This window comes from Notamacropus eugenii, chromosome 3 (genome assembly GCF_028372415.1).
Source record: "Notamacropus eugenii isolate mMacEug1 chromosome 3, mMacEug1.pri_v2, whole genome shotgun sequence".
Taxonomy (NCBI): domain Eukaryota; kingdom Metazoa; phylum Chordata; class Mammalia; order Diprotodontia; family Macropodidae; genus Notamacropus; species Notamacropus eugenii.
This window is the reverse complement of record NC_092874.1, coordinates 200162762-200284657: the sequence shown is the minus strand read 5'-3', so window position 1 is coordinate 200284657 and position 121896 is coordinate 200162762. Positions and strand designations below refer to the sequence as shown.

General features: G+C 37.8%; 2 protein-coding genes and 2 long non-coding RNA genes across 9 annotated transcripts in view; 2 read left to right on the top strand and 2 right to left on the bottom strand.

Annotated features, from left to right (window-relative positions):
- Nucleotides 1–6411: 6411 nt before the first annotated feature.
- LOC140533780 (uncharacterized) lies at nt 6412–71021 on the top strand. 2 transcript variants are annotated; one of them, XR_011977055.1, is made up of 4 exons: nt 6412–6499; nt 7772–7939; nt 54259–54351; nt 70567–71021. It is a non-coding gene; the product is annotated as an uncharacterized lncRNA (long non-coding RNA). The 2 variants fall into 2 exon arrangements; XR_011977056.1 differs by lacking the exon at nt 70567–71021 and adding an exon at nt 55908–56166.
- LOC140533779 (early activation antigen CD69-like) lies at nt 50018–87412 on the bottom strand. 2 transcript variants are annotated; one of them, XM_072653963.1, is made up of 6 exons: nt 87358–87412; nt 60276–60769; nt 56703–56825; nt 55915–56138; nt 54200–54303; nt 50018–52569 (listed from the first exon to the last, which is right to left on the bottom strand). In XM_072653963.1, exons 2-6 carry the CDS (start codon nt 60340–60342, stop codon nt 52458–52460), a joined length of 630 nt encoding a protein of 209 aa, XP_072510064.1. In that variant the 5' UTR covers nt 60343–60769; nt 87358–87412; the 3' UTR covers nt 50018–52457. The 2 variants fall into 2 exon arrangements, with proteins under 2 accessions (XP_072510064.1, XP_072510063.1); XM_072653962.1 differs by lacking the exon at nt 87358–87412 and having other exon boundaries at nt 60276–60909.
- Nucleotides 87413–100495: 13083 nt separating this feature from the next.
- On the top strand, nt 100496–107338 carry LOC140533778 (uncharacterized). 3 transcript variants are annotated; one of them, XR_011977054.1, is made up of 4 exons: nt 100496–100609; nt 102456–102529; nt 106992–107128; nt 107226–107338. It is a non-coding gene; the product is annotated as an uncharacterized lncRNA (long non-coding RNA). The 3 variants fall into 3 exon arrangements; XR_011977053.1 differs by having other exon boundaries at nt 100497–100609; nt 106992–107136; XR_011977052.1 differs by having other exon boundaries at nt 100498–100609; nt 106992–107338.
- A 7520-nt stretch (nt 107339–114858) lies between these two features.
- The window catches only part of LOC140533777 (C-type lectin domain family 2 member B-like), a 7448-nt gene continuing 410 nt past the window's right edge, over nt 114859–121896 (bottom strand). Inside the window, exons 1-5 of one of the 2 annotated variants that reach the window (XM_072653959.1) lie at nt 119786–121896; nt 119393–119482; nt 117983–118176; nt 117421–117527; nt 114859–115785 (exon numbers count right to left, since the gene is read on the bottom strand). The exon at nt 119786–121896 is cut by the window's right edge and continues 406 nt beyond it. In XM_072653959.1, coding sequence (XP_072510060.1) covers nt 115674–115785; nt 117421–117527; nt 117983–118176; nt 119393–119482; nt 119786–119954 — 672 coding nt within the window. In that variant the 5' untranslated portion in view covers nt 119955–121896 and the 3' untranslated portion in view covers nt 114859–115673. The remainder of the gene's footprint in view (nt 115786–117420; nt 117528–117982; nt 118177–119392; nt 119483–119785) is intronic. The other variant, XM_072653960.1, reaches the window with a different exon arrangement.

Sequence of the window (121896 nt, the reverse complement as noted above, 5' to 3'; positions counted from 1 at the left end):
AGTTAACTTTCCATTTTTCCCCTCTGTGATTTTGTTTAAGTAGTGCCAACACTTGGAATGCCCTCCTTTCTGACTGTCATGTCTCAGAATATTTAGTTTCCTTCAAGCTCTGTTCTGGGGCCACCTCCTCTGAGAGGTCTCACAGTTGTCAGTTTTATCTTGTACCTATATAGAAATTTAAATGTCTTCAGGGCAGGGACTGCCCCACTTTTGTCTTTGTCCCCCAAGTGACTATCATATATCTTATGCATAAATATTTGATTATTAAAATTCTTCAAGGGTTACTTTTCTTGGACTGACAGCTGACCTTTCTGGGGCTCAGCTTCTCATCTGTAAAATGGAGAAGTTCCAAATCTATAATCCCATGAGCTACTTGCTAACTGGGTGGCACAGTGGGTAAAAGTGTTGGACTTGGAGTCAGGAAGACCTGCGTTTAAATATGGCCTCAGATACTTCCTGTGAGACCTTTGGCAAGTTACATAACCTTTCTCAACCTCAATTTTCTCCTTTGGAAAATGAGGATAATAACAGTATCCACCTTAGAGGGTTGTTGTGGGGATCAGAGGAGATAACATACGTACAGTGGTTTGCAGACCTTAAAAGCACCATAACGTGCTAGCTATATTAATTTGAGATCTGAGTTCAGTGACAGTCAGTGCTACCTTGGTTTTTCCCTTTTGAGTAGAACTATAGTAGTGGCTCATCTTTACATACCACTTTATACTTTTCAAAGCTTACCCATCAATTGTGTCATATTCTTTTTGCACATACTCCTAGAGGTAGGTAGGACACATATAAGCCCTTTCAGCAATGAAGAAAGTGAGGCACAGGGAAGTAGCCTAGCTAAGAATAAAACTTAAAGTTCCCTATCTCCAAGTCCTTACCTTATAAAATGAAAAGCTTTCTGCTTTGTTTTGATGTTTCCTGTTACTAGATCCACCACTATCCACTGCTCTACCTACTTGGTCACAGAAACTTTTCTGGTGAAATGGTCTAATTTTTTTTATATATATCTATAGCCTTCTCCAACATGCAAAATAAGCCAAGAATATTTTGTGGGATTTTTTTTTTAGGGAAAGTATATTGTCCCAAAAATATTTTTATAAAAATAAATATTAAAATAATTTATCCGCAAAAATAAATTGTCACGAAGATACTTTCTGCAGGAAATGGAAATTGATGTGACAAGAGAGATGACCAAAGTCATTACCAAAGTAATCTGTAAAGGGAAATGAAAGGAACAGTGGTCTAGAATAGGGCTTGGTTACACTTAGCATCTTCCCCCATTCCATTAAATGTAATCTTTCTTATGCCAATAATAACAACCTATACCAATGTTTTTGTGAATCATGAAATATCTGGGAAAAGAAATATAATTGCATATTTGTATTCTATAGACTGTGGTAGACAATTGGAATCTGAAAAAAATGCATGTGGCTTCCATGGTTGATGAATAAATGAAAAAAAAGACATTTATTAAACACTTACTGTGTGCCAGACAGGAGACAGAGACACGTGAAATACTTTTTTTTTTTGTCATCTTTCAATTTTTAAAAAACTTATGTTCCTAAATGGAGAAAAGAATGAAGAGAGCTTGGAATGTCATAAAGGTTTAGCTGGGAGTTGAACCTTGGGACAGATACTTAGAAAAGAGAATAACTACTTTTCATCCTCTTCTCTCCTCTTCTTCCATAATGTCTCTCCCCCTCCCCCAATCTGAAACTGGAAAGGAGGACAATATAATAGACTTCTCTAATCAGGAGGGAACATTTCCTAGCTAAAGTGAGTTTTCAGGATTTTGACTCGCAGGAAGGAAATAGTATGTTTGTCATGCAGCTTAGACAAAGATCTGGAGGCAGGTGGTATATGGCTGGAATTTATGTCTTGAAAAACAGTATAAAATGTGGCTTAAATTTTTTATATTCGGGGGCGGAGCCAAGATGGCAGACTAGAAAGACGCACATACACATAGCTCCGAACCCACAACCCATAGAACGGCTACAGGGAAGTAATTCACGGCGAATTCTGCACCCAGAGGCCACGGAACATTGGAGCGAGGGAGATTTCTGTTCCAGAGAGACCTGCAAACCTCTCGTGGGGGGTCCTTTGTGCTGTGGACTGGGCGCCGGGACTGGGAGCTGAGTGCAGCCCTGCCGCGGCCGTGGCACCGAGAGGAAAAGATCCGAGCAGGCTTCAGGGACAGGATCTCCAGTGGCCATGCAGGTCCCTCCACCCACAGAGGGACCTGCAAACCTCTCTCAAAAGGTCCGTCGCGATGCGGACTCGGAGCCCAGCCCAGACCTGCTGTGGCCCCGGCCACAGCACCGAGAGATACAGATCCGAGCAGGCTTTAGGGATGGGATCTCCAGCGGCCGCACAAGTCCCTCCACCCACAGGTGATGGGGGTCGGTGAGAGAATCTCTTTGGCGGGTCGAGAGGGGAGTGGGGTGCCCCCATAATTCAGGCCCCCCAGGGAGGTAGAAGCTGAGAGGTGGCTGCAGACTGGGGCTCCCCAAGCGGGCGGGAGCCTGGATCCATTGTGGAAGGTCTGTGCATAAACCCCCTGAGGGAACTGAGCCTGAGAGGCGGCCCTGCCCCGACCTGACCACCTGAACTTAATCTCACATTGAATAGCAGCCCTGCCCCCCGCCAAAAGCCCTAAGGCTGGAAGCAGCATTTGAATCTCAGACCCCAACCACTGGCTGGGAGGATCAGGAGGCGAGGTGGGTGTGAGGAGAATATTCAGAGGTCAAGTCATTGGCTGGGAAAATGCCCAGAAAAGGGAAAAGAAATAAGACTATAGAAGGCTACTTTCTTGGAGATGAGGAAGAACAATGCTTACCATCAGGCAAAGACACAGAAATCAAGGCTTCTGTGTCCCAGCCCACCCAATGGGCTCAGGCCATGGAAGAGCTCAAAAAGAATTTTGAAAATCAAGTTAGAGAGGTGGAGGAAAAACTGGGAAGAGAAATGAGAGAGATGAAAGAAAAGCATGAAAAGCAGATCAGCTCCCTGCTAAAGGAGACCCAAAAAAATGTTGAAGAAATTAACACCTTGAAAACTAGCCTAACTCAATTGGCAAAAGAGGTTCAAAAAGCCAATGAGGAGAAGAATGCTTTCAAAAGCAGAATTAGCCAAATGGAAAAGGAGTTCAAAAGCTCACTGAAGAAAATAGTTCTTTCAAAATTAGAATGGAACAGATGGAGGCTAATGACTTTTTTCAAAACCAAGAAATCACAGAACAAAGACAGAAGAATGGAAAAATGGAAGATAATGTGAAATATCTCATTGGAAAAACAACAGACCTGGAAAATAGATCCAGGAGAGACAATTTAAAAATTATGGGACTACCTGAAAGCCATGATCAAAAGAAGAGCCTAGACATCATCTTTCATGAAATTATCAAGGAAAACTGCCCTGAGATTCTAGAACCAGAGGGCAAAATAAATATTCAAGGAATCCACAGAACACCGCCTGAAAGAGATCCAAAAAGAGAAACTCCTAGGAACATTGTGGACAAATTCCAGAGTTCCCAGGTCAAGGAGAAAATATTGCAAGCAGCTAGAAAGGAACAATTCAAGTATTGTGGAAATACAATCAGGATAACACAAGATCTAGCAGTTTCTACATTAAGGGATCGAAGGGCATGGAATAGGATATTCCAGAAGTCAAAGGAACTAGGACTAAAACCAAGAATCACCTACCCAGCAAAACTGAGTATAATACTTCAGGAGAAAAAATGGTCTTTCAATGAAATAGAGGACTTTCAAGCATTCTTGATGAAAAGACCAGAGCTGAAAAGAAAATTTGACTTTCAAACACAAGAATGAAGAGAAGCATGAAAAGGTGAACAGCAAAGAGAAGTCATAAGGGACTTTACTAAAGCCGAACTGTTTACATTCCTACATGGAAAGACAATATTTGGAACTCTTGAAACATTTCAGTATCTGGGTACTGGGTGGGAGTACACACACACACACATGCACACACGCACACATACATAGAGACAGAGTGCACAGAGTGAATTGAAGAGGATGGGATCATGTTTTAAAAAAAAATGAAATGAAGCAGTGAGAGAGAAATATATTGGGACGAGAAAGGGAGAAATTGAATGGAGCAAATTATCTCTCATAAAAGAGGCAAGCAAAAGACTCATTAGTGGAGGGATAAAGAGGGGAGGTGAGAGAAAAACATGAAGTCTACTCTCATTACATTCCACTAAAGGAAAGAATAAAATGCACACTCGTTTTGGTAGGAAAACCTATCTCACAATACAGGAAAGTGGGGGATAAGGGGACAAGCAGGGTGGGGGGGATGATAGAAGGGAAGGCATGGGGAGGAGAGGCAATTCGAGGTCAACACTCATGGGGAGGGATAGGATCAAAAGAGAATAGAAGTAATGGGGGACAGGATAGGATGGAGGGAAATATAGTTAGTCCTATACAACACAACTATTATGGAAGTCATTTGCAAAACTACACAGATTTGGCCTATATTGAATTGCTTGCCTTCCAAAGGGAAGGGGTGGAGAGGGAGGGAGGTAAAGAAGTTGGAACTCAAAGTGTTAGGATCAACTGTCGAGTAATGTTCTTGCCACTAGGAAATAAGAAATACAGGTAAAGAGGTATAGAAAGCTATCTGGCCCTACAGGACAAAAGAGAAGACGGAGACAAGGGCAGAGAGGGATGATAAAAGAGAGAACAGATTGGTCATAGGAGCAATTAGAATGCTTGGTGTTTGGGGGGGGAGGGGATAAAAGGGGAGAAAATTTGTAACCCAAAATTTTGTGAAAATGAATGTTAAAAGTTAAATAAATAAATTTAATTTAAAAAAAATTTTTTTTATATTCACTTGACCACTTTTAGGACTCATCATGCCCATGAGCTTCTTTCTTGAACACAGGTGTGGCAGTGTGGGAGGAAGACTAAAGTCTTACCCTGTTGCTGAGTTACTCACTTACAGTGAGCCTACAAGCCCTATGTTTTGAAGCTGGGATTGGCCATAAAACGCAATGTCCTTTGAGTGGTTGAAATGTGGATGGATGAGTACAAATCCATGGTCTACTTCTTTTGGAATCTGCCTCTAGAGGTTTGTTGGGGACTTCAGGAAAGAAGGGGACAAACAGAATGGAAGGGAGATCAATGAGCATAGGGGAAAAAGTAAGAACACAGCCCTGGCAATCTCCTTTTATTGAGACTCACATCAATGAATCCTGTGGAGAAGGCTAGGAATGCTGAGCATTCCAAAGAGCACATGACTGTCTTTGTGACAGAGAGACCATTGTGATTGTGTCACATGGGCAAGAAGGTAATTAGCAACACCACTATGCTTGCCTTGTGCTAGCATGCACGTGGAGCCCTGGGATAGTTTCACTCACCCTTCTTGCCAAGGCACTTTTCATAGAAGAAAGTAAGAACACATGCAGGGCACCAGGGACCTAAACTTCCTGTCAGAAGAGGCGACTCTGGGAAAGATCTAGAAGGAAGACTCTCCAAGTTGAGCTGAGATAGAGGAATTAGGAATCCCAATAAATAACAGGGAACCTTTGGGTGGGTTTTACTGAGGGGTATATCGGAGCCAGCTTTAACAGGCTTGGAAAGCCGATTGTTGAATTTTCAGGATGGGCATTTTTACCTCAGAAACTGGCAATGGCTATAAATCAGGGTTTGATTTATTGTTTCATTGATTTCTAGACTTAAGAAAGTGTTAATAAAGCAATTAAACATAGAAATTTACATAAACACCCCCTCCTCACCCAAGGAGCTCATTGTTAAACACTGACCAGCTTGCCCCTGTATCACTCTAGCATTGCTTGAGCTCTGTTAGAATGCAGTTGGTTGGATGCTGTCTTTTGTTCTCAAAGAGGACCAAAAGGAGGAGATTACACTAAGCTCCTGATCGTAAGAAAAGCCTTTGCTTAGCTAACTAGGGTATCATGAACGGATTAGAATTAGTTCAGGGTTTGAATACAGGATATGGTAAGTCAGCTATTCATTTATACCAGAAGGGTTGGGGCAGAGAATGAGTATGAACAAAAGGTCCCTAAAGAGATGAGAAATTATGTAGAACTCAACAGAAATCTACGAAAGTGAAAAAAAGAAAGAGAAAGAAAGAGAGGACGGAAAGAAGGAAGGAAGGAAGGAAGGAAGGAAGGAAGGAAGGAAGGAAGGAAGGAAGGAAGGAAGGAAGGTTGGAAAGAAGGAAGGAAGGAAGGAAGGAAGGAAGGAAGGAAGGAAGGAAGGAAGGAAGGAAGGAAGGAAGGAAGGAAGGAAGGAAAGAAGGAAGGAAGGAAGGAAGAAAGGAAGGAAGGAAGGAAGGAAAGAGAGAAAGAAACTGTTGCCCAACAGACCAGTTGCAGTTGGGTCCCCACTGGGGCAGCTCCTACTGCTACTCACAGAGGTTGTTGTTTGTCTTTCATTCACAAAGAGAACCATGACAACAGGGTCGTGTGCAAAGTCACCAGCCTCACTTTCTCGTTCAGAGTCATCTGAATCCAGTGGTAAGATATCAGTCTTCTGCTAAAGACAACCATTGGCATTTGCTAACCATTTTTTATTGGTTTTATCTCCTGTCTGACTTGTAAATTGCCTAAAGGAGTTGGTGTTTCCCACTTCTCTTAGAGGATCTGAAGGGCTCACATCAGTTTGGTGCACAAAGTAGACACTCACATACTTGTGCGTTTTATCTTGAGAATCAGGCAGATAGCCCAGATCAGAGAGTACAGTTTGGACAAGACCTTAGTTAAAAATTCTTAGGTCTATTCTCAGATCTATGTTCTATTTCTGTTCTGTTTAGACAAGAGAGACAGATTGTTTAAACTTATGCCTCACTTTCTCCATGCCCTAAAACAAAAATAAACATAACAGACTCTTCATATAAAAGGCAAAAGAAAAACATTTATTCAAACACCAGAAAGCCAAATCCGAACACCAGAAAGCCAAATCCTTCATAGAAACAAAGAAATTCATAATAACCAAGAAGTCTATACACATTATCAGGTCTTCTCATAACTAAGCCTGCATATTCATAGTCTCCTTCTATTGTGAGTGTGAGCAATACACCCACCCAAACTTACAAAGAATTTAATCTAAGACCATTGTGCTCTACACAGATTTGGGTGGGGATAAATTCTTTTATTAGATTGCCCAAAGTTGAGGAATTTAGAAATAAATGACATTGATAACCAATCAGAGGTGATAACCAACCTCAGGAACATCCAGGCATCCAAGGGCATATAAACTGTATCCTATCTCCATGATTATTTTTGTCTTTGGTGAGAGGAGAGAGAGGTGGTGGTGGGGGGGGGGATGGAAGGGGAGACAGAGAGCCAAATAATCATTCCTTTTATTAATAAAATGCTAGCATTATTAATAAAATTATTAATTATACAGACTATGTCTCTCAAACTTTTAAAATGTCACATAAAAGAAAAGACATTCCCTAATAGGATCAACTAGCTGAGTGCCACACTCAGAGCCTCTAGGTTTTCTATTTTAGTATTTTTCCCCTATGGAGCCATGCTGTCTTGTACCATGTTACTACTAGGACTAAAATGGAGTTTAAGCAGAAATCTATCCCCTCCTCATGGGAGCTTTCTTTTCCATGGAAATAAATAGGATCTCAATGGAGTAAGAAGAGGATATCCCTGCTTCCCAAGAACTGGAATGGAAAGAGCCAAGAGCTTCCAGATGCCAATCTCTTGTTTTTTCTCGGTCTAGCATTTTCTATTGATATTTCTTTATTGATCACAGATTCCTCTGGTTCTTTTCAGCTCATATTCTACAGCAGGACAGGAGAATTCTATGTGGGGTGCCTATTTGCTGAGCAACGTTGGCACGATTGGTGCCTCATAGATCAAGGCCAAGGACATTGGTCAATATTAGAGACATGCACTGAGCCAATTAATGGAGAGCTATACATGTACTGGGATTTTAAACAGGTGAGTTCATGGATTTTTCTAATTCTCTTACTTGGAGGCTTAAAGAATTAAGACATGATATAAAAGGAAATGGGGAATCACTTCCCATTTGGGGGCAGGAGAGTGACATGGTAAAAGCTGTATTTTAGAAATATTACTTAGGGGGAATGGTCATAGGATCATGGATATCATTGATGTAGAACTTGACAGGACCTCAAAGCTATCTATTCCTCATTTTACAGACAAAGAAACTGAGGTACAGTAAGGCTGTGATTTGTCTGAGGTTAAATGCGTAGTAAGCATCAGATATGGGATTTGAACAAGAGGTGGAATGTGAATTGACTCCAGGGCTACTATTCTTTTTTTTTTCTTAAATTTTTTTTTCTGAACTTAGCAAACATGAAATAAACAGCCATTTCCATGCATGAAATAGAACAGAAAAAGGGGATTGTATCAGAAAAGTATCTGTTTAGTATTTCTTATTTACTTTAGTCTGCAAAATTGTTATGCCTCAATTTGTTGTCAATTTTTGTAAAAGTGCATATGTAGCTGAGAAATATATAAACTCCTTTCTGTTTCCATTCTTTAATTGCCAAAGATCTGAATTTTGCTGAAGTTCTTTAGGTCCTTAATTTGTTTTGTTTTTCTTTTTATATTTGTTTAAGACCAATGTATTTCTTCACTGTATTCAGTGTTTTCTTCTATTTACTAATATTTCCAACCTTAGTTTCTACATTAGGGTCTTATATTTGGGACAGATATCCTTTTCCTCCTGGATAGTATGAGTTAATCGCTGCTTGATCCTGAATTGAGTGGATAAGACTAGTACTTGCCTTCTGCAGTACTGTCTGTAATCACCTGCAGTTGCTCCACTCAGTATCTATAACTCTCCTTTTCAGACGCTTAGACCCCTGAACCCTTTAGGAACCCAACAGAATCACAAGTGTATTTATTCACCTAGAAGGGAGCTCAGTGGTCATTGTTATTCAACACTGTACTTTCAAAGAATCCCTTATAATATATTTAACAAGGAGTCATTCAGCCTCTGCTTGAAGACCTTCAAGGGCAGGGAACTCACTACTTCTCAAGGCACCCATTCTTCTTTTGGATAGTTCTGATTGTTAGGAAGTTTTTCCTGATGTCATGACTGCATCTGCTTCTTTGCTACTTCAATCAATTGTTTTGGATTCTTCCCTTTGGGGACAAACTGAACAAGTATAATCCATTTCCCACATCCCTTCAGTACTTAAACAGAGCTATCATGACTCTCCCAAGTCTTTTCTTTTTCAGTATAAACAGTTCTTTCAGTGTAGAAGGAGACAGACCCAAAATCCTTTGCCATAATGTCCTTTTCTGAATAGTCCAGTGGAGTATTGGGTAAACACTCTCTTCTGTAGTAGTGGAAATCTACACTCATTCTCTGGGGCAACTAACTGGTACAATGGATAGGCACCAGGCCTGGAATCAGGAAAACAAAACCTAGCTTCAAATCTAACCTCAGATGCTTACTAGGTATGTGACTCTGAACAAGTTATTTAACTCTGTTTGCCTCAGTTTCCTCATCTATAAAATGAACTGGAGAAGGAAATGGAAAACCACTCCAGCATCTTTGCCAAGAATAAGGTCATGAAGAGTCATACAACAATAACACCCATTCTCTATGCCAAGAATGTCTAGTATGAATCTGATGCTCTTGGACCATGTTGGGGATCAGTTTGTCTTTACTAGACAATTTCTGGGTCAATTGATTAAGCTCAGCTGAGCCCTCACCCTCAGCATCCCCTCTTATTTGTTCCAGGTATAAAAAAAATTGATACTTTTAATTCTGGATAGGGAATTATACTTCAGAGCCAGAGTTAGAAACAGAGAAAAGTCTTATTTACTTTGTGATAATGAACTCAAGAAGGACTGATGTCATCATGTAAGCTTAGTAATTTCAGATCCATTCCCCTAGTGTAGCAGTCTTCAAACTTTTCTTGATAGTACACAACCATTAGCAAGATAATTTTTGAGCCTGTACCCCAAATATATATGTTTGTGTGTATATGCTCTCTCTGTATGTGTGTGTATATATATATATATATATGTACATATATATATGTATATGTATATGCATAATGTATGTATGTATGTATGTATATATAAAGACTTTGAGATATAGTGTTATTTTGGGGCTTAGTTTTTGGAAGCATGTTTGTTGGGTCAGATGAGGACTCTGGGAAGACTCTAAAGAGCCCCCCGGCTTTGAGAATTCAGATGTCATGCTTTCCTCTCTGGTAACTGCTCAGACAGCTATACCTGTCTGTTGAATTATGGTCAGATAGAGGAAGCCGTGTCTGTTGATTACTTTGGGGTTCATGGTATTGACTCCCCTGAACTAGGTGAGTGGTATATATATTTATATATATGTGTGTGTGTGTGTGTGTGTGTGTGTGTGTGTGTGTATACACACACATATATATGCAGGTTGTCGACTCCCCTGAACTAGGTGAATGATATATGTTTTTGAATAAAGGAATGATACACATGCTTGATTAAAGTGATTGTTAACCCCTCAAAAGTTGACTTTCCTTTTATGAATGCAGATTAAGAACCTGTGATTGTAGGTCCCCCTGTATATATTGGGGTGCTTACTGTTACATCAATATAACTAGTTTTAGTAATGTTTTAAAGACTTTTTATCTTTAAAAAAAGATACAGAATAAAACAATCAAATAACACGTCAGTGAACATATAACAGCTTTTCGGCAGGAATTATGTTCCAATCTGGGTAGACATTCTTCACACACAATGAAAACAGCATGGAAAGTGAATTGTCTCTGGTTTCAATTTAGCAGCATTTTCAGTTGACGTTCATTTTCTTTATTTGGTGATTCTATTTAATGAATGATATCACAACTTAACTTCCTATTCATATTTGGATATTTTAGTCTTGTTTTCGAATGAATATGAAAACATATTATAGAATATAGGAAGGGAAGTAGGACATAATAAAGCTGGAAAAGTAGTCTGGGTACATGTTGGCAAAGTGCTTTAAATGTCATTAGAGTTTATGTTTGATTCTTGTAGCAGCAAGCACCCTAACACATCCAGGATGGCCTGCTATCATAGGTTCTTAGATCTGGTTTAATAAAAGGAAAACAACTTTTGAAGGGCCAACCATCTTCTTTAATTACATATACCAACAGAGAAAATACAAGCAAAGAAATCAAAAACAGATAGGGCTTCTAATTCTCTGACCATAAGTAATATATACATCAGACAGATCCAGTTGTGTGACCACTACATACATACATAATAACCAGAGAGAGAAGCACCAACATCTGGGTTTAAGAGGTAGGGGTGCTCCTTAACAGCTACCCAGAGTTTCATCTGGCACATGAACCTTCTCCCAAACAGTAAGCCCCCAAAGCAAAACCTCACGTCAGAGCTGGAGGCATCATGACCCTCAATGACTCAATGCCTCATTGATTAGGAAAAAAGCCTCCCCTAATCAAGCTTCCCTTAATGGGCTTCACTTAAGCCCTAGCAAAATATACACTTGCAAAAAAAACTATTTTATGGAGAAATGAGGCAGATGACAACACGGTGGTCAGAAGAAGCGATACAAGGACACTCTCAATGTCTCTCACAAGAACTTTGGATTTGACTGTGTGACATGGGAGACACTGGCACAGGATTGCTCAGCATGGGGTGCCCACATCTGAAAGGCTGCTGTGCTCTATGAGCAAAGCAGAATTGAAACAGCACATAGGAAATATAGGATGCGCAAATTTGGAGTATCTACCCCAAATGTTCACACAGACTATCTGTGCTCTGTGGTAGAGCATTCTGGACCTGTATTGGTCTGATCAGCCATGGTCGGACACACTAACACTTGACTTTATCATGGTGATGTCATTTTGGTCCTCTTTGAGAACGAAGGACAACAACCATTAATGGGCAAGGGAAGATCTTTAACTCACATTACAATTCTAGAGTCAATAAGAACCACTAGATTTTTATTCATTATAAGCACAACATTGTCAGGCTTGCCCTTTAGGAAAATCACCTTAGCAGCTTTAGGAGGATGCACTAGAGTGGGCACAAACTTGAGGTAGGGAGACCATTGAGAAGGTCATTCAAAATAGACCAGGCTGGAGATAATAAGAGCCTGAACTATGGTGGTGGCTGTGTAAGTAAAGAGAAGACAGAAATATTGTGGAGATGAAAACGTTCGAGATTCATCAACTGCCTGGACATGTAAAGAGAATGGAACTAGGGAGTTCAGTGTGATACTGGGTTGTGAACCCAGGAGACTGGTACCTTAGTGTTACTTCTAGAGCTAAAGAAGAAAATCTGGAAGAATTGAAGGGCAAGGCTAATGAAATATGATCTAAAATACAGGTCATACTCCATCAATCCCTGCTTATCCTGTTAGAGCCACTCCGTCCCACCCAAAATGAAAAAAGGTGTGGTGAAGTTCTTATTCACCAGTATAAAGTTCCCGCATTGGGGGGCATCTGCTGTATAGCAATTAGGTGATCTGGGGAATGGGGAGTACCAAATTTTCCCAATGGTACCAGTTGTGATCTGTTGTTAGATTGTAACTACTGCCATAAAAGGGGGATGATTGGGAGCTTGCATAGCTGTGCTAGGGGTGGCGCAATCTAGTTCAATAATCTTAGTCTGATGTTGAGAAATTTGTTTGATAATTTGGACATCTCCTTTAAAGTTGTTGAAGAAGAGGAAGGAGAAGGTATAGAGGTATGGAAAGACTGGGTTAACAAAGCAATTCAGTCCTACTGCATCTTCTCCCTTCCTATCCAGAGGGCAGCTGTCATCAATTGGGCCACCAAGAGATGTCTTGAGATCAAGGAGAACTCCTAAGGTTTACATATCCTTGTCCTTCAGGAATGTATTGGGCAAATATGGATTATTTAACATATTGTCAGAGACTGGGGGTTTCCTGGAGTTGTCAGTAGGTATTGAGCTATTCAAGCAACTTGAACCTAGGAAGCTGGGATCTGGGGACATTTTTTTCAGTGAGAGAAAACCGCAGTTTTTCCCTGCTCAAAGTAAAGGGCACATTGCAATTTATAAGTAGAAATAATTTTCTCATATACAAGTAATGGGATAGACCACAGATTCAGGGTGAGATAGAACATTAGCATCATCCAGTTTAAGCCCCTTGCTTTATAGATGAAGTAGTCAAATCTCAGAGACTTCAAGTGACACATGAATGACAGTACCAGCTTGAGCCTAGGTTCTCTGACTCCAAATCCAGAATTTTTTCCCATTACATCATAATGGGAAGAGAGAGAGAGAGAGAGAGAGAGAGACAGATGGATTGTGAATATCTTTACATTCTAAAGAGAGATTTTTCTTTAGATGTATCTTTGGATATAGAAAGAACTAGAAGGGTTAGGGAAAAGAAAAAAACCTATTTGTTCCCATTTCTCCCCACTAAAAATCAAAACAAAAAAACTACACAAACAGAGGCATTCCAGAGACAGATGTGCTGATACCAAAAAAATGTACACATGACACACTTTTAAGTTTAACTTTCATTATTAACATTTTCTCTATCACTTTATTAAGTCTAGAAATCAATGAAATAATAAATCGAGCCATAATTTATAACATATGTCAATATCTGAGCTATAAATCTTCAAAATGAAAATTTAGCAATTGGCTCACAGTAGCCTGAATGAGCTGACTTCATCACACCACTGGATAACCTCACTGAAGCATTTTTTGACATTTTTGACATTTTGACATTTTTTGTGTGTTTATTGGGGAAGGATTTGGGACTGAGGAGGTAAGAGAGGGCCAAGAGTGTAAAAAAGGGACAGAAGGCTGATGTTATATAACTTTATCCATGTATATAAACTGTTACATTTGGAAATTTAGGTAAAGTACAGGCAACTAGGTGGTACGGTGGTGAGAGCACCAGCCCTGAAGTCAGGAGGCCCTAATTTCAAATCTGACACTTGACACTTACTAGCTGCATCACCTTGGGCAAGTCACTTAACCCCAATTGCTTGGAGTGAGAGAAGAGAGAGAGAGAAAGAAAGAGAAAGAGAGAAAGAGAGAGAGAGAGAGAGAGAGAGAGAGAAGAAAGAAGAAAGAAAGAAAGAAAGAAAGAAAGAAAGAAAGAAGAAGAAAGAAAGAAAGAAAGAAAGAAAGAAAGAAGGAAAGAAAGAAAGAAAGAAAGAAAGAAAGAAAGAAAGAAAGAAAGAAAGAAAGAAAGAAAGAAAGAAAGAAAGAAAGAAAGAAAGGAAGGAAGAAAGGAAGAAAGGAAGAACGGAAGGAAGGAAGGAAGGAAGAAGGAAGGAAGGAAGGAAGGAAGGAAGGAAGGAAGGAAGAAAAGGTAAACTAACAAACAATGGACTAAGCATAGTCAATGACCTCTCTCATTGACCAAAGACCCTGAAGTAGGGCTCACCAGTCAGTTTTGGGAAGTACAGAGACTTCATAGGTGGGAAACAAAATGTGATTGGTTGTAAGGGTGGACAGCATCATGGGGGGTGGAGATAACATGATTGATTACATCAAAAGAAAGCAGGCTCACATCCACATGGGGCTAGTCATCACCCCTCTCTGACAATTAAGGATTAATTATTTTATAGGAGCCATCTACATATTGTAATCTTTGCTAGGAGATCAAAACCGCCAGATTTCCTGTCTCCTTGGAAAAGATAAAAGCTCCCTTAATTGAACAAAGACATGCAAGGGCAGACAATATATCTTTTGGGGATGGTACCAAGTTAAACTTGTAACTTAACTCAGAGGGAAAAGCTAAATTCCTGAGCTCTACTCAAGTACAAATAAAAAGTGACTTTCTAGCTATAGAATAACTTAGTTCAATTCTCAGCCTAAAACTTTCAAGTAATGTTTCTTAATTTCTGTCTGAATGATATGGAATATATAAACTTAGCTATACAGTGGGGGTCAGAAAATCTGTGTAGTCTCATAGCAATTCCCTTTTTTGGTGCTTCTGAATAAAAAGGGATCCAAATTATGTTGATTTTTTCATCAGTATCTTATTTCAAATTCTTCATATCAGTCTCTTCGTGGGGCACTCTAAGGATGTGCTCCTCCTAACCTTCAGGAGATGAGGTCTATGCTTCTTAGAGGTTTTCTTGTGCTCTGATATCTGTCATGGCAGTGTACCATGGAACAATAATGGCCTTGGAGTTTGGAAATGCTTGATGTGGAATCCTACCTTGGATACTTATCTGCTCTTACTCATCACTTCTTTTGACCTCAGTTTCTTCATCTGTAAATGAAAGAGCTGACTTATGTATCAGGAAGTACCCAACATGCACAGGGGGGGTCTGATATCACAGGTTCCTAGATCTGCATTCATAAAAGTAAAGGCAACTTTTGAGGGGTTAACAATCACTTTAATCAAGCACATGTATCATTCCTTTAAGCAAGTACATATGTCATTCAGTTAATTCAAGGAGTCAGAACCCTGAATTTCAAAGAAAGTACAGAAAAATCAGAAGATCAACAAACATGGCTTCCTCTGCCTGAATTCAGCTTTAGTAATATTGTCATTCTGTGCAAGCATGGTAAATATTATATAATGTCACCTCTTATCTCATAGTGAAGCCTCACTAGGACCGTCTGTCTCTATAATTCTAGGAATCATATCTAGATCCTTGAGACTATTCTAGGATCCATATTTTTATTTCCAACTACTTGTATCCTCAGCACTTACCAGAGTACCTGGCACATAGTAAGTGCTTTATAAATGTATGTGGACTTGTTGACTGACTAACAAAGAGATATAATCCCTATTTTGCCAGTTCCTGCCCTAACTCCAGGCCTCACTGAACTTAGGGTTCAGAGTGGTTATCAGAGCCTTGATCAATTCCTCATACTGAACCAAGGGCTAGTGGCCATTCACAGCAAAGACTGCTGTCAAGTCCTTCCTTGCTGTCCCTTCTATTTATCAGCAACTCCGCAGCTAACGAGTTGAAAGAAATCTGGAAACAACAGCAAGTGAGGTGGGTCCCAGGAATGTGTAGAAGCCAGCTTGAACCTACTCCCTGATGGTTAAATTTTCAGTTTAACATTTACACCTTGGAAATCAGTAACAAATCTTATTTATTGTTTGGTTGTCTATATTTAAGAAAATGGTGGAGAGAAAAGTTGATGATACAGATTAAATTTAAAAGTATGTTGTGCTTACTTTTTTTGTGGGAGGAGGGAGAGAGGAAGTTGGTTATTTAACATCACCAACTGTAACCAGATACTCCTGTCATACTCTGAAAAGAGCCACAGCAGTTATCCAACTACTATTAACTCAGAAAATAAAATAAAAATCAAACAAACAGCTAACAATAGTTATAAGCAAAGCAAAACAAAACAAAAAAACCCTTTTTTTTTTTGTTCCGACTGGAGGAAGGACACTGGATGCACATGCTGGGGTCTGCTCTGGTACTGAGGAGACCCACTGCAGTGAGACTAAGCCTTGCATATAGTATTAGCTAGACAAAGAAGCACGGCGGGGGGGGGGGGGGGGGGGGGGGCTGTAACCATGGCAATGAGGAGGTAACAGCCACAATGAGACAAGTTTGATTCATAGCGGGGCTTTTTGACCAAAATGTGGTTGCTGCAGGTGCTTGTCCAAGCTCAGAGACCGCTTGGGGCTTGTGTAAAACAATTCAGTGATTGTGCAATGACTGAGATCTTCCAGAAGGGCTGTGCAAAGGATTGTTGTTACACCAAACTCAGGGCACAGCTTGCTTGCTGGGGTTTATCTATGGAAAACAGGGTGTGTCCTAATAGTAAAAAGAGAGGGGTGGTCTTGGTATGGGGACCCTGAAACACCTAAAAAGTAATTGAACCAGAGGTCTCCAACTTTCAACAGGGGAAAGATCAGAAGTGAAGATTACACAGAAGGGGAGAAAAATGAGTGGAAAAAAATTGAGAATACAAATGAATAAGAAGGGAAAAACTAATACAACAAATAAAGTAATTCAATCAGTTAATAAGCTCCCAAGGTCCAACCCCAGAAAACAGAATGATTCTGCAATGGCCACAGATAGAACCTCTGAAAAGAAAAAGATATAGAGTGGGGAGGAGAAGAGGGGAATTTGCTGTTTCCTGGAACTGATTCATCAAAGAGAAAATGAAACATTTCAATTGAGCTTCAGCTCGGGGTGGGTTGAGTTTCATGAATTTGTGAATTTCACTCTTTGCTGGACAACCAAAGGATAGAAATTAGAGTAGAATAATGGAAATACACATAATAATGCAAACAAGACTGGACTGTGACACAGAAGGGGGATTGGAATGAATGGTCATAAATAAAAGAAAGAAATAGATAAGGGGAAACCCCAATAATTTGGGTCTTTAAATGAATAATTGTCCCAACGAATAAAATTACAAACAGTAAGAGCTGATTTCTTTCCCCCTTTTGCCTCCTTCTTTTCTTCTAAATTGTGGAGGTGGGAGGGAAAGACAGAAGAAATATAATAACAATTTGATGAAGGAAAGACAAATGACAATTACTAGGAAGAAGTTGAACTTGCTTGTAAAATGGAGAAAGATAGGAGAATGGAGCAGAAGGAAAATTCCAAGTATTTGTTGTTTATAAGTAACACCCTTCAATTTAATGAATCACAAAGAGTTAAAATAAAGGGTTTTAGAGGGATTAGTTTGCCTCAGATGAATCTTAAAAAGGAGGACTGACAAGCATGATCACAGAGAATGCAACAATAACAAAATATGGTTAAGAGAAGCAATTAAGGAAACCATTTTATTCTTGAAGGTATAACAGATAATGAAATAAATGAATACTAAATCTATATATGTCTAATTGCATGGGATCTAAATAGTTAAAAGAAAAACTAAACAAACTTAAGAAGGTCTAGATAGTAAAATATTGCCAGAGGTTCTTTCACACTTAAATAAATCATAATAGAAAGAAAAATAAAAGAGTTTAAGGATTTGAATAATTTAAAAAATAAATGTGATAGACCTCTGAAGAATGTTGAATGAGAATTTTAGAGTTTTTCCAGCATTGAATTTATTAAAATTTATATTTATAAATTACATAAATATTAATATGAATTACAATTATTATAAAATGTGTTATATAATACATTTGTATATAATGTAAGTATAGTATATTATAGAATTCATTCACATATAAAATAAATATGTTTTATTATACATAATACTTATATATCAATATATTTTATATAACATACTACTTGTATATAATTTATTTTATATATAATATATATTACATATAAATTTTTATACCATATTTATATATTATATGTGATTTATATATTTATATATAATATATATTCATTTAGAATAGATATAATTTATATATAATATAAATATGTTATATGAGAGGCAGGAGTTTGCAATGAGAGACAGATGAAAAGTCAATCTAGAAACAAAGAGCACAGGTTTGATTTATCATGTTTAGCTGCTGTGCAGGCACATAAGAATCTTAAAAGGCCATGAAGAATTATGTTTACTTAGCACACAGTCAAACTTAGTATTTCTAAAACTTGCTGTCCAATTCAACTTAAATCCTTTCAATAACTTTTTATTAAGTATCTGAGGATGCAGAAATTAAAAAGAAAAAGCTCTGCTTTCAAGGGAGGCTCCTCACGCAAGCTTGGACCTCATATTCTAGCTCAATATTGAACTTTGGCAGATCTGTCATGTTGGTCAACTTCTGAAAACTCAGATGGCCTTGATCCTCTGTGGACTTTGTCTGAATCAGGAATTGATCACCATCCATAAGGGGCTTCTCTCTTCTCTGTTAGCATGTATTCTACTACCTGACTGGGGAACTCTGTTTGGGACACTAGCAGAATATCCAGGTGAAATATAGAGACGAGCATTAGAACCATGCCCCAAAGCATCTCAGAAAGGTCTGTCCACTTATTAGGATTTTAAACAGATAAATGAAATTTTTCAAATTCCTTGAACTAAGAAGGGTTTTGACTTGCTTTGAGAACCACTGACAGTTTCTGAGCAGGGAAGTGACATGGTAAAAGATGTGAATCTGGAAGGTTAGTCAGGTGGGTGAATTAGGCAGATAAGAGGAGGGTGGAAGTGAGCTAGATCAGTGGAGAGTCTAATTCAGACATGCGGTGATGCAGACCTGGACTTGGATAATGACAATAGGAATAAAGATAAAGAAATGTAAAAGTAATCTTGAAGGAAAAGTTCTAACATATCTCTTTACCAAAACAACAAGAGTACAACTCAACAGGATAAATCTTGAAGTTGTTTTTGAGGCAAAAAAATTAATTCCAAAAGAATGGAATTTCAATGAACTAAATTAAACTAATACTTGAGTACGCAGAATGAGAAAGGTGTAGCATAATGAATAGAGGGCTGGCCTGGGAGCTCACAAGGAAGTTCAAATCCTCCTTCTAATACATACTAGTGTGCATGGATATTTATACTATAGATATATATGCATATATGTGTACATATGCGTATATATGCATACATGTATACTAATTTGAATGTCTGTCAACCTGTTAGTATCCCCAGGCAAGTCTCTCAGACCAAATTAGAGATGAGTTGCCAAATTGCATTGATGGAAGAAGTTTCCATTCCAGGAGAATCTCAAAGTCAGATTTCTTGTCGATCCCATTCCTAAACTTTAATGTTTCCTCGGTACCCCTTCTCTGCCATTCTCTATGCTCCAGCAAGGCATTTAAGTCAACCCTGTAGACATGCTTTAGGACTTGGGGATTTCTCTGCTACCTTATTCTCTGTGAAGACATCCCACCCCTGTCTTTCTCCCATTGTTCTGTTGGAACAAGAGTGGATGTCAACTGCCCAGGCACATCAGGTAGAAGGAAAGACACAAAGGGTGGAGGGAGAGATTACATTTCCTGAATCCAAGGTTCCATTATGTTAGGAAATCCCAAAGCAGCAGAAATTCTGTCTGAACATTTGCTGTACCCTTCCCAGTCCCATGAAAAGCAGCAGATAAAGATCAGACCAGTCAGATGTCTAAACCACAAAATATTTGAAGCGGAAGAAAATTCTATTAAAAACCTAACGTATGTTGAAAAATCAACAGAGAAGATATTAAGGCTGGAAGGGAAGATGAATACCAAAACAAGAGATTAACAAACTTTTCTAAATAAATATTGCAAGATAAAGGAAACTGAACCAACGTCTGATGAAACAAAGAAAAATGCAACACACATGAGGGGTGACAATGTGTCAGTCTGTTCTGACTTGGAGATAGTATAGTAGGATTGTCCTCTCATTACTTGATACAATGAAATGAGCTCTAGATTTAGAATTTTAAAAGTGCATTTGAATTCCAGTTCTACCACTTACTATCTGTGTAACCTTAGGCAAATCACTTAATCTGTCTGATCAGTTTCATTATCTTAGGCTTGGGCTATATATCTAGATCTAAACTTCCTGGTGATTCAGTGGAAAGTCATTTTTACAAAGATGATGGAGATGATAGCATTGAAGAAGCATCTGAACATAAAGTTTCAAGTAGAGAAAGCAGAAATAGTTGTGTGAGTGCACTAAATATTACAATGTGAGCTAAGGAATAGATGGTTTGAGAGGAGTTCACTGAATTAGAGATCTTGATGAGGGTATGACTATGCTGGTAGATAGCTTGAAAAAAATAAATATTGAAATCCCTTAAGTCAAGGATTAGAAGGAACCATGAGGAATTTATATTTGATCCTGGAGGTAATTGGGGGCCACTGGAGAGGAATGTATTTTAAGAAAATCAGTTTGACAGTTTAGTAGAGGATAGATTGGAGTGTGGAAAGATTTGAAGTAGGGAGAATGTTGTTGTTATTTATCCTTTTTTTCTTGAAAAGGATGGAGAATATCACGAGAGTAATGTTTTGACTTGTGAGTGAATTGGGTTTAAGTGAGTTGTGCAAAGCCACTGGTCTCACTGTCTTCTCCAGTGATTGGAGTTCAGTGGCAAGATGAGAGACAAGATGAATGATAATGGCCCAAGGATATGGAGACCAATCAGCAAACTATCACAATCAGGCATGAGGACAAAGAAGAGAATATAATTGGCTTTTCATATGATTGTTTCTCTAAATTAGTATTGTTCTATGTTGGGAGGGGAGTGGAGGAAGGGATCTTGCCCTTTTTCTCAGAACAAGCCTTGAAATCAAGGATCTTGCTGTAGATACATAGACCAACTGGCTACCAAGATCCCAAATACTCTTCTCTCTCTTTGACTTTTCCCACCCCTCTCTTCATACAAATTTTCAGATGCTTTTTTCCTTTTCTTGTCACTCTCCTCATTATTTCCAGGTTCCAGCTCCAAGCTTTCAGAACAATTCTCTCTGTTTGACAACAAACTGACTCCTTTTGAACAATCATTAACTTCTTTCCTCTCGTGGACACTCTCTGACTCCTGAAAAGTCTCTCTTCTGAGGGACAAGGAGAGGAGGCACATATTACAAGCGGTTAACAAGGAGATTACATCTTGTTTCCAGTGAAATGAAGGGATTTAAAGAAGGTGGATTAAGTCCACTGAAAGAAGAAGATGAGGGGCCAAGATGGCGGAGTAGGAAGACGCACATATGCTACCTCCAAACCCACTGCCCATAAAATATCTGTAAAAAAGAACCACCGGTGAATTCCAGAGCAGCAGAAGCCACAGAACAATGGAGCAGATGAGATTTCTGCTCCAGAGAGCCTGAAAACCTCTTGCAAAAGGTCCTTGGCCCTGGACCTGGAGCAGAGCCCAACCCTGCCTTGGCAGCACAGTGTGGAAAGGAGCAGATCCGAGCAGGCTTCAGGGATGGAATCTCCAGTGGCCAAGCAGGTCCCCCACCCACAGGTGACAAGGGTCGGTGAGAGGGTCTCTTCGGCAGGTTGAGAAGGGTGCGGGGTGCCCCCATAACTCAGGCCCCCTCGGGAGGCAGCAGCAGAGGTGGGAGCAGATAGGGGCTCCCCAAGCAGGCAGGAGCCTGGATCCATTGTTGAAGGTCTCTGCATAAACCCCCTGAGGGAACTGAGCCTGAGAGGTGGCCCTGCCCTGACCTGAGCACCTGAACTTAATCTCACACTGAATAACAGCCCTGCCCCTGCCCAAAGCCCAGAGGCTGGGAAGCAGCATTTGAATCTCAGACCCCAAGTGCTGGCTGGGTGGATCTGGAGGCGAGGTGGGGGTGGAGAGGACACTCAGAAGTCAAGTCACTGGCTGGGAAAATGCCTAGAAAAGGGAAAAAAAATATGACTATAGAAGGTTACTTTCTTGGTCAACAGGCATTTCCTCTCTTCCTTTCTAATGAGGAAGAACAATGCTTACCATCAGGGAAAGACACAGAAGTAAAGGCTTCTGTATCCCAGCCCACTCAATGGGCTCAGGCCATGGAAGAGCTCAAAAAGGATTTTGAAAATCAAGTTACAGAGGTGAAGGAAAAACTGGGAAGAGCAATGAGAGACATGCAAGCGAAGCATCAACAGCAAATCAGCTCCCTGCTAAAGAAGACCTAAAAAAATGCTGAAGAAAATAACACCTTGAAAAATAGGCTAATTCAATTGGCAAAAGAGGTTCAAAAAGCCAATGAGGAGAATGCTTTCAAAAGCAGAATTAGCCAAATGGAAAAGGAGGTTCAAAAGCTCACTGAAGAAAATAGTTCTTTCAAAATTAGAATGGAACAGATGGAGGCTAATGACTTTATGAGAAACCAAGAAATCACAAAACAAAACCAAAAGAATGAAAAAATGGAAGAGAATGTGAAATATCTCATTGGAAAAACAACTGACCTGGAGAATAGATCCAGGAGAGACAATTTAAAAGTTATGAGCCTACCTGAAAGCCATGATCAAAAAAAGAGCCTAGACATCATCTTGCATGAAATTATCAAGGAAAACTGCCCTGAGATTCTAGAACCAGAGGGCAAAATAAGTATTCAAGGAATCCATAGAACACCGCCTGAAAGAGATCCAAAAAGAGAAACTCCTAGGAACATTGTGGCCAAATTCCAGAGTTCCCAGATCAAGGAGAAAATATTGCAAGCAGCTAGAAAGAAGCAATTCAAGTATTGTGGAAATACAATCAGGATAACACAAGATCTAGCAGTTTCTACATTAAGGGATCGAAGGGCGTGGAATAGGATATTCCAGAAGTCAAAGGAACTAGGACTAAAACCAAGAATCACCTACCCAGCAAAACTGAATATAATACTTCAGGGGAAAAATTGGTCTTTCAATGAAATAGAGGACTTTCAAGCATTCTTGATGAAAAGACCAGAACTGAAAAGAAAATTTGACTTTCAAACACAAGAATGAAGAGAAGCATGAAAAGGTGAACAGCAAAGAGAAGTCATAAGGGACTTTACTAAAGTTGAACTGTTTACATTCCTACATGGAAAGACAATATTTGTAACTCTTGAAACTATTCAGTATCTGGGTACTGGATGGGATTACACACACACACACACACACATGTGCACACGCACACGCACACACACATAGAGACAGAGTGCACAGAGTGAATTGAAGAGAATGGGATCATATCTTAAAAAAATGAAATCAAGCAGTGAGAGATAAATATATTGGGACGAGAAAGGGAGAAATGGAAGGGGGCAAATTATCTCTCATAAAAGAGGCAAGCAAAAGACTTATTAGTGGAGGGATAAAGAGGGGAGGTGAGAGAAAAACAAGAAGTTTACTCTCATCACATTCCACTAAAGGAAGGAATAAAATGCACACTCATTTTGGTATGAAAACCTATCTTACAATACAGGAAAGTGGGGGATAAGGGGATAAGCAGAGTGGGGGGGATGATGGAAGGGAGGGCATGGGGAGGAGGGAGCAATTTGAGGTCAACACTCATGGGGAGGGACAGGATCCAAAGAGAGGACAGAAGTAATGGGGGACAGGATAGGATGGAGGGAAATATAATTAGTTCTTACAGAACACTACTATTATGGAAGTCATTTGCAAAACTACACAGATTTGGCCTATATTGAATTGCTTGCCTTCCAAAGGGAAGGGGTGGGGAGGGAGGGAGGAAGAGAAGTTGGAACTCAAAGTTTTAGGAACAACTGTCGAGTGCTGTTCTTGCCACTAGGAAATAAGAAATACAGGTAAAGGGGTATAGGATGGAGACAAGGGCAGAGAGGGATGATAGAAGAGAGGGCAGATTGGCAGACAGGCACAATTAGAACACTCAGTGTTTTGGGGTGGGGGGAGGGGACATAAGGGGAGAAAATTTGGAACCCAAAATTTTGTGAAAATGAATGTTAAAAGTTAAATTAAAAAAAAAGTGACCAAAAAAAAAAGAAGAAGAAGAAGAGGCAGGTTGGGGAAGGGAGAAAGGGAGATTAGGAGGTAGATATATAAAGATTCTTGGGCACTTAAGGATCTTATCATTGGAGTATTCTTTCCAATGAAAGAGATCACAGTTTATCCAACCTTTCTCACCCTGTGTGATTCTTTTCTATGTTCTCCAGAACTCCTCTGTAGCATCTACTGAGATTTCTGAAAACTTTCCTCCAGTTCTCTCAACATGGTATAGATACCAAAGCAAAATCTGCCCACTGGTTATTCCTCACCCTTGCTAAATGAGTAGCCCATCTCCTTTGCTGGCCATTTACATCTCTCTGAGGTTATCCATACCACTTCTGGGCAATTCTTGGTTGCTAATATGTTATGGTCTACTCGTGACTACCATGTACCTCTCTATTGCTCTTTGGAAGACACTGAACTCTATTCCATGACCCACTGGCACACAGCATCACAAGAAGAATATATGGAACTCTGCCTAAAGATCTCTTTCTTTTCATTGTTGAGCCTGGGAAGCAGGTCTCTAATTTTAGGTTACCAATAAACCTTATGCAGACACTGAAGAAAAAGGGCTAAGATTTCAGAGCATGATTCATGCTTCAGTCCTATCTCATTAGAGCTGTCCAAGATTTAGAACTTGTTCTGTCTTTATCTCTCCAAAAGAGAAATGGAGAAGGATCTAGGTCCACTGAGACAGAGGTCCTCAACTGTTTTTGTATCATGAACCCCACTGGCAGTCTGGTGAAGTCTTTAGGTGAAGCCTCTTTTCAGTCAGCTAGCATTTATTAAATGTCTCCTATCTGTCAAATGCTATGTAAAGTGCTCAGAATAATGTTTTTAAATGCATAAAATAAAATACATTAGATTATAAGGGAGAACAATGAAATTCAAATACAGTTATTAAGTTTTTGTTGTCATTGTTGATCACATTAAGAACTCCTATGGCTTTTTTCATAAAATGAAATAGGATGATTAATTAAAGCAATGTCACAGACCTGCTCCTTTCCTATTCTCTCTTCCCAATCCATCTTTAGAAACCATATAGTCATTGTTTTTCTGTGTGATCAGTTCTAGAGCCTCCAACAAATAGGCCAAGAAAATCCTCATTGTTCCTGATCATTTGGTAGTATACAGAGAACTCAACCATTGCTCCCTCACTTAATGAATACAAAAAGTACATACAGGTTATCCTATAGGCAACCAGACAAAATGCCATTTTCTCCAGGAGGTAATGCTACCTCCTTCTCTCTATAGCAGTAATTTCCAGAAGGGTACTGGGGCTGATAAGCTTTGTGAGGAATCAGTTAATCTTTACCAGGTCACTCATCATGAAGTGTCTGAGGCTGAGAGGAAGACTATGATGGTTCAAGCAAAGTCAAGGAAAGTCCTTACCAATCTGGTGATACAAAATGAGATTATCACATAGTGCAAAGATCCCCTACCTTTACCCTGATGGGATATGAGAAGCTAGAAAAGACAATGAAGGAGAAATTAACTAGTCTCTTCATCTTATTTCTTATGTGCATAAACATAACCTCTAGAATTCATTTCCTTTCATATTGAATAGAAAGTGTGGAAAGATTAATTGGAAGCAGAGGTTCAGGAACTAAAAAAGGTCAAGAATTACTGATATGGTAGGGAAAGCACTAGTTTTAGAGTCAAAAAACCTGTGTTCAAATCCTGGCTCTGTTATTTACCACCTGTGTGACCTTGGACAAACCATTTCAACTCTGTAAAATGAACAGATTGGACTTATTAAGGCTCTTTTTAGCTCTAAATACTATGAACCAACATATTTCTGGTATTCTCTCTGGAGCATCAGTTAAAAATAGACTGACTACACAGTTGCCACATGTGATGTTTGGTCTCCTCCAGGAATGGCTCTTGTCACAGAAAAGAGAACAAGAAGATAACAGAAGAGACAGGACTCCGGTGGTAAAAAGACCAGGCAGAGAAGTGACTTCAATGCTTTTATTTTTGTTCCCTTCCTTCCAAGGGAATACCTATGACTAACTGTGCTATTGATAACAAGAGAGACAGCTCAGGTTACCATAGTCTTGTTCTTCAAAAGTGTATTGGGCAAACAGAGAAGTTTCTGTTATCAGAAACTGGAGGACCCCAGGAGGCTACGGTTAGAATCAAGCAAAGCAAACAACTTGAGCCAAGAAGCCTTGGATATGGGTAGATGGGCTCCCAAAATTGTAGTTCCAACCATATTGGGGAGCTCATTATGACCATAAACAGAGGTGAATTTTTGATGGAAAGTAAACACCATGGAGTCAAATGGAATATGGATGTAGTGAGGTAGAAAACAGAAAGGTCATTGAAGCTGTAAGGATACATGGGGATAAGGTGAGGAGGTCCCCATATCTCATCAGAAATCCAAGGACCATTGTTAGAAATTCCTTGAAAGAAACAGCTTGGTGTTTTGTTTGTCACTTTTTTCCTGGTTGAATGTTAAGTGTGTATCAGTTGGAAGTTAGGGAGGAGAGTAGCAATGGGCTTCTGGACATTCATCAATAGGCTCATCACACCTACCTCAGTCTGCCCAGATGCTTCCCAGTTGGCCTTGTTCTGTTCTGTGTTGCATGTTGGGATGTTGGGTCCTCCAACAGGTAATACCTGGTGATGACAAGTATGCAACTAGTGGGTGGGAAATGCTCCAAGTCAAAGACCTGGAGAAACCATGAAATTCTATTGTTTGATGGGAAACTGAGGATCAGTTACTTCAGCCACCAGGCAAGTAAGAGCACTAATTTACCACGTGATAGAAAATCACCTTTCTCAGAGGGCAAAAATTTTCTTCTTTCCCCTCCTTTCTATCTTATACTGGAAATATCTTCAAAAAACTATACCACTGAATCTTAGCTCAAAACCAAAGAATTCTAGAAAAATCATTCAATTCTTAAAACATTTATTAATCACCTATTCTGTGCAAGAATCTGTGTAAAGTGCTTGAGAATACAGAGATAAATAAAATGGGTTTTCTGCCCTAAATATACCTATAGTCATCAAGTAGGAGACATGTCATGTACACAAGTAGGGTTGTAAGGATGAATTCAAAGTCTTAAAAGTCTTTGCTATCACGTATACATATTAAAGTCCAAGAAGGGGGCTAGAGAGAAGATATTGGTTTCTCCCTTCTCACTAGCATGGGAGAGCTGAAGAGTTTGGAACTGAAAAACTGAGGGATCCCAAACTGTAATGGTAATTTAAATGGGGAGCTCTTTCCCATTCATTAACACACCCATGTGACCTGTTGGGGTCACATGGAAGTCTGAGTCACATGGAGCCTGTGGTGGGAGGAGCTTGCTGAAGTGGAATAGGAAGGAGTGGAGCTAGAGCAGAGCTGAGAGGAAATTGGTCAGAGTCTAGTCAGAGCTGGGAAGGATTCAAGCAAGAAGGTCCTGGCTAGTGTGAGTGAGAGAGCTTGTTTGTGATTTTGTTTAAGGGGACCTGTTTGCGATTGTTAAATGGAGCTGGTCTGTAGGAAGCCCAGCTGGGGAAGGGTTGGGGATCATGTTGTTCTATGCATTGTTATTGGGTATAGATTTTTGTTGCTATGATGGATTTGGCTTTCTGGTGTTTGAATAAATGTTTAGTTCTGTCTTCCACGTGAAAAGTCTGTTGCATTTTGCAATTCAGAATTGTGCCAGGATATTCATGGCCACTGTGAGCGCTGTGAATATTGCATTGGCACCATGCAAAGCTGGAAGAGTAGTAAATGTGGGTTGTGTCTTACGGTAGTTTATTTAAGGATCAAGCCATTTAGATTTTCTACTCTAAGTTGGAGTGAAATCTCTGACAGAATCATAGGATTGGTAACCAGAAAATATAGTTAAGAAAAATAAAAGTAAACCTAAGGGTGCTGGCTACTTAGGGGTGACTTCACTCTGTGTTCCAAAGAGTTTGGAGCCTGGAGCAAATTCTGGAGATGAAAGCTTTTATAATGAATCATTTCTTTGGGGGGAACAATGAGGGAGAATTTCTTTCTACCCTATCCAAGGTTTTTTCTGAGGCAGATGACTGGATATGTTGGATTGCTGCCTTTTTTCTTTAAAATAAAGAAATTTGAGTTTTCAACCAAGAGAGCATGGCAGAGTGTACTTTTCCCATGAGGAAGACAGAACCCTAAAGTTTTCAATTTGTTCTTGGAAGCTAGGATCAAAGGAAAGCTCTATAATCTCATGCCCTAGGGAGTTATGTTCACACTGACTCTCACAGGTAAAACTCTAAAAAGTTTTGAAGCCTTTAGTCATGTTTTCCCAATATAATGAGGATAGACTAGCACACTAGCCAGTGGAGTTTCAGCCCTTGAAGCGTGCATAGTTATTGTCTGCTTGTTTTCAGTTCACCATGAGGAAATTTAGAGAATTATTTTCTGGTCATATGTGATTGATGGGCTTGTATTGCTTGATGGTCAAGTCTCCTAATTGGTTACATAGTCAAAAGAATTGATGACAATGGGGTTGGACATTTTTAACTAGATGAACTACAGGAATCTCAGTATCATTATATCCAAAATGGAACTCATCTTTTCCCCCAATCCTTGCCCCCTTTTCCAATTTACCTATTACTGATCCTTCCAGTCCACTCAGATTTGCAACCTGTGTATGACCTTGCCTCATATTTGAGAAGAAAAAATGTAGACTATATACCGAAAGTTCCCTCTGCTAGCATCATTCAGATGCTGTCCCCCACTATCTCTTCACCCTTATCTCACACAACAAATTGTCTTTCTTGCCAAACCAAACTCCTCTATATTCATAGATGATTGTATTCCATCCTGTCTTGCTCATAACTTTATCCTCCCAGGTTGTATTATTCTTTGATCTCTCTCTGTCTACTGGCTGCTTTTCCACTTCTTATAATCGCTCTCATGACTCTCCCATCTTTAAAAAGCCCCTACTTCACTCTAGATATGATCCTATCTCTCCTCTGTTTTGTGACTAAACTTCTTAAGATACACTATCTGCAATCAGTGCCTCCACTTCCTTTCCTGTCACTCTCTTCTTGACTCTGCAGTCTGGCTTCCTACATCATTTTACTCAATTGGAACTACTCTCTCTAAAATTACCAATGAGCTCTTGTCAAATCTAATGGCTTTTTCTTACTCCTTCTTACTTATTCTTACTCCTTCCTCTCTGTATCCTTAGACACCATCAATCACCCTTTTCCCTTTGACATTCTCTTCTCTGTGTGTTTTTGCTTTCTCCTGCTATATTCTCTTCCTAGCTGTCTGACAATTCTTCAGTTTTCTTTGCTGGATGTTTATGCAGGTCACACCTGATTACTGCAAGTGTTCCTTAAGGCTCTATTCTGGACCCTTTTCTCATTTTTCTCTATACTATTTTTCTTGGTGATGTTATCTGCACCCAGTCTCTCTTTTTAAATATTTTATTTTTACTTAAAAAGTAAAACAAACATTTCCGTAACATGGTAGAATAGAAAAAAAGATGATTGTAAATGAAACTGCAAATCTATTAGGTACAACTTGTTATTCCTTTTAAATATATAATAAAGTTATCATGTAACTTTCTTTTTTTCCTTTTTTTCTTCCCTCCTCCTTCCTCACCCTAGAGATGGTTACCATTAGACACAAATATGTATGTATATATAGATAGATAGATATAGATATGTGAAATTATTCTATATATACTTCTATCAACCAGTTCTTTTTACTGAATGTAGATACCATGTTCCTTTATATGACCTTTGTAGTTAATCTGGGTATTTATAATAGTCAAAATGACTTAGTCACTCAGAGTTGTCCTTAAAATAATATTATTGCTAATGATGAGGCTGACTTTTGCCCACAACATGGGAACCTTTGAGTCTACACCCAGCAACTATGAGAGCCTTGTCTAAATCTGCCCAGTATCAGAAGGCTCTGTCACATAGCAAGAATCTGGCTTCCATAGCCCATTCTCTGTGTATGTGATTTGTTCCATACTGGAAAAAATGTTACAAGCTAAGTTCCTTGTTCTGTGATCACATCCTTGAACCATTTTTCAGCATACCTGCTTTCCCTTCCTGATATCTTTTCCTACAGCTAACTACTTAGTAGGAGCATATTTCTCTCGTGACTGAGCACCCAAAAATTGTGCATAAAAGCAAGCACCTGTCTTCCTGCAAACTGCTAGCCTTCCTTCCAGAGCTAGCCCACTGTTTTGGTGTCAATAAAGCTCTCTTCACTAGGAGAATATCTGCCTCTTGAATTCTTTCTGGACAACCCTCTTCCTGAACCCCATCATCCTCTTCAGTTGTTATATACAATGTTCTCTTGGTTCTGCTCATTTTACTCCTCATTATTTCATGGAAATCTATCCATGTTTTTCTTAGATCATTGAGCTCATCATTTCTTATAGTATAGTAGTATCCCATCATAATCACATACCACAACTTGTTCAGTCATTCCCCAATTGATGGGCATCCCTGCAATTTCCAGTTCTTTGCCACCACAAAGAGAGCTGATATAAATATTTTAGAGCTTATAAGATCTTTTCCTTTTCCCCTAATCATCTTGGAAAACAGATCTAATAGTGGTATTTCTGGGTCAAAGGGCATAGGCAGTTTAATAATAATTCTTTGGGCATAATTCCAGATTGCTCTCCAACATGGTTGGACTATTATCTGAGAATCTACCTATAACATTTTCCCTCCCAATTTTCTGCTTTCCTTCTGATCTTGGCTATGTTTATTTTATTTGTTTGCAAAACCTTTTTAATGTAATGTAATTGAAATTATCCATTTTATGCTTCACACTGTTCTCTATTTCTTGTTTATTCATAAATGATTTGCTTACCTATAAGTCTGATACGTAATGTATTCTATTTTCTTCAAATTTTCTTGTAATATCTCTCTTTTTATCTATGTCATGTATCTACTTTGACCTTACCATGGATTTAGTGTAAGATACTGGATTATGCTCATTTTCTGCCAGATTGCTTTCTAGTTTTCCCAACAATTTTTGTCAAATAATGAATTCTTATTCCAAAATCTTAGGTCTACACTTGTCAAATATAAGGTTACTATATATTTTTGCTGCTGTAAATTGTATGTGTACTCTGTACCTCTGGTCTGCCTTTCTATTTCTATTTTTTATAATTGAGGCATTATAATATAGTTTAAGATTTGGTACTGCTAAACTTCCTTTCTTTACATTGTTTTCATTAATTCCTTTAATATTCTTGATTTTTTTCTTCCAAATAAATTTTGTTATTGTTTCTTTTCCTAATTTGGTAAAAATTATTTTTGGTAATTTAATTGGGATGGCATTGAATATATAAATTAGGTGAAATTGTCATCTTTAATATATTGACCTTCCTATTCATGAACAATTAATATTTCTCCAATTATTTAAATCTGATTTCATTTGTATCAAAAGTATTTTTGCAATTCTGTTCTATGGTGTTTCGGTTTTTTTGGCAGGTGGTAATCCCAGGTATTTTATACTGTCTAAAATTATTTTAAATGGGATATCTCTTACTATCTCTTCTTGCAGGATTTTGTTTGTGATATATAGGAATGTTGATGATTGATGTGAATTTACTTTATAACCTGCTTTAGTTGAGTCTTTGGGATTTTCTAAGCATATCATCATGTCATCTGCAAAAAGAGATAGTTTTATTACCTCATTCCCTATTCTGATTCCTTCAATTGCTTTTCTTTCTCTTATTGCTATTGCTAGGATTTCCAATACAATATTGAATATTATTGGTGACAGTGGGCATCCTCATTTCACACCTAATCTAAATGGGAAGGCTTATCCTCATTACAAATAATACTTGCTGCTGGTTTTAGGTAAATATTTTAAATACATCTCTATTTAAACTATCTTCATTTATTTGATTTATTTTTTATAATATTTATCCAACCCTTATTTCTCCTGACCTTCAGTCTCTCATCTCCAAATGTTTATTGTACATATCAAGCTAGATGTACCATAAATATCTTAGTCCAAAACTGGAGTTATTATCTTTTCTCCAATTCTTCCTAATTTTCCTAATACTTTGTTAAGGGAATTACCAATCCCCCCAGGCACCCAGGCTCACAGTCATGTTGTCATTCAAAGAAGCAAAGTGGCACAGTAGATAGAGTTCTGAACCTGGAGACGGGAAGACTTAAATTCAGATCCAGCCTCAGATATTTGCTGGCTCTGTAACCTTGAGCAAGTCATTTAACTTCTATTTATATCAGTGTTCTCAACTGTAAAATGGGGATAATAGCACCTACCTCTCAGGGTTGTGTGAGAATCAAATGTAATAACATTTGTAAAATATTTAGTATGGTGCTGACATAGTAAATGCCATATAAGTGCTAGTTATTATTACCATCGTCATTATTATTATTATCCTCAACTTCTCACTCTCATTCTCATCCCCCTATATTAAAATTGTTACTAAGTCTAGTCAAGTCTACCTTCCCAACGTCTCTTGTGTGATCCTCTTTCTCTCCACAGATATTGACACCACTCTGGTACATTCCTTCATCACCTTTTGCATAGATTAATGCAATACTTCTTCAAGTAACTTCCCACTCCAATCCATATAATTATGCATTTTATAATTATTTTGATTGTGACTTCTATTATTTCTTTTGGATTTTGTTATTTTGATATAGAAATCTTATTGATATTTTAGGGGTTATTTTGTATCTTTGTACATTCCTGAGATTTGTAGGTATATTATCATGTCATTAAATAAGGGCATTTTCGTGTCTTTTTTGAATATCTTTTTGCCTTCAGTTCCTTTCTTTTGTGTTAATGGTATTGCTAGCATTTCTGGAACAATGTCAAATAATAGAAGGGAAAGGAGACATACTTATTTTACTCCTCTATTCATTAAGAAAGTTTCTAATATTCCCCCTGCTTAGAGATTTTTAAGACTATATTCTCCAGAGTGACCTAGGCAAATTTTAATCTGGAAGTCAATTTAAATGAATGAATCATGTGTTTTCCCATAGCTTCTAATTCTTCTCTTATGGGTGGGCAATATAAAAATGACCTACTTTAATATTTTGCAGTCTCCTATTGTAGTGTATGATGATGATATAAGATGAGATGTATAAATGATATTCTTTTACACTTCTACTACAAAGCAGTATTAGTGATTTTCAGGACCCATAAAATAACAGAATTTCTCAGAAATGTAAATTTTTCTCAGAATTTTTACTTCCTCTTTTTATCAGCAGTAAAGGAAACTGGTATCAGGAGTTGGATTAGATAATACTTCATATCTCTTAGCTTCAGATATGCCAAGAAAGGGGGAAAAGCCTTATCATGTCTTTAGTTCAGCATTTCCCAAATTAATAGGTTCTTGGAACATTTTTTGAACATAAAATCTACTGCTGGAACCTCTGAATATAGCATTAGGATAAAGAAGCAAAGCAGAAAAAAAATTAATTCTATTTTCATACTTTCCCAAATTCTATATATAATAAGCATTTTAAACTAAAAAATTCATGTTTAATATTTTATGGGGGGAAAATTTTCTTTAGCAATGACATTATTTCTCCCCCTTATAGAACCTTTGTTCATATTACACAGAAAACCAGAGTTCTTTAGAATACAATTTGGCAAGTACTACTCTGGGTACTTTCCAAATTATAGCCATTTCCTTTCAGAACTTAAAAACATTATGTTTGCCTATTGACTAACCACAAAGCATGAGTCATCAAAGATGGATATTTCATCATCTGAATAGCTCCACAGCATATTCCATTTATGTGATACTGGGCACCTTTCAGCTATAAGATAATGTATACCACAAAGTTAGGGGAAATCCTTCAATTACTGGATGCATTAATGTGCTTTATAAAGCATAGCTACACCTTGGTCACAATAGAATTTATTCATATTTGCAAAATAATCATTAAAATATAAAATGTGGCTATAAGCAATCTGTTTATGTCTTTTTTGAGAGACTCTCATAATGCCAGTGATATTATGGAAGGCTGTCTACCTGGGAAATGATTTATTTCTTTAGATATAGCAACCATTGAATATTATATATTAAGAGAAAAGGTAGGAAGGGGAGCATGTGAATTGCACCAGGAAAAGTAATTAAGCACCAAAATAGAAAATCGTGAAAAAAGACAATATGAACAAAATCAAAAACAAAATACACACACACACACACACACACACACACACACACACCATTGAGTTAATAAAACTAGAAGCTGCTCTTTTTGAAAAATCAAAGATAAACCATTGGCTTAACTTGATTAAAAAGATGAGGAAAACCAAATTATCTGTTTCAAAAGTTAAAAAACGATAATTTGCAATAAATGAAGAAAAATAAATATTTTTGAAACTAATTTTCCAAACAATATTCCAATAGAACTGACAACTTAAATGAAATAAATCAGCATTTATAAAAATTCAAAATACCCAGATTAATACAAAACTGCTTTTCTGAATAGGGCTTGTCTGCCATTCTTTACTGCCAGTCTTCCATTGGCAAATCTATATTCAAAGGTACAAAAATTTGATAGAAAGCAATCAGTTACTCAACTACTATGAGTCATGTTCTATGTTAAGTTCCAAAAAATTATTATTAACTCTTAATATGAATAGCAGTTTCGTTTAAGAGAGAGAACTCATCAGATGGGATAATTCTCATTGTGACAGACGAAACTGGCTACTTATTCATTCACCAAGATGCTCCCTTGTTAAATCAGCATGCAATTCATTGCAACACTGATGAGGTTGACTCTGTGAGGAAGACAAGCAAACATAGTCAACAAACATACATATAAACATACTTTCACTGTTAAACCAGAGGTGGCAGCAGAGAGTAACACTTAAAAACTCACTTAAATCATTTAAAAACAACAACAAAAAATAACTCCCAAAAATTTCCTCTGTGAAAGTGAAAGTCCCTTTTAAATGATTCCACGGTTTTCAAACATTTGTGCAGTTTCTCACCTTCTTATTTTTACCCTTTTTTAGTCATAAAATATCTATATACAAATGAGATTAGGTACCACTTTCCCCTGAAACTCTCAAGTACAAAATATGATCCAATGTTTCCTCTAATATCTTTGAAAAGGTATTTCTTTGTGCTCATATTTCTTTCATTTTAAGTAAATTAAGCTCTCTCTCTGCTTCTTTAAAATATTAAATCATTCACACACAAGTGAGGCATCATTTGACATTGTGGACAAGGGGATTTCAGTCTATATTCATGCCACAGCTCATTTTCTGCCCAAAACATACATACATACACACACACACACACACACACACACACACACACACACGCCTCTATATTTATCTGTCTATCTAGACTTGTTCTTTTCTCCTCTCCCCTTACTTGAGGGTGTTCTGCCCAAAAGAAGGTAAATTTTGATGGCCAAAAGTCACCTAGGTACTTTGGGGTTTACTGGCTAACTTTCTTTATCAAAAACCAAGTCTGAAATCCAATTCAGTCTGGATCTCATGGATTGAACGGCAATAGGTTCCTGCCCAAGTACCACTTAATGATTTCTTTTTGGCCTTCCTGGATCAAAGTGAAGGTAAATAGTAACTGTGTCTCCTTTGGCTAGCAACTCTGAGGATCTTCCCCTCCCAGTATGACTTTTTTTTTTTTAAATAAAAAGGCTATCCCTTGGCTCTTTTCTCAAAGATTCTCTAAATGGCCATTATCTCACTCAATAGAACCTGAAAAGATCTTAGCTTAAAAAGGTGAAGATCTCCCACTGCATCTTGGACTATCTCCAGTCATACTGGTCTATATCTGGTCACTGGATCCTGATGGCTCTGGATGAGAAAGTGAGGCTGGTGACTTTGAACAGCCCTCCCTCATTCAAATCAAATTCAATTGCAAGTCATGTCACCATATCCCTGATGTTATGGTCCTTTTCAAGAATGAAAAACAAACCACAACCACAATACACATACATACTTACATATATACATATATATATATATATGTATAGTTTACAAAAATAAAGTTCCTTTCCTATTACTTTCAGCTATCAACATATTTATCAACACATCAGTGTTGGGTAGAGCCCAGTTGGAGGAATAAAGGCAGGGGATCCTCTAAACTTTCCCTCTAAATCCATCCAAATAAAATGACTAAACAAATTCTAGAGCAGCAGGGCCCACAAAAAGATGGAGTGAAACAATTTCCTGACCAAGACAGCTTAGAAGGTTGGCAAGAAAAGTCTGTTGCATCAGGACAAGAGAAGAGCACAGTCCAATACAAGTGGTGCCAGGTCGTACCAGGTCCCAGTAAACCAGGAGCAGTCTTCAGGATGACTGAATTAATGGCAGCAGTGACAGTTTCCAGGCCTCTCAGCCCACAGATATCAAAGACAACTTACAAAGTCTGAAGGAAACATCTGTTGTACCTGGGTGAGATGGAGAGAGGAGTGTCGTCCAGTGTAGGCCCCGCCAGCACAAACTGGGTTCCAGAAAACCAGGAACAGGCCTTGGGAGCCACTGAATCAACAGTGGTGGTGGCACTGACTGCTTCCAGAGCTCTCAGTCCACAGACATTACAGGGGAGGGGGAGTTGTCAAACAAGTGTTCACAAGGAGATTACATGGGTCTTTCTGCTAGCACTGAGGTAGTACTGTGTTGCCTTGCCCATACTCAGATCTAGGTTGAAATCCTGGGTGGCATTCTCATGGCAAGAAGGATCACTAGCATAGCATAGTTTGGGTAGCAATAGAGAGGGAACCCCCCCCTCACAGTTCCAGGGGAGAAAAGAATACTTGTGGTCTCACACAGACCAAAGCACAGGCCAAGAGAGTAGTAAACACCTCTCCTTAGATCATATTACCTTGGAAGAACCAAAAACTTGTAGGTCTCCAGTATCTCTGAAAACAACTATACAAAACCCCTGACACTTGGGACAGTGCACCTTCCACCCTGGAAGCGTGGCCCTACTTTAGCAAAGAGTAAAAAGTCAAGTAATAGGCTGGGAAAATGAGCATACAACAGAAAAAGACTCTGACTATTGAAAATTACTGTGGTTACAAGAAAGATCAAAACACACACTCAGAAGAAGATAACAAGGCAAAGCTCCTACATCCACAGCCTCTAAGAAAAATATAAATTGATTGCAGGCCATGGAAGAACTCAAAAAGTATCTTGAAAATGAAGTAAGCAAGGTAGAGAAGAAAATGGGAAGAGAAATGAGAGTGATGCAAGAAAATCATGCAAAATGAGTCAACAGCTTGCTAAAAGAGACCCCAAGAAATACTGAAGAAAATAACACTTAAAAAAATTGACTAATCCAAATGGCAAAAGAAGTCCAAAAAACCAATGAGGAGAAGAATGTTTTAACAAGCAGAATTGGCCAAATGGAAAAGAAACTCTGAAAGCTCACTGAAGAAAATAATTCCTTAAAAATTAGAATGGAACGAATGGAAGCTAATGACTTTATGAGAAGCCAAGAAATGATAAAACAAAACCAAAAGAATGAAAAATAGAAGACAATATGAAATATCTCACTGGGAAAACAACTGACCTGGAAAATAGATTCAGGGAAATAATTTTAAAATTGTTGGACTACCATAGTGGAAACCATGAAAAAAACAAAGAGCCTTGACATGATCTTTCAAGAAATTAGCAAGGAAAACTGCCCTGACATTCTAGAACCAGAGGGTATAATAGAAATGGAAAGTATCCACTGATCACCTCCTGAAAGAGATCCCAAAATGAAAACTCCCAGGAATATTATAGTCAAATTCCAGAGTTCCCAGGTCAAGGAGAAAATATCGGGAGTAACCAGAAAGAAACAGTTCAAGTATGATGGAGTTACACTCAAGATAACACAAGATTGAACAGCTTTTACATTAGAGAACCAGAGGGCTTGGAATATGATATTCTGGAGGGCAAAGGAGCTAGGATTACAACCTACGAGAATCACCTACTCAGCAAAACTGAGTATAATTGTTTAGGAGGAAAAATGGAAACTCAATGAGATAGAGAACTTTCAAGCATTCTTGATAAAAAGACCAGAGCCAAATAGAAACTTTGACTTTCAAATACAAGACTCAAGAGAAGCATAAAAAGGTAAATAGGAAAGGAAAATCATAAGGGACTTAATAAGTTTGAACTGTTTACATTCCTAATGGGAAATAGATATTTGTAACCCACAAGAGCTTTCTCATTATTAGGGTAGTTAGAAAGAGTATATGTAGACAAAGGGCAGAGGTATGAGCTGAATATGAAGGGATGATAAACTAAAAAAATGAAATTAAGGGATGAGAGAGAGGAATGTACTGGGAGAAAGAAAAAGGGAGAGGTAGAATGGAGTAAATTATCTCACCTAAAAGAGGCAAGAAAAAGCTTTTACAGTGGAGAGGAAGAAGGGGAAAGTGAGAGGGAATGAGTGAACATTACTCTCACCAAAACTGGCTCAAAGAGGGAATGATACACACAATCAATTGGGTATTGAAATCTACCTTACCCTATAGAAAAGTAAGAGGACAAGGGGGAGCAGTGATAGAAAGGATGGCAGATTGGGGGAAGGAGTAGTCAGAAGTAAAATACTTTTGAGAAGGGACAGGGTGAAAAGAGACAGATAAGTAGGATAAACAGGGTGGTGTTGGACAGAGGGAAATACAGTTAGCAATAGAAACTGTGAAAAAGTTTTGACGGAAGTTTCTCTGATAAAGGCCTCATTTCTTTTTTTATATTAATTTTATTTCTTTTTATGTTCTACAGTCACTACCATAAAACTTAGATTTCTTCCCCCTACTTACCTCCCACCTCCCCCCTCCCTCCCTGAGATAGCATACAATTTTATATAGGAGCTACACATACATTCCTATTGAATACATTTTCACTATAGTCATGCTGTGTAGAAGAACTAAAATGAATGGGAGAAATCATATAACAAACCAAAACAAAATACACAAAAGAAAATGATCTGCTACATTCTGTGATTGAATTACGTAGTTCTTTCTCTGGATGTGGAAGGCATTTTGCCTTAGAAGACTATTGGGAATTTTTTTTTAAGTCCTTTAAGTTCATTGCTATGAAGCTCCAAGTCTACCAGAAAAAGCTCTTGCACACTGTAATCGTTGCTGTGCACAAAGTTCTCCTGGTTCTGCTCCTTTCACTCAGCATCAGATCATATAAGTCTTTCCAGGCCTCTCTGAAGTCTTCTTGTTCATTATTTCTTATAGTGCAATAGTACTCCATTACATTCATATACCATAATTTATTCAGCCATTCCCTAATTGATGGGCATCCCTTTCATTTCCAGTTTTTAGCCACCACAAAGAGTGCTGCTATAAATATTTTTGTACTTGTGGGACCCTTTCCCATTTTTATGATCTCTTAGGGATACAATCCTAGAAGCGATATTGCTGGGTCAAAGAGTACGCACATTTTTGTAGCCCTTTGGGCATAGTTCCAAACCACTCTCCAGAATGGTTGGATAAGCTCATAGCTCCACCAACAATGAACTAGTGTTCCAAATCTCCCACATCCTCTCCAACATTTATCATCTTCCTGTTCTGTCATATTTGCCAATCTGATAGGTGTGATATGGTACCTTAGAGTTGTTTTGATTTGCATCTCTCTAATCAAAAGTGATTTAGAGCATTTTTCCACACGATTATAGATATCTTTAATTTCTTCCTCTGAAAATTGCCTGTTCATATCCTTTGACCATTTACCAATTGAGAAATAACTTGTATAGTTGTACATTAGATTCAGTTCTCTATATATTCTAGAAATGAGGCCTTTATCCCTGAGATTAGCTGTAAAAACTCTTTCCCAATATACTACTTCCCTCTGAATTTTGGTTGCATTGGGTTTGATTGTGCAAAAACTTTTCAGTTTAATGTAATCAAAATTATCCATCTTACACGTCATAATGCTTTCTGTCTCTTCTTTAGTCAAAAATTCTTCCCTTCTCCATAAATCTGATAAATACACTATTCCTTGCTCCTCCAATTTGTCCATGGTATCAATCTTTATACCTAGATCATGTACCCATTTGGACTTTATTCTTGTGTATTGTGTCAGGCATTGGTCTATGCCTAGTTTCTGCCACACTGTTATCCAATTTTCCCAGCAATTTTTGTTGAACAATGAGTTCTTATCCCAGAAGCTAGGGTCCTTGAGTTTATTAAATAGGAGATTGCTATATTTGTGGTCTACTGTGTCTTGATTACCTAGCCTATTTCACTTGTCTACCCTTGTGTTCCTTAGTCAGTTGAGAGTTGCTGCTTTATAATACAATTTGAGATCTGGTAGTGCTAGGCCACATTCCCTAGCATTTCTTTTCATTTAGTCCCTTTGATATTCTGGAACTTTTGTTCTTCTAGATGAATTTTGATATTATTTTATCCAGCTCTAGAAAATAATTATCTGATAGTTTAATTGGTATGGCACTAAATAAGTAAATTAATTAGGTAGAATTGTCATTTTTATTATATTGGCTCAGCCTACCCATGAGCAACTGATGTTTTTCCACTTACTTAGATCTGGCTTTATTTGTGTAAAAAGTGTCTTGTAATTGTGTTCATATAGTTCGTGGGTTTGTTTTGGCAGGTAAACTCCTAAATATTTTATAGTGTCTACCCTAGCTTTAAATGGGATTTCTCTTTCTATCTCTTGCTGTTGGCCTTTGTTACAAATATATAGGAATGCAGATTTGTGCATGTTTATTTTGTAACCTGCAACTTTGCCAAAGTTGTTTATTATTTCAAGTAGTTTTTTACTTGAATCTCTGGGATTCTCTAAGCATATCATCATATCATCTGCAAACAGTGATAACTTAGTTTCCTCTTTGCCTATCCTTATTCCTTCAATTTCTTTACTTTGTCTAATTGCTACAGCTAATATTTCTAGTACCATATTGAATAATAGTGGTGATAATGGACATCCTTGTTTCACCCCTGATTTTACTGGAAATGCATCTAGCTTATCTCCATTGCATATAATGCTTGTTGAAGGTTTTAGGTAGACAGTGCTTATTATTTTATGGAAAGTTCCCTTTATTCCTATGTTCTCCAGCATTTTTAGTAGGAATGGGTGTTATATTTTGTTGAAACATTTTTCTGAATCTATTGAGACAGTTATGTGGTTTCTGTTAGTTTTGTTGTTGGTATGATCGATAATGCTAATAGTTTTCCTAATATTGAACCAGCCCTGCATTCCTGATATGAATCCTACCTGATCATAATGTATTATGCTCTTAATAAGATGCTGTATTCATTTTTATAAAATCTTATTTTAAATTTTTGCATCTATATTCATTAGAGAAATTGGTCTATAATTTTCTTTCTCTGTTTTGTCTCTTTCTGCTTTAGGTATCAAAACCATATTTGTATCATAAAAAGAATTTGGGAGGACTCCTTCTTCCCCAATTTTCAAAAATAGTGTATGTAGTAGTATAATTAACTGTTCTTTAAATGTTTGATAGAATTCACTTTTAAACCCATCCCGCCATAGAGATTTTTTCTTAGGGAGTTCATTGATGGCTTGTTCAATTTCTTTTTCTGAGATGGAGTTGTTTAAGTATTCAACTTCCTCTTCTGTTAATCTCGGCAACTTGTATTTTTTAAAATACTCATTCATCTCATTTAGATTGTCGAATTTATGGGCATAAAGTTGGGCAAAGTAATTTCTAATTATTATTTTAATTTCCTCCTCACTGGAGGTGACCACTCCTTTCATTTTTGATATTAGTAATTTGATTTTCTTCTTTCTTTTTTAATCAAATTGACCAAAGGTTTATCAATTTTATTAGTTTTTTCATAAAATCAATTAACCCTAACCTTAAATTCAATACTTTTCTTAATTTCAATTTTATTAATCTCTCCTTTGGTTTACAGTATTTCTAATTTAGTATTTACTTGGAGATTTTCAATTTGTTCTTTTTCTAGCTTTTTCAGCTGCATGCCCAAGTCATTGATCTCCTCTTTCTCTATTTTATTTATGTAGGCATTCAAAGATATAAAACTTCACCTACGAACTGCTTTTGCAGTATCCCGTAAGATTTGGTAGGTTGTCTCATTATTGTCATTCTCTTGAATGAAATTGTTGATTGTTTCTATGATGTGTTTTTAACCCACTCCTTCTTTAGGATTAGATTATTTAGTTTCCAATTAATTTTTGGTTTATGTTTCCATGGCCTTTTATTACATATAATTTTTATTGCATTATCATCTGAGAAGGATGAATTGACTATCTCTGCTTTTCTGCACTGGATTGTGAGGTTTTTATGTCCTAGTACATGGTCAATTTTTGCATATGTGCCATGTATTGCTGAGAAAAAGGTATATTCCTTTCTATTCCCATTCAATTTTCTCCAGAGATCTATCATATCTACCTTATCCAGAGTTTTATTTACCTCCTTAACCTCTTTCTTGTTTATTTTGAGGTTAGATTTATCAAGCTCAGAGAGGGGGAGTTTGAGGTCCCCCACTAGTATAGTTTTGCTGTCTATTTCTTCCTTCAACTCCCCTAACCTCTTCTCTAAGAATTTGGATGCTATACCACTTGGAGCATACATTTTAGTAATGATATTGCTTCATTGTCTATGGTGCCTTTTAGCAGGATATAGTTTCATTCCTTATCTCTTTTGATTAGATCTATTTCTGCTTTTGCTTTGTCTGAGATTAGAATTGCTACCCCTGCTTTTCTTACATCAGCTGAAGCACAATATATTCTGCTCCAACCTTTTACTTTTACCTTGTGTGTATCCCCCCATTTCAAATGTGTTTCTTGTAAACAACATATTGTTGGATTATGGGTTTTAATCCATTCTGCTATCCATCTCTATTTTATGGGAGAGTTCATTCCATTCACATTCATAGTTATGATTACAATCTGTGCATTTCACTTTTTTCCTCTTTCCCACTGTTTGACCTTTTAGTTCTCCTGTCTCCCTTCCCCTCCTCAATAGTTTTCTCTTTTCACCACCACCTCCTGCAGCCTTCCCTTCTGTCTTTTAGCCCCCCTCCCTTTTACTCCCCTTTACCCTTACTACTTCTTCCCTCCCTTTTAACTTCTCCTCCCTTTTCTTCCCCCTTCCCCTCCTACTGCCCATAGAGCTAGTTAGTAATATATATTTAATTAAGTTTATTATTCCCTGCTTGAACCAAATCAGATGAGAGTACCTCTCAAACAATGCTCATCTCCCTCCCCTCTTTCCCTCTACTATAATTTTGTACTTCCTCCTGTGATGCAATTTGTCATTTTCTGCTTCCTCCTTTTCACACCTCCTATTACAATCCCTTCACATGCTTAAATCATATTTCTATAATCACATCATTTACTTTATACATGTTCCATCTATGTATGTCCCTTTTATATTTCATAATAGATGTACAATTCTCAAGATTAACAGGTATCATCTTCCTTTATCAGGAGGTAAACAGTTTGCCCAAATTGAGTAACAAGTTGTTTTTTTCCCTCTGTTTACCTTCTTATGCCTCTCTTGACACCTGCATTTGAAGATCCAATTTTCTATTAAGTTCTGGGGTTTTTGTCAGAGTGGTCTGAAAATCCCTTAGTTCTTTGAATGACCATCTCCTTGCCTGAAATGTTATGCTGAACTTTGCTGGGTAGTTGATCCTTGGTTGTAGTCCCTGTTCCTTTGCCTTGCAAAATATCAGATTCCAATTCCTTAGATCTTTTAATGTAGAAGCTGCAAGGTGTTGTGTGATCCTGACTGTAGCTCCTTGATATTTGAATGGTTTCTTTCTGGCTGCCTGTAATATTTTCTTCTTCACTTCATAGTTCTGGAATTTGGCAACAATATTTCTTGGGGTTTTGAGTTTGGGATCCCTTTCAATGACTATTTTGCCCTCCAGATCTAGCACTTCTGGGCAGTTTTCCTTGATGATTTCTTGGAAGATATTGTCCAGACTCTTTTTTTCATCGTGGCTTTCTGGCAGGCCAATAATTCTTAAATTTTCTCACCTGGATCTATTTTCCAAGTCAGTTGTTTTTACAATTTTACATTTTCCTCTATCTTTTCATTCTTTAGATTTTGTTTGACTGATTCTTGCTGTCTCGTAGAGTCATCAACTTCTACTTGCCCATTTCTAATTTTTATCAAATTGTTTTCTTCAGTTAACTTTTGCATCTCCTTTTTCATCTGTCCAATTATTCCTTTCAATGAATTGTTTTCTCCAGTTAGTTTTTGAACTTCCTTTTCCATTTGTCCAGTTTTCCCAGTTAGGTTTTGTGGTTCCTTCTCCATTTGTTCAATTTTTCTTTTTAAAGAGATGCTCTTTTTTAAAACCATTGGCCAGTTTCTCTTCTATTTCCTTCTTCAGCTGTTCCAGGAGAGCTTTTTGTGCATGTGAGTAGTTCATAGTCCCTTCTGAAGTTTCAGATGGGAGTACAGTCTCACTACTGACCTCTTTAGTATTTGTGTTTTGGTCTTTGTCCCCATAGAAAGATTCTATGGCTTTTTCACTCTTGTTCTGCTTTTTCTTGCTCATGATGGTGATTGTGTGTTGTGGCTTCTGGTTCTTTCAGTTAGAAGCTGCAGAACTTGATGTTGAGCTGACTAGTGTGAAAAAGCTAAGGGCAGATGTCTTTTTATCTTTTTGTTTTGTGTTTCCCCCATCAGCCTTGAGGCAAGCTTGTTAAGCATGGGAGAGGGGTGGTCTAGTCAAGGGAGATCTCCTCAGCTAAGCTGAGGCAAAGGCAATCTCAGGGATTGGTGATCCCAGCTTCTCTATTATCTTCCCATTTGCCCTGAAGTGCTGAGGCATGCCTGGATCCTAGTGCGAGTTTCCACCCTTACTGGAGCTCCTCTCCTAGTGCTGAGGCTCGCCTGGGTCCCAGTGCCAGTTTCCACCACCCTGTATCCCCTCTCCTTCTGGTTCACCTCTGCCACAGTAGGAGGAATCCTCCTTGGCTATTTTCCTATCCTCAGGTATTATGAGTCCTATCAACTGCTCCCACTAACCCAAGATTTTTCTGGGGAAATATTGTATGATTCTTTCGAGGTCATCAAGGGTGGAGGAGTGAGCATTTACCAATTACTCCATCATTTTGGCTCCCAGAGGTTCAAGTAGGTGACTTACAGACGTTTAATCTGTGGGCTGAAAGTCTCAGGAACTGCTGCACCTGATATCCAGGGCTCAGTGGCTGTCACTCACTTGACTCTGCTGGTCTCTCATCCTGGTCTGCTGCTCAGCAGCCTGCTGCTGCCTCAGGCCTCCCTGGGGCCCTCCTGCTTCATTGCGCTGGACCACTGTGCTGTGGGCTATGGGCTCACCCCTGCAGGAAAGATCCTTCCTGTTGACCTTCCAGTTTGTCCTGTGCTGTGAATCTGCCACAGTCTGCCTCCTATTGGATTCTGCACCTCCAAAGTTTGGTCAGATTCTCTCCTTAGAGGTATCTGAAGGAGTTTGTTTAAGAGCTTAGGTGAGTTGTTGCTCTCACTCTGCCATCTTGGCTCCACCCCTCATTTCTTAAACATATGGAGAACTGAGTCAAATTTGTAAAAGAAAAAATAAGAGCCATTCCCCGATTGATAAATGATCAAAGATCAGTTTTGAGATGAAGTGATCAAAGCTATCTATAGCCATATGAAAAAATGCTCTAACTCTCTATTGATAAGAGAAATGCAAATTCAAACAATTCTGAGGTACGACCTCATAGCTATTAGAATGGCCAATAGGGCAGCAAAGATAAGTGCCAAATGTTGGAGGGGATGTGGGGAAAATGAGACTAATATACTGTTGGTGAAATTGTGGGCTGATTCAACTGTTTTGTAGAGCAATTTGTAACTATGCCCCAAGGACTATGAAATCATGCATACTCTTTCACTTAGCAATACCACTACTAGGTCTGGATCCCCAAAGAGGCAAAAAAAGAAAGGAAAAGAACCTATATGTTCAAAAATATTTATAGCAACTCAGTTCTGGATGCAAAGAATTAGAAATTGAGGGACTGTCCATCAATTGCGGAATAGCTAAAGAAGTTGTGGTATGTGATTATGATGGAATACTATTGAATTATAAGAAATAATGAGCAGGATGCTCTCAGAAAAACCTGAGAAGTCTTGCATGGGCTGATGCAAAGTGAAGTGTACTGTGTACAAAGTAAGAGCAATACTGTAGGATGATCATTTTTGAATGACTTAGCTATTCTTGGCAATGCAGCAATCCAAGACAATTCTGAAAAACTTAGGAAGAAAGATGTTATCCATCGTCAGAGAAAGAACTAGTGGTATCTGAATGCAGATTAAAGGATGCTTTTTTTACTTTATTTTTCTTGAGGGTTTTTTGCCTATGTTCTTTCATAACCTGTCTATTATGGATATGTTTTGCATGACTGCACATATATAACCTATATCAAACTACTTGCCTTCTTAATGGGAGTGAGGTGGGGAGGGAGGAAAGTAGAGAATTTGGAACTCAAAGTTTTAGAAATTAATGTTTATAAGTGTTTTACATGTAACTGGGAAAAACAATGTATTTTTTAAAATCATAAAAAAATCACTATTATTCTATATCCTTTGAGAGCTGTCATAAATCTTTCTTTAGAAACACAAAAATATTTTCTCTTCCCTTTTCATCACTAACTCATTCTCTAGAAATAAGACTGAATGAGACAGCATACCTTATATAGATTTCAAACTTGTGGCCACAAGTGTTGCAGGAACCAGATTAAAATATGGTTTGAAAATGTTTAAAAGAATAAATTAAAATACAGTATAATAATACAGTAGATAATGTTCATTTGTAGTTTCCTAAGTCAAAGCCCACAGAGATATATTTCTGAGTTTAACACCACTGCATGATAACTTTATCACTCTTATTTGCAATACTCTTATCTTTCTCAATTCTTAATTTTCACTCATTACATTTAATAAGTTGCCAGATTTTGTCACTTCTACATCCTCAGCATTTCTCACATCTCTTCAATGATACAGCCATCACCCCAGTTGAGGTCCTCATTGTCTCTCACCTGAAAAATAACCCCCTACTTGGTGTCTTCTTCCTTCAGTTCATCACTCACACATGCCAAAATGATATAGTGAAGATCTGGCTATGTGTACTACTCTCCAATAAACCTCAATGTTCTGTAGAACTTACACAATTAAAAGAAAAAAAGCTCTGGCAGTTAAACCACTCCACAACTTGGTAGCAACCTCCCTTTGTAGCCTTATTATATGACTTCCCTTGATGCACATGAAAGTCCAGCCAAAATGTCATTTCTATAACTCTTTATGATGAAATTCCATCTCCTACCCTGAGCTTAATAAAATTTTGTTGATTAATATTCTACAGAATATTTTTTCTACTTTTTAAACATATACCAAATAGTTAGATATTTGCTAATTTGTAATATTATTTGAGGTCTAGAAATGATAGATTTTTTATTACTATTTTAACTTATTACTTTCCTTGAAATTATTGACCTTTTGTTATTCTATTTGAAATTATTATTACAGTGTGTAGTTCTATAAAGTAAGGGCAGGTAGGTGGCACAGTGGATAGAATGCTGGATTCATCTTCCTGAATTCAGATCTGGCCTCAGACACTTACTAACTGTGTGACCCTGGGCAAGTCACTTAACCATGTTTGCTTCAGTTTTTCACCTATAAAATGATCTGGAGAAGGAAATGGCAAACCACTCCATTATCTTTGCCAAGAAAACCCAAAATGGGGTCACAAAGAGTCAGACATAGCAGAAAGGATGAAACAACAAAAAGTTCTATAAAGTATCTCCTTGGTAGTTTAACTGATATGGGACAAATTCTGTAGATTAAATTAGGCAGTATCATTTTTTATTCTGTTTTCAAGATCCTGCTATTAACTTTTAATATCTCTCCAATTTCTTGGGTTTTCTTTTATTTTCATAAATATTGTTTTGTAGCTAGATTTACACAAGTCCTATGCGTGTCTTAGTAACTACACTTCAGATATTTGATACATTTGTGTTAAATGAAGTTTTCTCTTTTTCTTTTTTTTTTTAGTAATATGCAAGAATATTGATGAGTATTGTGATTTAATTCAATTAAATTGGACAAACATTTTTAATTAGCCTATTCTGTGATAGTCATTGTTTTAGAGGTAGGTGTATGCAACGAAGCATGAAAACAATTTCTGCCAGTAAAAAACATATATTTTGGTGTTCTGTTATCTCAATGTGGTTATTATTCATTTCAGTTAGTTCCTTCATTGCTTCTTAATGTTTTCCAAGCAAGGGTCAAAACTATACATATCATGATTTGGTCTCCTCTTTGCCAGCACCTTTTCCTTTATTTCCCCAATTTCTTTCTCTTGCTTGTTATGATAGAATTTTGGGGGCTATGTTAAAAACAGGAAAGAGAGGTAGCACCTTTGTGTCAACTCTAAACTTTTGGGGAAATTTTTCTCTATTAAAATTAACATTTTGTTGTTCAGTCATTTTTCAGTCATGTCTTACTCTTTCTTGGCCCCATTTGGAGTTCTCTTGGCAGAGATAGTGGAGTGGTTTGCCATTTCCTTCTCAAGATCACTTTACACATGAGGACACTGAGTAAAACAGGGTTAAGTAACTTGCCCAGGGTCACACAAGTACTAAGTGTCTGAGGCTGAATTTGAACTCAGGTCTTCCTGACTCTGGGTCCAGCATTCTCTCCACTGTGCCACTTAGCTGCCTTAAAAAATAATGTTAACTCTTGGGTTTTGGTAAATGTTTTTATTATGTTGAGGCATTCTAAACTAATTTTTACCATTTGTAAAAAAAAAAATATTTAAGTTCTGTATTTTTAAAAGGCTTTTCTGCATCCACTAGAGAAGGGTATGGTAGATGTTCTTTAGGTTTTCTATCTGTGTGATTATGCGTATATTCTTAAGGTCTCCAGGCCACAGGCAGTTCTTGAGGTCCAAGTTACAGAAAGGTTGTAACTTGGGTTAACAGAGAGAGTTTCTGTGTTAATGAAATGAAAATCTCTTGATACAGTGATGTATTTTCAGGCTCTGTTGATATAATGCTGTGGTTTTGGTTGATTTTGTTATTTTCATGATTAATTACACTAATTTGCTTCTTAATGACAGCCATCCTTGTGACTCTAATATAAATATATTTTGGTTAAATTGAATAATTTTTAATATATTGCTGAAATGTCTTTGCTATTTGAGAGGGAGTGTCAGTATTTATTATCAATGAAACAACATGGAATTTTTTGGGAAGAATGGTAGAATAATGCAGTCAAAAGACCTACATTCAGTTCCTTTCTGATCCATTCTGGCTGTGTGATCCCACCCTCTCAACCTCTACCCCAAAGCAGGTCACTTGTCTTTTACCATAAAGCTTTTCCTCAGGCAAATCCCTAAGACTGTATGTTTCCAGAATATTTACTAATTTGTTTTGATAATTTCCTCACTGGGAGCTCCCTATATTTATTTTTTAAAATTTTAAATGAAAATTAAAATGAAAAAATGAAAAAAAATTCTAAAAAATTAGCAAGCTTTTTCCAACTTATGCCTTCCATGGATGATGGTGTGGTTCAGAATGTGAACCATCAGTAGGAATGATCTGGCTACTTCCTAGATTGGTGCTTATTATAACCCATCCAGGACTTGTCTACTGTGAGATTCTTATCTATATCAGTGCTTAATAACAAGATGGCCCCCTCTCCAGATGATAAGGCCTTCCCCTCTGAGATTCCCTTTCATCTGCTCTGTATATCTTGTCTCCTTTATTAGACTGTGAGTGAACGTCTTATTAGCTAAATTAATGAACATACAGGTTGCTATGAGGATAAAATGAGATAATATGCAAAAGCATTCTGAAAAGATAAGGCACTTTACACATATAAGGGAATGTTTCTGATAGGTTTTTCTACTTGATAGAAATCTAGATAACCATTAGCTTACAATAATATAAAGAGTCAGAATCAATTTGTTGTTTGTAGTTTCGTTTATTTTCTGAAGACAGTTGAACACTGACATTTGACTGCCCAAACACTTTGTTTGGAGACCAAAAGGAAAATTCACATGCAGTATTGCACATAGAAGCATTGATCTGAGCAGGCCATATATAGCAACAGCTGAAGAAATTCATTTTTCCCAGCTTTTAACAGTCAGTTTTTCTTTCCTATCATTTTAGAAATAGCCATGTCATATATTGCACATTTTCATCATGATCTAATTTAACCCCATTCCATACATCTCTCCTGTTCCTTATCTCTACACAATGCTATAAATAAGAGTCTAGCTATCCAAGAAAAATGATTGTATGGATTTTCAGCAAAATTGAAGTTTTCTATAAATGAGACCACTGATTCATTTTAATATTTGAGTAAAGAAAACAAACCCATCAACGTTTAGCAAAAATGTAGAAATTAGAGATTGAAATGATTTTGCAAGTCAGTTGCCCCTCTTAGTCTACTGACAGACTTTGAGAGACAGAGACAAAAAGAGACAGAGAGACAGACATGTAGAGAGAGACAGTGAGAGACACAGATAAATCCTCTTAAGCTTAACATCATATTTATCAGTAAAAAAAAAAAAAAAATTAAAAAAAATGTAGGTAGAGTCAGGTGCAAACTGCATTTGAAACCAGTGTCTTTGTTATGAGATACAATTTTGTGGGGAATGGGGAAATAAAAAGGGATGACAATTACCAGGTCTCCAGATATTTACATTCAGGTTATGTTCATGTAGAAACTCCTTCATTTTGTGCAATGTTCCTAAGCGGTCAGCAAATAATAAATAATTTTGAATTCAGTCTCTGTCCTGTTTTAGAATATTATACTTAACAAAAGCACTATGGAAACATAAAGTGCATAGGATCATAGATTTAAAGGAACCTTAGAGGTTTTTTAATCTAACTCCCTCATTTTACAGATGAGGAAACTCAGGCTGAGAAGTGCAGTGACTTGCCCAAGGTCTCATAGCTAATTAATATCTGAGACAGGACATGAATTCAGGTCTTTGTGACAATGCCCAACACTTCATCCAAGTTCCATCTAGAATGTTTTGTTTTATTTTGATTTTTTAAGTTAACTCTTTCTCCTTAGGAGTGATGCTTAATTAATAGGACTGTAAGATTTTCTGGCCCACAGAAAGATTAATCTATGCTTCTTCATTACATAGTTCCCCAAGATACTCCATTTCTTTCGCAGGGAATAAATGTTGAGATGATAACCTGCACTTAATAGAAACATATACGGTCTTTGAAAGACAACTTTCATCCTGGTCTCTCAGCACTAAAGAAGGAAAAGGCCTAGAGAATACTTTCCAGGTCATGACATTTCTGTTGCTGGTATCGATTTTCTTCTCGAAGTTTCTAAGATTTAATATCCAAAGCTTGTTGTCTTTTAAGTGTTTCTTCACCATGGGTTCCAGATGAACAGAAAGCAAGTGTTGAATTCATTCACTTTTCAAAGAACTGGGCACATAACATCAGTGTCCTTATTTTATCTTTGATTTAGGGAGAGAAAACTATTTAGAGATTAATCTTTTCCATAACTAGGACCACTTTGAAAATAGTCACCCTCTAGTCCTCCTTCTCCATTGTAAAAATCTCCATTTCCAAGACCACTTCCAATATCCATGAGATTCCCCTTCAAAAATTACTTCCTGAACTTCATCCAAACTTTCCATTACCACAGAACTCTCCCAAACCAAAATCTCCTTATCTTCTTCTCCTAGAACTTTGAATATGAACTCATTTCATCCTGGTTCTGTAAGAGATTTTTTACTGCTGCCTGGGAATCCATCCACTTTATTAATTTTCTCTAGGTATGGGCTCTGGGCCTTGGGGTGGCAGCTAGAAATCTCTGCAGGAGAAATTCTCCAAAGTGTTTGTGTACGTTTATTAGAATGTGTATATGTTTCCTCTTTAGTATTTTGGTAGCACTTAGATCTTGTAACAAGTTGTTGCTTAAGTTTTGGATTCTTTCATCTTCTTACTCCTCTTCTTCCTTAAGTTGCTCTATTGCATTCAGCAGGTGCTTGTTCATACAGATATCTAGTTATCATCCTCTGGTTCTTGATCTGATGATAATAATATCTGGTAATGAGTCATCTCCATCCAGAGATATTTCAGCTTAAGCAGCTGGGTTTTTATAGCAGAATAGTCTTTGACTATGTCCTAGAGTCCTCTCCTCAAGCATCGTAGTGTGCTCTGGTATATCTACCAATATTAGGGAAACAATAAAGGCTGGTCCTTCTAGGGCTTTCCAAATGACTAAGAGATTTCCCGAGTCTCTTACAAATGGGGAAGAGAATGGATGTCTTTAAGGACAAATTCTTACATGGAGTAAGCTAACCCATTGAGAGACTGGTTTCATTGAGTTTCAATCACATCCGCAAGCATGTGCTATCAGTGTTTGGTGGGTTTGCTACAGATCCAGTGCAGCGCTTTCTGGCATTTGACGCTGCCAACCTCAGTATTTCTAAGGTATGCACAGTTCCCTGATCCTGTGAGGTTGAACCTATAACGAACGAAAGAAGACCAAAATCAGTGTCACTACTAGAAAGAGTTCTATGGCAACAGAGACATTTAAAAAACAAACACTAGTTTCCATCCGAACAGTCAGACCATTGAGGAAAATGAGGAAAGTCCTATCCAACCCTTTGAGGCAGCCAAATGGTGCAATGTAGAGATCACTGGGCTATAAGTAAGAAGTCTTGAGCTAAAATCTAACCTTACATGTTTTTTGGGTGTGTGATCCTTGACTAGTCACTTAAACTCTGTCTCAGTTTCCTCAACTGTGAAATGGGAATGATAACAGCGTCTACCTCCTAGGGTTGTTATGAGGATCAGATGAGATAATATGTGTAAAGTGTGTTAAGCACAGTGTTTGTCACATAGTAGGTGCTATAGAAATGTTTATTCCTTTCCCCTACCTTTGAAGAAAAGGTATAGAAATGGATTTGAAGTACTGAATTAGTGTATCTAGCATAACAGATGAAGATTTTAATTTCTCATCACCCAAACTAATATGAACTATATAATGAACTTATAAAAGATCTCTAAAAATGTTAAATTTTTGTTTGCTAAAGAAATAAATTTAGTTCAACCACATTTTCCAAGAGCAGCATCATCAGTCACAGCTCTTCTCTTCCTGCCTCCCCACTCCCCAGATAGAATTAGTTGCTAAGTGTTGTTAATTCTACCACCACAAAAATCTTACATCTACACATATGGGAGGCTATTTGAAATCCTTATCAACTATTTGTTCAGTCATTTTTCAGTTGTGTCTGACCCTTCATTACCTCATCTGGGGTTTTCTTGGCAAAGATATTAGAGTGGTTTACAATTCTCTTCTTTAGTTCATTTTACAGATGAGTAAGTTAAGTAAGATGAGTAAGGTTAAGTGACTTGCTTAGGGTCACACAGCTGGGAAGTGTCTGAGGCAGGATTTGAACTCAATAAGATGAGTCTTCCTGAATTCAGGCCTGACACTCCCATATACCGCATTGAAGGGATAGAGGTAAGTTCCAACAACTTGAGTAATCAAGAAAGGTGCTTTATAGGAACTGATATTTCAGTTGATCCTTGGAGACTGATAGGGGTTCTAAGAGAGAAGAAAGAACATTCTAGGCATGGGAAAGACAGATGCAAAGAAACAGATGTAGAAGGCGGATAAATCCTTTCCCCTCTCTGGGCTTCAGCTGTCACTTTCAGCTCTAAAACTTTGTTATAAGATCTTAGATGTGACCAGGTGGCACCTTAGCTCACAGAGCACTGGCTTTAGGGTGAGGAGGATTTTAGTTAAAATATGACCTCAGATACTCACTAGCTGTGGGACCCTGGGAAAGTCACTTAACCTTGATTGCCTCCATGCTCCCTACTCCCCCTCCCCAAAAAAATTTAGATCTAGAGCTAGTAGAGACCATAGAGGATACATGGTTCAATCCTGTCATTTCATAGATGACTCTATGAGATAGGAAGATGCTGAGTATATATGTATATATATGCATGGAATAGAATAGTTTCATTTTTTTAAAGAAGTCACAATCTCATTCAGAAAAATACTTTGAAAAAGGAAAAAGAAAGAGGTCCTCATTTATTCTTCTGAGCCCCAGCAGTTAGAGAATGAATTCCATCTCAGAACTCACCAGCCACTGAATTCTTTGCCATTTGTCCATCGCCATGCCTGGTCTGTTTCATTTTTCAGTCCAATCCAGTGCTCAACATTACTCGCGTATCGCTTGAGAAAAATCTTGAAGAAAGCACATGGGAAGCCATTGTCATATACTTCATTCTCCAAGTAAGTGCATAATTGAGAAATTGATTAATTTCATATGAAATCCTCTGTCCCAAACACTGGAGTGATCTTTTCAATGTGTATTGTGAACGCAGGTTGTTCACATCTTGCAATCATGATAATGACAAAGGGGAGTAAATTTTTATTTGATAGCATTGAACTGTAATAAGGACCACAAAAGGTCAACTAGTCTAACAGAATTTAATAATATTTACTGACTGGCCACTGTATGCTAACTCTTGGTGTGTTTGACTGACTCTTTATATGCCCAGGACACCACCAGTACTTAGAAATTAGGAACACTAAGGCTTTGGTCAAATTTTGAAGACAGAAAAGAAGTCTTTGGTGTGTCTCGTCTTCCTATCCTGGCTTCTTTCCCAATTCCTTCCAAAGTTTTGTGATGTTCCTCATAAACTATACCTTAATCCTTTCTTGCTTCATCTTTATCTATGAAGAAATGCTTTCAAATTTTTTCTTCATACTAAAATGCAAACGGTTAATATGTAGCTTAAAGTGTTACCCTTCTGAGGGTAATATATATATTTTTTGATAAGGATCAAAGAGCTATGCTAAAAGAAAGAAACATAAGTCAAAGTGATGGGTGGAGGAAATTGTAATGTAAGGGAAGGGGACACTAATATAATTACCAATAGACCAGTAGCTTAAACCTATGATCTTATCCTTTAGCATATAGGACAAAGAAAATATGAGATGCTTAGAGAATTCCGTAAAGAGCACTGGATCTGTGTTAAAAAGACTTGCACTTGAATTTTAGCTACCAATTAGGAGCTATGTAAGCACTAACAAGTTACTTTTCCACTCTGGGCCTCAGTTTCTCCATTTATAAAATGATAGCTTTGTCCAAGATGATCTCTAAAGTCCTTCCAACTCAAAAAAATCCTATAATGATTCAGAGCCAGGAAAGCAGGACCTCCTGACTTCTGCCCCTTAAGATCCCTCATGTTTCATCAAAGGTTACTTCAAACACCATCTCATCTCCTGGGTGAAGCTTTTCGTGATATCCCCAAGTATTAGGGCCACTTCCCTTAAACTGCATTGTAAGTATTCTGTTATATATTTTGCATATTGCTTGTACATGTCCATATTGAATGGTCCATGTGCTCTCCCCCAGAAAGTCTAAGCTCCTTGAGGGCAGGGATTGTTTTATATTTTGTCTTTGTATTCTCTAATGCCTAGCACAGTCCCTGGTATATAGCAGGCACTTAATAAAGACTTGTAGAATGAACAACTAAAAGCCAATATTCTAGTGTTTTACTCAATCTTGTGTGTTCTTGTGATTCAATTTCCCTATAAATGGCAGAATCAGTCAACTAACATTTATTAAGAGCTAAACACTGTTCTATAACAGATTGCAAAAAAGTCAAAAATAAAACAAAACAAAAAAACAGTCCTGGCTTTCAAAGACCCTACAGTCTAATGAGAAAACAACATGCAAACAAAATGCAAAATTTTCCTTCATAGGGAAGCCATGAGTATCCACAAACAAGAATGATAAAGAAAAATCCTAACATTTTAAAATACTATTTTTGTATAACAAGGTCTTACCAGGTCTTCCTTAGAGTCAATCTGAGCAAGAGTTGAATCGTGGGAAGAGCAGGCATTTTGGCTGGTGTACCAGTTCGCTGTAGTGTTGGAAAAGATGTAACATTTGCCTCGGTATCCAATCCAAGAATCAGGGCATGAGGACACAGAAAGATCCAAGGACATCGATGTCATCAATGGAGATGTATTTTCACTAACATATTTTCCAGGACAGTTGTATTGACCCACTGCAAATAAAGTCATTTGATATTTTAACTGTCACAATATATATAATCTATGGAGCTATATGGTCTGTGTGCTGTGCTAAGTGATAAAATGAGAAATAGAATTGATGACAGTATTCCCTCTCAGGAGTAAGGGGCAAAGAATCCTCTAACCAGTGGCATAAAGATTGCTATTCCCCTTTGCCCTCAAAATAATGTTCATCTTAGAGTCAAATAGGGTGTTCTATGTAGTGTCTCTGACCAAAGATGCCAGATAGTAAATGGGAAAAAGGAAAAGGCTGAGCATACAATTTGTTCCAATCTAAAATACCCTTCTCTGGTTACCATGTCTTGCTCTGCTAGAGTGTAATTTCCTTGAATGAAGAGAATATCTTTTTTTTATATTCATATCCCCATAATTTAGTACAGCGCTTAACACAAATTTCATGTTCCCTTAACAAAAAATTTTTACCATCCATTCCTTCATTCACTCATTCACCCAAACAACCCATTCCTCAACCATTCTGGATAACTAGGAAGTTGCTATACAAAAGGGGCTATGACTGAATCCAAAAAGTGCTCACCTACCTGACAAGGCAATTATTGTGATGATCAAAATGGCAATAATGACGACAGGGAGAACAGCACATGGAACAGGAACTCGTAGGGAGCCATCTGACTCAGGGGTCATCATGGAATTCGTGGTCTGGTCTGAAAGAAAGGAAATCAATGATCAGTCAAGTCATGAAAGCAATGGATGTTTGGGGATCTATCTACAAGCTGCTGATAAACAAACATGCCTCCCTTGACTCTTGGCCTAACTAGCTAATGTACTTATATATATTTTGGTATCTGGGATTGAGAAGGTTCTTGAAAAAAGGCATTTGGACAAAAATAAAGGAAGTCAGAGAAGACTCTAATTTATTATTCATGCTTTGAGTAGGTCCATAAACTCTAGGTTTAGGAAAACATTAGACTGGCTATATTTTTTTTATTCTTTTGGTGGAGACAAAAGAGGGTCTCTTTAAAACCCAAATCTACAAAGAGGACTTCAATGGTTTTATTTTAGTGTGCTAAGGTCCATATCATTGAGCTATTTACTACAATGAACAGCAGAGAGACTTAACTAGTCTAAAGGAATTTAATAACATTGACTGATTGGCCATTATACTCTAAACCCTATTGCATTCAATCAACTCTAAATAAAGAAATTGTTCCCAAATTTTTTAAATAGGTGAAACATTGAAAAGAAGTCTATAAAATGAAAAAACAATCTCTTTACTAATAATGTTTTAAAACAACATTTATATGGCACTTTAGCATTTGTATAACACTCTTTTTTAGGATAGCTCCATGAGGCAAGTTTAAATAACAGAACCAGAATCTGGACCTGAGTAGTATTACTTTAAATGCATGGCTTTCCCCACCTTCTCCTCCCCATCCCCCCCGCTTCAATCTCAGTGCTCTTTCTTTCTATAATAAAGCTAGAGCAGTCCACTGATATCCATTTGATGTCAAGATAAAGTGAGGAAGCAGCCCTCCAAATGCTATGGGTGGAGCCCTTGTGGCAAATTTATGAGAGGAAATGGGCAAAAATCCCATAGGTTGAGCTGGCAAGGATGAACTGTAATCTGTGTCTTTGGAGGGAGCTTCTGAATGGATAGGATCACAGATGTATTTGGATATTGGAGTATACCTGAATTTACTTATCTTTGTGCAAGTATGTAAGTCTTTTCAGGGCAGGGACTGTTTTAGTGGTTTTAGCTCTTGCTTTGTGTTCCCAGTACCTTGCTTAAGGAGGCACTTAATCAATTATTATTATTCATATTATTTAAGAAAAACCTGTTATAAACTATTAATCAGACACTTAATAAAAGCTTGGGGAATTAAGTTGAAGTAAGTTTTACCTCTGCAGATGACTTTTGTAACTGAAACCACAAGTCAGTAGGCAACATTTCTGGAAATTGCAGTGGTTTTTTCAGTGATGGTTTTTATTTAGAGTTGTTTTTTCCCCTTATTATTACAGCTTCAAAATGTATCTTCCTCAAAGTTCAGCATTCACATGGATGAACATTAAGTATTGCTTCTTTGGGGTTTATTCACTTGTTTTTCCATCTCTATCCATACACAGGTGAAAAATTGCAGCTAACATTTATTCAGTGCCTTTTGGTTTCCATAGGACCTTTGTATACATTATCTTATTTAATCCTCAAAAGAATCCCATAAATTTGGTTGTGCACGTAGTACTTATTCTCCTTCTACAGGATTGCTGTCATTTCTGCCTTGTGTAATTTCATCTTCTCTGAGCCTCTCTAGGCTGATATTTCTTTCCCACTCCTATAAGGGCTGCATGATTGGATGCAGCTCTCAGACTGTACCTTAGCAAGTTTAGAGTTCCTTTTGGGTCAGTTTCGATTCTCACCATCTGATAGTCACTGACACTGCTGCATCTTTAACCACAATGTCAGACTAAGTTTCATAGAACATCTTTAGCCACTTGAATGCTTCCCCTCATCCCCCTCCTATTTCCAACCTATATCAGTTCAGCTGCAGTAACTGTGAATGAGCAAAAGATCAAAGTGACAGGGAGTGCTTCACTGATCTTATCATTAGCTAAGTGGTTCAGTTTTGAGCTACTTTGACCCCCCCACAGTTTAGCTCATATCACAGGTGACTTCCTACTACCCTCAACATCATTTCCGAGAACCTTTCAAAAATTGTCTAAAGGTCCTTTCCAGAACTGAAGTAAAAAAAGACAAGAAAGTCCCCCTTAGACACGTTTTCTATAAAATCCCCCAAGAATGACGTTCAATTGTCCAGATCAACTAGACAACCAGAAAGAGAGGGAGACAGAGACTATGGATTCACCAAGCAACTGACTATAAGTTCAGGACATTTTGTGTTCCTGAGCTGACCCCCAGCTATTTCCCTTCCTTTGAACCTAGCCATCTCTTCCTTTATAATTTGTTGCCCAGTTTGGATTAAAAAAAATTGGTGAACCTCCATTGAAATAGTGGTATGACTCACAGGAATAACTTGGTTTTGACTTGTGATCTTCAATCCGTTGAAGATTGATTTTTCAGGAGCTAGAAATGCCCTTACACAAGATAGTAGTTTGATGTGAGGAGTTCAAAAGAATTTTGTCAGTTTTACCCTTCCTATAATAGGCTCTATGACTGAATAGTTTTTAGATATGATAGCATCTTTGTTCTCAATTTTCTGAATTCCTCTTAGATATGACAGGAGGAAGGAGGGAAGAGGAATGAGAGCCTCAAGAATATGGATGAAAATAACAAAATCCTAAAGGAATAAAAACTTCAGGAAGAGAACAGTCTGAGAAAAGAAAGGTTAGAAATAAAAGAAGTAGATACAGACAAAATAAAACATTGAGGAAGAAGGAAAAGCTGTGAATTCAAATGTTTTCAATGAGAGAATGAATGGAAAAAACCAGATATATTATGTAGAAATAGATGTTGATGATGAAGAAGAAAATGAAACTCTAAACTATTAGGGAGGTACCAATTCAGATAATTCTTTCATGTCAATTTTCTTGTAAATTGCATTTACTTGTAATGGCTATGCAAGGCAGAGTTCCTGCTCACCTCTTGTCTTGGAAGCAGGTAGAGGAACCTACTAGAGGACAGGACACTTGAAAAGGCAGAAGAAACAAAGAGAGTTAGTCAAATGCGGAGGTAATAGTAAGGAAAAAAGAAATGGTAGCCAAAGAGATAAGAAGCATCAAATCTCCCGAAATGATAATCTGGGCAAGGCAGGCAGAAGCATCAGGAGGAATTATGGGGGCTGGGGGAAGGAGGGATGTAGCAAGGGAAACCAAACAGCCAATAAACCAAGGTAGTTTGAATTGAGACCATAAAAACATTCTTGAGAATATCTATCTTTCTAGAACTTTCTCACAACTCAGACACTTTTACAGATGTAAACCTTCTTCCAAGGCCTTCCCATATCCCTCTGACTGAAGCAGGTCTGGACTCAGGCTTAAAATATATATTGATGATAGCGGTAGGAGTAGGAGAAGACAACTATCATTCTCCCAATTGAGTTAATGTCATTATGTATACAAATCTCTCTCCATTCTTTTCATGTTCAATCCTATAATTTCTACTTAAAAGATTTCAATTAAAAAGATAAAATCCAGCTTACTTTGAATTCCTCTCTCCGTGTGCAAGGGACTGTTTTCTTGTCCAGAAAGTTCTTCTCTTGTTTGCATCTTTCTTGTTCACAATCTCTTGACAGATCCTAAGTGTAGTCTTTGTTAGGGTTCTTTGCCTGTGTTGATACTCAGAACAGACACAGTTACTTATATTCCGTTATATTATCTCCGCCCCCTTCTTCATTTCCTCCTTCCCCAATTCATCTTTAATTTACAGTCCAGTGACCTGGACGCTGTTCATGTTGTACAGTGAGGGTGTGGTTTTCCCTTTAAATCTGAACCCTTCTTCCTCATAGCTGTAGGTATAACATGAGGGGCTTGAAAACAGAGAATCTCTTGCCTTTAATGAGCCAGATCAAAACTCCTCAGATCACAAGAGCTGGGGAGAAAGATAGGTTAGGAGACAATAGAACTCACCTTCTGAGTTCCAGCTTTGACTGCACAATTCCCATCCTTTTCCTCTCTCTGTGCTCACTTTTCTGATCTGTAAAAATTAAGAGATCTCTCTCTCTGTCTCTCTTTGTCTCCCTCCCTCTGTCTCTCTCTCTCTGTCTCTGTCTCCCTCTGTCTCTCTCTCTCCCTCTCTCTCTCTTTCTCTGTCTCTGTCTCTCTCTGTCTCTGTCTCTCTCTCTCTGTCTCTCTCTCTCTCTGTCTCTCTCTGTCTCTCTCTGTCTCTCTCTCTCTCTCTCTCTCTCTCTCTCTGTCTCTCTCTCTCTCTCTCTCTCTCTCTATATATATATATATATATATGTATATATATATATATATATATATATATATATATATATATATAGTATGTATAATGCTCTTTGAAGAGATCCAAAACAAATTTGTTGAAATCTGAATTAATAGTTTGAATCTAGGGAAGGTCTTAGTTAAGATACAAATAGTTTACCTAGGAAGGGGAGTAAATTAACTCATCATCACTCAGTAGCCCTATTAACATGAGGTAGTTTTCAGGTTAGCCTACTATCATAATCATATTTCATATCCTGGCTTCAGATCATCTAGCTATCACCTAAAGGACATAGGGCAAAGGACAGGTACCTTTAAGAGAAATAAGGAAGTGGACAAAGCATAGAGTGCTAAGGTAAAAAAAGTCAAAGATGATTCTGAGTACATTTATTGAACATGTGCTATGTGTAAGGCATCATAATAACCTTTTGTGCATTTGAATTCTACAACATGAATAGAATAAGCAATGTCTTACTTTACTTTATATAGTTGAATGAGTTGGTAATAGGATATACTTTCTCCCCCATCCAAAAGTCATTTTTCTTACTGACTACAAAATTTGTCCTCCTCTCCTCTCACCAAAGAGACTATAAGATCCTTAAGGGTAGAGACTGTCACTAAAAAAAAAAAAAAAAAAAGTATCCCCAGGGCCCTACACAGCATTTGCAGGTAATAAATGTTTATTACAGAATGAAAAGTCTGAATTTGCTGGTTAGCCTAGAAATTGCTACTATTGCATTCTTTCCTCTTCTATAAATATTGAACTTAAAACCTAAATAAAGTTCTTAACAAGAATTAACAGATATTTTTAGGGTCTGAATATGCCAGAACACTGCACAGTTCCTTCTTAGTCAATGAGAGAGGGTATATATCCTTATATGGAGAATCCGGTGGAGCCGCTTGTTAAGGAAATGAAGTAATAGCAGTTTGATGCAAAGCAGGGTAATGAAGCCAGGATGTGATATCTGATCATGATAGCAGCTGGAACAGGATGGCACATATACAAAAGACCACAAAACTTCTGATCAAAGTGAGTTTCCGGAGTCAACCTGTTCATCAGTTTCCTATTCTTAGTCTGATTGTCTGTAGGTAAAATCAGCCTGCTCACTTGGCTTTGAATCTCCTTGTAAATCTGAATTCCATTTTGTGTTGCTTTAGCCTTCTGCCTAAGTGTATACAAATGACTCTAAATTGAGTCACATGTGTTTTCTAAATCTATAAGGGTACTTTGATTAGGTTAGGTTCTGGAGCAGGATCCCTAGAACCTGTGTGGTAAGAGCAAAGGGGAATTTCCAGTCCAGATTTCTTCTTCTACTTCCATTCTGACCCTCAGCAATCACTTTCACATTTTCCTCCAAGATGAAATTTTCCTCTCTAATTTGAACCCCAGAGATGCCTTTCAAAAGTGTGAACTATTATGTTTCTCTCTTCCTTGAAAGAAGAAAAGAAATACCTTAGACCCAGAAAGCTGATTGTTTTTGCCTCAGTAGACTTGACAAAGGGAAATGAAAGCACAGAAAATCTCAAATGTGCTTTGGAGTGGTCATAATCTAAAAAGACTCATCTAGATAATGATATGGTATGGAATTTGTAAGCAGTATGAATTGATTTTCTCTCTGGCTCTTTTTGAAGATAGAAGGTTACAGCATATCACTTTTGTAGTCAAAGTCTCTTCAAGCCCAGTTAATCAGTTAAAACACTCTAGAAACTGCTTGCTTCATCCCACCTCAACCCTAACTTCAATCAACTCCAGATGAGGAGAAGGGTCCAAGGCACAAGAATCATTTGGACTTTTTTCTTCATATCCCCAATACTTAGCCCAGTGTCTGGTACATAGTAGTATTGTAGGCATAGTAGGCATGCTTAATGAATATTAGTCAACTGCCTGATTAGAAGAATGGTCAGTAACAAGGGAGACAGGTCTTTACAATTGTCCATGAGGAAAAATGGGTATCATAGGACAAATACATGTCATTTTAAATGAACAGTAAAATGGAGTGAATTTGGTGTTATTTCACTTTTAAGCTCCAAAGGCCCAGAAAGAACCTTCCATTCTTTAAGGAGTTCTCTACCCTTTGGAATTTCTTAAAAGATGGAAAATTGTATTGGAGGAATTGAGTTATTGGAGTTCCCTCAATGCTAGTACCTTCCTTCTCTTGATTATTTCCAATTTGTCCTGTCTATATTCTGTTCACATATAGTTGTTTTTCATGTTGTCTCTGCTATTAGACTATAAGCTCCTTGAGGGCAGGGACTATCTTTTGCCCCTTTTTTTGTGTGCCTGGCACTTAGCACAGTGTTTGGCACACAGTTAAGCCTTAATAAATGTTTATTGACTGATTGGCTCTCAAATACAATGAACTAAAATGACATGGGATGACAGACGAGATAAATAAAGTGTAAAAGGGGACCTGGATCCACTTCCCTGTTCCCTAATGTCACTCACTACAAAGGAGAGTCATGGGGAAAGAGAACAAAAGAAATACAAGGACTTTCCCACTAAACAGCAGAAATGTATGACAGGAATAGACACAAAATATCATGACCCCACAACTGATTTTGTTTTTGGTCAGAGTACAATCCTGGGTTTGCCCTTGCTTGCACTAGTTTCTTTCCTAATAATTACAGAGCTAGCTCACTTTGGCAGGAGATTTTCCAAATAATCTTTCAAGATAGATTGGAGAGTTATGATGATACCCAATTCACAGATGAAGAAACTGAGGTTCAGAGTAATGAATTTCATAAGGCTATGAAGCTAGTATATGTCCAAATTGGGACTAGAACCCTGTTCTTCTGATCCATTCTTTAATCAATCAACAACATTTATTAGTCACCTACTATATTCTAGGTACTATACTAAGTGCAGAGGATACAAAAGGAGGCAAAAGACAGTCCCTGCCCTCAAGGAGCTTAGAATCTAATGGCAGAGACAACATGTAAACAAATATATACAGAGCAAGCTATATATAAGATAATAGGAAATACTCAACAGAAGGAAGGGACTGGAATTAAGAAGGGTTAAGGAAGACTTTTTGAATAATATAGGACTTAAGTTATTACCTTATTACCTAGTAGTTACCTAGTTACTTAGTCGTTACCTAGACTTAAAGGTATCCAGGGAGATCAGTAGTGTGAGCAGAGGAAGGAGAGGAAGAGTTTTCCAGACCTGGGGAAAGCCAAAGAAAATATCTGGATCTGAAAGAAAAAAGTGTCTAGTTCCTGGAGTAACCAAGTATCCAGTGTCACTGGACTGAAGAGTACTTGTTGAGGAGTGATATATTTTGTCCTTTTTCTTGAAGAGAACCATGACATGAGGAAGTTGATTTCATGACATGCAAGTGAATTGGATTTAAGATAGAGTTGTGTGAACACATCACCATCATTCTCTCCTCTGGAGCCATCTGGGTCTAGTAGCAGGTTATAGAGTAGGGCAACTGGAGATGGCCCTGGATGCAGTGGGAGACCTTGATCTTTTTTTAAGCTAAGATTTTTCCAGATCTGTTTGACTGAGGCAATGCTTATCCAGTGATTAAGGTTAAGCAAGAAATGAGGCAAAGAATGGCTTCTTTTACCTAGTTAAAAAAAAAATCAATCTGGGGGTGGAGCCAAGATGGCAGAGAAAAAGGACTGACCTATTCTGGCTCTCCTCCCATAACCCATAAAATATCTGTAAAAAAAGGACTCTAAACAAATTCTAGAGCAGCTGAAGCCACAAAATGACAAAGTGAAACAGATTTCCGGCTTGGACAACGTCAGCTTTGTCCTGGACAGCCTGGAAGGCCAACAGGAAAGGTCTATGGTGTCAGGATTGGAGTGGAGCACAGCCCAACCCAACCTGGACCACACTACTCATACAGGCCTGGAGCAGGCTTCAGGATATGGAATCATGGGTAATTGCTGTGGTTCCCAGATTTCTCAACCCATAAATGCCAAAGACAGCTTCAAAGGTCAGTAAGAAAGCTCTTCCACCGGGGTGAGAGGGGAGTGAAGTCCAGCCCCAGCCCTGGCCCCAGAACAGTAGTAGCCACTGTGGCAGCAGCATCCACTTTTGGAGTCCTCAACCTAAAGACCCTGGGGGAATCGAGTGGCTAATCTGGGTCTCAGTCCTGAGAGGTGGTCATGAGGTGAAGAATAGCACTGTTGTGGTGGAACTGGTGGTAGCTGTAGAGAGGGAACCCTACTCATAGTTCCAGGGAAGAAGAGAGTGCTTGTGTTTGCTTATAGACCAGAGTGCAGGCCAGGAGAGGAGTAATCTCCTCTCCCTTGATTATGTCACCTTGGAGGAACTGAGAACTTACAGGTCCCTAGAAATATCTCAGAGAACAGCTGCATAAAACCTCTGAAGCCTAGGGCAGTATACCCTCCACTTGACAAAAGACTCAAAAGTCAAGCAACTGGTTGGTTAAATGGCCCCAAAGGAGGAAAAATAAGACTGTATAAGGTTACTTTCTTGGTGAAAAAGTATTTTCTTCCATCCTTTTGGATGAGGAACAACAAAACATACCATCAGAGGAAGATGTCAAAGTCAAAGCTTTTAAATCCAAAACCTCCAAAAACAAATATGCAATGGTCTCAGGCCATAGAAGAGCTCAAAAAGACTTTTGAAAATCAAGTAAGAGAGATGGAGGAAAAATTGGGAAAAGAAATGAGAACAATTCAAGAAAATCATGAAAAGTAAGTCAACAGCTTGCCAAAGGAGACCCAAAGAAATGTTGAAGAAAATAACACCTTTAAAAATAGACTAACCCAAATGGAAAAATAGGTCCAAAGATCCAATGAGGAGAAGAATGCTTTAATAAGCAAAATGGGTCAAATGGAAAGGGAGGTTCAAAAGTTCTCTGAAGAAAATAGTTCTTCAAAAATTAGAATGGAGCAGATAGAAGATAAAGACTTTATGAGAAACCAAGAAATTATAAAACAAAACCAAAAGAATGAAAAAAAATAGAAAATTGTTAAATATCTCATTGGAAAAACAACTGGAAAATGGATCCAGGAGAGATAATTTAAAAATTATTGGTCTACCTGAAAACCACGATCAAAAAAAAGAGCTAGACATCATCTTCCAAGAAATTATCAAGGAAAATTGCCTTAATGTTCTAGAACCACAGAGCAAAATAGAAATGGAAAGAATTCACCTATCACCTCCTGAAAAAGATTCCAGAAGAAAAACTCCTAGGAATAGTGTAGCCAAATTGCAGAATTCCCAGGTCAAGGAGAAAATATTACAAGCATCCAGAAAGAAACAATTCAAGTATTGTGGAAATACAATCAGGATAACACAGGATTTAGCACCTTCTACACTAAGGGATCCAAGGGTTTGAAATATGACATTCCAAAGGTCAAAGGAGATAGGATTAAAACCAAGAATCATCTACCCAGCAAAACTGAGTATAATGCTTCAGGGGAAAAAATGGAATTTCAATGAAATAGAGGACTTACAAGCATTCTTGTTAAAAAGATCAGAGTTGACTTCCAAATACAAGAATCAAGAGAAACATGAAAAGGTAAAGAGGAAAGAGAAATCTTAAGGACCTCATTAAAGTTGTACTATTTGCGTTCCTACATGGAAAGATGTTATTTGTAACTCATGAAACCTTTTTCAGTGTTAGGGTAGTTAGAGAGACTATATGTGTGTGTATGTACATATGTGCGTATATATGTGGATATACATATATGTGTGTATATGTATGTATGTGGATGTGTGTATGTATGTATATATGTATGTAGGTATGTATGAGTATGCTTGTGTGTATATATTATATGTGTACAGGTATGTATATGTACATTGATATATATGTGTATATATATGTATGTGTGTGTGTGTATACATAGACAGAGGTCACAGGGTGAATTGAATATGAAGGCAGAATACCTAAAAAAATAAAATTTACTGTTGAACGGAATGTACTAGGAGTAAGAGAAAGGGAGAGGTAGAATGTAGCAAATCATTTCACATAAAAGAGGGAAAGAAGAGCTTTCACAAAGGAGGGAGAGAGGGGAGAGAAAAGGAAGTAAGTGAGCCTTACTCTTGTAGAATTTGGCTTGAGGAGGAATAACACACACTCAATTGGACATGGAAATCTATTTTACTCTGCAGGAAGGCAAGGGGAAGAGGATAGGAGAGGAAAGATAATAGAAGAGAAAGAAAATTGGGGAAAGGGATAATCAGAAGCAAATACTATTGGGGGAGGATAGGTCAAGGGAAAGAATGGAATATATTGAGGGAAGGATAGGACAGAGGGAAATGTGGTTAGTCTTTTACAACATAACTATTATGGAAGTGCTTTGCATTGTTACACATGTATGACCTATATTGAATTGTCTGTTTTACCAATGAGAGTGGGTTGGGTGGGAGGGAGAGAATATAGAACTCAAAGCTTTAAGAATGAATGGTAAAAATTGTTTTAGCTTGCAACTGGAAATTAAGCTATACAGGCAATGGAGTATAGAAGTCTATTTTGCCCTACAGGAAAATAGAGGGGAAGGGGGATGGAAGAAGTGTGGGTAATAGAAGGGAAGACAGACTGGAGGAAGGGTTGGATGGGTGTGCATGCTGTCCTGGGGTGGGGAGTGGGGAGAGATGAGGAGAAAAATTTTGAATTCAAATTCTTGTGGAAGTGAATGCTGAGAGCCGAAAAATAAATAAATTATATATGTTTTTAAAAAATCAATCTGGGAAGGGAAGAGCCTTAGAATTTTGGCCAAAAGAGAAGCAATTGCTATTTACACTCTGAGCCATCAGAGTCCAAACAACGACCAAGGGAAGCCTGGGCTGGGGTAAATGATATGTAAGAAGACTGGAAAGATAAGAGTGGGTTAAGTCATGAAGTGTTTTGAATGCCAAACAAAAGATTTTGTATTTGCTTTTGGAGGCAATAGGGAGTCATGGGAGTTTGGGGGTAGGGGGACACTTAAGGAAAATCAATTTAGTGGCTGAATGGAGGGTAGATTTGAGTAAAGAGAGATCAGAGACACAAAGACCTACCAGCAGGCAACTGCAATAATCTAGGCATGAGGTGATGAGGACCTTTACTGGAATGGTGGTAATGTTAGAGATATATTAAAGAGATGTTACAGAGTTGAAATTGTCAGGTCTTGGCAGAGGCTTGAATATGAAGAATTGGGGCGGGGGGGAGGGTGAGATAATGAAGATTCCAGGATGACTCCTAGGTTCAAGCCTGCAGGACTGGGAGGATGGTATTGTCTTCTACAGTAATAGGGAAAATTGAGGAGGTGAGGGTGTAGGAGTAAAGATAATGGCTCCTGTTTTGGACATATTGAGTTTAAGATGTCTACTGGATATCGAGTTTGATACATCTAAAAGACAATTAGAGATGGGATATTGGAGATCAGGAAAGGCAGATTTGACAATCATCAACATAAAGAAGGTAATTAAATTCATGGGAACTGATAACTGACTATCAATTTGAGTAGTAAAGCGGGACAAATGAAGCATACTCAGGATCAAATCCTGAGGGATAGCTAGCATTTTTGTTGTTGTTCAGTCCTGTCAGACTCTTGACCCCATTTGGGATTTTCTTGACTGAGATACTGGAGTGGTTGGCTTCTCCAGCTCATTTTACAGATGAGGAACTGAGGCAAACAGGGTTAAGTGACTTGCCCAGGGTCACACAACATCTAAAGCCAGATTTGAACTCAGGAAGATTAGTCTTCCTGACTCTAGGTCCAACATGATCTTGAAGAAGGTCCATCAAAGGAGACTGAGAAGGAGCAGGTAGGAAGAGAACCAGGAGAGAGTGCCATCTGAAAACCTAGAGAGAAGAGAGTACCAAAGAGGAGAAGGTGATCAACGGTTTCCATTCATGAAAAAAATCGTTTGTCGCTTAAAACACTTTTGTTGCTGTGATGTAGGTGGGTGAGGGAAAATGTTTCTGGCTTAAACCTATGAGTCATCTCTTTGTAGAAAGTACCTTGGTCCACAGCATTGCCCAGATTGGAATACTTTCATCTTACACCTAATTCCATACTCTCTGTTTCTGTTTTTCTTTTTACTTTATCATCTTTTCCCCTCTAATGAATATGACATCACCTTCCCACCAAAGTCATCCTACTCACTGAACCAACACCTCAGAAAATGCAAGTCCCATCTTTTTGAATCTCTCTAAATTTCCTATATTGAATTTGAAGTATTACTTTTCCTCTCTTGCCACACCTGTTACTTTTCTCATGTTTCTTTCCAATGAATTTTCTGTTTTAATCTTAACTCTTTCTTTATTTTTCCCTTTCTGTCTCTTTTTGCATTTGTTGACATCATCTCCCTTATTTCTGAAATAGTCTTTCTCATTCTCTTGCTCAATTATTTCCATAATGTAGCAATAGGTAAGTCTAGTGACGTCTCCTTGTGAAAAGAGAGAAGTTCAAAACATAGGACAGTTCCTAGAATGTAGAGGAAATGAATCACAAATTGAGAAAGAAAATGAAAAAAGTGAAGGGAGTAGATAAAAGAGGCAATAACATTTTGCACCTGTAGTTACATCCTTTCTCAGCTACAATTTTCAGATTCAGGTCTCTTGATTAATTGCAATTGCGTTGGAAGCTACTATAGCAGAGCTGGGTTATATGTGTTGATATCTTAGCATTTTTTAAATACAATAATATTTTTCCCCAATGCCAGGGCTATAGGCCTAAAAATAAAATTTATTATCAACTGTCAATAGGGTTTTATATTCAAGTGTTTTTGTTGTTCAGTCATTTTCCACTCATGTCCATCTCTTCATGATACCATTTTGGGGCTTTCTTGACAGAGAACCTGGAGTGGTTTGCCATTTCCTTCTCCAGCTCATTTTATAGATGATGAAACCAGGGCAAACAGGGTTAAGTGATTTGTCCAGAGTCACAAAGCTAGAAAGTATCTGAGACTGGTTTTGTACCAAGGGTCTTCCTGACTCTAAGTCTGGAGCTCTATCTATTGTACCACCTAGATGTCCTATATTCAAGTACATCAATCGGTAATCATCATTTACTGTGTACCTAGTATGTACTAGGGACTACGAAATAAAATTAATTAGCAAACCATGGAATCATAGAATCTTAGAGGTGAACTAGTTCAGCTGCCACCAAAAGCATGATTTCCCCCTCACATTATCCCTAAACAATAGTTCTACCAGGGATGGGAAACCTGCATCCTTGAGGACACATGTGGCTCTCTAGGTCCTCAAGTGAGGCCCTATGGTTAAATCCAAACTTCAAAGAACAAACGAAGAGGATTTTTGTGAAGTTTGGATTCAACCAAAGGGCCTCACTTGAGGAGCTAGAGGTCCATGTGTGGCCTTGAGGCCACAGGTTCCTCATTCCTGTTACCCTTTGCACAAAAATCACTAGTGAAGAGGAACACATAAATGTGTGGTTCAATTTCAACATAAAAATCACACAATATTTGGAAGGGATTCCCAATCTAACTCATAGTCATAAAAGAAATCCCTTCTACACTAATCAATTCAATTCAGTTTGAAAAAAATATATTAAGCACTTTGTATGTATAAATACTGTGATGGTTGATTTAGGTTTTTTTTTTTTTTTAATGAGGTATAACCTGCTTAAAGAGACCCAAGCATGAGAACAGGTGAACTGGTGACGAATGAAAAGAATCTGATGAAGCTAGCCCAACATGTGGAGCATGAATGGCAGGAGCTGGGCATAATGTGCCCAGGACCAATGCTGTATACTAGAAAAACTGGAGAAAGATCAACCCAAAACCATCATGCAAATCTTCAATATGTTCCAGCTCTGGCGAAATCGAGACTGGGAAAAAGCCACAGCCACCATGTTCTACCAACTCTTATCCTGTGACAGTTTCCATTAGTCCTGAGACCTTTGCTGTACTTGTTGAAGAAATTTAACTCTCTATTCATGAGGAGAGAGTGTTTTAGATTCTCTTTCTGCTTAAAGGTCAATTGGTAGCAAGAAGGAGATGCTCAGGAGTGCTGATATGATGCACACTTAGAATTGTTATTCTCTCACTATAAATGAATAAATTAACTTTCCTGCTAAAAATGAATAAATAAATTAATTAATTAGCTTTCTATTTAAAAAAAAATAGAGTTCCTGCCCAGACGGGGCTTATATTCTCCTGCAAGACATATCTTACCCACAAAAATGTAAATATACGGTAATTTGAGGAAGGAGAGAACAATAGCGATGAGTTGGGGCTAGAAAGGATTCAAGAAATAAGAAAAGGATTCAGAAGGTAGGTGTCAGACACACGAGCTGAGTTTTGAAAGGAAATAAAGACCCTGGAAAGTGGACATATGCATTCAAAACATGTGAAACAGAATGTGTAAATGAGTTCAGGTGGAATTTAAGGCCAAACATGGCAAACTACTATTAGTACAATTTGAGGGGAGCAATATGAAATGACTGGAAATGTAGGGTAAAGCCAAATTATGGATGGTGTTAAATACCTGTATAATAATGATGAGTATCAAATATGGTGGAGTAGGGGCAACTACTCAGCTGAACTCTCCCAACATTCCCCTCCAAACAACTTTAAAATAATACTTTAAATCAAATTTTCGAGTGACAGAGCCAATAAAAGATTGGGGCGTGACATTTTTTCCAACCTAAGAAAACTAAACAAAAAAAAAAAACTAAGAAAATTGGCAAGAGAGGTCTGTGACACCAGGGTGGAGGTCTGTTGAGAGGCCACATGTGGAAATGAAAATAGTGGCTTCAGCAACAGTTTCAGAAGTTCTCAGCCCAGAAATCATAAGGAGATCAGACAACTGGTTGGAAAGAGATTACAGAGGACCTTTTGCCGGCACTGAGTATAGCTGGCACTGACTTGCAATTCTGTTGTCCATACATAGTTCTGGGTCACAAAGAAGAGGAGAGCTGGTGGTTGGTCACAAGGGAACAAGGCCTTGGTCTCAGTTCCAAAGCTAAAAGGAGTGCTTGTGACTGCAGGAAGCCAGGGGCCCTTCCTGGGTAAAGGCCAAGGTGCAGATCAGGAGAGCAGAAACTATTCCTTTCCCAGGATCACACCACCTTAGAAGCATAACAAACTCTGAAAAGAGTAGCACAGAAAAACCCTGAAGTTTGGAATAATGACTCCCCACCCCCAGGAGACCAGAGCCTAACTTTAAATTCAAAAGTAATTCAAAGTCAAGAGATAGGCTAGGAAAATGAGCAAATAACAAAAAAAAGTTTGACCATAAAAAGCTACTGTCATGGCAGAGAAGACCAAACCATAAACTCAGAAGAGCACAAAACTGTGAAAATGGCTACCCAAAAAAAGCCTCAAAGAAAATTGCTAATTGGATCCAAAAAAGAGTTCCTAAAAGAGCTAAAGAAAATGATAAGATCATGGAGGAAAAAAATAAGAGTGATGCAAGAAAATTATAAAATGAGAATTAACAGGTTGGTAAAAGAGGAACAAAAAAATTGAAGAAAATGATACTAAAAAGACAGAATTGGACTAATAATAAAAAAGGCACAAAAATCTCCTGAAGACAGCTCCTTTAAAAGCAGAATAAGCCAGGGTGAGGGGTGGGGATAGGGGGTGGGGAGTACAAAATCTCACTGAAGTAATAAATTCCTTAAAACTTAAAATTGGGTAAATCAGAGCTAATAATTCCATGAGACATTAAGAAACAGTAAAACAAAGCTAAAAGAATGAAAAATAGAAGAAAATGGGAAATGGGAAATGGTGGGAAATGCCTGAACATTACGTTCATTGGAATTGGTTTAAAGTGGAAAGAATATATATGCACACTCACCTGTGTATAGATGTGTTCCAGTAAAAAAGTAGCAAAGGGAAAAGGGGGTAGGTGGTGAAAAAGGGAACACAGATTAAGGAAGACATTGGTTAGAAGCAAAATAGACTTTTGAGGAGGGACAAGAAAAAGGAGAGGAAGAAGAAGAAACAGAAAAAAAAATTACAATAGAGAGGGAAGCAGTTAAAAATCATAACTGTGCATGTGAATGGGATGAGCTCACTCATAAAACAAAAGTAAATAGCAGAATACATTAGAAAACAGAATCCAACAATATATCATTTACAAGAGACACTCTTAAAATAGAAAGATATATAGAGTTAAAAAAAGGGCTGGAGCAGAATCTAATATGCTTCAGCTAAACTTTTTAAAAATATAAGAGTAGCCATCATAATCTCAAACAAAAGCAAAAGCAAAAATAAATTTCATTAAAAGAGATAATCGGGGAAACTACATTTTTCTAAAAGGTATTACAGACAATGAAGTAATATCAAAAATTTTTGCAGCAAGTTTTTCTGATAAAAGTCTCATTTCTCAAATAGATACTAGTATATAACTGAGCCAAATTTATAAAAATAAAAGCCATTCCCCAAATGATAGTCAACAGATATAAACAAGAATTTTCAGAAGAAATCAAAGCTATTTATAATCACATAAAAAAATGTTCCAAATAACCATTAATTGCAGACAGGCAAATTAAAACAACTCTAAGGTACCACCTCACACCTATCAAAAGTGACAAATGTTGGAGATGGGGAGGGAAAAACAGGTACACTAATGAACACCTGTTGGAGTTTTTGTCCAACCATTCTAGGCAATTTGGAACTACACCCAAAGGGTTTTAAAACTGCATACCCTTTAACTCAGCGATACCACTACTTGGTCTGTATCCCAAAAAGAGCAAAGAAAAAGGAAAAAGACCTGTATGTACAAAAATATTTATGGTAGCTTTTTTTTGTTTGATGGCAAAGAGTTCGAAATTGAGAGAATGCTCATCAGTTGGGGAATGGCTGAACAAGTTCTGGCATATAGTTGTGGTAGACACTGTTGTTCCATAAGAAATCACAAATGATTTCAGAAAAACATGGCAAATCCTATATGAACTAATGAAAACTGAAATGGGAAGAACCAAGAAGTGGTTATGGACTGTAACAACACTGTTGTAATGATGATCAATTGTGAAAGACTTGGCTACTCTGATTAATAAAATGATCCAAGACAATTCCAAAAACTTCATGATGAAAAAATGCTTTCCTTCTCCAGAGAGAGAACTGATGAACTCTGAGTGCTACTTGAAATATAATTTTCTCACTTTCTTTAATTTTCCTTGCTTTTGGGGGGGTAAATATTGCTAATATGGAAATATGTTTTGCATGATTTTGCATGTATAATTGATGTCATATTACCTTCTCAGTGGGCATGGGAGGGGGTAAGAGGAAAGGAGAGAATTTAAAACTAAACATTTAAAAAGAAAAAAATGTTTAAGATAAATAGATAACAAACTTTTTAAAAATAATGATGAATGTCACTGTGGAATTTAGAGTTATCTAGCTGTTATGCAATTCCTTTCTATTCCCTATTCCCTTTCGAAAAGGGACAGAACTGGGTCCTTTTCAGGTCTCCCATATCTATTTCAGATGGAGTGGTTTAGGATATGACCTTACCTTTGATTACTTCTTCTCCTTCCTTCTTCCCCTCAGAAGAGTTAATTGGCCATACACAATTTTATTGTTGTTATTCATCCTTCGTATTTGACGAGGACCAATGACATCATAGGGTGATTTCTTAACTTGCTCATGAATTGGATTCAAGTGAGGTAGAGTTGCACAAAGTTGTCAGAATAACTTCCTGAGTTATCAAAGTCTGGTGGTGAAGTCAAGACAACTGGTGATGGTTCAAGATCTAGTAGATAACCCTGGTTTCTTTGATGTTTGATCAAGCTCTAAACATTCCATAGCACTTGCTTCAGCTGCTTCCATGGCTATTGGAAAAATTGTTCTCATCCACCCATTCCACCAGGGGAAATATTCACATGCTTGAAGTAGACATACCCCTAACTCTCAATAGGTTTGAAGTCTGTTGATTACTCTCAATATAATTTACCCCATCTACTGAGATAGTTTTACTAGGGTATAATGGCCGCTATGACTTCTTGGAGTCAGAGTGAGAGCTGGGTGCAAGTCCTTACACCAGAGGTGCTGGTCCTCCATAAACACTCCATATGCCTCATCAAATTCATTAGCTTAGATGTTAGCTTAGGACAATAAATGGTCTTAGATTCAACACTTGTAGTGCTATTTTATGGAGGCAGGAAATCATTCAATTTAATTACAATAGCTCAGACCCCCAGTAAGAGAATTCTTAATTTGGGTAAAGATTGGCTCTATGCTCTTTTACAATTTTGCATATTTCCAGGTCACCCCCGTCTTCTTCCATTCCCCCTCACTCCCACATCTTGCTTTTTTTCTCAACAGAAATTACAAATATGGGTGGAGCCAAGATGGCGGAGTAGAAAGACGCACATACACATAGCTCCGAACCCACAACCCATAGAACATCTACAAAAAAGTAACTCATGGTGAATTCTGCACCCAGAGGCCACAGAACATTGGAGCAAGGGAGATTTCTGTTCCAGAGAGACCTGCAAACCTCTTGCAAAAGATCCTTCGCGCCGCGGACTGAGCGCCGGGACTGGGAGCTGAGTATAGCTCTGCCGTGGCCGCAGCACCGAGAGGAAAAGATCCGAGTGGGCTTCAGGGATGGGATCTCCAGCGGCCTCGCGGGTCCCTCCACCCACAGGTGACAGGGGTCGGTGAAAGGGTCTCTTTGGCGGGTCGAGAAGGGAGTGGGGTGCCCCCATAACTCAGGTCCCCTTGGGAGGCAACAGCGGAGACAGGAGCAGACAGGGGTTCCCCAAGCAGGCAGGAGCCTGGATCCGTTGTTGAAGGTCTCTGCATAAACCCCCTGAGGGAACTGAGTCTGTGAGGTGGCCCTTCCCACGACCTGAGCGCTTGAACTTAATCTCACACTGAATAGCAGCCCTGCCCCCGCCCAAAGCCCTGAGGCTGGCAAGCAGCATTTGAATCTCAAACCCCAAGTGCTGGCTGGGAGGATCCGGAGGCGAGGTGGGTGTGAGGAGAATATTCAGAGCTCAAGTCACTGGCTGGGAAAATGCCCAGAAAAGGGAAAAAAACCAAGACTATAGAAGGTTACTTTCTTGGGGAACAGGCATTTCCTCCCTTCCTTTCTGATGAGGAAGAACAATGCTTACCATCAGGCAAAGACACAGAAGTCAAGGCCTCTATATCCCAGCCCACTCATTGGGCTCAGGCCATAGAAGAGCTCTTAGAAAATCAAGTTAGAGAGGTGAAAGAAAAGCTGGGAAGAGAAATGAGACACATGCAGTCAAAGCATGAACAGCAGATCAGCTCCCTGCTAAAGGAAACCCCAAAAAATGCTGAAGAAAATAACACCTTGAAAAATAGGCAAAAGAGGTTCAAGCAGCCAATGAGGAGAAGAATTCTTTCAAAAGCAGAATTAGCCAGATGGAAAAGGAGATTCAAAAGCTCACTGAAGAAAATAATTCTTTCAAAATTAGAATGGAACAGATGGAGGCTAATGACTTTATGAGAAACCAAGAAATCACAAAAGAAAACCAAAAGAATGAAAAAAATGGAAGATAATGTGAAATATCTCATTGGAAAAACAACTGACCTGGAGAATAGATCCAGGAGAGACAATTTAAAAATTATGGGCCTACCTGAAATCCAGGATCAAAAAAAGAGCCTAGACATCATCTTTCATTAAATTATCAAGGAAAACTGCCCTGAGATTCTAGAACCAGAAGGCAAAATAAATATTCAAGGAATCCACAGATCACCGCCTGAAAGAGATCCAAAAAGAGAAACTCCTAGGAACATTGTGGCCAAATTCCAGAGTTCCCAGATCAAGGAGAAAATATTGCAAGCAGCTAGAAAGAAACAATTCAAGTACTGTGGAAATAAAATCAGGATAACACAAGATCTAGCAGCTTCCGCATTAAGGGATCGAAGGGCGTGGAATAGGATATTCCAGAAGTCAAAGGAACTAGGACTAAAACCAAGAATCACCTACCCAGCAAAACTGAATATAATACTTCAGGGGAAAAATTGGTCTTTCAATGAAATAGAGGACTTTCAAGCATTCCTGATGAAAAGACCAGAGCTGAAAAGAAAATTTGACTTTCAAACACAAGAATGAAGAGAAGAATGAAAAAGTAAATAGCAAAGAGAAGTCATAAGGGACTTTACAAAAGTTGAACTGTTTACATTCCTACATGGAAAGACAATATTTATAACTCTTGAAATTATTCAGCATCTGGGTACAGGGTGGGATAATACACACACACATGCACACACACATGCACACACACATAGAGACAGAGTGCACAGAGTGAACTGAAGAGGAGGGGATCATATCTTAAAAAAAAATGAAATCAAGCAGTGAGAGAGAAATATATTGGGAGGAGAAAGGGAGAAATGGAAGGGGGCAAATTATCTCTCATAAAAGAGGCAAGCAAAAGACTTTTTAGTAAAGGGAAAAAGAGGGGAGGTGAGAGAAAAACATGAAGTTTACTCTCATCACATTCGACTAAAGGAAGGAATAAAATGCACAGTCATTTTGGTATGAAAACCTATCTTACAATACAGGAAAGTGGGGGATAAGGGGATAAGCAGCGTAGGGGGGATGATGGAAGGGAGGGCACGGGGAGGAGGGAGCAATTTGAGGTCAACACTCATGGGGAAGGACATGATCAAAAGAGAGAACAGAAGTAATGGGGGACAGGATAGGATGGAGGGAAATATAATTAGTTCTTACACAACACTACTATTATGGAAGTCATTTGCAAAACTACACAGATCTGGCCTATATTGAATTGTTTGCCTTCCAAAGGGAAGGGGTGGGGAGGGAGGGAGGGCAGATAGGCAGACAGGGGCAATTAGAACACTCGGTGTTTTGGGGTGGGAGGAGGGGACAAAAGAGGAGAAAATGTGGAACCCAAAATTTTGTGAAAATGAATGTTAAAAGTTAAATAAATTAATAAAAAAAAAAGAAGCTAAAAAAAAAAAGAAATTACAAATATGTGGCATAAGCCTTCAGGAACAACTGTGTTTTTTGATATATGAAGCAAAATCAGGATATAGAAAAATGCTTAGATTAAAGAAGCAATAGAGATATTGAGAATGAAAAAAGCAATGAAACATCAAAAAACAATAGAACAAAACCAAAAGAATGAAAAATTAAAGAAAATGTGAAATATCTCATTGAAAAAACAACTGACCTGGAAAGTAGACTAAGTAGAGATAATTTAAGAATTATTGGACTACCTGAAAGCCATGATCCAAGAAAAAAAAGAACCTAGACATCATCATTCAAGAAATTATCAAGAAAAACTGCCCTGATATTCTAGGACTAGAGAACAAAATAGAAATTGAAAGAATCCACCTCCTGATAGAGATCCTAAAATGAAAACTGCCTTGAATATTATAGCAAAATTCCAGAGCTCCCAAGTCAAGGAGAAAATACTTGTAACTCATAAGAACTTCCTCATTATTTGGGCAGTTAGAAGGAGTGTGGATAGACAGATGTACAGATATGAATTGATGAGATATCTAAAAAATGAAATTAAGGAATGAGAAAGAGGAATGCACTGGAAGAAGGAAAAAAGGAGAGTTGAAATGGAGTAAATTGTCATATAAAAGATGCATGAAATTATATTTACAGTGGAAGGGAAGATAGGGAAAGTTGGAGGCAGCATATGAGCTTTAGTCTCATTAGTATTGGCCAAAATAGAGAATAACATACCCACTCAGTTGGGTATAGTAATCTCTTACCCTAAAGGAAAGTAGGATGGCAAGGATATAAAAGAAGGGGGTGGTTAATAGAAGGGAGGGCACATTGGGGGAGATGGTAGTCAAAAGGAAAATACTTTTGAGAATGGCCAGGGTGAGAGGAGAGAGAGGAAAAATATGATGGAGGGAAATACAAGGTAATTACAACTGTGAAAAAAATTTACAAGTTTCTCTGAAAAAGGCCTCATCTCTCAAATACGTAGAGAAATGAATCAAATTTTTTTTTTATTTTTTAATATATAATTCATTTCTTTTCAGTTCTTAACATTCACTTCCACAAGAATTTGAATTCAAAGTTTTTTTTCCCATCTCTCCCCACCCTCAACCTCAGGACAGCATGCACTCCCATTTACCCTTTCCTCCAATCTGGCTTCCTTTCTATTACCCACCCTTCTCCCATCTAATTTCCTGTAGGGCAAAATAGATTTCTATACTCCATTGCCTGTATAGCTTAATTTCCAGTTGCATGCTAAAACAACTTTTAACATTCATTCTTAAAGCTTTGAGTTCCATATTCTCTCCCTCCCTCCCAACCCACCCTTATTGAGAAAACAAACAATTCAATACAGGTCATATATCTGTAACAATGCAAAGCACTTCCATAATAGTTATGTTGAAAAAGACTAACCACATTTCCCTCTGTCCTTTCCTGCCTTTATTTATTCCATTCTCTCCCTTGACCTCTCCTCCCCAATAGCGTTTGCTAATGATTATCCCTTTCCCCAATTTGCTGTCCCTTCTACTATCTTCCCTATCCTATCCCCTTCCCCCTTGCCTTTCTGCAAAGTAAAATAGATTTCCATATCCAATTGAGTATGTGTTGTTCCCTCCTTAATCCAAATCCCATGAGGGTAAGGCTCGCATTTCTTTTCATCTCTCCGCTCTTCCCCTCCATTGTAAAAGCTCTTTCTTCCCTCTTTTATGTGACATGATTTGCTACATTCTACCTCTCCCTTTCTCTTACTCCTAGTACATTCCATTCCACACTAAATTTTATTTTTTTAAGTATTCTCCCTTCATATTCAGCTCACCTTGTGCTCACTGTCTATGTGTGTGTATATATATATACACACACATATATGTATATGTGTATATATGTATGTATGCATATATGTATATATGCATATATACATATATTTATATACACATGCACACATGTACATATACATACCTACAACTATATAATATAAACATATATACATACCCATACACACCTACATATATACATATATATACATACATATATATATATATATATATATATATTCCCTTTAACTACCCTAATACTGAAAAAAGTCTCATGAATTACTTTGCTCTGTTCTGAGACCTATGTGATAGACCTTTCCTGTTGGCCTTCCAGGCTTGGCCTGGAAATCTCTTTCACTCTGTCGTTGTGTAGCTTATGCTGCTCTAGAATTAGTTTAGAGTCATTTCTCACAGATATTTTATGAGCGATAGAGGGAGAGCTAGAGTAGGTCCTTCCTTCTACTCCACCATCTTGGCTCCTACTATTGAATCAAATTTATTTTTAAAGAAAGAGTCATTCCCAAATTGACAAATGATCAAAGGACATGAATAGACAGTTTTCAAATGAAGTAATTAATGCTAAGTATAGTCATGAAAAAATGCTCTAAATCACTTTTGTTAGAGAAATGCAAAGTAAAGCTACTCTGAGGTACCACCTCATACCTATCAAATTGGCTAACATGACAGAAAAGGAAAATGACAAATGTGGGAGGAGATCTTAGAAAATTGAAGCAATAATGCACTCTTGGTGGAGTTGCGAACTGATTCAACCATTCTGGAGAGTAATTTGGAATCATGCCCAAAGGGCCATAAAAGTGTGCATAGCCTTTGACCCAGCAATATCACTACTAGGTCTCTACCCCAAAGACATTTTTTTTTAAAAGGAATGAACCTATATGTATAAAAATTTTTTTTTTTAGCAACTTCTTTGGTCATGGCAAAGAATTAGAAACTGAGAGGATACCTATCAATTGTGAAATGATTAAACAAGTTATGGCTTATGATTGTGATGGAATGCAATTCTATTAAGAAATGAAGTAATAAGTAGGATGATTTCAGGAATATCTAGAAAGACATACATGAGCTGATGCAAAGTGAAAGGAGAAGAACCAGGAGAATATTGTACACTGTGACAGCAATATTATATAATAATCAACTGTGAATGACTTAGCTGTTCTTAACAATGCAGTAATTCAAGATAATTCTGAAAGATATATGAAGAAAAATGTTATCCATCTTCAGAGAAAGAACTGATGCAGCATAAATGCAGATCAAAGCATACTTTTAAAAATCTTTTTTGTCTGTGTTTTCTTTCACAACACAACTAATATGGAAGTATGTTTACATGACTGCACATGTATAATCTATATGAAATCGTTTGCCTTCTCAATGTAGGGGGAGAGAGGAGAGAGGGAGAGATAGAATTTGGAACTCACATTTTTTAAAGTAAAAGATAAAATTTGTTTTTACATATAATTAGGGAAAAACCAAATATTAAATTTTAAAAAAGACTTTTTTGCATACAGAGGGAGATTATAATAGAGGTCTGGTACATGAGCAAGATCTATGAGCTTGCTTGTCTGCTATAACTTCTCTACTTTTCTGGGAGTCAAGATGGCAGAGTGATCAGTAATTGCTATCTCCCTCCTTTTGCTGACCTTGAAGAGCCCAGAAAACACCTCCCCAGGAAAAATCTTGAAACAGTGGGACCAGCAGAAGGGGTAAACAGTCTCTTAGCCTGTGAGGCTAGAAAAATTGCTATAGAGGATCCCTCTTGCTGTGACTGAAAGGGATCAATGCAGGACTGGAGCTGTCCCAGATAGCCCCACCTCAATAAACTGAAAGAAGATCCTGAGCCCCAGGGGGTGAAGTCAGCAACTGCCAACACCAGGACCCCGGTCATGCCTAAGCACCTCAGACGAATTGGAAAGACACTAGCACAGATGAGATCACCAACTGCCTAGCTTTCCTATGCTCTAGTTCAGCAGAGGAGACCTCCTGTGGCCAGATCATCCCTCCCCTATACTTAATGCAGCTAGCTCCAGGGTAACTCCAGGGAAACTCAAAAAGACTTCACTTGACTTTTGCTTTCCAACACCAACCAGTTCAGCACCAGGTAAGCTGCAGCATTTGAGCTTCTAACTGAAAGAATGGTAGGCCCTAATACATAAAGTCTCAAGTTTTAGGCATAAGAACTATGGGACAGAGTCCCTTGTGCCCCAGATGCAGCGATCTACTTTATTTTTTTGAGGGAGACTTTTAAAAAAAGTTTTCAACATTCATTTCCACAAAAGTTGGAGTTCAGAATTTTCTCCCCATCTCTCCTCTACCTCCACCCCAAAACACCTTACATTCTGATTGCCCCTTCCATCAATGTATCCTCCTTTCTAACATTCCTCTCTTCCCTTATCCCCATCTTCTCTCTTGTCCTGTGGGGCACGATAAATTTCTATACCTCATTACCTGTATTTCTTATTTTCCAGCTGTACGCAAAAACAATTCTCAACATTTTTTCCTAAAACGTTGAGTTCCAATTTCTCTTCCTTCCTCCCTCCCCACCCATCCCCACTGAGAAGGCAGGCAATTCAATATAGGCTACATATGTGTAGTTTTGAAAATGACTTCCATAATATTCATGTTGTGTGAGACTAACTATATTTCCCTCCATCCTATCCTGCCCCTCATTTCTTTTATTCTCTCTTTTGACCTTGTCCCTCCCCAAGAGTGTTTACTTCTAATTACTCTCTCCTCCCATTTTCCCTCCCTTCCTTCTTCCCCCACACCTTCCTTATCCCCTTCTTCCCTACTTTCCTGTAGTGTAAGATAGATTTTCATACCAAATTGAGTGTGCCTGTTATTCCTTCCTTGAGCCAAATGTGATGAGAATAAGCTTCACTTTTTCCCTCTCACCTCCCCCCTTTTCCCTTCCATTGGAAAAGCTTTTTCTTGCCTCTTTTATGAGAGATAACTTGCCCCATTCCATTTCTCCCTTTCTCCTCCCAATATAGTTCTCTCTCACCCCTTAATTTTATTTTTTTAGATATGAACCCTTCCTAATCAACTAACCCTGTGCTCTCTCTCTCTCTCTCTCTCTCTCCCTCTCTCTCTCTCTCCATATATATATATATATGTGTGTGTGTGTGTGTGTGTGTGTGTGTGTGTGTGTGTGTGTGTGTAATCCCTCCAACTACCCAAATACTGACAAAAGTTTCAAGAGTTACAAATATTATCTTTCCATGTAGGAATATAAACAGTTCAACTTTAGTAAGTCCTTTATGATTTCTCTTTCCTGTTTACCTTGTTATGCTTCTCTTGATTCTTGTGTTTGAAAGTCAAATTTTCTTTTCAGTTCTGGTCTTTTCATCAAAAATGCTTGAAAGTCCTCTATTTCACTGAATGACCATTTTTCCCCTGAAGTATTATGTCAGGCCTAGAGGCCTAAGGGCTACCTGAGTCTTTCCTTACCTGTCGCAGGCCTTCGGCTGGCCAAACCGGATAAACATATGAGAGAAGAGACTTTCTAGAGTCGAACAAGGGTTAGGCTTTATTCAGGGTCTTGGTTACATGTGCAGGGTGAATTCTTCCTCAGGAGAGAGAAATCCTCTTCCCAAGGAGGCAAAGATCTTACAGTAAGAGATGGAAGTGGAAGTGGGAATGGGAGTGGGAGAGGGGAGAGGGAAGAGGGAAGAGAGAAGAGGGGCCTTCTGTCCTCTAAGGGCCCCTCAGTGCTAAGAGCGACTTCAGGCTTTCCTGACCCTACTTAAGCTCTCCTGCTGCATAGTTTGCACCTGAATACTGTGCCTGTTCTCAGCCCTTAGGCAACAATAGGTGGGCTCAAACCATGGATTAATCTCAAGGGCGGGGATGCTCTCCCCAGCAAATTTCCCACGGGAAAGAGGCGGAAATGCATGAGATAGCCTGGGTCTCACACCTCAATTCCCAGCTGTTCCCTGGGGGGCCTCATGAGAACTCTAAGGTTTAGAAGTCCTCACCTTTACCTGCCCGAGACTGTCCACATGGAACTGAGCTTACACCCCCAACAGTATTAAACTCAGTTTTTCTGGGTAGGTGATTCTTGTTTTAATCCTAGTTCCTCTGACTTCTGGAATATCATATTCCAAGCCCTTTGATCCCTTAATGTAGAAGCTGCTAAATCTTGTGTTATCCTGATTAGATTTTCACAATACTCAAATTGATTCTTTCTAGCTCCTTGCAGTATTTTCTCCTTGACCTGGGAACTCTCGAATTTGGCTACAATATTCCTAGGAGTTTCTCTTTTTGGATCTTGTTCAGCAGATGATCTGTGGATTCTTTCAATATTTATTTTGCACACTGGTTCTAAAATATCAGGGCAGTTTTCCTTGATAATTTCATGAAAGATGATGTCTAAGCTCTTATTTTTTATCATGGCTTTGAGGTAGTCCCATAATTTTTAAATTGTGTCTCTTCAACCTATTTTTGAGGTCACTTGTTTTTCCAATGAGACATTTCACATTATCTTCCATTTTTTCATTCTTTTGGTTTTGTTTTGTTATTTCTTGGTTTCTCATAAAGTCATTCTTTTCTTCAGTGAGCTTTTGAAACTCTTTCCATTTGGCTAATTCTGCTTTTTAGAGCACTTTCTCCTCATTGGCTTTTTGAACCTCTTTTGTCAATTGAGTTAGGCTATTTTTAAAGGTGTTATTTTCTTCAGCATTTTTTTTGGTTTCCTTTAGCAAGCTGTTGACTCACTTTTCATGACTTTCTTGCATTGCTCTCATTTCTTTTCCCATTTTTTCCTCCATCTCTCTAGCTTGATTTTCAAAATCCTTTTTGAGCTCTTCCATGGCCTAAGACCATTGCATATTTATTTTGGAGGTTTTGAATGCAGAAGCCTTGACTTTTATGTCTTCCCCTGATGGTAAACATTCTTCTTCCTCATCAGAAAGGATGGTAGAAAATACCTGTTCACCAAGAAAGTAACCTTCTATAGTCTTATTTTTTTCCCTTTTTTGGTCATTTTCCCAACCAGTTACCTGACTTTTTGGTCCTTTATCAAGAGTAGGGTATACTCTGGAGACCTGCAAGATTTCAGTTCCTCCAAGATGTCACAATTAAGTGAGAGGAATTTACTCCCTGGCCAGGCTCATGATTGAGATTCATATCAGCTGCTCAATTTCTCCAAGGGCTTTAGGTGTGGGGCAGGGCCACCACTCAGGGCTCAGGTTCATATCAGCTGCTCAGTTCCCTGGTGGGGGGAGGTTTAAGCTGAACTCTCCAACAATGGAACAATGGACACTGGCTGCTGCTACCTCTGCCACACCAAAGAGGTCAGTGTTGAGACTGTACTTCCATCTGAAACTTCAGATGGAAATATGAACTGGTATGAAGCACAAAGAGCAATCTTGGAAGAGCTCAGGAAGGATTTTAAAAGCCAAATTAGAGAAATAGAAGAAAAACTGACATGATTTTTTTTTTAAATATGAAAAAAGAAATCACAGAAGAATTTAAAAGGAATATTGGACAAAGGGAAAAGGAAGCACAAAAACCTAACTGGAGAAAATAATTCCTTAAAAGGAACAACTGGACAGATGAAAAAGGAGATGCAAAAATTAACTGAAGAAAACAATTTGATAAATAGTAGAATCAGGTAAGTAGAAACTAAAGACTCTATGAGACATCAAGAATGAGTCAAACAGAATTTAAAGAATGAAAAGATAGAAGAAAATGTAAAATATCTAATTGGAAAAACAACCAACCTGGGAAAATACATCCAGGAGAGAAAATCTAAGGATTATTGATCTACCAGAAAGTCATGATGAAAAAAGAGCCAAGACAATATCTTCCAAGTAATCATCAAGGAAAATTGTCCAGAAGTCCTAGATCCGAAGGGCAAAGTAGTCATTGAAAGAGTCCATTGTTCATCTCCTGCAAGGCATTCCAAACTAAAATCACCAAGGAATATCGTTGCAAAATTCCAGAACTATCAAGTGAAGGAGAAAATACTGCAGGCAGCCAGAAAGAAACCATTCAAATGTCAAGGACCTACAGTCAGGATCACACAGGACCTTACAGCTTCTACATTAAAAGATCAGAGTGATTGGAATATGATATTCCATAAGGCAAAGGAGCTGGGACTACAACCAAGGATCAATTACCTAGGAAATTTGAGCATAATATTTCAGGCAAGGAGATGGACATTCAATGAAATAAGGGATCTCCAGACCTTCCTGATGAAAAGGCCAGAGCTCAGTAGAAAATTCAAATGCAGGTCTCAAGAGAGGCATAAAAAAGTAAACAGGGGGAAAATGGGCAATATGGGTAAACTGTTTCCAAATCTATAAAGGAAGATGATGCTTGTTAATCTTGAGAGTTGTATACTTATTATGATATATAAAAGGAATATACATAGATAGAGAGAGTGGTATAAAGTAAATGATGTCATGATAAAAATGTGATTTAAGAGTGTGAAGGGATTGTAATGAGAGATGTGAAAAGGAGGAGTCATAAAAAGGTAAATTGGATCACAGGAAGAGGCACAAAAATATATTACAGTAGAAGGAAAGAGGGGAGGGAGATGAGCATTGTTTGAGAATCACTCTCATTTGATTAGATTCAAGGAGGGAACCATAAACTCAGTTAAGTATAGAAATACAACTAGCTCCATAGGCAATAGGAGGGGAAGCGGGAAAGAAAAGGAAGGGGAAACTAAAAGGGAGGGAAGAAGAAATAGGAGAAAAGGGAATTAAAATGGAGGGGAGTTCAAAGAAGGGGGGAAGATTGAGGGAGGCTGTGGTCAAAAATTAAAGTTTTATTGTGGAGGGGAAGGGAAAAGGACAATTAAAAATATAAACAGGGGAAAGGGGATGGAGGGAAAGACACAGATAGTAATCATAACTGTGAATGTGAATGGAATGAACCCTCCCAGAAAACAGAGATGGATAGTAGAATGGATTAAAAACCATAATCCAACAATAAGTTGTTTACAAGAAACATATTTGAAATGTGGGCATACACACAGGGTAAAGGTGAAAGGTTGGAACAGAATATATTGTGCTTCAGCTGATGTTAAAAAAGCAGGGGTAGCAATCTCAATCTCAGACAAAGGAAAAGCAGAAATAGATCTAATCAAAAAAGATAAAGAAGGAAACTATATCCTGCTAAAAGGCATCATAGACAACGAAGCAATTTCATTACTAAATATATATGCTCCAAGTAGTATAGCAACCAGATTCCTAGAGGACAAGTTAAGGGAGTTACAGGAAGAAATAGACAGCAAAACTATACTAGTGGGGGACTTCAACCTCCCCCTCTCTGAACTTGATAAATCTAACCTCAAAACAAACAAGAAAGAAGTTAAAGAGGTGAATAAAACTCTGGATAAGGTAGGTATGATAGATCTCTGGAGAAAATTGAAAAGGGATAGAAAGAACTATACCTTTTTCTCAGCTGTACATGGCACATATATAAAAATTGACCATGTACTAGGCCATAAAATCCTCACTATCCAGTGCAGAAAGGCAGTCAGTGCATCCTTCTTAGATCATAATGCAATAAAAATTATATATAATCAAAGGCCATGGAAATATAAAGCAAAAATTAATTGGAAACTGAACAATTCAATCCTAAAGAACAAGTGGGTTAAACAACAAATTATGGAAACAATCAATAAGTTCATTCAAGAGAATGACAATAATGAGACAACTCACCAAATCTTATAGGAAACTGAAAAATCAGTTCTTAGATGAAGCTTTATATCTTTGAATGCCTGCATGAATAAAATAGAGAAATAGGAGATCAGTGAATTGGACATGCAGCTGAAAAAGCTAGAAAAAAAAATTGAAATCCCCAGGTGAATACAAAATTAGAAATCCTGAAAACCAAAGGAGAATTTGAAGTTGAAATTGAGAATTGAATTGAAATTGAAATTAAGAAAACTACTGAACTAATAAATAAAACTAAGAGTTGGTTTTATGAAAAAAACAGTAAAATTGATAAAACTTTGGTCAATTGGATTAAAAAAAGAAAGAAGAAAACCAAATTATCAATATCAAAAATGAAAAGGGTGAACTAACCTCCAATGAGGAGGAAATTAAAACAATAATTAGAAATTACTTTCCCCAACTGTATGCCCACAAATTCGACAATCTAAATGAGATGGATGATTATTTTAAAAAATATAAACTGCCCAGATTAACAGAAGAGGAAGTTGAATACTTAAATAACCTCATCTCAGAAAAAGAAATTGAACAAACCATCAATGAACTCCTTGGGAAAAAATCTCCAGAGCCAGACAAATGAATTTACAAGTGAATTCTATCAAACATTTAAAGAACACTTAATTAAAATACTACATAGACTATTTGGGAAAATTGCATGTAGTTCTGATGCCTAAACCAGGAAGAGCCAAAACAAAGAAAGAAAATTATAGACCAATTTCTCTATTGAGTATAGATGCAAAAATTTTAAATAAGATGTTAGCAAAAAGGCTACAGCAACTTATGACTAGAATAATACATTTTTCTCAGGTAGGATTTCTACCAACAGTGCAGGACTGGTTCAATATTAGGAAAACTATTAGTATTATTGATCATATCAACAATAAAACTGACAGAAACCACATGATTATCTCAAGAGATGCAGAAAAAGCTTTTGCCAAAAACCAGTGTTTCCTATTGAAAACACGGGAAAGCGTAGTAATATATGAAACTTTCTAGAAAATAATATGCAGTGTCTACCTAAAATCATCAGCAAGCATTATGTGCAATGGGGATAAGCTAGATGCATTTCCAATAAGATCAGGGGTGAAACAAAGATGTCTTTTATTACCACTGTTATTAAATATGTTAGTAGAAATGCTAGCTGTAGCAATAAGAGAAGAAAAAATTTGAAGGAATTAGAATAGTCAAAGAAGAAACTAAGTTATTACTCTTTGCAGATGATGTGATGATATCCTTAGAGAATTCCAGAGAATGAAGTAAAAAACTACTTGAAATAATAAATAACTGACAAAGTTGCAGGTTACAAAATAAACCCAGATAAATCATCTGCATTTCTATATATTACTAACAAAGTCCAACAGCAAGAGATAGAAAGAAAAATCCTATTTAAAGCTATGGTAGACACTATAAAACATCTGGCAGTCTACCTGCCAAAACAAACCCAGGGACTATATGAACACAATTACAAAAGACTTTTCACAGAAATAAAATCAGATCTAAGTTAAGTGGAAAAATCTCAGTTGCTCATGGGTAGGCCGAGCTAATATAATAAAAATGACAATTCTACCTAAATTAATGTACTTATTCAGTGCCATACCAATCAAACTTACCAGATAATTACTTTCTACAGCTAGAAAAAATAGTATCAAAATTCATCTGGAAGAACAAAAGGTTCAGAAAAACAAGGGAACGAATGAAAAGAAATGGTAGGGAAGGTGCCCTAACCCTACCAGATCTCAAATTGTATTATAAAGGTATTGGTATTGGCTAAGAAATAGAGGGGTAGACCAGTGGAATAGTTAGGTACTCCAGACACAGTAGTCCATGAATATAGCAATCTACTGTTTGATAAACCCAAGGGCCTTAACTTCTGGGATAAGAACTCACTTTGACAAAAATTGCTGGGAGAACTGGATAACAGTGTGGCAGAAACTGGGCATAGACCCATGTCTGACACCGTACACAAGAATGATACATGATCTAGGTATAAACAAATTAGGGGAGGAGGGAATAATGTATTTGTCAGATTTATGGAGAATGGAGAAATTTATGACCAAACAAGAGATAGAGAACATTATGAAGTGCAAAATGGATAATTTTGATTACATTAAATTGAAATGTTTTTGCACAGAAGAACCCAATGCAACCAAGATTAGGAGGGAAGAAGAAAACTGGGAAAGAATTTTTGTGACTAATGTCTGTGATAAAGGCCTCTTTTCTATACTGTATAGAGAACTGAGTGAAATGTCCAAGAATACAAGTCGTTCCCCAATTGATAAATGGTCAAAAGATATGAACAGGCAGTTTTCAGAGGAAGAAATTAAATATATCTATAGTCATATGAAAAAATGCCCTAAATCACTATTGGTTAGAGAGATACAAATCAAAACAACTCTGAGATACCACATTACACCTATCAGATTGACTAATGTGACAAAAGAGGAAGATAATAAATGTTGGAGAAGATGTAGGAGAATTGGAACACTAATTCATTGTTGGTGGAGCTGTGAGCTGATCCAACCATTCTGGAGAGCAATTTGGAACTATGCCCAAAGGACTACAAGAATGTGCATACACTTTGACTCAGTAATATCACTTCTGGTACTCTCTTCTAAAGAGATCATAAAAATGGGAAAGGGTCCTATATGTACAAAAATGTTTATAGCAGCTCTCTGTGGTGGCCAAAAACTGGAAATCAAGGAGATGTCCATCAATTGGGAAATGGCTGAGTAAGTTGTTGTATATGAATATAATGGAATCCTGTTGTGCTATGAAAAATGAACAGGAAGAGAGGCCTGGAAAGACTTATATGAACTGATGCTAGGTTAAAGGAGCAGAACCAAGAGAACTTTGTACACAGGAACAACCACAGTGTGCGAGGAATTTTTCTGGTAGACTTAGTACTTCATTTCAATGCAAGGACTTAAAAAATTTCCAATGGTCTCGAGGCAAAATACTTTCCACATCCAGAGAAATAACTATGAAATTGGATTGCAGATAGAAGCAGACCATTTTCTTTTGTATTATGCTTTGTTTTGTTTTGTTTTATGGTTTCTCCCATTCATTTTAATTCTTCTATGCAGCATGTATTTAATAGAAATGCATATGTAAAACCTATATAAGATTGCATGCCCTCTCAGGGAGGGAATGAGGAGGGAGGAGGAAATGAGGAGAAGGGAGAGGAAAATATCTAAGATGTATGGAAGTGATTGTTGAACACTGAAAACAAATAAAATAATTTAATTTTTAAAAAAGGACACTCAAGAGCTTTGTTTCCAGAAGAGTCATGTTGAAATGTAAAGGAAGTGCCTTAGCATGCATGGATGTAACTGGTTCTAGTTAGCAAACCACTTGGTGAAGGAAGGCTCTCTAATTGGTTTTAAATGTCTTCAAAAAAAAGCCTCCTAAGCACCAGCCATGGACTCTTTTCCCTCAGTTATTTTGAAGGCATTTTGAGGAATCCTTTGCCGAAGGCGTCTGGTGAGACACCATGTGGTAAATGAGAAAATCTTAGGGCTTTTCCCTATCTGAAGCCATGGGGTCCCAATCTCTATCCTCAATCTTTTCTTTTGTTCTTTTCCATGCTGGGTAAAGTCTCATACTGTAGTGAGTTCAAAAGGTCATCATTAGGGCATAGCAACATTTTGTTGAAGCCAATACAGCATTAATCAAAGAGTGATCTTCTAGACCCAGGCCAATGGAAACTGAAATTAGGTTTTACCTGAAAATCATGCAGCATATAAAAGTGAACTTGATGGGATCAGTGCTATATAGGAAAGTAACTAAGTGTTGAGTTAACTCCCTTAGAAGTGAAAGTCATATAAGGGAGAGCATGCCCCTTCTTAAATATTTGGGGTGGGAGAAAATATTATTGGGTATATACATAATTTTTAATGAAATGTCCCTTTCTAAAAGCTTTTAAAAAGTTAATTATATTTTAATGATTAAGTTTCTTTCTAAGTAGTCTCTTTTATAATATAGGAACACATTTTGGGTCTCGCTATTGAACTTAAACAAAATATAAATGCAGTGGTTTTTCTGTATTATCCCTGGGGGTTTCATCAAAGATGGGTACACTTTCCTATTGATCTTAACAATCAACCTCCGGAAATTTATACTCCATGTTTACATTTGTCTTAGTCTTCAAACAGGAAACATTTAAACCACTTCTGAAGACATGAATATAAAGCTTTAAAAAAAAGTTGGGGTACTGTTTTCCCTAATACCACATAAAGAGACAGTGTGTTCCATTATATAAGGGAAAAACAGTGGGTGGGGGACAGAGTAGGGAATAAGACCAAAAGAGGAAATGAAAGAGAAACATGACAAAGGTAATGTTATAATCACCAATAGCATCCATTACAGCTGCTAGAAATACCAGCATGTTACCAGAATAGTGTGTACAGGGGATGAAAGGGTTTAAAATTTTTTTTAAATTTTTTGCAGGGTTTTAAATTTTAAGTACTTAAATTTAAAATACTACAGCTACTCTGAAGTTGTCTAAGTATTTGATGTCTGTTTTCTTTGTATCCAGTCAGCCGAAAATTGATGGACTTTAAAACCATCAAGTGACTTTAATGAAACAAATCATCCAAAAGATAACAAATACTTTGAAGAGCATGATTCTGGAGATTTCAATACTGGCGAAAGGAGAGTGAATTTCTGCAGAAGAAAAGTAACTGGTTCCCTGAAAAAATCAGGATGTACAAGGTGTCCCAAAGATATTTAAACTTTAATAGTTTGACACTGTGTTAAATAAGTCAGAATACCTTGTATCACTGGACCTTAAGGCCAGACAATGAGCAAAGTTTGAAGCTACTGTGAGCTCTAACCCCATCCACTTGCTTCTCAGTTCTTGACAATCTGACATACATTCTCCCACTCTTCACAATTCTCAGAAGAACAAAAGCAAAACTCATCGCCCCTTCTGAGTTCTAGAATCTAAAAATTGAAAGGGACCTCAGAAGTCATCTAATTAAACGCACACCAAAGCACTAATTCCTTCTAAAACAACATCCTCAACAAGAGATCCTGTTGGGTTTTTGCTCAAGGGTGACCAGTCACAGGGAACTCACTTGCTTTCCAGACTAATTGCTTCTTTTATTGAACTGAAATTTTCCCCCTCTTAACTTTCATCCATGGGTCCTAGTTCTGTGCTCTGGGACCAAGAATAATAAATCTAATCTTTCTTTAACATGGCAAACCCTTAAACACTTGAAAACTCTAAGCGTATTGCCTCTAAAGTTTTCTCTTTGCCAGGATAAACATACCAGGATCCTTCAAACAATCTTTAGATAGCGTGATTTCCTCCAGGTTACCCAATTTTGGAATTGTTCCATCTTTTAAATAACTTTTCTAAAATGTGGTACCAAGAACTAGACATGACTTTTCTTTTTTTGTTTATTTTTATTTTACTAAATAGCATTGAATGATTTTTTCAAATCTGGTGTTCACTTTTAATCCTACGAATTTAGCCCATCATTTTTTCAGCAAATGGTCTCCATTCATTCTCAAAAACAAGAACATCAATAGCCATCCTACTCCATCAAGCCAGAGCACTTTATTTTAGTCACAGGGTAATGCAGTGTTCTAAGTGCCAGGAATAAAAATACAAGCAGAAGTAAAACAGTACTGGCCCGTATGAGAGATGATCTCTCAGAAGTGAAGCCTCTTCAAAGAGTTAATTGTTTCTTGTACTTTTGAAACACATTCCCTTGAAAAAACTACATCTGCAGTTAGTTGACCTTGTAGAGAAACACGCTTTGTAACATATTCTGTACTATGTCCAACCCCCCTTCATCCTCACCTTGTTTTTAGGTACATAACAGAAAGAATAGCATAGGCCCTACACCCCTCCAACCTAAACTGCTTACTCTTGCAAAACTTCCCAAAAAGTTTGTGTGTTCTTTGTTGCTGGGGAAAGATTTCCACAAACAGATTGTACCCCTGAAGCCTAGCCAATGGGATAAGGGGAAGGGGGAGCTCGTGTTAGAGTAATATACCTTCCTTTCTGTAACCACTTTGTACTCCCTGGCCTTTGCTAGAAGTGCCACGAGCTTGGCACACCTTTTCTCGTGAGAAAACAATAAACTTCTTTCTGTTTCCAAGGTATCTAAGCTTTTGTTTTGATTTTGAGTAGTGATCTTAGTCCCACACACCTGGAAGGAACTTTTTTTTTTAGATTTACAATGTTTATTTAGTATTTTTCCCCCAATTACGTATAAAAGCAATTTTAAGTATCTATTTTTACAATTGAGTTCCTGATTCTAACCCACTCTCCTGATCCCCCCCTCATTGAGAAAGTCAGCAATTTGATATATTTTGCATAAGTAATCATACAAAACCCATTTTCATATTAGTCGTGTTGTAAAGAAAAACAGACCAAAATCAAAACCCAGGAAAAATAAAGTTAAAAATTATACTTTGATCTGTATTTAGACTCCATCAGTTCTTTCTCTGGAGATGGATAGCATTTTTCATTGTAAGTCCTTCAGAGTTGTCTTGGATCAATGTATTGCTAAGAATAGCTAAAGTCATTCTTGGTTGATTACCCAATATTGCTGCTGTTATGAACAATGTTCTCCTAGTTCTACTCATTTCACTTTGCATTAGTTCATGTAAGTCTTTCCAGATGTTTCTGAGAGCATCTAGCTCCCAGTTTCTTAGATACAATAGTATTCCATCACAGTTGTATACCACAACTTGCTCAGCTATTTCCCAATTGATGGACATTCCCTCAATTTCCAATTCTTTGTCATCCTAAAAAGAGCTGCTATAAATATTTTTTTACATATAGATTCTTTTCCTTTTTTAAATCTCTTTTGAGATACATATCTAGTAGTGGCATTGCTAGATCAAGGATATCCATGATTTTATAGCCTTTGAGCATGGATCCAAATTGCTCTAGTAATGGTTGAATCAGTTCACAATTCCACCAACAGTGCATCAGTGTCTAAATTTTCTTACATCCCCTCCAACATTTGCCATTTTCCTTTTCTGTCCTATATAGGTGTGAAGTATTACCTCAGAATTGTTTTAATTTGTATTTTTTCAATCGATAGAGATTTAGGGCATTTTTTCACAAGGCTATTACATAAATAGCTTTATTTTATCTGAAAACTAACTTCATATATTTTATCATTTATCTATTGAGGAATGGCTCTTATTTTTATAAATTTCACTCATTTCTCTATGTATTTGAGAGTGAGGCATTTGTCAGAGAAACTTGCTTCAAAAATTTTTTCACAATTGTGATTGCTAACTGTATTTCCCTCCATCCTATTTCCCCTATTTATTCTATTCTCTTCCTTTTCACCCTGTTCCTCCTCAAAAGTGTTTTGCTTCTGATCACTCCCTCCCCAATCTGCCTTCCCTTCCATTAGCACTCTCCTTCTCTTATCCCCTTCCCTGACCACTTTCCTGTAGAGTAGGATAGATTTCTATACCCAAATGAGTGAATATGTTATTCTTTCTTTGAGTCAATTCTGATGAGAGTATTCCCTGTATTCTCAAGTATTCCCTACCACCTGTCCCATCTTCCCCTGCACTGTAAAAACTCTTTCTTGCCTTTCATGAGACAATTTACCCCATTCTATCACTCTCTTTCTCTCTCTCCCAGTGCATTCCTCTTTCTCATCCCTTAATTTTATTTTTTCCAGATATCATCTCATCATATTCAACTCACACCTGTACCTTCTGTCTATACATACTCTTTCTAACTATACTAATAATGAGAAAGTTCTTATGAGTTATAAGTATTACCTTTCCAATATTTAACCTTATTAAGTCCCTTATGATTTCTCTTTCCTGTTTACTTTTTCATGCTTCTCTTGAGTTTTATATTTTAAAGTAAAATTTCCTGTTCAATTCTAGTCTTTTCACCAAGAATGCTTGAAAATCTTCTATTTCATTGAATGTCTATTCCCACTTACCACCCCCTCAAGGATTATACTCAATTTTGCTGGGTATCTGGTTCTTGATTGTAATCCTAGAAAAATTTACATTCTAATGGGGGAAGAAAGCAAATAACAGGAAGCTTACAAGTGGGGTGGGGTGGGTGAGGGATAAGAGAAATGAAGGAACCTAATTCATCAGGATGGTAAAGAAGTCTGGAGATTCAGAAGCATAGCCTGGAGAGGAATGAAAGCATGAATCCTCCTTAAAATGGAAGTTCTGGGAGGAATCAACCAATCAGAAGGAGAGACTAAAGGGACAGAGGATATTTCCAATGTGTGAAGTTCAGGAGTGGAGACAGCTTCCACATTAAAGAGGTTTCTGTGGCATAGGACAGAAAATCCAGAGTAAGGAGTGAAACCTGTAAAGAAAAGTGATATAGAGGACCCCCCTAGGCATTATTATCTGTCTTACTACTACCTCCTAAGATCCTCCAGGTTTTACTCTCTTACCCACACCTATGTCCTGCAGACCTTGGCACTGTCATCTAGCCTACTAAGATTTTGCCCTCTGTCCCATCCCTACACCATTAGGACTTCTGTGCTTTTCCATTTGTGCTACAGTTGAACTACGATCTTTTATGTGTTGTCTTCTCCAGTTAGAGTGTGTGTTCTTTGAAAATGAGGGATATTGCATTTTTCTATTTGTACTCCGAGAGCTTAGAACCGTGCAGTAAGATTTTAACAACTACTTTCTCATTTATTTTTTCATTCAAGATACCAAAATTTATAGTATGTTGCCAAAGCAATTCTTTCCTGAAATTTATTAAGCTCATAATAACTGAAGAGAAAGAAATTAAGAATAATGACTAATGTAGCAAAAAACAAAAAACCCTCTCTAGACAATCAGTAAATTAGTCATCCTTAAACAACTTGAAAATAGAAATTTTTAAAAATCAAAAGAGACATGAATAAAATTGAAAAGAAAAGCTGAGGTCAACCTGCTTTAAAAGACAAACAAAAATTATAAATTATCAGTTGGTCTTATTTTTTTAAAAGGGAGAGATGAGAATTAATTAACCTGGATCAGATAATAGAATAATTAGCAGGTAGAAATAATAGAAAGTACATAATAGGATATTATCTACTGTATAGAATATATAGAATAAAAAGTAATGAATAATTAGTAAGTTGAAATCTTCAATCAATGGTGAGGGAAAAAGTCATCAGAAGTTTCTATTCACAACTTTATGATAACAAAACTAAAAACACAAACAAAAAAGTAAGTGTGTAAACCAATAAAACCTCATTAACAAAACAGGAAACAGAGATACTAAACAACTAGATATTAGAAAGAAAAACTGATCACAGCAAACTGAAATTCCCCACTAGGAGGGGAAAAAAAACTAGCATAAACAGAGATTTTTAAGTGAATTATTTACAAAAATAGTGAAAAAAGGCACTTTAACAAATTCTTTCTATGAGAAAAGTATGGTGCTGATACACAAATTCAGGAAAGATAATGTACATAGAGAAAACTCTTAGGCAATATTCCTAATGATTTGGGGGGATGCACTTGTGATTTCATTGGCACAGGCACATTCCCAAAGAGGAAATGCCTTCTACTAATTTGGGTTTGCAATGTAAGAGTCAGAGCATTGCCTGGGGCACAGAGAGATTAAGGGTCACAGCCAATATATGTCAGTACTTGAACCCAGATCTTCCTGACTCAGCCTCCTGAGCAACAAATAACATAATAAAAATGAAATTTATTATATTCCAAGATTTTGGAAATGACTATACTTTAAACCCAAATTTTTTTCCTGCATTTCAGACATATATTGCCAACCAATTACAAACACCTCTACCTGGAAGAGGTGTTTTTACCACAAGCTCAAAATGTCAAAAACTAGATTGATTCCCCAAATCTGTTCTCATATTTCTCATCGCCAAAATCTGGACCATCTTAGAATCTTTTCCCTTTCTTTGTTTATTCAATCAATAATCGTTTTGCTCTGCTATCTCTGTAATGTTTCCTCCTCTCCCTCCTCTCTTTTTCATTTCTTTTCTTTTATTCTTAGCTTAAACACCAAATAAAAGTGACAATTTCATACAGACAATAGAAAAGAAAAACAGAATTATAATGACACCATAAATCTCTGTTATAGAGCTTTTCCTTTTATATAAGAAATTTAATATATAACTTTCAAAGCAGTCCTGCTTGTCTATATTTCCTTCTGGCCTTCCATCAGTTCTCTTCTATCCTTTTTTTTTAAAAAATGCTTCTTTCTCTTTTTCTTACTGTTCAATCCCTCTACCCTCTCTTCCCCCAACACCCCACATTATAAGACAAAAAATAATTTTTAGAGGGGCAGAGCCAAGATGGTGGAGTAGAAAGACACATATACTCTAGTTCTTCCCCCACAGCCCACAAAATACCTGTAATAATGACTCTCAACAAATTCTAGAGCAGCATAAGCCACAGAAAAACAGAGCAAATGAGGTTTCCAGCCAAAAGTAACCTGAAAGGCCTATAAGAAATGTCTATCTCATGGGACACTGAGTGGAGCAGAGCACAGCCCTGGCCTGGAAGGAACAGGACCTGAACAGACCTCTGGGAAGAGTTCCTAGTAGGGAAGGTCTGAGATCCCTCAACCCATAAGGAACAAAGAAAGCTCCAAAAGTCAGTGGGGGAGGGCTTTCCCAGATGGGTGAGAGGGGAACAGGGTTCCTCCAGCAATAGCCCCAGGGAATGGCAGATGCTGAGGCAGCAGACTGTAGGCAGCCACAGAGGCTGGGAAGCAACCTGGATCCATTGTTCAGGCAGCTCAGCTTAAAGCCTCTGGCAGTAAGAAGCAGCTGATCTAAACCCCAGCCCTAAGTGATGGCCCTGCCCCCACCCAAAGCCCAGGGGAATCAAGCAGCTAAGTCTAATCTCATTGACAAAGGATTCAAAAGTCAAGTAACTAGCTTGGAAAATTCCCCAAAAAGGGAAAAAAAATAAGATCATAGAAGATTACTTTCTTGGTATCTCCTCCCATCCTTTTGGATGAGGAAGAACAAGGCATATTGTCAAGGAAGTCAAGGCCCCTGCCTCCAGAGCCTCCAAAGAGAACTTAAACTGAGATCAGGCAATAGAAGAGCCTGGAAAACAGGTTAGTAGCTTGCTAAAGGAGAACCAAAAAAATGCTAAGGAAAATAACACCTTTAAAAAGAGGCTAACTCAATTGGAAAAAGAGGTCCAAAAAGCCAACGAGGAGAAGGAGGCATTATAAAGCAGAATTAACCCAATGGTAGAGAAGGTTCAAAAGCTCACTGAACAAAATAGTTCTCTGAAAGAGAACTGAGTTGAGGGAAATGAATGACTATGAGATAAACCAAGTAGTTAGAAAACAAAACCAAAAGTCTGAAAAAAATAGAAGATAATGTGAAACATCTCACTGGAAAAACAACTGACATGGAAAATAGATCCAGGAGAGACAATTTAAAAATTATGGGACTACCTCAGAGCCATGGTTAAAAAAAAGGGCCTAGACATTATCTTCCATGTAATTATCAAGTAAAACTGTCCTGATATTCTAGAATCAGAGGACAAAATAAATATTGAAAGAATCCACAGATCACCTCCTGAAAGAGAGAAACTCCTAGAAACATTGTGGTTAAATTTCAGAGTTCCCAGGTCAAGGAGAAAATACTGCAATTTCAGAGTTCCCAGGTCAAGAGAAAGAAACAATTCGAGTATTATGGAAATACAATCAAGATAACACAGGATCTGGCAGCTTCAACATTAAGGGATCAAAGGGCTTAGAATAAGATATTGCAAAAGTCAAAAGAACTATGATTAAAACCAAGAATCATCTACCCAGCAAAACTGAGTATAATACTTCAAGGCAATAAATGGTCATTCAATGATATAGAGGACTTTCAAGCATTCATGTTGAAAAGACCAGAACTGTATAGAAAATTTGACTTTCAAACACAAGAATCAAGAGAAACTTGAAAAGGTAAACAGGAAAGAGAAATCATAAAAGGCTTTCTAAAGCTTAACTACATGGAAAGAAAATATTTATAACTCTTGAGACTTTTCTCAGTATTTGGGTAGGTGGAAGGATTGTGCATACACACACACACACACACACAGAGCATACAGGCTATATTGAATCAGAAGAGATGATATTCACAATAAAAAGATATAAAATAAAAACTAAGGAGTGAGGGAGGAAAATACTGAGAGGAGAAAGGGAGAAATGGAATGCAGCAGGCTATAACTCATAAAAGAGATAAAGAAAAATCTTGTTCAATGGAGGAGAAAAGGGAGAAGGGGAGAGGGGAAAAGTGAAGCTACTCTCTCCAAATATGGCTTAAGGAGGGAATAACATGCATGGTATGAAAATCTATCTCATACTACAGGAAAGTAGGGAAGGAGGTGACAAGTGGGATGAGGGGAATGATAGAAAGAAGGACAAATGGGAGAAAGGAGTAACTAGAAATAAACACTTTTGGGAAGGGACAAGGTCAAAAGAGGGAATAAAAAAACAAGGGGGGATAGAGTAGGATAGAGGGCAAAATAGTATTACACAACATGATTATTATGGAAGTCTTTTGCAAAATGACACATATAGACTATATTGATTTGCTTGCCCTCTCAGTGAAATGGGGAGTAAGGGAAAGAAGGTGGAATTCAAAGTATTAGAAACGAATGTTGAGAATTATTATTGCATATAACTGGGAAATAAGAAACACAGGTAATGGGGTATAGAAATTAATCTTGCCCTACAAGAAAAGAAAGAAAGGGAAGGGTGGGGTGTGATAGTAGGGAGGGCTCATTGAGGGAAGGGGTAATCAGAATGCAAGGTATTAAGGGGTGGGGGAGGGGAAAGATGGGGAGAAAAACTGGACATGCTACAAAGTAATGTAAAAGCAATTAGTATTAAAACAATTGACTGAATTAACTACTGAGACTTAATCAGAGAAATCTTTAGTTTGGGGAAATGAATTTTAATCTAAGTCTTCTAGAGGCAGGTAACTTTGGGTAAAATTTGGCATTGATGGAAAAGTTAAGGTTTTAATGGTAAATTTGACTTTATGATTGTTGTTTAAGCAGGAACTAGAATAGAAAGGCATGTAAGCCACTTAAGACTTGCCTCAAAAGATGTTCCTCAGCCAATGTGAAATTATAGTCATATCTGAAACCTGATTATTGGAACTTGCTATTTTAAGATTCTATGGGACTGTTAACTGACTGTTGTTCTGAGTCTAACTCCAGGAATGGATAGCAACAAAGGCAGTCTGAGCCTCCTATCCATGATGCCAGTAAACCTGTGAGATGCTGGTGTGAACTGCAAAAGGTGATCTCATGGGAAGGGTGGGAGAGCGGCAGTTCAGCCTGGGCTGAGGTACTATTCCCCTGACTCAATTTCCCCACTAACACCTGGAAGACTTTAAGCCTCACTGAATGCAAGTTGACAGTCTACTCCTGCCTGGAACTGACAGGAAACTGGGGAGATATTGTTTCCTTGCTATGTCCCTACTCTTAGTGGCAATTTCCTATAGTCAAAAGGTTTGTAAGCTTAATACCAGATCTATTAAATTATAGATTGTTGGTAGGGGAACATCCGAGGTCAAGTCTAAAATTAAGCTGTTAGGCTTAGGATTTTAGACCAACAATAATAACTTAGGGTCCTTTAATTCTTAGTAATGTGTGGAGACAATTAGGTCAAGGGCTTATGAAGTTAGCATACATAGTTATTATTTGTGTCTCAGTTGGTTGATGTTAAAAAAAAAAATCCTTTTGTGGTCTATATGGTAAATGCTTTAAAAGAAATATCACCTGACCAAAAGTTGGAATTGTGTTGTGTAATATGAACTGTGTTAAAAATGAAAAAGAAAGAAAGAAAGGGAGGAAGGAAGGAAGGAAGGAAGGAAGAAAGAAAGAAAGAAAGAAAGAAAGAAAGAAAGAAAGAAAGAAAGAAAGAAAGAAAGAAAGAAAGAAAGAAAGAAAGAAAGAAAAAGAAAGGAAGAAAAAGAAAGGAAGAAAAAGAAAGGAAGAAAAAGAAAGGAAGAAAAGAAGGAAGGAAGGAAGAAAGGAAGGAAGAAGGAAAGCAAAATAATTTTTAAAAAACCTCACAACAAATATCCATTGTCAGACAAAACAAATTTATGCAGTGGTCATCTCTAAAAGTATGTGTCTCATTCTGCACCTTGAATCTAGTTGCTAGTTCTATGAGCCTGAGAAAAACACTTAATATCTCTCAATCTCAGTTTTCTCATCTATAATATAGGGATAATAATAGCACCTGATTGCTATATTTGCTGTGAAAATAAAAGAAGATTTTGTAAACGTACACACACACAATGCTTTGCAAACCTTCAAGTTTGTTATTATAATAATAATTATTAGTTTTTCTCTTCATTGTCATCCTCATCATCACCATCATCATTACATCCCTCATTTCTGTTTCCAAAGTCACCATCCAAGCTAATTCTCATGTCGCCTCTTTCTGGACCATTGCAATGATCTCACTAAATAACACCCCTAAAAATCTCTACTCCCTCCTTATTATATACCTTATTGTCAAATTAAAGTTCTAATTTACAGCATTGATCCTGTTATCCCTCTAAATGGAGTCTTTTGATGTCTATTACCTACCAATAAAGTTAAAATGCTTTAGCCTGGCATTCCAATGCCTTCCACAATCTAATTCAAGCCTATATTTCATCTTTTATCTTTCACTGTACCCTCTGCTCCTTGTAAACTAGACTATTCACTGTTTCTCTCTCCCCCACCAATAGCTCACTTTTTTATCCCTTTACTGGCAACAGTCTCTTTGATAGCTGTGGCTATCAAAAGTGAGGCCACTGTCCTCTTGCCCCAGCATGCTATTGTGTGGCCTATGTTATTGAAGAAGACCAATGACATCACACGAATGATGTCTTGGCTTGTCTGTGAATTGGATTTCAATGAGTCAGTGCTGTGCAAAGTTGTCAGCCTCACTCTCTCCTCCAGAGTCATTTAGTTTAGGAAGGCCAAGGCCATCTACTACATCCCAACATGTAGAACCCAAGTACAGAGGTCTGGGGCCCCAGTGGAGAAGGAGTGACCTGGCAGTAGGACTTGAAGGGGCCAAAAGGGAGGAGAAGTGAGGCTCATATTGTATGTCTATCCTTCTTCTGGTTCCCCTCTTCTGTTTCCAGGAGACACCCATGTGGATGGGAGGAACAATGAGGGACACAGACCTTGGAAGCATGATGAGTTCTGAGTGATGCAGGTAACCATGGAGTAGTGACCTTTCCTGATCCCCACACCCAGGTTGTTAATACTCTTTAAATTATTTTTTTTTATTATTTTACCTGCACTTTGTACTAACCTGCGTGCATATTATACCCTTTCTTCTAAGCTCATTGAATGTAAGGATTATTTTATTTTTGTCATAGTACCACTCCCTCATCTAACACTGCCTCTTGTACACAGTAGGCATTTAATAAATATTTGTTGAATTGAGTTGTAGACATACCTTAACACCCTCCTATTTGATCTTCGTTAGCTCAAATCCTAGGCATCCTTCAAAGGCTAACTCATTCATATACTGCTCTCCTCCACACAGTCTTTAAACTCAGTTGAATTCATAGGAAAATTTCATGAAGGAACAATCTCTACTTTCTACAAATTCTCAGTATACTTCGTACCTGTGTTTGTGTTTAGGGGTCATAAGGAAATGAAATGATGTATATAATCAATTGAGATAATAGACGCAAAACGCTTTGCCAATCTTCTACCTTCCAGTTTATTTTACTCTTTCTATTAGTGATTGCTTTTCTCTTTCCTGGTGATATGCTGTGATTTTCTCTGTACTGCTTGCCTGTACATACTTATTACATACTAGTTTGTATTGTATTAATTTGTAGGAGTATCTTATGTCCTCTACTAGATTCTAAGGTCTTTGAAAGAGAAAAAACCTGTATTTTATTTATTTTTGAATTCCCCTTTAATGTCTTGGATGTAAATAGTCAATAAGTATGTGTGTATTGTCACAGCCCAAACCCAAATTGATATGGAGAATGTGTCTTAGCACTCTTGAGCACTCAGCTTCAGTTTTCCCATTTATAAAATGGGCTAATAATAGCATCTGATTCCTAGATTAGTTTTACACACACACACACACACACACACACACACACACACACACACACACACACACCCTGCTTTGCAAACCTTTAAGTTTATTTATTTTTTAATTATTATGGTTGCCATCATTATTGTCATCACCACCGTCATCATCGTTATGTCCCTCATTTCTGTTTCCAAAGTCACCATCCAAATTGATTCCCATGCTGCCTCTTAGCACTAATGCGGGAATAAGGGAGCAAGGGAAACTGAAAGACTGCCACTAGTAAATGTGGGAGGGGAGAGGGCATTGAAAAGTGAGAGAACTTGTTAATGCTCATACAGGTGGTAAAGCATGAAAAGCCAAGATTCACAACCACACCTTTTGACTTCAAATCCAGAACTTTCACTGAGTGAAAGTTATATTTTTTTATATTTCCACTAGGTATATACAGATGTTACAATATCTTCTACAATTTCTGTTTTCATGCTCTTCAGATTAAAGTTGTACTGCCTTGAATATAGATTAGATTAGATGATATAACTTTTGAGATGCCTTCCAATTATGGAATTTTATCATTCCATGAAAGTTAACTCGGAAGTTCAAAATATACTTCAAGTGGGTAGGTCTTTAGAAAAACTCACTTTTCTTTTTTCACTGACATCTCAGAAATTATGTGTAAGTAAATGAGGATGTAAGCTCTACATGTTTGCTTCCTTTGCACAATAGCCCAAGAGCGATGTCATTTATAGGAACAGAGGCTCTTTACTTAGAAACAGGAAGCTACCATTTTTCAAGAGTAAATTATTTTTGATCAGGAAGTTGGGCATGTTATGGGTAAGGTTACATTTTCACTTAAGGACCAGATCTAGGAGGAAGTACCTATTAGCTGGTATTAGTTATAATTATTTATTAATTTTATTTCTAAATGATGATGGTTGGGTCAAGACACTAAACAAATTGACAAAAAAAAAATTTTTAATTAAGGAGAAAACAATTTCTAAGAAATAAGCAAATGGGACCTAATAAACAAAGAAAATTCATGGAGGAAGTAATTTCTATAAAAATGATTATGCCTATGTGACCACAAGTAAAATGAACAAGAACTGGAAAATCCAGTCAATCCAGATGCTGTAAGATGTTTTCCTCATGAGTATATCATTATCATCACCATCACCATCATGATCATCACAGTTTAAATTAAATACATTTTCCATGTATTATGTCATTTGATCCTAACAGGTGTGCCATGATCAGACAACAGCTACAGTAATATATTCACTTCTGGCCATTACATTTTAGAAGGACTTGATAAGTTGGAAGACATTCAAAGGAGGGCTGATCAAGATTTTTAACAACTTTAAGCCCATGTCATTTTAGGAAATGGGTGTATTTAGCATGTTAAAAAGGAAGACCAAGTATATGTGGTAGGAGAAACTAAAAGGGATGGGAAAGAGTATTATAGCTGTCTTCAAGTATTTAAAGAGCTGTTGTGTGAAAGAGGCTAGGATTATTTCATTTAGTCCCAGAGAATAAAACAAAGAGCTGTGGGTAGAAGTTGCAAAGAGACAAATTTAGACAATATGGGGTGTGGGGGGAGGAGAGAGAACTTCCTAACAATTAGAATAATACAAAAGTGGAATGGGAGCTACTTCATGCTCCCTAGATGTTTTCAGGCAAATGAATCTTTTATTTGTAGCATTGAAGTATAGATTCTTTGGAGACTATGAGCTGGAATTCTGCAAACTTTTGATTCCTTGAATAACCTTGTGAAGTAGTTGGTATATTATTATACAACCATCCTTCAAAACCCCAAACAAAGTTTTATGGATAATGTCCACCTCAGCCCCAGATCAGCTAGGTGGTGGTGCAGTGGGTAAAGCGCTGGGGCTATAGTCAGGGAGACTCATCTTCTTGAGTTCAAATAGCCTCAGATACTTGTTAACAGTGTGACCCTGGGCAAGTCACTTAACTATTTGCCTCCGTTTCTCATCTGTAAAATGAGCTGGAGAAGGAAATGGCAAACCACTCCAGTATCTTTGTCAAGAAAACCCCAAATGGGGTCACACAGAGAGTAGGACACAACTAAACCGTACCAACGATAACAACCTTGGCCCAAATGGAATAGTTTTTTGTTTTTGTTTAGTTCCTAAATCCACAGATTTCCACATCCTGAGTGGAGATAAGAAAGCAGAATACTCTGATCTCCAAATGGAATAGTTTTTTGTTTTTGTTTAGTCCCTAAATCCACAGATTTCCACATCCTGAGTGGAGATAAGAAAGCAGAATACTCTGATCTGATGATAATCACTACCCTATAAATCTCTGAGAATCAAAAAAGGTTAAACATCAATGTCATGTGTTGGAGATAGGATTTTTCTGTTTATAAAGGGAAAGGTGGTGAGTTTTCTTTGTTCTACCAGACCATCTGGGCCAACACTCCATCTTGGATGTAGCAACCCTTGTAAACTCTTTGGGAGCTACTATCCTATCCACTCACTCCACACGCTGATCTGAGACTACAAGTCTATGAATGACCCACATGGGAAGTTGGTGGAGACTGAAACCAAGAAGCAACACAGAAAATTCTCCTTCATCTCTAGTCCTCTGGAGACCTCTTCTGGCTATTTAGAGTATTTTCAATTAAAGCACATGAGGATTCCTAAATACTGTTTAGAAAGTGTTATTTCTTAGTGGCTAGATCATAGCAAAATCAATCATTTAGTAAGTCACACCACCATTTGCCTGTTGGGCATCTAACCTAGATATTCTATAGACATCTCAAACTCGATATATCTAAAACTAAACTCATTTTTCCTATCCAAACTTAACCCTCTTCCAAACTTCTTTGGAGAGTACCACATGCTTCTCAGGCATCTAGAATTTCAGCTTCCAAATCATCCTTGACTTCTCACACACACTCCCTCCACATACCCAATCTATTGACATATATTATAGCTTCTACTTTCACCAGATGTCTTAAATATATCTTCTTTCTACTCATACAACTGCTACCCTGAAGCAGACCTCCATCATCTCATACCTGGACTGTTGCAATAAACTTCCTGGCCTTGAGTGTCTCCCCACTGCAATTTTTCTTTCACTAAGTTGCTAAGGGGATTTTACTAAAGGTCAGCTCTGACCGGCCTCCCCTCACTTCGTTCCCTTTAATATTCAGTGAGTTCGATGATTCTCTATTGCCTCCCAGATCAAATGTAAAGCTCTCTGCTTAGCTCTTAAAACCATTTATAACTTGGCTCTTTCCTACTGAAATCAATCTTTACACATGCCAATGTCTCTTAAGATAGAAGCACCCAAGTGGGAATTGTAAGGGACCTGCTTCTGAAAAAAGACATTCTGTGTTACCTTGCTACATGAGTGAGAGCATTACCCTCTTTCCATTGGCTGTGTAGCCAGAACTGACTGCATCTTTAAACCTACCTAAGTGATGGACAATCATTCTTTCTTCCTAGTGGCATCTAGAGTGTGAAGGTCTCCTTCATCCAAACCATGGGCTCCGTGTACTAAACTGGGTATGGGGAGAAAGTCCAACTTCCCTACTTTAGGCCCTGTGACCTCAAGAAACAGGGTTGGATTTTTGTCTATTTTATTCTTTCTTTTTTAGTTCTAGGTACAGGTGATAAGGTCCTCAGATCTGGGAGCTCAAGCCACATAGACCTCGGAGCCAGGATCCCAGGACGGATGTTGCTGCCAGTCTACCATGGAAGCCCTCAGAGGCCAGAATGCTGAGACAACAGCTAGGCAAGGATGTGTGTGATTCTTTGGATTTGGGTCTTGGTAGGACTATGCTATAAAGGAATTGTGTTAAACTGTAACCTAATCCCTTTTCTCTCCCCAGAAACTGAAATGGTTTAAAAAAGAGAAGATTATGTCCTCAGGTGTCACAGGGGAAATGTTTGTATGTTTGTTCTTGTTACAACTTTGAAATAAATATTGCTTTGTAAAGGCTAATCAGACTATTAAGTGACTAAATGGAACCAGGGTGCTAGGAGACCCTTAAAATTGGGGGAGCACAGTCTGTGAGACCTTGAGCCAATGGCCAAAACAAGTTGCCCCTCATCCTGTTCAGAGTAGTGGGAAACCCTGGGGGAGGGCTGAAATGTAATATACCTGGCTTTCAGGTAACTTGGGGGGGGCAGGGTAGTCACTATTATAGTCCACTTTCAGTCTCCTTGTTCTTTACTCCCTGCCAGTCTTGACAATCCAGAAGCATGGACCATTTTATCTTCCTCAAGACACAATATCCTATCTCTCCACTTCATGCCCTCTCACTAGTTACCCCATTCCTGATATACTCTTTCTTCCCATATCTGCCTCTTGGTTTCCTTCAAGAGGCAAACCAACTCTTACTCTGTGCAGGAAGCTTTTCCTAGTCCCCCTGACTGCCAGTGCCTTTTCTCTGTGAGATTACCTTCCATTCGCACTGTGTATATCATATATATATATATATATATATATATATATATATATATATATATATATATATATATATATATATATATATATATATACTTTTCCTTTCTCTCATTAGAATGTGACGACTTTGATGGGCAGGTTCTTTTGTTCTTCCTTTAACACAATTACTGACATGAGTTAAGTGCTTCATAACTGCTTATTGATTGATTGAAATAATAGAAGCAGGAGACTCGAGTTATAGTTCTATTTTCAATTATTACCTCATATACAAAAATAACATTACTTCAGGTTCTAAACTGAATAATCAGTAAATCTTCTTCATGTTGCCCAGGCATTTTGTCATTAGCCTGTAGTTGAAATTGAAAAAAATTGAAAACATTTTCCCCTTAGGACTTTCTCAATCTTCCAGCTTTTATACACTCATAATAATTGAAATTAATTTGTCTCAAACAGATCTGTAATTTCTTTTTTTACATGTACAATAATATTAAACCTATTATACACAAAAACATGTTGTGAAAGAAGAATCAGAACAAAAGGGAAAAACCAAAAGAAACAAAAGAGAGAGACAGAGAGAGAGAAAAAATAACATGCTTCAATTTGCACTGAGGAGAAAGTGAGGCTAGTGCCTTTGCACGTCCCTACCTCACTCAAATCAAAGTCAAGTGCAAGTCATGTCATCATCTTTATGTCATGGTCCTCTTCAAGAACGAAGGACAAACAAACCTTGGGTAAGTCACTTAATTACTCTGAGTCTCAGTTTTCTCAATTGTAAAATGAGAGAATTTTAAGTAGATGATGTCTGAAGTCCCTTCAAGCTTTAAAACTATGTTCCTATGCAGTTCCCCCCCCTTTTTGCTACATATTATGATATTTATGTATATTATCTATAATCCAAGAGTAGACAAGGAAAGATGCTGTGGAATAGTACATGGAAAGCCAACTTAATAGTCAGAAACACTTACATTCAAGCCCTGCCTCTGATATGTACTATCTGTGTGACTCTGGGTACATCTCCTGAAACTTGGAGTGTCCCCAGGCAACTCTTCAAGACATTAGTTGCACAAAAGGTGCTGATCTGCATAGACAGAGGATGTATCTTCATCAGGGGTTTGCTAATACAAGATACTCTCAGAAAAACCTGGAAAGACCTACATGAGCTGATGCAAAGTGAAACATACTGTGTGCCAAGTAACAGTAAATATTGTAAGATTATAATATTGTAACTGTGAATGACTTAGCTCTTCTAAGCAATATAATGATCCAAGACATCTCTGAAGGACTTAGGATGAAACGCTATGCCTTCCCAGGGAAAGAACTGATGGTGTCTGAATACAGATAGAAACATAATTTTTTATTTTATTTTTATTGGGAATTTTTTGGTCTGTTTTCTTTTACAACATGACTAATATGGAAATACGTTTTGCATGACTGCACATGTATAATCTATATCAAAATGCTTGATTTCTCAGTGAAGGCAGTGGGGAGAGAAGGAGGAAATTTGGAATTCAAAATTTTAAAAATGAATGTTAAAATGATTTTAATATGTAATGAGAGAAAAAATAAAATACTAAATGCAAAATATGTTTTTAAAGGAGTTTGCTAATACAATTTTTTTAAAAAATGAATTTGAAGTAGTTTGGGATGAGATAGAATAATAGCAGAGTATCTAAACTGGTGCCAGGGTTGAGGGACAGAAAAGAAGATGCCTAGTGAAAGTATTAAAGAATAATAAATAATGAGCTAGGGGTAATTAGTCTTCTATTCAAACCTATGACTGTGCAAGCAGGAGATATGACCTGGGTTCAATTCTCCCTCTGCTTCCACCTATGAGATCTTGGGCAAATCACTTAAACTCCCTTGATCTTAGTTTCTTAGATGGACTCTGAGATCCCTTACCATTCCAAATCTATGTATATGATACTACATTTGAGATCTTTTCCCCTGTGTTAGGATCTTTGTGTAATGGAAGTTTATCCTCCCTCCCTTTTAAGATCCAAGTTAACATTCCTTTGTAGAATCCTAAAGAAAAGAGCTTTCAACAATTCCCATCAATGGACCTTATTTTCTTACTTGAGAGACCATTCCAAGATCAGCCTCTAAGCACTGGTCAGGCAGTTTGGAGGCAGAACTCTCTGAAAAAAACTCATACCCATTAGAAACTATCCTACATACCTGTATGGTTTGAATTGTTTTTTACTTTCCTTTGCATTCTCCCCTAAAACCAATTGAGAAACTCTCCCTGTTTGTCTCTATTTTGTTTACAAATGTGTACCTATAGGTTCAATGACCCTATAGCCCATGAGATCAGAGATAAGATCTTCTGCATCCCCATTGTTAGTCAGCCTCAAGTAGATTATGAAATACTTCATATTCATATTCTCTTTTCCTTCAACCAGTTATAATGCTTGAAGATTCTTAAGTAGAGCTCTTGAAGTATAGATAACACATTGTTACCCACAAATTAACACCTTAGAGTGCCCTAAAGGAGGGAGCATCCCTAAACAGGTCAAAGATGAAACTTTTTCTGTACAAAAGAGGAAAACTAGGAATCCATTTTTGAGAGTTGTCACATTACTACTTAATCCAGAGATTTGGAGGAATACAGCAACTCTTTCCCAGACAACATGAGAACAACTATGTACAAGTAAGTCATGTACAGGATAAAGTGGAGATAATTAACAGAGGGAAGACCTTAGCATTAAAGGGACATTGCAAAAGACTTCTTGTAAAAGGTGAGGGTTTTTTGTAACTGAGACTTGAAGGATGCCAAGAAGAAAGACAATTTCAGGTATGGGGCAGGGGATGACAGCCAGTGAAAATGCCCAGAATCAGGAGGAGTAGTCTGTTGGAGGAACAGCAAAGAGGCCACTATCCAGAGTTAATGGAGTACTTGAAAGGGACTAGGGTATAAGAAGACTGGAAAATATGGAGGAGGATAGGCTATGAAGGGCTTTAAAAGAGAATTTTCTATATGATCCTGGAGGAGATAGAGAACCACTAGAGTTTACTGAGTGGTGTGCATGTGTGTGCATTTGTGTGTGTGTTTGTGTGTGTGTGTGTGTGTGTGTGTGTGTGAGAGAGAGAGAGAGAGAGAGAGAGAGAGAGAGAGAGAGAGAGAGAGATGATCAGACTTGTGAAGGTCACTTTGACAGCTTATTGGAGGATAGATTGGAGAGGCAAAGACTTAAAACAAGAAGACTAACGAGCAGGTTGTTGCAATAGTCCCAGCATGAAGGAATAAAGACCTTTGTTGGAATGACAGGAGAGAAAGGGTCATTCATTAGGGATGTTATGAAGGAAGGAACCACAGGACTTGAGAACTGATTGGGTTGAGAAAGTGTGAGTAGTATAGAATAATGCCTATATTATGAGCCTAGGTGAATGGAGGGATAGTGATACCCTCAACAGTAATAGAAAAGTTAGAAAGGGGGCATGATTTTGGGGGGAAAGATGATGAATTCAGTTTTGGATATGTTGAGTTTATGATGTCTATAGGATATTTGGTCCAATAAGTCCAATAGGCAGTTGAGGAATTGAGAATGGAGGTCAGAAGAAAGGTTAGGGCTAGATAAATAAGTCTGAGAATCATCTGCATAGCCATAATTGAATTCAGAAAAGTTAATGGGGTCCCCAAATGAAATAGCACAGAAGAAAAGAGGACCCAGAGAGAGCTTTAGATACACTCACAGTTAGCAAGTGCGACCTGGATGAAAAGGTAGCAAAGAAGATTGAGTAGTAGTCAAGAAGGTAGGAGCAAAACCCGGAGAGAACAGGTGAAAACAAAGAACAGGGCTGCGGGATGCAAAACAGAAGGAGAGATTGTGGTCAGATATAGGAATTTCAGAGTATATGAACATGGAAGTGAAACACTTGTGGATTGGGAGCAAGGTCAAGGGTATGATCATCTATCTCTGTGTGTGGCTGAGGTGGAGTGGAGGAATAGGTCATGGGAAATGAATAACTTGAGGAACTGAGAGGAAAGGGGAGAATCAACTAAAAGAGTATCAATATGTATGTTGAGGTTCCCTAGTATAAGGGCAGGAGCTGGGGAGGAGAGAAAGACTATAAAGCAATGAAGGAAGGAAGGAAGGAAGGAAGGAAGGAAGGAAGGAAGGAAGGAAGGAAGGAAGGAAGGAAGGAAGGAAGGAAGGGAGACCAGAGGTTATTATTTTTCATTGTGCCCACCCATATTTCAGTATTGGTGAGACTATTATGGCTGTCATTTTCCCATCATTCTCCTAACTGCATCCCTGTAAGGTCATTATCATCATGACTCCACAAGGACTCCAGAAAAGAAACTACAATACAACTAAGGGCAACTTTTTGTGCACCTCCAAAAAAGGGAGAAAAGCACTTCCAACAATTAAGAGCTGTGAGCTACCCCTTTGTCGTATGCACTCTCTAAGTCTGAACCATCTTTCCCCTGGATTCTATATGTATTTGTGAGAAAGAGTGTTTTACAGAATTTAGAGGTGGGGGGAGTTCTGTACCAACTGCTCATATTGTTGCACCTTAATAAATACCTCCTTTCTAAATTACTTAAGGTTGACTGGCTAAAAGGATTCTCAATTCTTAATCTTAGGGAAAAGAACACTAGTTAGGGATGGAATCAATGACACTGAGAATCACCCCTTGAACCCTGAAAGGGAGTTGTAGCGAGCATAGCTCTCAATCAGAGTGGGAACTGGGATGAAGATCATCTGAGCTTATATGGGCTTTAGTAGGAATGGGTAGGAGAAACTCATTGTCTCATTTTAAAACACTTTGAACCCATAGCACCCTTATTCTATAACTGCTGTATTGAGTTTCCTTAATGGACCACTGCTCCCAACCCCTAATTGTTTCTGTCCCAGGTAAAAACATTCTTAGTTACTATTCTGTTCTTGGAAGCTGGTTTTTTCAATCATTATCTCTTCTAACATAAGCCATTAGAGAAGGTTTTTTTCTGTATTAAATAAGCCTGAAATTAACTAGTAGCTTTAGGTAGCTGTGTGCCTTTGTAGCCTTGGACACAAAACTCTTCCCTCTTTAGATGGAATCACAAACTCTGACAAGTGGGTACAAGAAGACTTTAGTCCTAGTCTCAAGTTTGCTCTTTATTAAATGGTAGACTGTTGTCAAGTATAGACATTTCTCTGAACCATAGTATGCCAATCTACAAAATGTGGCTAACAATGCCAAACTTTTTTTATATCACAGAGTTGTGGTGAAGAACACATAAGATAATGGATGAAATTACTATTTGTAAAGTATAAAACATTATATAAATGAAAATTATTACTAATCACCTTTCATGAGCATTTCCTGACCCTATTACCACTTGACTGTAAGCCTCTTTAGGGTAAATACCATGTTTTGTGCCTCTTTGATATCCTGTGAATTGTACAGTTCATTGCCCAGAGCAGGTGTTCAATATATTTGATTTTTACTATGATCATGCGCATTTACTGTTGCATTAACATTCAGGATTATCTTGAATTGTTCATGCTTAATTTTTTTATTTGCACAAGTTTAAAAGCAGAATCATCAATTATATCTTAGTATCACATCTATGCTTTTTAAAATTTTAATACTTGCCTATATCTGTATGACTCCTGGATGTCTACTTCAATCCCTAATTCATAATTCCTCCAGTATCACATTTCTTTTTCATCACATCTCTACTTCGCTATCCCATTGCCACTTTTCAGTCAACTTTATGATGATTTGTCTGCCTATACACTATTAATTGGTTCCACGATAACACAACATTGAATGAAACATTGTAAAGACTCGTTCAGCTGAAAGATGCTTCCACAGTATTAAGCGAGGTTGGTCATAAAGTCTTGATGACAGCGGTAGGCAATGCCTGAATTGTAGTTAACCTTAGGGGTTAAATTCTTCCTTTCAGTTTCTGCCCTTGCAATATATACACACGGGTGATGATAATTATATATTTCAAGTGAATATTGTATCTACTCTTCATTTAGCTTGTATACACTTTATTATTTACATACTATCTCCCTCATTAGAATGTGAGCTCCTTGAAAGGTTATTTTTTTTTTTAGTTTCTTTGTATCTCCAGTGCTTGATACAGGGCATAAAGCAAGAACTTTTTAAATATTTTTGATTGCCTAAGAAATATCACAAATTCTGTTTCCTAAAATAAATTTTTATTAAAATAATTAAATTTAAGTTAATTAAGTTTAATTAACATCAGAATTTTCTAGTTCTAGGACCTTATGAGTCTAAATGTGATATTTATAAAGCAAAATATGGTTTCTGATACGTCCATACATACATTTTTGCTAAATAATTTGTTCCTCGAACATTTGTTGCTTCAAGATGTTTAGAAAAAAGTCAGCTTGCTTTTTTTTTTTTTAGCTTATTTCATTGATTACTTGCTTTGTCCTCTCTTTGCAATGGCTTCTTGAGATGTCCATAGGAAGATAAGGTACTTGCTGGTATCTCTGATTTTTTTTCCCTAGCTAAGAAGATACTACCATGCTTCAGCTATTCCCATCAGAACAAGTGCATTCTGTTACTTATGGGAAACTTGATTGGTGTTGACAGGCCATACATCACAGCTCATAGATTCTTTTTTATGCCTTCTAGAATGGAAGATTCTTAACTTTTTTTATTTGTGTCATGGAACCCTTTGGAAGTCTGGTGAAGCCTATGGCTCACTTCTCAGGATCATGCTTTCAGATGCATAAAATAAAATGCATAGCACTACAAAAGAAATCAGTTATATTAAAATATAGGTAGTGAGATATATTTTAAATTCACAGGTCCCAGGTTCTTGAAGAATGGAATAGTCTGCCTATAAAAGTCATTTGGCTCTTAGATATAGATTTAACACATATAAATACATATTTAACAATGTTAACTAGTTTCTAGATTTCTTTAGGTGATGGTTTAAGGTACAGGGAGAAGGTTTGTTTTTTTTTTTTAACATTTCAGGACTCATTAGAATATGAACATTTTGTCATAATTGTCATAGTGGTGGGACACATGACAGCCCTCCTTTATGCAACAATGAAGAAAATTTTTTAAAAAACAAACAATTCAAGAATGGTACAAAATAAGGCATTTATTATTATTATTTTTAAACTAAAGACTATGGAAACAAAAGCAGCAAAATGAAAGGAAGTTAAGACGCTGTCAGGGCAATAATGTTGAGAAGATTCATGCTTTAGATTAGAGTTAAACCAGATCACATTTGAAGGCTTCTCCCACTTCAAAGACGATTTAAACTTTGACCAGAGGAAGTTGGTCTTTTCACCTTCTCATTAGCCTAATTAAGGCTGTTCACTAGACTTTGCCACATAGTATTTACTAGTCACATCTGGACCATCCTTTAGGTTTGGGGTGTAATGAAAATGGTATAGATATAGCTGTTTCAAATGCCCCCCCCGTCCTGGTTATAGATGTCACCTCACTATGCTTATGAATGGCCTCTCTTTCATGGGACTGGCTTATAGGTCTTAACTTTTAGCCTCAGGAAAGAGGATGAATTATTTCATAATCTGTCCATGATACTAGGTTTGGCCTTCTTGGACAGGCTGTGTACTCCCATAGCCATTCATAATCCCCTACTCCCCCACCCCCACCCCGGGCCCATTCTCTTGTCTCTCAACCATAAGACAAGCCACAAGAGAGAGTAAGAGGCACCTTTCCACTCCCTTGCCCCTTTCCATCACCACACATGGTACTGTATAAAAAAATAACATGAAACAAAGGAAACCCCAAATTTCTCACATATATATTTACATCATAAAGTTTTTGAGATGAAGGAAAGTGTCCATTGTATGTCACCGTGTGCACCAAGAAAAACCTAAATTTTCTTTAAATGCCATACTCCTTTGATATGAATGCCACTCTTTCTTTAGCCACATTTGTCTTCTTTATTGCATATGTAGTTTCTAGAAGACATACAACTGTCACTAGAAATGCCTCCTTGGGATAAACGAGCACAACCAGCTCCTTCAATCTGCAGCCTGGAACAGAATAGAGAGGTGAGTCCTTCAATGGCTTGGCTCCAGCAGCAAGAATGAGGATGGAGTTTATCCTCAGAATCTCTCACAGTATAAAGTAAAGTGACTGGATATTCAACTGGTTATTGTGGGATAGGAATAAAATCATGTGTCAAGCTGTATGGCTAGGTAAGATGAGACCGACAGATTTCTCTCTTCCCCTCACCTCTCACCCACCCCTAGCCTTTGGACTCTGTTCAATGATTGTGCTTCAAAATCCCACCTGAATGGTCACCTTAACCTATAAGTCCCTTAAATTCCCATGGAATTTAATGTCTATGACATGATGAAGCATAAAGAATCCTTGCTTTGTCACTTGTCATAGAGCTGGGTGTAGCAAATTACTTAAGCTCTCTTAAATCTCTCTCTGAGCTTCAGTGAGGATAAAAGAAGAGAATGTGTATAAAATACTTTGTGATTATAAAATTTTAAATCAAACATTATATGTCAAGTATGTTCAGGAAAGGGTTCTAGTGTCCCAAATTGCTAGGGACTATAAATCAATTACTTTGGGGACAAATTATATAACCAGTGAGATCTTAGATAGAAAAACTCAGAGAGTACCTCATAGAATACTAAAGTCCAGGGAGATCAGAAGTGGATCAGAACTTTCTCCATATGTCATCAAAAACCAGGATATGCATAATGGATCACTGCAAGCAGCAGCTCCATGAATACCCATCTCTGAATACCTATTTCCTAATATTACAAGACCACCACTATTTTCTACTTTTCTGAACTGAAATGTTCTATCCAGCAAGGGTTATCTGTATAGTTAGTCTTTGCAAAGGAAACTCTGCTTTGCCAGTTTTTCCAATTGTTGCTATAAAAATTGGATATATTGTTTTCAGTGCTACAATAGAATGAATTGAGAAAAATTCAACAAGGAAGCAGTAAATGCAAAAATGAACCTGTCAGTGTTGTGCTTATGTAACACTTTTCAAACATTATCAACTGACCTTCAAACTGTAAATGCCTTAAAATAGTACTCTGAGTATTCTCTGAAATTAAGAAAGGCTTCCTGTTTAAAAATACCAAGTAAAATGGAAACCTGACAAACTAAACCTTCTTTGGAAAAAAATTGATAATGGATGGGGTGAAGGTTTAGTTTTGGAAAATGATTCATTTGATTTAAGATTAGTGAGCTCCTCTGGAAATATTTTGTTCTTTTTTAAATTAAACTTTCAAATCAAGAATAGATCAGTAAAGTGAGATGAACAAATGAAAACCAAACAATCTGACCGAAAAAAACATTAAGTTTTTGCTAAGGGAATTCTGTTTTTCCCCATTCTCTAATTCTTTCTATAAAATTGAGTTTTTTTTTTCAAATAGGGCCAGGGGAAGATACTGCAGTAACCAAAATTAAAAATATTTGATGAGGAAAAGATAAATGTAGTTATCAGTATTATGTACTTTGCAACACCATCATAGACCCATAATTTGGAACACCTTGCACTGATGTAAATTGTAACCCATCTCTAAACTTGATAGTTTTAGAGAACACATCCTTCTAGATTGGCAGCCAGTGAGTTGGTGATAAAGAAATAGGGTGTTTCTCTTATCAATTATGAATAAATGAAAAGACATCTCAGGACTCACCAACTGGAGGGTGAAGTTCCATCTACCCACGTCCAGGATGAGGTTCCCTTGTCATTAATTAGTCCAACCCAGTAGGTAGGAGATCCAATACGTTTCCTCAGGAATTCCTTTCACAAAGCATAGCTGGCTGTGACATCTAATTCTCCAACCCCCATCCCTCCCACCTAAGTTCATTTCTCCTTCTGTATCCTATTCTCTCTCTGAACCACAGATTGCTGCCAAGTCAGATCACTAACTTCCAACTTTGCCTAGAATTCCTGTGCCAAGATTTGTTATGCCATATATTATGTTGTGTATTAGTGATAGGCACAGGGTCTCCTTATTTAGTCTCTTTGTCAGGATGATTCACCTGGGGGAAGGAAGGAGTTGATCTAAAGAGGCCAACCCAACTCCCAAGGTTATGTAGAGACCTGTTCCCCCATTTGTAAAATAAAGTTATTGGCTTACACAATCTCTTTCAAATGCTAATGGTCTGATTCTATGTTTCATCACCATAATGGGAAGGCTAGAGATGAGAGGATAAGACGAATATTCAACTATAGCTCTAAAAAAGATTCCTCACCATTTCCTCTGCGGTTGTAAATATAGCCAGATTAGCACCAAGAGACCTACACGTTTTCTGACTGGCATTCCAGGAATTTTGATCCGTTGATAGGTAGTAGCATTTACGAAAAGCTCTGAACCAGTCTTCTGGACACCGTGGGGAGTGATCCATGCAGAGCTTGTCTTCAGACACTACATTTGTACTTTTTCCAACTAGAATTGAGACAGTGATACAATGAAGTGAATGTGGGGTTAGGATGCCCCTCAGGCATCTTCACCCAACCTTAGTGATGGTCTGCATTCCCAGTTCCCTTTCATTTCACATAAACATTAAAACAGAATCTGAGAGACATTAGTTCATGCTGAAATAAATTAGCACTAAAGGGAGTATATAGGAAATGGAAAAGTACTGTGATTTCATTAGGAGAGAGAACTCCCAAATAAGAAAGCTCTCACTTCCAACGAAGATTGGCACCTCACTGCAACCTTAAAGCCTTTGATAGCTGTCTAGAATACTTGCTAGCTAGGGTATGTCAGAGGAGGAACTGAAATCCAGCTCTTCCTGACTTTGAGACTAGCTCTGTACCCAACTGTAGGACATTGTCTCCCACACTAATACATATTTTTTACTTTTTCTTTTTGGTGGGGAGGGAAGATGAGAATATTTTAACCTGTAATTTGATTTTCCCAGTGAAAAGTAACCCCCTACCAAAGCAGTTAAATGACTTACCCATAGCTAAACAGCCGATTTGTGTCAAAGCTGGGATGTGAACCTATGTGTTCAGGACTTCAAGGCCTGCTCTCTATCTACTATACCTTTATCCACTATACCAGTGGTTCTCAAAAGTGTGGTACAGGGACCATTGAGGGTTTCCAAGACCCCTTTAAGGAAGTCCCTAAGATCAAACTATTTTCATAATAATAGTAAAACATTTTAATTTTAGATAAAGTAAACATTGAGGGCTATAACCTGAATAAACCAAAGCTCTTTGAGTGGTGCTCAATAATTTTTGATGGTGTAAAGGGGTACTGAGATCAAAAATGTTTGAGAACTCTGGTACTACACCACTCTGTCTTTCCATATAGTTGAATGAATATTGAAAACACAGCACAGAACATTCATTGGTGCACCATTTCTCACAGGTGACAGAAGCATCCTAAAGGACAGGAAATATGGGAAAGTTAATAATCCTTTAGATGGTAAGTTTTGCATCGTCAATCACATTTACTATCTCTCTTTCCTTCCAGTGGTGGTGATAGGTTGAATTTGCAAGGTAGCTCAGTTCAAGGTCCTTCTTCTGTTTGAAGTTCTTTGGGAAGAACCCTTCCTGACCCTGGGGCTTAAAGTGTCCAAAGAATGAGAAGGTGAGAGCTATGATCTCACAGCCTGGGGACTCAGTGGAGAATAAAAGAGGGATGGGTCACTTACCGTGTTTACTAATGCTGACTGCTATCACTAAGATTAAAATGAAGCTGCCGCCACCCACAGTTGAATAAAGCAGTTTCTTGGGTATCCAACCTAAGGAGAAAGCATGCTAATATGCTCCCTGAAATTCCTCCAGAGAACAGACTTAATGCAACAGTTTCATGTCGAGTATAGAAGGATATTTTATTTTCTCAGACCCGTTTTCTATAGCGGCACTTTTCTCTTTCCTCCACCCCTCACTGCCAAGATTGGGAAGGAAAAATTCTTCTGTTCCCTAAATTATATAGGTTCTTCCTCCTTTGCCCCCACCTGAGGCAGCATGATGGCAGTAAAGGGGTCAGGGTGTCGATAGGAAAAGGACAGGCCCAGGGATCCAAGGTCAGCAGCCCTCCTTACCTGGCCTGCCTAACGTCTGCGGCACTTCCTTCTCCTCCTCCTTGTTCAAATTCTCCTTGTCCTCCCCTTCGTCCTCGTCCTCGTCCTCTTCCAGGTCCTTCTCCTTTTTATTATCCCCCGCCTTATTACCCACCCTGGTGTTTGCGCCCTTCGCTTTTTTTTTTTCCATTTCCCTCCCTCACCTGCTGCGGTCTGGGCACTGCGGCTTGGGGATGGGGGCAAGCTTAGGGCTTAGGTAAAGGTTGCGATTGTCTGAGAGAGAACCCAGGTACCAGAGGAGTATGCCAGAGAGAAGCAGGAAGAGAAACGAAGACCCGAAAAGCTATGAGATGCCACCGAGGTCTGGCAGTCCCCGAAAGTGGAAGGCTACATTAGCATCTTCTGCTGATGCATGTCTGACCTAGCCAATTCCCCCAGCCCCCTCCCAGACGGCTGTCTCGAAGTGCCTCGTTCTCTCGGCCTTTTAAATGTCCATGACAGCAACGGAAGGCGAGAACTACCCAGTAACTCGCGTGACAAAGACTCCAGTCACTGGCCTCGCTGTGTGAGGAGAGCGCACGCAGGTGGCAAAGCAGCCTGCTCTCGCTAGCTGCTTCCCTGGCTCCCAAAGCGCGTCCTTTCGTCTTCTCTCACACCACTCCTCCCGTCTCATTCTCACCTCATAACCGCCCTTCCAGCCCCGTTCCCTCTGGGGATGTCAATTGTGGTCGAAAAGCTGACTTATCTCAGGCTGTCTTTTCACTTGGCCAGGCAGTACTCCCGAGTGCACAGGAAGAACTACTTAAGTCACCCAAGGTGGACAAAACCTCAGGCTCTACTGGGGAAACAACCCGCACCTTAACACCCACTGATTTTCCTGCAGCACCTTGTTCAGTCCCAAGCTCCCGGTCTGGCATCAGGGCTATTCTGCTATTCTGTTTTTGTTGGAGGGCAAGGCTGTGTGCCTCCGTTCTGCTCAATCTGCTGCCCACCCTGATACCAAGGGCCCCAGATGTACCAAGACCTACACACAGAAGAGGAAAACAGCAGAACTATCAGCCAGCAAGAAAGCTAAATAAAGACACATTTTTTAGCCAGAGCTCTTCTCTTCTCAGCAGCCTTCCAAACCCTTGAGACTCACTGAGCATATAAGACCCAGTGCAGAGGAATATACAAAAATAAATAAATGAAAGTCTACTGTTTGCATATTATACTAGGCTGTGAAAGAGAGAAAATATTTAGATGTCAAGGATCCTGCCCTCCAGGAAATGACAGTCTCATGTAAGAATGAGACACAACACAGAGAGCTACAATACACAATATTACATGATAAGAAAAGTTACAAAACCAGATGTTTGAAGGGATGATTGTTGTTAACTTAGGTGAATAAGAAAGCTTCCTGGAGGAGGTAGCATTTGAACTGGGCTTCAACATGTGAAGGTAAGTACTAGAATGTAAACTCCTTAAGAAAAAGGACTCTTTACATTTCAGTCTTTGTATACCCAGCCCAGCTTATATCAGGTGCTTAATAAAATTTTAGGTGAATGAATAAATGAATGAAGTGGGAAAGCTAGGCATGCCTATGGAATAGTGTGGACAAAGACATGGAGAGCTGAGAATACAGTCAGTATATAGGGGGCAAAGGACAACCAAGGTTGACCAGATTATAGAATGTGTAGAGGGGAGTAATGTGAGATAAGTAGTTTGGGGTCATATATCTTCTTGAATGCTAGGAAGAGGATTTTGAGCTTTACTCAGCATAGTAAAAAGCCATTTAAGACTTTCTAGTAGACATTACTTGTATGTATCAAAGGTTATTTGTAGCAGTGCTATGAAAATAGACTGTAGGCTGAGAGGATGGAGGCACAGAGACTTAGATCCTAACAGTCTGGAGGTTATTTCACCAGGGCAGGCTAGTACTCACTATGTGCCAGGAAGAATAAGGACACAAAATTAAAATGGAAGTAATCCCTGCCTCTGAGGAGCTTCTATCCTAATGGGAGAGCCTTTATATTAAAGTACATAAATATTACATACAGAGTGAATACAAGTTATTTATGGGAGGAAGGAAACTAGGAGACAGGGGATCAAGAGGGGCTTCATATAGAAGGTTGCACTGACAGTGAGTCTTG

What these genes read in the sequence shown, in the direction of transcription:
- LOC140533779 (XM_072653963.1), bottom strand. Translation starts at nt 60,342, where the DNA reads ATGCAAACAAGAGAAGAACTTTCTGGACAAGAAAACAGTCCCTTGCAC. An exon ending in CACAATAATTGCCTTGTCAG is followed by an intron (nt 56,139 to 56,702) that starts GTAGGTGAGCAC and finishes CTTTATTTGCAG; the next exon opens with TGGGTCAATACAACTGTCCT. An exon ending in GGCAAAGAATTCAGTGGCTG is followed by an intron (nt 52,570 to 54,199) that starts GTGAGTTCTGAG and finishes CGTTCGTTATAG; the next exon opens with GTTCAACCTCACAGGATCAG.